The 140,438-nt window shown below is 44.8% G+C and overlaps 3 protein-coding genes and 2 long non-coding RNA genes across 9 annotated transcripts; 2 read left to right on the top strand and 3 right to left on the bottom strand.

Annotated features, from left to right (window-relative positions):
- Nucleotides 1-31,984: 31,984 nt before the first annotated feature.
- On the top strand, nt 31,985-50,442 carry GPRC5A (G protein-coupled receptor class C group 5 member A). Of its 2 annotated transcripts, XM_027594762.1 has the most exons (4): nt 31,999-32,163; nt 45,901-46,829; nt 49,109-49,167; nt 49,499-50,442. In XM_027594762.1, exons 2-4 carry the CDS (start codon nt 45,908-45,910, stop codon nt 49,589-49,591), a joined length of 1,074 nt encoding a protein of 357 aa, XP_027450563.1. In that variant the 5' UTR covers nt 31,999-32,163; nt 45,901-45,907; the 3' UTR covers nt 49,592-50,442. The 2 variants fall into 2 exon arrangements, with proteins under 2 accessions (XP_027450564.1, XP_027450563.1); XM_027594763.1 differs by lacking the exons at nt 49,109-49,167; nt 49,499-50,442 and adding an exon at nt 48,917-49,076 and having other exon boundaries at nt 31,985-32,163.
- On the bottom strand, nt 32,271-57,575 carry LOC113922629. The gene is made up of 5 exons (XR_003520007.1): nt 57,491-57,575; nt 44,765-44,883; nt 44,066-44,204; nt 33,205-33,533; nt 32,271-32,766 (listed from the first exon to the last, which is right to left on the bottom strand). It is a non-coding gene; the product is annotated as an uncharacterized LOC113922629 (long non-coding RNA).
- An 85-nt stretch (nt 57,576-57,660) lies between these two features.
- LOC113923103 lies at nt 57,661-64,059 on the top strand. Its single transcript, XR_003520170.2, has 3 exons — nt 57,661-57,792; nt 61,639-61,842; nt 63,893-64,059. It is a non-coding gene; the product is annotated as an uncharacterized LOC113923103 (long non-coding RNA).
- A 3,621-nt stretch (nt 64,060-67,680) lies between these two features.
- Nucleotides 67,681-106,245, bottom strand: GPRC5D (G protein-coupled receptor class C group 5 member D). 4 transcript variants are annotated; one of them, XM_027595683.2, is made up of 6 exons: nt 106,033-106,245; nt 103,090-103,354; nt 76,321-76,467; nt 74,659-75,596; nt 69,215-69,282; nt 67,681-68,078 (listed from the first exon to the last, which is right to left on the bottom strand). In XM_027595683.2, the coding sequence occupies exons 4-6, from the start codon at nt 75,551-75,553 to the stop codon at nt 68,007-68,009; spliced, it is 1,035 nt and encodes a 344-aa protein (XP_027451484.1). In that variant the 5' UTR covers nt 75,554-75,596; nt 76,321-76,467; nt 103,090-103,354; nt 106,033-106,245; the 3' UTR covers nt 67,681-68,006. The 4 variants fall into 4 exon arrangements, with proteins under 4 accessions (XP_027451484.1, XP_027451486.1, XP_027451488.1 ...); XM_027595685.2 differs by having other exon boundaries at nt 106,103-106,239; XM_027595687.2 differs by lacking the exon at nt 69,215-69,282.
- On the bottom strand, nt 92,530-117,563 carry HEBP1 (heme binding protein 1). The gene is made up of 4 exons (XM_027595688.1): nt 117,350-117,563; nt 108,284-108,422; nt 106,103-106,283; nt 92,530-93,126 (listed from the first exon to the last, which is right to left on the bottom strand). The coding sequence occupies exons 1-4, from the start codon at nt 117,425-117,427 to the stop codon at nt 92,955-92,957; spliced, it is 570 nt and encodes a 189-aa protein (XP_027451489.1). The 5' UTR covers nt 117,428-117,563; the 3' UTR covers nt 92,530-92,954.
- Nucleotides 117,564-140,438: the final 22,875 nt, after the last annotated feature.

Raw genomic sequence — 140,438 nt, 5'->3', positions numbered from 1 at the left:
TTACCTTGCAGGAATCTCTTGAGCATTTCTTGCAGGGCAGGTCTAGTGATCTCCTAGCTTTTGTTTATCTGGGAATATCTTAATTTCTCCTGCAGTTTTGAAGGACAGTTTTACCACTTACAGGATTCAGGGTTGACAGGTCTTTTTCTCTTTCCCCTCTCCTTTCTTCCCCTCCCCTCTTCCCCTCCCCTCCTCCCCCCCCTCCTCCCCCCTCTCCTGTCCTCCTCCCCTTCCCTCTCCTTCCTCTCCTCTCTCCTCCCCTCCCCCCTTCCCTCCCCTCCTCCCCTTCCCTCTCCTCCTTCCTCTCCTCTCTCCTCCCCTCCTCCCTTCTTCTCTTCTCCTCTCCTCTCCTCCTTCTCCTCCTTAGCCAAGAGAGTTTTAGTTCTTTCTTCTCAATCTGTATACCTTTTATTTCCTTTTCTCATGTAATTGTATTAACAAGGACTTCCAGTATGAGGTTGAAAAGGTGTGGTGAGGGGAGACATCCTTGCCTTGTTCTTGATCTTAGTGGAAAAGCTTTGAGTTTCTCACCATTAAGTATGATGTTAGCTGTAGAACTTTTTTGGGGTATATATTCTCTCTTAAGTTGAGGAAGTTCCCCTATATTCTTAGTTTGCTGAGAGTTTTTATCATGAATGGGTGTTGGATTTTGTTGAATACTTTTTCTGCATCTGTTGTTATGACCATGTGATTTTTCTTCTTTAGACTGTTGATGTGATGGATTACATTAATTGATTTTCAAATATTAAGCCAGCCTTGCACAACTGGGATAAAGCCTACTTGGTCATGATATAGAATCCTTTTTTTTTTTTTTTTTACGTTGTTATATTTGGTTTGTTAATGTTTTGTTGAGAATTTTTGTTCTATGTTCATGGGAGATACTTGTCTATAGTTTTCTTTTCTTGTAATGTCTGTGTCTGGTTTTGGTAATAGGGTAAGGCTGGTCTTAGAATGAGTTAGGAAATATTCCCTCTTCTATACCAATACTCTAGAATATTGGTATAATTTTTTTTTCCTTAAATGTTTGACTGACTTTACCAGAGAAGTCATCTGGGTCTGGTGCTTTCTGTTTTGGAAGGTTATTCACTACTGATTGAATTTCTTTAATAGATATAGGTCTATTCAGATAGTCTGTTTCTTTTCAGTACTTGGATATTCTCTTCTTTTTTTAATTTTTCAGTCTATGTTCTCCTTGCTTTTCAGGTTTGGAAGTTTGTACTAAGATATCCTCAAGCTCAGATATTCTTTCCTCAGCCATGTCCAGTCTATTGATAAGCCCATAAAAGTCATTCTTCATTTCTGTTACAATGTTTTTCATCTCTAGCATTTCATTTTTGTTCTTTATTGCCCATCTATTCTTGCATGCTGTCTATTTTATCCATTAGAGTCTTGAATATATTAATCATAGTTGTATGAATTCCCAGTCTGATAATTTCAACATTCTTGCTATGTTTGATTTTGATTCTTGTCCATGTCCTCAAATAGTGTTTTGGTTTTTTTTTGCCTTATGTCTTGTAATTTTTTCTTGATAGCTGGACATGATGTTTCAAATAAAAGGAAGTGCTATATATATAAATGGACCTTTAGTAATGTGGTAAAGTGTGTGTGGGGGGGAGAAGCATTCTGTAGCCCTGTGATTAGGTTTGAGTCCTTTAGTGAACCTGTGTCTCTGGACTGTGAACTTCAAGGTGTGTCTCATTTTTTTCCCTCCCTCTTAGGTGGGTCAGGATGGCTAGAGTGGGCTGAGGTTGGGTATTTCCCTTCTTCTACATGGAAGGCTAGTGTAGGCTGGAGCTGAGCATCTCCTTTCCCTCAGGTCTGATAATACCCTAGCAGGTTAGGCTCTGTTTAACTAGTTTCTCTTGAAGATAGGCCTTATTAAGAAGAACAGCATACTCTGATATATTGCAGATGGTTCCTTTTTCCCTCTCTCTGCTGGAAGCACAGGGGGATTTTCTCTTATTTTCATTGTGAGAACCTGCTTGAACTGCTAGAGGTAAATCTCACAAATTGTGGGGCTCCTCTATTGTTGTTAACTCTCAGAGTTGTCCACACTGAACCTCCAGCCATTCATCAATTACAGTTCAGGTTTTCCTACCCTGGCACTCATTCCCACAGTGGTTTGTTTTTTGAATCTCTCCTCTGGGAAGCCATGATTTCCTGTATTGATGTATCACTCTCCAATCTTGGGGGTAGCAGTTTGACATGTATCCTTACCTCTCTTATAGATCCTAGAAGAGTTGTTGATTTTTCAGTATGTTAGCTTTAACTAGTTGTTAGGATGAGGAGGTAACTTCCAAGCTCCTTACATGTTGAAGTAGAAATGGGAAAACATAAACCCACTCTTACGTTTTTCAATTCATAGGTTGGTAGAGTTTAGTGTAGCCTCCAAATTCTAGCTTCAAACCACAGATTTGTCTGCAGTTCCCTAAGACTTCACAGAAGGTTTGTGAGCTATTTTCACTATTTCCAGAGCCCAAGAAAAGTCTTATATTTACCCAAAATAAGACTGCATAGGCCAACTGAAAGGACACATGCTTTGTGTTGGTTAGAAATATTAAGTAGTTGGAGTGGTCCTCTCATACTAATCAGGAAACGTAGCTAGTTATGGGTCGGCAAAGGACATACTCTGTAGGAGGCTGAAATTTAAAATGGGCCTGGACGGAGCACCTGGGGGACTCAGTTGGTTAAGGGCCAACCAGCCAATTCTTGATTTCAGTGCAGGTCATGATCTCAGGGACCTGGGATCAAGTCCCATGTGAGGCTGGGGAGTCTGCTCGAGGATTCTCTCTCTCTCCCTCTCCCTCTGTCCCTCCCCCCCGCTCGCTCGCTCTTTCTCTCTCTCTAAAATAAATCTTTAAAAAAATGGGTCTGGGCTTTTTGTTGTTTTAGTTTGATTTAGATCACCATTGGCTTCAAATATTTTGAGGGCAGGATAAGGACTTTCCTTTTAGCAGAGCTTGGGATCTGACATTAGCAAGACCACAGAGATCTCTTTTTGTTTTATATCCAGCCACCAGCTTCACAAACCATGGAGGTCTCTCTCCGTTTTTAGCACAGCTGCTTGGTATGTGTTTCTGGAAAGTTCTCTTCGCTTTCCAGTCATGTTACTGGCTTTATGCACCTTAGGAAACTTCTGTTTGCCTGGCTGCTCTGTCCCCAGTCTTTGGAGGACCCCTGAAGTACTCTCCCTGAGGGCCAAGAGCACTCAGAGGGATTCCTTTCTAGAAAGCTCTCTCATGGCTGTAGCTGTGCACTTGAGGAAGACCTGCATACTAGAGGAGATCTCTCTCAGGTCTCCTACCCTGCCCCCAGCACTTGAGTTACTACCCCTGTGCATTTGGTGAAGGCCTTGGGGAAACACGGGTCGGTGGCAGCACACTTGCTCTGTAGCTTGCCACATGCAGCCATTAGGGGCGCCTGGGTGGCTCAGTGGGTTAGGCGACTGCCTTCGGCTCAGGTCATGATCCTGGAGTCCCAGGATCGAGTCCTGCATCAGGCTCCCTGCTCAGCAGGGAGTCTGCTTCTCCCTCTGACCCTCCCCCCTCTCGTGCTTTCTCTCTCTCTCATTCTCTCTCTCAAATAAATAAATAATACTAATAAATCTTTAAAAAAAAGTTCATTGAAAGTTAAGCCCCTCTTCTCATTCCCATCTCTTATAGATGTTTTATTCTTCACTACTCTGTCAGGAAGGAAAGCTTCTATGGAAGCTTCTAACACTGAAATTTAGTTCATTTAGGTTTCTTTGTGTCCTCATATCTCTGATGGATTTTCTTTTAAAGCTGTGATTTTTTAGATTAACCCCCTTGTTTTCATTGTTAGGGTGTGAGTCTCTTGTGACTCTCCACAACCCCATTCACGTTTTAAAAATAAGTTTAAGAGGCCCCTGGGTGGTTCAGTTGTTAAGCATCTGCCTTTGGCTCAGGTCATGATCCCAGGGTCATGATCCCAACGTCCTGGGATTGAGCCCCACATCGGGCTCCCTGCTCAGCGGGAAGCCTGCTTCTCCCTCTCCCACTCCCCCTGCTTGTGTTCCCTCTCTCGCTGTCTCTCTCTCTCTCTCTCTGTCAACTAAAATAAATAAAATCTTAAAAATAATAAAAATAATTTTAATTTTGAAACAATCTCAAGTTTATAGAAAAGTGGCAAGTAGAGCAAGTAACTTTTTTTCTCCCCAAATCACTTGAGAGAAAATTGTTGATACAATGCTTCATCATCCCTGAGTACTTTAGTTTTTATTTCCTACAAACAAGTATATTCTCCTACCTAACCTAAACGCAACCATAAAATCAGGAAGTTAACATTGACACATTAGTACAGTCCAGTCTTCAGATCCCATTCAAAACTGCAGGCCATTTATTTTGTAGCATATTCCTCAATTTGGAATCTAATGTGTTCCTACGATTAGATTTAGGTTGCACTTTTAACTGAGTATGTTAGAATTGTTGCTGTGTTCTCTACATGGCAGCCTCTGAGGTGGCTCCTGGTTTTGATTTTCTCATTACTGATATGGTCACTTTGATCATTTGATTATGGTGGTACTGTGAGGCTTCTTCACTATGCAGTTACTTTTTTTCCTTTTTGTAACTAGTAACTTTTATGGAAAGGTGGTTTGTAAGAATATAAATACCCCCTCTTCATGAAGCTTTTGATTTATTTCTTTATATCAGTGTGGATTTATGGCTTCCTGTTTTATTATTTATGTTGATGCTTAAATTATCCTGGACTCGGCCAGAGGAGAGCTTCCCTTTCAGCTGGCTTCTGTATCCTTTTGATATACCCCCATCATTCTTCGAGTACTTCTTTATTTCTGGCACCACAAGGCATTCCAGGCAGTTTTTGTACTTTTCCTTCACAGTTTGGAAAGAGTTATTTCTTCAAGGGGCCCTCATTCCTTTTAGTATATAATGGCATTTAGAAACCAACATCTGAGTTCTGTGTGTGGTCATTGCTATTGGGATGTCACTGCTCCTAGGCCCTCTCAGTGGACAGAATTGGAAAATACATGTGTTTGTGTACATATAAATATACATATTTACATATACATATAGACATATATTTACATTTATCTCTATTTCTATTTCTATATATCTCTATATATATTGGAAAACTTGAGTTCATACCAATATTTCCAATTCCAATCTAACAGCACAAGGTTTATTCTAGTTTTCTTCATTTCTATTTTTCGAATTTCCTTCTCCAACAGTGATGGCTCTTATTAACCTTCATATTAATTCTTTTTTTGATCAGTCTTTCTGTATATAACCAATATCCCATAACTGCTACTAACCCCACTCCAGAGTAGGTGACTTCATCACTCCATTTGGGTGCTCAAACACTGTGCCAGATTTCCCCCCTGTTTGGACATCTTATTTACCCTACTTGGTTTTGGACTTCTCATTCTCAGCTGCCTTCAGGTATGGATGTCTTCCCTACCCTGCTCAGGTTCCAATACCTTACTCCAGGCTACCTCTCTATGGGGACTTCACCCTGCTTAGACTCTGATACCTTGTGCCAGCCTATCTTATAACATACATGTACTCCTCATCTGCTTGGGCCCCAATATCTCCTGTTAGTCCCCCTTCACACATATACCCTCTTCATACTACTCTGGCTCAGACACATCACATTGTGACATCCCTCTCTGGGGATACTCTTCATCTCCTCGGGCTCCAGTTCTTCATGATGGAGCATCTTTCCTTTTACCCTCCCTGGCCCCCTATAGATGTTTTCCTCACCCTTCAGTTTCCAACTTGCTATTCTGGGCAACCATCATGCAGGGACAGTCTTCTAATCCTGCTTGGCCTTTAAAACCTAATATCTGGGCTCATTCATACCCTTCTCACCCAACAAACATGAGATTTAAAACCAACCCCATACCCTGTTCCCGACACACCCTCCCCACTCCCCTCCTCAGCTCCCATCCTATCTCACCCTTGCTCTTTCTGGTCTGGGAATCATTCAGAGTTTTTTTTTTTTTTTTTTTTTTAAGATTTATTTATTTTAGAGAGCAAGAGAGCAGGGGGGTAGGGGCAGAGGGAGAGGGAGAGAGAATCTCAAGCAGACTCCCTGCCCAAGGTGGAGCCCAACTCGGCGCTTGATCTCATGACCTTGAGATTGTGACCTGAGCCGAAATCAAGAGTTGGATGCTTAGTCAACTGAGCCACTTAGGCGCTCTGGGTTTTTTTTTTTTTTTAATTAAAAAATGTTTAATGGTTTATTGAAGCATCACTTTATAGCAAAAAAATCACCTGTTTTAATTGTAGTTTGATGAGTTTCCACAAATTTATGCAGCCATCACCTAATCCAGTTTTAGAACACTTCCTTCACCCCAAAAATTTCCTCATGCCTGTTGGCTTTCTGTCCTTATTATTTTGCTCTTTCTTCTTCTTCTTTTTTTAAAGAGAAAAAAATTATGAATTCATATTGTTATTTTCAACTCAGTTTGTCCTGTAGGCGGCATTTTCTTTTGCCACACCTAGTAAATCCAAGACAGGTTTCGTTGGTGTTGAACCTGAACCTGGGAGTGCCACCATGTTAAATGGTGCATCACCATCCCAAGCCCCTTAATTGTTACTTAAGTCAGGGCTACCAATACTTATTTATGTCCTCCTCGAGCTCCCTATAGATTCAACTTAAGAGTGGCTTGGCTTGCTTTCCTTTTCATCCCTGATTTTAGAAAAATACTAAGAGCTAAAATGAGGCTCTCTTCTGCAAGTTAGAAGCCAAAATAAATGCAGTGATGCCACATGAAAGTTTTCTAATTTAACTTTTATCAGATGTCAAAATGCACAAAATCCTGTACAAAGCACAGCATTAAACCAAGTTAGTAGTTACAAGGGATGCAGTAGGAATGTGGAAGCCAGGAAAACCCAGGAAATGTATGGCACAGAAGCTTGTCTGAGCTCACCCCAACGGCTGAGAGGAGGTTAATAGGGAGAACAGCTACAGTTCACTTCTGCACCATGAAAGTGTAAATTTCTGATGAAAATCCCTTCTTTTCACCATTCCTTTTTCGGTTGAGGAAATAGCAAATGGAGAATTAGGGTGATTTGCCTTAAGCCTCTAGCTAGGTGGAGCAGAACACAACCTGTCTGATCTAGGCAGCACACTGATGCCTGTGGTGCAGGCTCGATGCAGGGGAGGTTTGGAGGAATAGGGAAGGCTAAGGGATATCCTGCTCAGACCCAAGTGTGGGGCAGGAACCACAAGTCCTCTATCTGACTTCAATGATGTGCCTTTGCTGTGTGTGTGAGGGCCGTGTCACACTGGGTGCTTAAGCTCTCCACACTGCTGTACTTTTCCTTGCTGTGAAATGGGGGTCATAGCGATAACACCACCCTCACACAGTTGTCATGAGGATTAAGAGGCGCTTCAGTACTAGTAGTAGACACTCAGTATATGTTAATTCTGATGATGATGATGACTTCTGTTTCTGGGTCCTGAGGTTTCTAAGTGCACCTTCTTGGCATCTGCTCTTTGGACCACTCAACCCTGGAGGTCGATGTTCATGATTAGAACCACATTCCTTCCTCCCACCTTTTCCACCAGCCTACATCATTTTTCTACCCTTCTCTGCTGCTTCCATGATCCAAAATAAATGAGAGTAGAGGCAGGGCAAACTCCGAAGATCTAACTGATGAACAAGTATTTAGATCAGCAGCATATTAGATGATGAGAGAGCTATCAGTTTTTGCTTTTAAGGAGCTTTCAGTCTTAATTGAAGAGTTAAAATTAAGAAGTGCACCATTAAAGGATGATTCGAAATTAAAATGGAGTGCTGATTATATGGCATAAATAATTAAAGGATAAATCAATAGAAAATTAATTTTTAAGATATAATAATAAAATAACAGCAGCTAATATTTCTGAGCCCATGCTATATATCAGATGCTTTTCTAAGTGCCTTATGTACATGATTTAATTTAATTTAATTGGCCCAGAAGTTCTCTAAGGTAGCTATTATTAATATTGTCCTTTTCAGAAGAGGAAGCTAAAGCTCAAACAAGTAGCTTTCTTAAGGTTTTACACAGCTGGTAAACCAAGTAAGGGGGATACAAATAATACGGAATAAATGAGTTTAGAAGAGGCAGACCATGTCAGCCCAAGTAGATGTTTGTCACTAATTCTGGTCTTTTTCCAGAGTTCCCCTCTAGGTGAAGCAACCATTGTCAACCCTCAGAAAGACAAACCAACAACTTACTCACCTAACCTTCCGTGTCTTTCCATTGCTCTTAGGAGAAAGGATAAAGACAAAGCCACTTAACAAGGCTCGGCATGTCTCCACTAACCTCTCCAGCAGCTCTTTTACTTGTCTTCCCTCCCCATGGCCTTTTTTAGTTCCTAAGTGCCTGCCTGCCACAGGCCCTTTGCATATGCTATTTCCCTCTACCTGCTCTCCTCTTCTGTCTTCTTCACCTATGCAACTTCTACCTATCTTTCAGATCTCAGCTCAAGCATTCCCTTCTTCAGGGAAACCTTGCCTGACATCACTGACTAGGTCAAGTCCTCCTACTGGAGACTATGATTGCATGCTGCACCTCTATTTTGTAACATTTGTCATAGTATTATATTTACCTGGTTATTTGGTATCTATTTCTCTCACTAGATTATAAGCACAATGAGATGAGACAGAATCCATTTTTACTCATCATTAAGCACCAAGCAATGTGTCTAGCACATAATGGCACTTAGTCAATATTAGCAGAATGAATTGAAGACTAAGTTAAGGAAGGTTCCACAGAGGATCTAGGACATGGAAGGGCCTAAAATAGAAAAGAGGTGGAGAGGTGAGGGGAAGCATTTAAGGTAGAGGAATTAGACAACTAGTAAGTAATCTTGCAACATAATGAGGTGAAAACAAACAAGACCTGAAAATGGCAGCCCATAGACCCATAAAAATGGTGTCAATGCCTATTGGCTTGATCAGCCTCTCCCACACTTTTGGAGTTATATTTATTGCTAAAAGCATGTCCACATATAAAAAAACTACTAAGTTATGCCTTTGTTCAGGATTGCACACATTCTTCTCTCCCTGCCACTTCTGAAATGTCTGGACCTCAACCAAATATAGAGGTTGGTTTTAGAAAACAGAATGTTCTAGTTCTTCATCATTCTCACTTCTCAGCCAGTCTTGGCAATTGCTGGATTCATGGTGAAGTAGTTTCTGCACATGTCATATTTATGTGTAGAGGAAACAGATAAGCAGTGCTCTTTAGTGGGTAGAATCATATGTCCCCCCCCAATTTTTTTTTAAAGATTTTATTTATTTATTTACTTGAGAGAGAGAGAGGAGTGCACAGAGGAAGAGTGAGAGGTTGAAGCAGACTCCCTGCTGAGCAGGGAGCCTGACACTAGGCTTGGTCCCGGGACCCTGAGATCATGACCTGAGCTGAAGGCTTAACCAACTGAGCCACCCAGGGGCCTCCCAAAAAGATGTTTTTAATTCTAATCCCCAGTACTTGTGAATGTGACCTTATTTGGAAAAATAGGGTCTTTGCCGCTGTAATCAGGTTGATGATACCATACTGGGTAATGGTAGGCCTTAATCCAATCACTGGTGTCTCTGTGAGAAGGGAGAAATTTGGGCACAGAGACAGAAGACACACAAGGGAAGGGCGATGTGATGATGGAGACAGAGATTGGAGTATGAATCTAGGAGAAAATGAACACCAAGGATTGTAGGTAACTCCCAGAAGGTAACAAGAGGCAAGGAAGAAACATCCTTTAGAGCCTTCAGAGAGAGCACAGCCCTGCTGACACCTTGATTTAGAACTAGCCTTCAGAATTGGGAGAAGATAAGTTTCTGTTGTTTTGAGCCATTCAAGTTTGTGGAACTTTGTTATGGCGGTCCTAGGAAACTAAGCTAATCCTCTCTGGACCCAAAGCAGTCCTCAAAGCTCAGAAAAACAAATTAGGACACAAATAAGGAAGCCCTGACTCTACAAAGTTTCGGTAGACCAGAGCAAGCAAAAGCTAAGTGCGGTGGCAAAGTAGAACTCTAGAAATGTCAGATACTCTTGATATTGCAGTCTACATTTTATTGTCTGAAGCATCACTACATATAGACACCCCTACATTTTGATTACATAAGAAATATTCAAGGGGATAGGAGGTGGTTTAGGCTGAAATTATAGCTAGCTTGATAAAGCATGTAAGTAGAACAGTGGTGACAAAGCCATATGAAATCACCAAGGTGAGGGATGCCTGGGTGACTTCAGTTGGTCAAGCGTCTGCCTTCGGCTCAGGTCATGATCCCAGGGTCCTGGGATCGAGTCCCACATCGTGCTCCCTGCTCAGCGGGGCGGGGCGGGGGGAGTCTGCTTCTCCCTCTCCCTCTGCTACTCCCCCTGCTTGTGTTCCCCCTCTTGCTGTCTCTCTCTCTGTGTCAAATAAATAAATCTAAAATCTTTAAAAAAAAATCACCAAGGTGAATCAGAATATTCTGTGATCTGTCTTCAAACTCTAAGGTTGCTACCAGGCAGGGTAAATTGAACACCTAAATCCATGCCCACTTTTGTGTGCTACTGTCAGAGACAGAGCCATGGTACATAGATCTTACCAAGAATATGCCTCATGGTGTTTTTTTGTGGTAGGAGGGAAAGAGTACCTGCTCATTCTTTTTTCCATATGAAGTATTAATATGCTTTCCTTTCATACATAGGTACTATGTCAGTTTGTCAGTTATCACTTTATGGCCTCTTAACTCCAAACGCACCCTTTAGTACCTGCTCTGTGATGATAGGCTGGATTCTAAGCATTTCTTGTACATGCTGAGAATGATGTTAAGTTGTCTCAGTAGAGGGCAAAGGAAGGAACTTGAAGAGGAAATTGTAGGCTTTTCTTCCTAGTTCTTGTGCATTGTGGTTTTTCCTTTCTTGTTCTTGCTGTACAGGTAGTCAGTGGTACTGCTCTGTGAGGACAAAGGTGTTCTGTTCTAGCTGTTTGCTCAGAATGTGCAGTCTCTGGAAGGCAATGCAGGCCCAGTGACCACCTTCTTGTGGCCCTCCCTATGCAGCTCGGCACACTCCAGGCCTGCAGTGGTGCCCCTACTCCCTCTGCATACCCGCCCACCAGCCTCAGCTTGCGTGCACCCTGAGGAGTTGCTTCCTGCATGCCCAGCAATTGTGGACCAGCTCTGGTCCTGGGCAACCCAGTGAACTTCCCCTCCTTCCAGCAGCACCAACCACATCTTCTCTAGTGAAATTTGAAGCCCAGCCTCGGGATGGGGCCTCCCCTTCAAGTTTGTCTCTCCTTGGATGTTCTCCCTCAGCCCTAAAGCACCCTTTATTTTTTTTTAAAGATTTTATTTATTTATTTGAGAGAGAGAGAATGAGATAGAGAGAGAGCATGAGAGGGAAGAGGGTCAGAGGGAGAAGCAGACTCCCTGCTGAGCAGGGAGCCCAATGCGGGACTCGATCCCAGGACTCCAGGATCATGACCTGAGCCGAAGGCAGTCGCTTAACCAACTGAGCCACCCAGGCGCCCCTAAAGCACCCTTTATAGTTCTCTTTACATCTGATAATTATACTCCTATCACAGTCTCATAATTCTTTACGTTAAACTTGTCCTGTTGGAATTACTATGTGGTTTCTGCCTCCTGACTGGACCCAGACTGACAGAGGTACATCCCCCCTTTGACAGGGAGCCGAAATGCAGAGCCTTCTCTTTTAGTAGAGAGGTTCTTTGCCTCCTGACATCTAGCTGGATCTCCCAGATTGCGATTCCTGTCATACATGAATTGCAAATTCATTTATGGTCTTCAAGGGACCTACATGCCTGGCCCTCATTCTACTCCACTTACTGGGCAGTTATGTCAGTTACATTGCCTTCACCGGCTTATTTTAGCTTTTGAAGGTTATTCACATAGTTGTGGAATAATTGGAAAATAAGCTCTGCATGGCAGTGAGAGTCTTCTCTGTAGCCAGTTAAGTCAGCCACACTTTTGCTTTCTGAAAAAATCAGCCTCAGGTTTATGGTACGAGTAATATTAAACAGGGTGTTGAATGCTGGAGAGTGGTTTCAATCAGAAGTAACTATATCGCCCATGTCATAGGATGGTTATGAGAAGTCAATGAGGTATTCTAGGTAAAACGCTCAGCCTAGTACTGGCACTTTATACATGCTTAGTTGTTGTGAAATCTCTTTTTCATTCATTCAATCGTTCATTCAACTCGTATTTAGGAAGCAGCTACCATATAGCGGGTGCTATTATCAGCGTGGGGAATGAGGATGAACACGATTTCACTTCCTGCCCTCCAAGAGTGGCCAGTTCAGTCTCTTGTTTAGTATACACCAAAGTAGAAGCAATAATCCATCCTCTCCCAAAAATACAGGCTTTCAAGTAAGTAGACTATCACTCATGATTTAGTCATAAAATGTACAACATGGAGACAAGTTCCATGAGTCGAGGGAGTTTTCTGCTGTTAGTTTGATGTGAGCTTTGACAAGCCCAGGTTATTGTTGGGACATATTCTTTTTCAGTAATTAACTATATTTAATCACATGTGGTACATATATATTCTATATAAAATGTTACCATATAATAGGCTATGTGATAAATATTACAAGCAGTGCTTAATTTAACCCTTACAACTATCTTCTTAACTAAGCATTATTATCCCCATTTTATAAATGATGAAGGTGATGCTCAGAAAGTTTGAGAAATGTTCCTAAGTCACACTGAAAACAAGTATAGGGCCAGGATTCAAACAACTTCATCTGACTCAAAAACCCATGCTATTATCAAACATACCATACTGCTTACTTCTGTCGATTTTCAGCTTGGTTGTGCTACGGACTGAACTATCATTCCCTTACTCTTTCTCCACCACCCAAACTCATTATACCGTCTTTGCCATTATACCATCTTTGTCATTAGACTAAGACTTCCTTAGGGGTAGACACACTCTCCTGTTCACCACTGTGTCCCCATTCTTCTGGTTATCTATTCCTGCTTAGCAAAACCACACTGAAAATTAGTGGCTCAAAATAACAGATAGCAAACCCACAGTTCAGTGGGTTGATGGGTCTTAGCTACATGGTTCCCTCTTGGGGCCTCTCATACAGTTTCAGTCAGGAGCTGGCTGGAACTGGTATTATCTGAAGGTTCAACCAAGTTGGACATCTAAGATGGTTTCTTTTTTTTTTTTTTAAGGTTTTATTTATTTATTTTGAGAGAGAGAGAATCGAGCATGAGTGGGGTGGGGGGAGGGGCAGAGGGAGAGAGAATCTCAAGCAGATTCTATGCTGACTGCAGAGCCTGATGCTGGGCTCCCATCTCACGACCATGAGATCACCACCTGAGTCAAAATCAAGAGTCCAGCCAACTGTGCCAGCCAGGCGCCCTCAAGATTGTTTCTTTATCATATATCTGGTGCATGGCCTTTGGTGGCTAAAATTGCTGAGGATTGGCTGGGCAGCATCTTTCTAGCTCCACATAGTTCTCCATGTGGCTACCTTGGCTTCCTCACAGCATGAGGCACTTCTTACATAGTGTATGATTTGCCCCAAAATGAGTGTTCCAAGAGATTTGGGAGGAAGCTGTCAGGCTTTTTATGACTGAGGCCCAGGAGTTACTCAGCATCTCATCTACCATACTCTGTTGTGAGTCACAGGGTCAACTGAGATTCAGTATGTGAGGGCAACTACATCAGGGCACATATATTGGGATGCATCATTCACTGGGCGCCATCTTTGGAAACTACCACTGAGGGCGGAGGGCCGCCTGGGGAGGGAAAACTCAGAGGAAAAGATACATATATGGGGATGCTCGGATGAAGATTTGGAGTTAGCCAAGTGAAGAAAGGGTGGGGAAAAGAAAGAAAGAGAGTGTGAGTAGTCTTCCAGGCAGAGGGAATCCCTGTGCAGAGACATGGAAATAAGAAGAGGGGATAAGCATGGGGCATTCAGAGTCTACCATTTCTTGCCAGGTGACTTTGGATAATTATTTAACTTTTCTATACCTCGGTTTCCTCATTTGTGAAATGGAGATAATCATAACTGTTTTCTATTAGCTCTGAAGAGATTGAATCAGTAGTGCATGAAGAGTTCTTTAGAATAATATCTGGGACATAGAAAACACTCAGTAAGTGTTGGTTATTGTTAGTATTATACAGGGAAACTCGGAAGTTAAGTAAATAGGACTCCAGATGGAGGGGAGGGAGGTTTGAGTCTAGAAGAGTAAGCAGGGCCAGAGCATGACTTTGTAAGTTGTACAGAAGTGTTTGAATTGTATCCAAAAGTAAATGAAGAGATGTTGCAGATTTGGAGGAGGGAAGAGTTGACCAGATTTGGGATTTTAGGAAGATCTCTAAACGAAAGGTCTCCAGGGTGGGGAATACCTGGGGGGAGACAGAGATGAGGTGGAAAGTGCTGTGGTCCACGAGGGGGACATGGTGGCCTGGCCTAAGGTTATGGCAATGGGGATGGAGAGAGGAGAACCTGCTAAAGGTCACAGTGCTGGTTAGTGACAGAGCAGGGACTGGAGTTGCTGACTAATCACACAGGAATTTCCTGGCAGGAAATTAGCCGTTTTCACTTGTTTATATAGGCACAAGTGTAATATGTGCTATTTGATGGAGCCAGATAAGTAGCTACAAGTAACTGGGCAGGGATGGTTCAGGTGGGACATATGGTTTCCAGTTCCATTGCTTATGCCTGCAACGGCTAATAATAAATAGATGTCCCCCCTCCCCCCACCGACATCACTGCATCCAAGGGAAACTGAGCAAGGAGAGTGATTTTCTTTGAAGGAGAGCTTTTTTCCAACTCTCTTTGAAGGGTCACACCCCATTTTCTTATAACTGCCTCATTTGTTCTCCCTTGGGTCAGACTCGGACTGTTGATTTGTTTTTTCTAGTTTATTTGGCACGTGGAACACTAGTAAGTTCTGATTGGCTACTCTGTGGGGGCATCCTTGCCATTTCAAGCTGTGTTTCTCAAACAAACTCTGTGGACACAGGTTGGTCATGGAGTCCATAGTTCTTAGAAGGTCTGGGAACAGCTGAGAATAAGTGACCCCAGTGGCTGCTACTTGGAGGAATGGGGTCCTGAGAAGAGACATCTGAGGCAAGCAAGGGTGGCTGCTGGGACCGTGGGCAAAGAATGAGCCTGGTGTGTTCATCCACTGACTTAGGGGACCCTGAAGGTCTACATTATACTCTAAATGACCTCTGACGGGATTTACTCTAATCTCTTCTCTTGTCCACCAACACCCTATTCTTGTTCCTGGGTCCATATGGGTCCTTCCTTTGTAGAGTCTTACACGTTCTTCAAGGCACAGCTCAGTTTCCACCTCTGTGGGAGCCTCTCGTCACTATTTCAGCCCTTGTGGGTCACTCCCAGACCCACCCCTGTCCCAGTTGGAAGAGTAGGCACCGTCCAACTCAGCGCTGACTCACACATGCTGTGTGTATTGTTCTCTCAGCTTTACAGGAAGCCCACTGAGGGTTGATGGTTTTCTCTTCCTTGTCCCCAGAACCCCGCTCAGAGTTTTCAGGCAACCTCCGTTGACTGACAGACCCAGAGGTTTGGAAGAAATGTTAGCCCTGACTTACAGATTGGGAAGCTGAGGAGGAAAGTGTTCAGTCACCTGCCCAGTGTTGTGAAGGTTGGCATTTATTTGGGAGCTAGCCAGGAACACATTTTGCATATATTTGTTGTTTAATCTTTCCAACAGCCCTAAGAGGTAAGCCTTTTATCGACATTATACTGCTGAGGAGACTGAAGCTTACGGTTTTTAAATAAGTCCAGAGCACTTCTGTGCCAAACCCAACCAGAACGAAAACCCAGGCGGTCGTAATCCTTGCTGCTTTGCATTTTTAGCGCTTCCTACACGGTAGCCCCAGTTTACCTACCTGTCTCCTCTGCAAATTAGACCATTACCTTTTCTAAGGGTGGGGGTTAGGCTGTTGTTTTTATTTTAATCTTGGTAACCCTGGGCCTAGCACAGAACCTGATGCCTAGCTCAGGTTCCAGAAATCACTGTTAAGGAAATGCTAAGTGAATAAAGAGCCAACGATAAAGCTTATTTTCAGTTCAAGTCAGTGCAGTCTCCCTGGGAAGACTAGGTTGCTGCGCCCCCTTTCTGAGCAGGATCTCCTGGGAGCCTCTACTCCCCTCAGGGTGATATCAGGAACATTGTGTGAGGAGAACTGCGACTTGCTGGTTTCCTTTGGAAGCCTGGTGGGAGGAGGTTGGTGCTGTGCTAGGCAAGCAGCTCCACTGGGGAGACCCGCTGGGCTGGGGCTCCCTTCCAGTGCAGAGATCTAGTTTCAATCCACAGAAACCCCTGGAGAGAGCGACCATCAGCCTGAATGACGATGTGGTGACGGAAAGCTCACTGCATCGAAAACTGGTGATGTATTGTGTGGTGACTAACATAACATAATAAAATAAAATAAAATAAAAAAGAAAGAAAGTCTCTAGCCAGAGAGACTTGGGGTTGGTCCTGGCTCTCCCCTTTTGGCCAGGTTTGTGGCCTTGGGCCACTTATTAACCGTAGCAAGCGTCCGTTTTCTCCCTGGAAAATGGAACACAGGTAATACCCGCCTCACGGGGTTGTTGTGAGGATTAAATAAGGAAACGTGTGTGTGGTCCTCGTCAGAGGACACAGTGGATGGCATGGCTGTCGGTCAGTCACAGGCCTGGCTAGGAACGAGGCAGAGTCGAGTATTAACAACACCGGACACGGGTGGAAACCCTCAAAGGGTTGTCCCAAGGCAACGCTGTGAAGACCTGGGACTTTATTTTCTAGGCCTTTCCATCTTTCCTCTGTGGCTTCCTGGTGCAGCACCTCTTCTGTCTGTACCCGTCGGTCAGGTTCCCGGAGGGGGTGCTTCCCGGGGGGAGATCAGTGGGACAGCCGGACAGGGCAGAGCAAGAAGCCAAGTGAGGGGAAGCCTTGCAGGGGGCAGTCTCCGCCCGGCCTGCCGGGAGGTGGGGAGTGGGGTGAGGAGACCTGACCCGGCTAGAGCCAAGGGAGTTGGAGCTTTCTCACCCTGCTCCCACACCGGCACCCATCCGTGCTCAGCCAGACTTTGGTTCGGCGCCATGGACAGGCATCGATTCCTGGATACCACTGGCTTCTCACAGGTGCAGGCAAAGTGGGTTCCAAAGCAGGGAGAGGTCTAGCAACCGTTCAGAGAGGGGAACTGGATTATATTTACACACAAGGTATGAACCGTAAGAGCCAGATTAATATACTAGCATTTCATGCCATATTAACATTTCAAAATAAGACTCTTTTAATGCTCATGACCCACCCTTGGGCGGATGACAGGGTTCTGGCAGGAGATTTGGGGGTTAGATGGGCCTTCCCCACAGAGCTCATGTCAAAGGCTGGCTTTCCCTTAGCCAGACAGGGGAGTAGACTGGCACTTGTCTTAGAAACTGCTCACAAACCCCTGTTTATAAAGCGCCCTCCACCCCACCCAGGATGTTTGCAATGCAAATTATCTTTTTCAGTCTGGAGAAAGGGGCAGGGGGCATACCCCATGGGTGCTTTGGCTATGCATTATTGCCATTACAGAGGAGAAGGCTGGGAAGTCAGTGTGTAGCTGGGTAGCTTTAGCTCGTAGCTTGCATAGGTCCTGGGTTGGTGTTTGTTGAGTGAATGCTTGCAGGAATGAAAAGCAACCCTGTATTAAGTGTCCCCTTTGTTATGCCTCAACTTATTCTTCAGCTCATTTCTACAGTAAGATCTTTCCTGCTTTCTTTATCCCTCCAGGAGAAATTGCTCACTTTCTATTAAATTCCTAGTTTATTTACTTCTGTATTGCAATCCTACTTCTAGGTCTGTTTCTCCTATACAGGACTTACTTTACTTATGTCCTTCATTCCAGAGCCTGGTTCCAGGTGGGATAGTAAATACTAATTGAATGCATGAATGAATGAAGCCGAGGGCTAAGCCTGTTGTCTTAAATTACAATATGAATGTGTGTGTGTGTGTGTGTGTGTGTGCACTTAAAAGTGTTTATCTTGATGACTCCCTTCATTCAAGGCAAATCTAGCCAAGGAAATGAAATAGTTGATTTATAAGCAGTAATACTAAATGAACACCAAGTGGACTAAGAGATGGGTCAGTTCCTGAGCCTTCTAATTCAGCCAAGTGCCTTAGGTAGAGTAACTTAGCCAGTCCTTTTGCTTGAGTCCAGATTGACGCTGCCTGAGCAGAGGAGGGAGTGAAGGTGGGTACTGGGTCTTTCTGTTCCAAATGGCCATGGTATGCCTCCATGACAGACGGTAACAGAGAGAGGGGGCTTCATTTAGTTATGTGTGTCTATAATAGTTCTGTTTTTATGTTCTTTTTACAAAATATCTTAATATCTGGGGGCTTTGCCTTCTAACTTACCTCTGTAAAGTAGTCATTCTATCCTGGTGTGTTGAAAAACCTTGAAAATCTCAGAAAGATATGAAGCTTCTCTCCTGAAAATTGTGAAGAGACATTCATGAACTTTCTGTAGTTTCAGGAGTCCAGGAGCCTCCTTTGCGTAGAGATTACTCAAGATGTGTTGCAAGATTAGTGGAATGCTCTCCCATAGTAGGTCCTTAATATGTACATTGTGCAGAACCAAACTAAGTAAGAATATTTGCCAAGCCTTGCAAAAGAGGAACAGGTGAATGAACACCTGATAACATGATTCAGAGTCTTACAGGAAAGCATCTCCAGTCTACCAAACTAAATCAAACCATGCATTTCCTTCCTTATTTGGCTTACTAATACTTTCATATTTACAATGACAGCCTCATGCTTTGGTGTAGATCCAGTTTCCACTAAAGTGCCCCAGGGGTAACTTATTAAACCTTATCTGTCCTATATCCCTTGCCATGAATGTGTTTATCAGCTTCTTGGAGCGGAAAATGATTGTGATAATGGATATGAAGCAAGTAATGCAGTGCCTGGAACAAGAAGGTACTCAACAGATGTTAGCTTGAAACAGAAAAAGACAGGGCGCCTGGGTGGCTCAGTTGGTTAAAGAGACTGCCTTCGGCTCAGGTCAAGATCCCAGAGTCCCTGGATTGAGTCCAGCATCAGGCTCCCTGCATGGCAGGGAGTCTGCTTCTCCCTCTGACCCTCCCCCATCTCATGTTCTCTCTCTCTCTCTCAAATAAATAAAATCTTAAAAAATACCACAAACAAACAGAAGAAGACAAAAGAGCAGATTAGAAGTGGGAAGGTGTTCAGAAAATGGAGGAGATCTGGGGAAGGATATGGAATTAGCGGGAGTGGGGTGGGGGTTGGGGGGTGGACAGGGGACCCCGGACCGAGAGCATGCCCTTCCCAGCCTGTTCTAGACTAGCCTGGCCTTGTCCACCAGGAGCCCCTAACGTGACAGGTAAGCTGGAACCCAAGAAATGAGGTGAAGTCCCTCACTGATAGTAAATAAACCTACAGCCACTTGACAGGTCTGTCGTGCATCTTAGAATGCATAGAAATAAAATTCTAGCACCAAATGTGAATCACGGAAAACAGGCTGCGAGTGGAGACATTTGCTAAGAGATGCCAGCCTAGCCCCAGGGGAGTCGATTTGTCGGCTATTTTCACTGGGGAAAGAGAAATTAAGGGAGGAGCTGCGGCGCCTGCCAAACCTAACTGTCTACATGTCTTAAAAGCCGAGCGTTTAAGGCAAACGAACTCAGCAGGGCGAGGCCGGCGGGGAGGCCAGGGCAGAGAGCACACAGCCTCAGTGTCCCTGCAAAGTCAGCCATGCTCTGGGCCAAGGGGCCAAGGGCAGAGGGGAGCAGAGGGCAGACGGCCTGCTGTGGGGTGAGGGGCTGGGCCGTGTGGACGCGGCCCGCTCTCCGACGGCTGACCCATGGCAGGGCCGCTTAGCTCTTCCGGCCTCGGTTTTCTCCTTGGTAAAATGAAGAAAATAGCGTCTGCTTTGAAGGGTTTCCGTAAAGGTCAAGAATGAGACAAAGAAAGCACAAGTGTGTGCAAACTGTGAAAACTCTGGATGCCAGTTGTCACTGACATGAAAAAGAAACTGAACGGGTTGTATTGGTCAGCTGAGGGTGCTGTGACAAAATATCATAGACTGGGGGGCCGAGGCCACAGAGTTTATTTTCTCACAGATCCGGGGGCTCCAAGTCTGAGAACAAGGGGCCCGCAGGGTGGTTTCATCTGACGCCTCTTCTCTTGGCGGGCAGGAGGCCACCATCCAGCTGTGTGCTCACATGACCCTTTTTTTTGCGTGCACACACACACAGCAAGCAAATTCTCTGGTGTCTCTTCTTGTAAGAGCATTAATCCCATCATGAGGCACCCCCGTCTTATGACCTCATCTAACCCTAATTACTTCCCAAAGGCCCCATCTCTAAATATTATCACATGTGAGAATTAGGATCTCAGCATGTGAACTTTGTGGGGGACACAAACATCCAATCCATATTACCAGTTAAAAAGAAAATATTCCTTCTTATGAATATTCCCTGATGTATTTTATTTTATGTTTTTATGTTTTTAAGATTTTATTTATTCCTTTGTTTATTTATTTAGAGAGCACATGCACGAGTGGGGGGAGGGGTAGAAGGAGAGGGAGAGAGAGAATCTCCAGCAGACTCTGTGCTGAGCTCAGAGCCCCACATGGGGCTTGATCCTACCACCCTGAGATCAAACCTGAGCCGAAATTGAAGCCCAATGCTTAACTGACTGAGCCAACCACATACCTCTCCCTGATGTATTTTATTTTATTTTTTTTTTAAAAGACTTGATTTATTTATTTGAGAGAGAGAGCACAAGCGGGGGAAGAGGGAGAGGGAGAGGGAGAAGCTGGCTCCCCGCTGAGCAGGGAGCCCAATGCAGGGCTCGATCCCAGGACCCTCAGATCATGACCTGAGCTGAAGGCAGACACTTAACCAACTGAGCCACCCAGGTGCCCCTTAGAGAGAGAGAGAGAGAGAGAGAGAGAGAGAAAATCCTTCGTTGTAAGAAAATACATTTCTAATAAAAATGCCAAAATCGGGAAATGTTAATCCCCTAGGCTGATCCTGGTTTCCCAGCCAGACCTTCATTGGTATATCACTGCTGTACCCTTTACATCACTTGTAGAGTCATCCTTTTACAGCCGAGAGCCAGGGAAGACCTGATCTGCGCTGCCAAGTACAGTGCTGGGGACATAGGTTAATAGTGGGTCTGCCCTTTGATGCCTCCATGGATACCTTTGGGAAAAGCTATGGACATTTTCTCAAGGAAAATGCACGCACATTTCTGACCATGGGGAGGGGTTCTCAACTTGAAACCCACCTTTGGATCCCTGGTGTGTGTGTGGTCCATGGAGCTCAGTTTATGAGCCTCTGCACTGTAGAAAGTAGGGGTGGTGGGGTCCTTGAGAATATCAAGGAAGTTTCTTCCATGTTTTTGTGGGTAGGAGTAAGAATGCAGATTTTAAAAATGCAGAATGTAAAAGGGTTTGCTGTCTGAGTTGTTATCCTTAAATAAGTCGTGACATGGGATTAGAGTGATAAACAGCTGGCTGCCTGGAACAGGAGTCTGGAGACCGGAGTTCTAGTCCTGTCTCCCCAGGTAACTAGATTTGGGACCCATGCCACATCCCTTTGTCTCTCTGAACTTGAGCCTTGTCATCGGTCAAGCTTATTCCCACCTCCACCTGCTTTAATGGATGTCCATCATGGCCACATGCCAGGTGCTACCCACACCCCCAAATATTATTAACTAATAGTTCTACATTGCAAAGCATGGATGTATATCACACACACACACACACACACACACACACACACACACACTGTTATTTTGTGGGAAGAGAGCCATATTTCTTTACAAGGGGAAAATAAACTTTGCCTAGGTCTCCCTTCAGAAGTTCTTTCTCAGGGGATCTAGGACAAGCCTTGGTTTGGGGAAACTGAGAAGTCTCACCCAGAAATATCTGGGGCCATCATCTTGAACATGATGAAGGTGGCTACATCTTCTCCCGCTCTCTCTTAAAATTGTCTTCTTTTCTCAATACTTGCCTTTGTCCATGCCTATTTACACTGTTCCCTCCCCAGGTCACACCCATCCGTTTTTTGAGAAGGTGTTTCGAGCAGTTGTGGTTTGAGGTAGTACAAGAGAAATAAGGAAATGGCTGGTGGGCAGGCGGCAAGCCCAATGGCACCCTTGTTCTGGCTCTGCGCCTGCCACCGCCAAGGGTGGGTTGGGAGCTGCCACGGCCATCTGTCCCTGCTGGCGGGCCCCAGGCTCTTCCCGTAGTGCCATCCCAGAATCTTTCCACAGGAGTTTCACTCTGGTTCGGGTCTGTGTTGTCCTTGGAATTAGTCAGTTCGCTAGTCTCCTGGGTCCCCTGGAGCCATTGGCCCATGCCTGGGATGAGACCAGAATCAGACCCAGACGTGGCCTGGGGCTGGAAAGCAGACTGGCAACCCCTCTCATCACACCCCCAGTGGACACTAGCCCTTTTGGCCATGTTCCTTGGGGTCCCCCCCAACACTGAATAAACTTGAACGAAAGAATAAGCAACACAAGGTAAGAGTCTGCTGGTTTTCCAACCCAAGAGAGGAGACTAAGGACGTTTTGATGCAAAGGTGATTTACTGATTTGAATACAGCCCTTTTATTCATTGACTCAGTTTCATCTGAAACACTACACGCACCTGACACATAGTAGGCGTATCAGACAAGTTTATTGAGACAATGCATGGATCTTTCTCTTTCGTGCTTTTGTGCTAAAAATGGGAACTGACACAAAGTAGGCCTTCAATCAGTATGTGATTCTTATCTTTTCTTCCCTCAGATGTTTCATTCTTCCGATGACTGAGGAAATCATGATTGAAGCTGTATTAAAAAAATATTTTTTTTCAAAACCTCAGACCAGTCTGTATTGGAAAGCCAAATATTTCCCCTGCTCTCAGAGGAGAATGGACTTTATTTACTGACCTTCTTATCTTGGTAGGAATATTTTTCTCCGTGCCATTGTCTCATCAAGTAAGTTTCGAGCAAGTCTTTTTTCTTTGGTGGGTCTTAGCCAAGCCTACCCAATCAGGGACATAGGGAGATTGGGGGCATTTGACAAGTTCATTAGAAAACAGTTTTGGAAATAAAGGTCTTCTGTGTCTTCCTAAGTTGAAACTCTGGAGGGCTCCAACCTCTGTTAGTAGAAATGTTTTCATTCCTCTCGTCTTGTTTTATTTGCTGAGAGATAAATACTGTGGATTGAAGGCAGACGAAAGAATTTGTGGTTCTATCCTGGGACTCTAAATGAATCATTGCTTGTAAACCCTTGTGAAGAAAACCCTTTGACTTTAAACTCGTGGAAGATGGCACCAGAGAGGATAAAAACAATATAGGAAAAGTTATCATTTAGGCTCCTGTCATATTTTCCCCCTTTGGCTGAATGATGACCAACTTATTCTAAACCACTCTGGGGACCGACAAACTTCATGTGAGTTCCTAAATCTTAATATCTGATTGTGTCACGAAACTCCTGCTTCCCTACGAGAGTATTCCAGTTCACCCAGCTCAGCGATGATGTACAAGTTGCTTGTGCTTTTGAGAATCAATGAAAAAATTGCTTCTATAATTTTGCTGGGAAAAGTTGGTGGTTGTAACATTTTATGGGATCATCCCAGTTTCAAATATTCATCCCACACTGGTCCCATAGGCCTTTCAAATGTCTCAGAAATTTCAATATTTAAGTCTTTATATTTTTGAAACTGCCTCTTGCACCTGTGTGTGGCACAGCGCTGTTTGGTGGTCCACACGGTTTCATTTTTAATTTTGAAAATATGGTCATTTAGTTTAGAGAATAATTTATAACAAGGGCCCTAGTTGTTTCTTGATAACACACATAACAAGAGGATTTTCTTCTCAATTGCAGTTGACCCTCGAACAACACTGGTTTAACTGTGTGGGTCCAATTCTATGTGGAGCTTTTTGATTAAGTCCAGTTCAGTGCTGTAATTGAATTTTCTCTTTCTTATGATAGTCTCAATAATATTTTCTTTTCTCTAGCTTACCTTATTGTAAGACTACAGTCCACGACACACGTAACATACAAAATATGTGTTAATCGACTGTTTATGTTATCAGTAAGGCTTCTGGTCAACAGTAGGCTCTTAGCAGTTAAGTTCTGGGGAGCCAAACGTTATACTTGGATTTTCCACTGTGCGAGAGTCGGTCCCCCAACCCCCGTGTTGTTCAAGGGTCAATGTATATCCAAAGCCCCAAGCCTGAGAAACGTCCTTGACTCTTTTTTTCTCCTTTCCTACCCCACATTCAATTCATTAAGTTTTGTTGGCTTCATCAACAGAACGTATTTAGAATCTGGTCACTTCCTTCTGTTCCCGCTGCTTCAGCGGCTCTAAGCAGTCTCCTTCTGTAGCAATGGCCTCCTATGGGTGTCCTGCTTCCAGACTTTGCCAGCCCTGTCCCCAGCCCCCCATGTGCACTTTCAACACAGGGAGTGTGACCCTTGTAAATGTCACCCCTCACCGCCCAGGCTTCCTGTCTCACTCAGTGTAAAAGCCAAAGACCTCACAAGGATTCACAAGGGCCGAGGGGATCTGCACCCTCTTGCTTCCCCTCCTCTCTGACTTCAGCTCCTTCTCTCTCCCTTGTACCTTCCTCCCCAGGGACTGGGGCCTCCTTGATGCTCTATGAACATGCCAAGTTCAGGGCCTGCACTGTTGTTCCTAGATATCCGAAAGGCTAACCCCCTTACTCTGCCCAGGTCTTTGCCCAAATGCAGCCTCCCTGCCCCCCAGGGTTTCCCTGGCCCCCTAGGTCCCACTCCTCCAAGCCCTGCTGAACAGAAGCAATTTATTTCATTCTTGCTTTCTTCCCTCCACTAAAATGTAAGCTTGGTGAGGACAGACTTTGTTTTGTTCGCTGTGGACTCCCTACTTTCTGGAAGAGTGCCTGGCCTGTAGAGGTACTCAGTGCATATTTGTTGCATGATGAAATATCCTAGGCTCAATCCGGGAGTGAAGAACAAACAGGTAGGAGTGTGGGTCATCACAGAACCCTAAACATTCCGGTGTCGGAACCACATTTCCAAAGTAGCTTCTTATGTCCGGAAAGATTTTTGTCAGACCGAAGATTTTTGTTCTCCTGAAATGCCCTCCACAGCCTGGCTCTGTTATCCTGTTTCCTTAGAATTCTACTCTTAGTGATGAATTTTTTAGTGTTAGGCATCAACCTTTTTTTTTTTTTAAGATTTTATTTATTTATTTGACAGAGAGAGACACAGCAAGAGAGGGAACACAAGCAGGCGGAGTGGGAGAGGGAGAAGCGGCTTCCCGCTGAGCGGGGAGCCCGATGCGGGGCTCGATCCCAGGACCCTGGGATCATGATCTGAGCTGAAGGCAGACACTTAACGACTGAGCCACCCAGGCGCCCAGGCATCAACCTTTTTAATGGGGCTTTTTTTCTTTTGCACTTATCTTTGTGGATGGAGGACTTACGTATAATAAAATGCATCCATTTTTAAGGGCACAGTTTGTTGGTTTTGACAAATGCATACAGCTGTGTAACAACCACCCCAGTGAAGACAATAGAACGCATCCATTACCCCCAAAACATTCCCTCATGTCCCTTGGTGGGAAATCCTCAGCCCCACCCCTGCTTCTGAACAAGCACTGATCTGCCTTCTGTCATCATAGATAAATTCTGCCTGTTCTAGAATTGTATATAACCGGAAGCATACACTGTGTACTCTTCATTCTCTTGCTTGATGTAATGTTTTTGGGATTCATCTATGGTGGTGCATGGATCAGTGGTTCGTTCCTTTTTACTGCTGAGTGAAATTAGTAGGCTATTCTATTAAATAGAAAATACTCCCAGGACAGGCAGTTGGCAATCATGGTAGTCCTTGAACAGTTTAGTCTGAATGGCTTTTTTTTTTTTTTTTTGGTTGAGCAACATATGGAAAGTATAAGAACATTCGGGTAACTGGAAATGAGGGGGAGGCCTGACAAAGGCAAGATGCTGAAAGGCAATTTTGCCAGCTTCACCGTATTGCCTGTCTTTCTCTTACAGACTCAAGAAGCAGCCTTCCTGCCTTCAGTGCCCGAAATCCACGAGTGAGTAAATGAGTCTTACTGAACATCTGCTATGTGCTGGATGTAGTTCTATTTGGTGTGCATGACAACACTGTGAATTAAATGTTAGGCACTCCCTTCTTTGAGATGAGGAAACAGACCCTGGAGCTGTTAGTGGGATTCAGGCCAGGTCTTCCTAACTCCAAAGTTCAATCATTCGATTTAATTTTAGGTTCCTGGACTGAGCATAGCTGGAGAGGAAGGGGAGAGGAGAGGAGAGAGGGAGAGGGGAAAGGGGAGAGGAGCAGAGAGAGAGAGAGGAGGAGAGAAGGGGAGGGGAGAGGAAGAGAGAGGAGGAGAGGGCAGAGAAGGAGAGAGGGAGGGAGGGAGGGAGAGAGAGAGAATGGATTGAGAGAGGAGAAGGAGAGGAAGAGAGGTCAGGACAGATCCACTGGGTGAGAGCTCGTGGGAGGAGACTCCGTGAAGCTGCATTGAGTTTCCCAGCATGGAACCAGTCTGGGCACTTCATGGGATGCGATTCTCTAACCCAGCCTTGGGGTTACTGGCAGTGCCTCTCTGGTTTCAGCATGGCCGTGTCAGCTCGGAACACTCCTCGGGAATTCAGACCCTGAGTGCGAGCGCAATCTTAAAGTCAATCCCAGAGCCGGTGGGGAGGCCTGGGCTAGAATGGGGCCCGTTTCCTGGCCCGCTAGCTAGGGACCCGAGACCGCAGAGCTGGGGGCTGGCCAGCGTGCTGACCGCAAGTGCTGGTTCCCTGCACACTGCATTCCGGGGCTTCCAGCGTCATCTCTCCGGAGAGCCGCACTTGTCTACCTTTTGCGCACTCCACTTCTCTCCCTTCCGCCTGGCGAAACCTGGGCCACTTCAACATTAAAGCCCTTGAGACTCCCGCTGTGCTAGGTAGGCTCCTTTTAGCATTTCAAGTCACCAGCCCTGGTGGGTGGGTGGGAGGGATACAAAATTGTCCACATTTCAGAGGTGTATTAGTTTCCTAGGGCTGCCATCACAAAGGATCACAAACCGGGCGGCTTAAAACAACAGAAGTTTATTCTTTCACGTTCTGGAGGCTAAGAGTCTGCAATCCAGGTGTGGACAGGTTTGGTTCCTTCTGGAGCTCCGAGGGAGAAACTACCCCGCCCTCCCTCCTAGCTGCCGGTGGTGGTGGTGGTGGTGGCGGCGGTTACCCTTGGTGTTACTCCAGTCTCTGCGTCTCTGTCCCGTGGCTTTCTCTATCTTCTGTGTGTCTGTGTCTCTCCGTGTCCTCTTCTTTTAAGGACACAAGTCACTGGATTTCGGGCCACTGGAGTTGCTGTCCATCTCACCCATGGCTTCATGTCGGGCCCCTGCTTCGCAGATGAGTCTGGGGTTCCACACTCAATCTGGCCACTGTCTACGTGTCCAGCTTTGTCCCCCACTGCCCACACTTTGAACTCACAGTGTGTTCATGGGCACGGCCTGCCGCATACCTCTGTGCCTTGGCAAATTCTGTCCCCTCAGCCCGGAATGCTCTCCCCGTTCCTCACCCCTTTTCCCTCTCCAGGTGAAAAGCTCTTTGCATCCTTGAAGCCTCTCCCCTGGGTGAGGGCTCCCCTGAATGCCGTGTGGAGCGTTGACTGTGGCTTTTGTCCCAGCTGTGGTCCTTTGGTGTTTCTCCTGCGCAACACCGAACACAATGCATTGCTTTTGCTTCGTTATGCTCATCTCCCCACCAAACTGAGCGCCTGAAAGTCAGCTATCGTTTGAGCCCCCCACAAGTGATACAGAAGATCATCCACAGCTGTTAAACAGCTGGGAAAGCATGGAAGTTCCCTTCAGGGGATAGAGACTGAGGAGCATCTTTCTCCTACTTGGATTATATTCCCTGCAATGCTTGGTGCATAGTTGGCTCTCCAATGCTTCCTGTATGGTTTAGCGATTGAATGGAAAAGCCACTGTTCGCAGGGATAGGGGGAGCTGTGAGTCACTGACGCTAGCCTTTCCATTAATGTAATGCCCTGAGGAATTAAAATTCCCCTGCCCTTTTCTCCTACTGATTCAGGTGCTTCTTAAATGAGATTTAATTGAGGTCAGGGAGGGGGACAGGTGCTACTTTCCATCTTCCTAATGAAGAAGTGAAGGGAAAGAAAGGGGAAGCCCTGGGCCTGAGGTTCCTGAATTCTCAGGTAGTGTTGGTTAAGGGGCCAGAACCAGGACATTGGTTCCTGGTTTATTCCTGCAATCAAGAGTGGGGATCACGGGGGCGCCTGGGTGGCTCAGTCGGTTAAGCGGTTACGCATCTGACTTGATCTCAGCTCAGGTCATGATCTCAGGGTCGGGACTTCAAGCCTTGCGTTGGGCTCCACACTGGGCATGGAAACTACTTAAAAAATGAAAAAAAAAAAAAAGAGTGGGAATCCTGGCGATGCTGGGTGGTGGGGTGGGTAAGGGAGGTGTCAGCAGGGCCTGCGTTCTGGGACTCCTAGCCTGAAGCTGACCCAGGCCCATCTCCGTGGAAAATGACCCCTTGCTGGCCTTGCAGCTGAATGAAGGTTCTCTCTAGCATCGGACCAGCCTCTCTTTTGGGGGAACAAGGCACCCTTATTGTGAGGCTCTGTCTTCTCATCTCATTTCCAGTCATGTGAGCTTCCCTTCTGTGTCCCTTAACAATGCTACCTGTCACTTGAAGCCAGGTGACACTCAAAGGAGGCTAACTAGAGTGGAGTCATACCTGGGTCTTCAGATTCCCTTTATACCATTTCTTCCCTTGATTTCCAAGGGTGTTCTACCTTGTCCTCCAGACCATTTTAGTCTAGGACAAGAGACCTAGCAAATGACGTATTTCATCTACTGGCCCCCAACCTGTCCCTATCAACTCAGCTACCCCATTCCTCCCAGTCTTCACCCCAGACACGCGCACACACACGCACACACGCGCACACACACGCCCAACCCGAAACCAGACCCCATGGGGCACTGTGGGGCAGGCCTGGGTTTAGGAGAGGCAAGCAAGGTGCCCGAGGCTCACAATCTAAGGAGGCACTCACTCTCAGGGATGTGTAAGTATCTTGTATTCTGGGGTGTCCTGGCTTGGTGCCGGGCTGGGGGTATTAATAAAGGGATGGGAGGAGAAAAAGTGGTTAAAAGAAGGTAGAAGACAGAGTGCTAAGAGAACAAGGCGGGAAATCTGAAGTCAGTGGCAAAGTGAAGAATGATGGGTGTATCCTTTGGGTAAATACCTAGTAGTCAATTGCTGGGTCATAGGGTAGTTCTATTTTTAACTTTTTGTGGAACCTCCATTCTGTGGAATTTAAGAAACCAAACAAGTGATCATAAAGGAAAAAAGAGAGAGGAAAACCAAGAAACAGACTCTTAACTATAGACAACAGCCCGATGGTCCCACCCAGGTTAGGTCGGTGGGGGCATGGGTTGAATGGGTGATGGGATTAAGGAGGGCACTTGTCATGATGCGCACCTGCTGTTTGTTGTATGTAGGTGTTGAATCACTAAATTGTGCACCTGAAACTAGTATTACACTGTATGTTAACTAACTCGAATTTATTTTATTTTATTTTTTAAAAGATTTTTTTAAAGTTTATTTAAGCCATCTCTACACTCCACATGGGGCTCCAACTCACGACCCTGAGATCAAGAGCTGCATGCTCTACAGGCTGAGCCAGCCAGGGGCTCCAACTAACTGGAATTTAAATAAAAACTTTAAAAAAAGGTGAAGAATAATGGGTTCATGTGGTCAGTGGTAGCTTTCCCCACAAAACTCACACACACATAGCCTCAGATGTGCCGGATGTCACCCAGAGAACAAGAAGCCATAGGAAAAACAGAACAGTCACCCCTTTCTCATTAGGTTTCCCTGAGTTTCTTGTCCCAGGGAAGACAAGAAAGGGGAAGAAATCCCCAAAGCCATGTCCTCTCTGCTTTCACTCCCTCCTCTGACACTTGACATCTTTTTCTGGACATCGGGAACCTCGCCCTGGGCATGGTGATTCAGAGTCTTCAAATGCCTGAGCTGGAGGAGCCCTTAGAGGCTGCCCGGCCCGGGAGCCACTAGCCACACAGGGCTTTTGAGCACCTGTAACGAAGGTGGCTACTCCAAACTGACAAGTGCCGTGTAAAATATACACTGCAGTTTTGAGGCCCTCGTTTGAAACAAAAGAATGTAAAATAGCTCACTAATATTTTTTAAAAGCTTGATTATACTGAAATGATAATGTTTGGGATCTATGGGTTAAATAAAATATATTAAAATCAATCCCCCTTTTTACTTAATGTGGTTGCTAGAAAATTTTTTGAATTTTTAATTTTTTAAAAATATATTAATGATTTTTTTTTTTTTTTTAACAAACCCTTGTGTGGAGGGCTGGGGTGGGTGGGGGGAGCGGCTTTGCTACCTACAAAACCCCGACCCAGAAGCAGGTGGTCTAGGAATGGTTTAGCACCCAGTTCCCCACCGAAGGGTTCCGGTCACGCCGCTTTCCCCGGGAGGAGGCACTCTCTGCAGTGGATGCTGGAAAATTTAACATTACATATGGGGCTTACATTTGTGGCTCGAATGGTAGATCTATTGGACAAGGCTGGTCTCGTCCAACTTCCTCCCGGAACAAAAAACTGAGGGCCAGAGAGAAGACCTCACTTAGCAGATGGCACACACTAAAAAGCACTGTTATTTCCATCAACCTCTCAGTTGCCCCTACACACACACACACACACACACACACACACACACACACACACACTCCACCCACCCCTAGGAGCCTGGGGTGAGGAGAGGGCAGACAGCAGAACCCTGAGCGGCAGGCCTCAAGCGAAATGTTCCAAGACTCAAGACATTGGCTGTGGTTTCTTGGGAGTGAAATGAAAACCGAATAAAATCCCATTTTAAAAGCCCAATAGACTCTGGAAACTTGGGGTGTGGGGACAAAGCCGGGGAGCCCTGGACCTCCCCCTATGAATTCCCAGGCATAGTAACACATATTAGTTTACCAGGTGTGCCAATTGGCACCTTAAAAGCTCAGACCCTCCCCCTCCCCCAAGGCAGTGGGGGTGGAGCCTTGCCTGAGCCCTGACAACGGAGGGGCAAGATTGTTTGACAGGTAAACAAAGACAAGTTTCACTAGGATTGGCTTGATAAATGGAAGAGGAGTGGGCAGCGAGGGAGGGGGAAGCCGACACCAAAGGCAAATTCCTTTATTTCATAATTTTATCTGGCGTCCCCATTCTCATCAACCTGCATTGTCAAGGCTGAAAGAGAGGCGGTTAGGGAAGTACAGAGATAATGATGTCTCGGCCGCCGGGACAGCACTAATGGTGCTCATCTGAGGACAGTTACGACAAGTGGAGTTGCGGAGCTAACTCTGGACCCCCGAGGAATTTTCCTTGGTTTCCACCTGGCTTTGGCTAAGAAGCCAGAGAGTGCGGTCACCCCCTTTCCCGCGCCTGGCTTCCCACCCTGCACTGGTGGGTGAGAGTGACAGAAAGGCTAAGCTAAGGGGAAAGGTTGGCTGCTCCCGCAGCAGGGGAGGAAGGGCCACCTGGAGGTCAGCTCTCCTTCCTACGCACACGCGCGCGCGGGCGGTGGGCCCCAGGATTAACACAGGCGCTACAACCTGGCGAGCCCTTGCCCTTGGCGGTGGGAGTGAGTGCCCGGAGGGGAGGGCGGGTGTCGCTCCCCGCAGCCCCCGCCCCGGACGTGACAGTTTGCGGCCCGATTAGGAGCGGTGCCCTCTGTCGCCTTTCCTCCGGTCCTTGGGACCGGCTGGTGCGCGCGTCCCGCAGCAGTCGGATGCGCTAGGTGGGGCCCGCGTGGTTCCCCCTGTCCCCCCTCCCCCCTTGAAGGGTGACTGTGCCGCTGACGTCAGGCGGCTTTGGGTTCATTCTTTGGCACGGGGACTTTATTTTCATAACAGCATGCAGTGCCGCGGAACTGGAATAGGCGTGTCCCCTCCCCCTGACCCTCTCCCGCCCCTTGTCCCTCTGCTCACCCCCCTCGCTTGCTCCCTCCCTCCGGCGACAGCTGCCTTTATAACCGCTCGGCGCCGCGAGGGCGGGATAGCGCCTGCTGGCTTCCCCAGCACCGAGGGACTCCAGCGCCTGCCTCCCACGCGCGGGAAGCTAGCAGCTCAAGTTCAGGCGCCAAAGCCAGGGCTTAAGGGTAAGTAAGGCGCACGCCGCCCGGGGCGCGCTCGGCCTCTGCAGATTTAAATTCTGGTGGGGGGTGGTGGAGTGCGGCGCTGGGTGGGGTGGGATACAAGAAAAGAGGACTCCCTGGTAATGGACTACAGCTGGCTACGAGGGAAAAAAATCCCAAGAAAGGAATTTCTCTAGTTTAACTCAACTCAGATTCCCCCCACCCCCAGCTTCCCCAGGCTCAGAGGCGGAGAGCAAAAAGATAGTCAGGATAATAGTTTGTGCTCAGGCACGTTGTAGGAACTTTTAGCAGGTGGAATCCTGGCTGGGCAGGTGAGCAGTTTGGGGATCGCACTAGGGCAAGAAAAAAGAAGGAAAATTTGAGAGCAAGGGACTGGGAATGGGATGGTTGGGGATTGGGGGTAGGAGGAGGTAGGAGGAGGGAGATGGTGACGATTGCTGCTTCACTCAGGTACTGAAAAGTTTTGATTTATTTTGTCCTTTCACAACAAGTGTTGGCTTCTGAATTTTGGGAAGTATCTTGTAGAAGCCATCGCTTTTCTCGATGTGTGAGGCTGTCGGCTGCACAGCATTCCCTCCCTGGCTGTCCTTTGAGTTGCTCAGGAACCTCAGGGCAGATGGAAGTTGAATATGCAATAACAGCCCACCTTCTGACAACAACTAGATAGGACCCGGGTGTGGCCTCAAGGCTGTCCAAAGTGCTCCCTTAAACATGCACAGGGAAGGAAGGGCTAGTCATAGGGGAAGCCTGCTCAGAATCAAGGGATTTGAAAGATTTTTGGTTCCCAACTTCTATCCAGGCTGATTTTCTCCTCAGAGGCCACAACTGTTGAAGGGTTCAGTTGAATCAGTCACCACTTTGGGCTCCTTCCTGAAGGGGAATACCTGAACCACTTCAGATACAATGGGCTGGGGCCCACGGGGGGGGGGGGGCGGGCGGGGGGTGAGAATGGGGGTCAGAAGTCCACCCTCCAGGTCTATGTGCTGGCTATTATTACTAGGAGAGGGAAGAATGACAGAAAGGAAGGGTCAGCAGAAGCGTTACCTGGGAAACAGAAAGGCCCCTCTGAGGGTACGGTGAGATATGGGCTCACAGGGCAGATAGAAAGAAGCAGAACGTTCCTGGGAAGTGCTCTCAGTCTTGAGTCCGGAAGAGTGATTTCTCATCCAGGCTCTGTCGCACCGTGTAGCCATGAGACAGCCAGCGCCTGGGCCTTGAGTTCCTCTGAAGGGGTCTTGGGAAGGCCCCCAGCTCCTTCCCGTGGCTGGGATTCTAGCCCTTCTGTAACCTCAGTGAAAATTGGATTTTGATTGTGATTTCATTCTGCTCATTTTGGAAGTTTGTCTTCATGTCCACTTCTGTTTAGATATGAGCTGAGAAAATGGTGAGGAAATGATGTGTTGGTATATTAGGACCTTAAAAAAACAATGAATTGAATAGTATTTTCACTTGAGGACTCTCGGATTTTCTGAGTAGTTTGGTGTGTTTGTTTCTATTTTTATTTCTATATTATTGCCTTGTGGTCAGAATATGTGGTCTGTATATTTCTTATTTTAGGATTTCAGTATGTGTGGTCTAAAACATACTGTTTTTGTAAATGTTCCATAACCACTTCAACAGAAGCAATCATATAGAGCAGGGGTTGATAAACTGGGTCCATGGCCAAACATCTCACAGCCTCTTTTTGTAAATAGTTTTGTTGGAACACAGCCATGCTCATTTGTCTATGGGTTATCTATGGCTGCTTTCAGCTACAAACATATGGCCTGCACAGCCTAACCTAGTTATTAGTTGGCCCTCTACAGAAAATGTTTGCTGATCACAGATATAGAAGATCTGAATTATATGATTAACAATGGAGATATAAACATATGAACAATGGATATAGGCATAGAGAACATATGAACATAGAGAATATTTCAAGTAAGGTATCCATAGAACATTTATAAAAATTTACCATATTATTATTCCTTTGTCTTTTTCATCTGCTGAGGACTGATAAAGAATATTAAAGTCTCCTATAACTATAGTATTTCTTTTGATTTCTCCTTGTATTTCTGGTAGTTTTTGTTTTATGTGTTTTGGTACTATGTTATTTAGTGCATAAAAGTTTATAACAGTTGTATCTTAAATGTGGAGTATCCCTAATTATTATAAAGCAAGCTTTTTGGTCCATATAATATCTTTTTGCTTTAAACTTTGTGTGATACTAATATCTCAGCTCTTAATTTCCTTACCTTCAGCAAGCTATTTAATTTTGTACTTGATACATAATACCTGATAAATAAACACTGTTATTATTACTTATTTTTGCATTTATTTACATTTTTTTCTTTTGCTTTCAATGTTTTTTTTTTTTTTTTGTTGTTGTTTTGTTTTGTTTTGTTTTTGGAGAGAGGGGGTAGGGGCAGAGGGAGATGGGGAAAGAGAATCTTAAGCAGGCTCCACACCCAGGGCGGAACCTGTCATGGGATTGATCTCAACAACGCTGAGATCTTGACCTGAACTGAAATCAAGAGTCAGACACTTAACCTTAACTGAGCCACCCAGGCACCCCAACTTTGAACCGTTTCTAAATCCTGTTGTTTTAGGTGATGTTCTTATAAGTATATTATAGTTTAATTTAGTCTTTTTTTCCCAAAATGAAAAAGTTACCATTTACATTTATTGTAATAATTGTTGCTTGCTATTGCCAAATAATTTTTGGCCACATGTTCTGCTCTCTCCATCCTTTCCCATATTAGGTAGCCTATATCTACTAGGGTGCCAAGTGGTTGGTTGTGCTAGTCTCAGGGCTTAAAACACAGGCTTGTAAGGAGAGATGATAAGTTTAGTTTGGGACTTGTTGGATTGAACATTAATATGTTCCCTTTATCTATTAATATATTTAAGGGGTGCCTGGGTGGCTCAGTCAGTTAAACGTCTGCCCTCAGCTCAGGTCATGATCCTGGAGTCCTGGGATTGAGCCCCGCAACAGGGTCCCTGCCTGGTGGGGAGTCTGCTTCTCCCTCTGCCCCTACCCCTCTCATGCGCGCTCTCTTTCAAATAAATAAAATCTTAAAGAAGGTATCTTTGCGAGTTGTGAGCTGGTATACCAGTAGAGGACTTTATCCACCTATTTTCTGGAAATTTTATTTCTTAAAATCCTAGGCCTAAAAGGTTTGGAAGTTTCACTCAAAATCTTATTTTCTGTTGTGTTTTAAAAAGATTTCCAGTATTTTATTTTATGTTCCAGCAGTTTATTTTACAATAATGTAAGCTCCCTGTGCTCTGTTTAGAATGGAGGAAGATGGTATGTAAGGATCCCAGGGAACTACCCGAAAGTGAAGAGACTGGGATAAGCACCGTGGTTACTCTTGTTTAGATCTGTTTGAAGAGGTTTGGTAATTTTTTTCTCTCAGTTTACTACAAAGAAACTCAACTCACTGATGTTATTCAGGTGTTATTCATAAGCTGTTGCCGTAATCACTTTTATGTCATCAGAATTAGGATGACTACTTGGAACAGGGGATCCTGGAGATTTCCCTGTAGACACTTTCCATTTATAACTAATCCTTCATCGAGGGCAGAGAAATTCCTGTGGGACTCCACCCTTGTCTTAGAACTCAGCCTAGATAGAAATATGAGGATAAGCATCAGTACATATTCATCTTCAAAAATTCTTCCTCCCCATTACTCACACTTGATAATAAATAACTTAACTCTGAGTAAATATTCAGTGGTCAGTCTTAGTCCAAAACGTTTGCTCAGTAACCACTGTGCAGAGCAGAGCGCCTACTGAGGAGGATACCAACAAATAGAAAATTTGCTCTGTTACCTTAAGAAGCTTGTTATCTGATGGTTGAGTCAACATTGATATTAATATATAATATAAAACATATATATGGAAAAACTTGAGCGCTAAGAAATAATGAAGAGACCTGCAAAGTTAGAATGAGAGGGGACTAATAATTTTTAAAAACCTCAAGATAGAGGTAAGTTTTGGGCTAAGTTTCAAAGCAGTATGGTAAATGGATTGTGACTAGGAGGGGAAGGGTCTTTCTGGCTGGGAGAACAATGCACATGCGGAGGCAAAGAGCTTGACTTTATCACAAGACCTTGGATGAGCCCAATTCCCTTCTGGATGGAAATACTCTTGGAAGATTGGCTTGCCTTGCGTGGAGGTGGAGAGAGGGGGAGTTAGGAAAGCAGGAGGAGAGGGGTGGGAGGACCCACTGGAGAAAAGCCATGAAGCTCAAATCGGGACTGAATCTGTTATAACCTAAAAAGGAGCTAATATGTTAATCCAAAGATCCCTTCCCTTCTTTGTTCCCTTCCTTAAGCATTTAACTCTATGGACTGCTCTTTTATTTTTATTTATTTATTTTTTGAAACTGCTCCTTGGCTTCTGGGAAACCACTCAGACCTAATATTATTATTATTAGTAGTAGTAGTAGTAGTAACCCCTGATCACTTTTTTAAACACCTTTCGCTGACTCCTGCATTGATGAGATGGTCATGGTCCTGCCCTTGGCCCCCTTCTCACCGTACTTGATCCCTGCGTGATCTGGTTTTCCTCGCAAGGCTTCGGTTGCCTCCTCTAGACCCACCCGGTGTGTACAGCCCAAACCTCTCCGGAGCCTCAGACTCGCATGTCCAAGTGCAGAGGGGGTCAGCACAACCTGGGGTCCTAGAGCCTGGCTTCTAAGCCATTAAATCTTGGGCAAGTTATTTAATTTCTCTGTGTCTCAATCGCAAAAAAAGGGGCATACTAATGGGTTGTTGTGGGAATTAAAGGAAGCAGTGTGTAGCCCAGAGTAAACTCTCAGGAGGACTTCATGCTCGTCATTTCTGGATGCCGCCAGTTGCATGGCCCATATTCATCTTAGATTGAGCACAGCTCCATTTGGCATTGGTCCTCAGCAGCCTGTATTTCTAAGTTCCATTCAGTTGCCTAAGCCAGAAATCTGAGAATTAACCTGGACTCTTTCATTCCCCAAGCCCTGTCTCTTCTGCCTTCCTAAAAATCTCCCACTATTTGCTGCACATCTTTCAGGACTCACCTCCTTGGTCTCTATAGTGTTAAAAAAAAAAAAAAAAGACCCATTAGGTGGAATGACTCACTGTTTTCCATGTGTCCTCAGCATTCTCTGGACACCCTGTGCCCCCTTATTTGTATGTCAGGGGGACCCTATTGGCCCTCACAGGGGCACTAGCCCCAGTTTTGATCTGTGTGACTCATACACTTAACACAGTGTCTGACACAAAGTAGGCACTTAAATGTTGGTTGGTTGAATGTAGGATCGCTCGCTGTGGAGACTTCTCAGAGCTGGTTTAAATGGAGAGAGGCTGGAGTCATGGAGAAAAGCTGCAGAATTCCTAACAGTGATTTCGAGATGAAATGAAAAATTACATTATGATTAAGACCATTTGTAAAGGGATAGTCTTCGCAGCTATGTGACACTGAACATGTAACTTCTTTTTCTTTCTTTTTAAAAATTTATTTGAGAGAGAGCATGCCAGGGGAAAGGGCAGAGGGAGAGAGAATCTTTTAAGCAGACCCGGAGCCCAAGATGGGGCTGGGGCTTGATCCCACCACCCTGAGATCACTGCCGGGCTCCATCCCATGACCCTGAGATCACAACCCGAGCCAAAACCCAGAGTCCCACACTCAACCTACTGTGACACCCAGGCACCCCTGGCCATACAACTGCTAAGAGTCAAGTCTTCTCACCTGTAAAATAGGTTGTAGGAATAGTAAATGAGATAGATAAAAGATGTAAAAACATGTAAATGAGAGAATACCTATAAATACATAAACACTCAGCATTGTACCTGGCTCCAGGGAACTCAGTATGTGACACTAGTCCTGACTATTTTTACTCATAATTATATTGTGACTATTACAATATATCGAATGGGGCGATTCAAGAGGAGGGAGAAAACTAAACTGCTAGAAAATCACGCATTTGCCTGGCGGGGGTATGTGAAGACTCAGCTTCAGCAATCCTAAGTTATTTGGTATTATTCCCCAGGCAGTGCTAACAGGTAGGTATTGTCCTCTTCATTTTCAGACAGAATGAGATCTGTCTCATAGGAGGAAGATAAGATTGGCTTTGGCAAGTTTCGGGGCCCCAGGTTATTCATGCTCACATACTCTGGGGCGGGGCGGGGCCGAGAGGGGCGGGGCGGGGCCGGGCGGGGCCGGGGCTGAGCACCGGCCGGCTGCGCAACCCTCCAGCCTGGGCTTCAGCATCCCACCCCCTGGGGAGAAGAGAGGAGTCTCGGGGAAGCTGGAGGACTCATCAGTGCTGGCGTTTGTGCTTGCACAGCAGTCAGCGCCCTACGTCTGGCAAGAGCGTCTGTCCAGGTCTAGGGTCAGCATTGCTCCACTAACCCGGTGGCTCTGTCCGGCAGGTGCGCCTTCACCTGGTGGCGCTCTCCTTGGCCTGCACTCAGACCCTGAGTCACCTCCAGCCCTGTTTTGGGGTTTGGTTAGGAGTTGGCAGGACATGTTCTTTTAATGACGGGAGGTGGGGCAGGAAGAAGAATGAGGGGGAGGGAGAAAGATTTGGCAGTTGTCTAAAAGGAGCTTCCTAGAGGGATGAACAGTGAGGCTGGACGTGGGCTCGCACCCTCTAGTTCAGCACCGCACCCTCATATTACAGAGGAGAGAAGGGAGGTTCCAGGAGATAGTGTCCACACCTGACGCGATTGAAACCTCTTCTTTCTAAAGGGGTGGGGTAAAGACAGGGCTTGGACTTGAGCCCAGAAAGTGACTCCTGCCTTTCTTCCTCCCCTATGCTCTCCTCCTCTTGTGCTGCTTCTTCCTTTTTTTCTGCCTTTTACCTCTCCTTTTTCTTTGTAACTTTTCTTTTCATGTCCTGACTCATTCCAGAAGGGCTTAGGACAGTGGCAGGTGACTTCAAGGCGTCGGTTGTAGGTGTTGTTGGGTTACTGGACAGTGGCTGGTTAGCTTAGTTAGCAGCTGTAATAAGTGAAGGGGGTCTCACCCTTATGACTAATGAAAAGGCCTTTCCTCACATCCCAGGCCAGAGGCTACACACACTGAAATTGTACCATGTTCCTCCAAAGCGCAGGGTTTAGTCATCAGGGAGTTGGGTGGGAACGGAGGACTGGCTTCTAGTAAATCTGTCTCTGCTTACTGGTAAATCTCAGGATTCACGCTCTCCTGGGAGACCCCTGGAGTCATTTAGATGGGAGCATGGTTCCAGACCTGGCCCAGAGCCCCTAGCCTCAGACCCAGAGTGTGTTTTAGACAGCCCACAGAAGGAAGAGGGTGGGAGAAAGGGAGGTTAGAACTCCGAACAGCAGAGGGAGCTAGTGAGGAAACCAGGTACGCCCCACCCAATGCCACCGCATCTCAAGAGCAGCCCCTCCTCTCCCACCAGATTCCACTCCTATCCCTGCACACACCCATCCAACCTGCTTAGGCTTTTTTTTTTTTTTTAAGATTTTATTTATTTATTTGACAGAGAGAGACACAGCGAGAGAGGGAACACAAGCAGGGGGAGTGGGAGAGGGAGAAGCAGGCTCCTGGCTGAGCAGGGAGCCTGATGCGGGGCTCAATCCCAGGACCCTGAGATCATGACCTGAGCTGAAGGCGGACGCTTAACGACTGAGCCACCCAGGCGCCCCCGTCCTGGTTAGGCTTTTACCACGTGTCAGGTGCTAGTCCAGAGACTGGGGAGAGATACTTAACAACTCAGTCCCCACCTTCTCAGAGCCTTTGAATCCAGAGGAAGACACAGACTTAGCGCTAATAGGCATTGCAGGGCTGGGTGAGGAGTGCGATGGTGGGAAATGCAAGAGGCCAGCAGGGGCCGAGGATGTAGAGCCTTCTGCCTTTGTGCAGGATTATGGCTCTTTCTCCCCCGGCTGCAAAGAGTGGCTCAAAGAGGACAAGCCCAGAGAGGGAGTTGGGTCTTCTGAGGTGGTCCAAGTGAGGTGGATGGCCTTTGGGAGACATGGAATATTCGAGATACTGAAGAGATGGAATGCATGGGACCCGCGTGTTGGGTCTGGTAATGTGGGATAGGGATTTCTCGGGCCATTTCCCAACTCAGAGATAGATCTGAAGTTGGCTTTTAGTGCCTCTGCCCCGAGTTCACAAATGGGGAGACCCCTGTGATGCCTCCTGGCCCATCTCATCTTCTTTCACAAGACTTCCTTTCCGGCCCTGCCTCCTGCAGCCGGTCTGGGGGACAGTCATTTTGGTCCCGTGTAGGAATCTGAGGCTATGCATAAATTGAACAGCTGCAGCAGCTCACAGGGGTCGGCTTTGTGCCTCAGTGGATTTCGCCCATGCTCAAAGCCTCGCGCAGCACCTGAGGGCCGATGTAGTCACCCCCATTTCTGAGGCCAGGTCCCTCCCAGCTCTAAAGTTCTTACCAAAGGGCTGCTCGGTGTAACTTTGGAGTTAGAATTCCGGTTTGAATCCCGGCCCTGTCATTTCCTCGCTGCGGGACTTCGGTGAGTCAGCTGACTTGTGCCTCAGTTGCTGCAGGTGGAGGCAGGGATAATGATGACATGAGCTTCGGCATAAGGTGCTTGTGCCGGTTAAGAGGGTAGCGCCATAAGAGCATGCCTGATCTGTGCCAAGAGTGAGTTAGTGTTGAGACTTTCCCTTCCCCATTCAGAGCAGCCCGAGAGTAAATTGCTTCTTTCAGCCCACATTTGGTCTTTGTAGGAGCTAGTCCTTTCTTGGCCAGACCCTGGGTCTCTCTGTCCTTGACTTTGGTTACAAACGATGGCCAAAGAACCCCGGGTTGCATTCTGTTTTCTCTTTCTTGCTCCAGCCCTTATGTTCTTCTTCAAGGCTGTTTCGCTAGCTCCTGGTAGTTCATATTCCCAAATGCTGATTGCTTCCCTTTTTCCCCTCAAACCTCGCTTTCTAGCAGTCCTTTTTAGCTTCTCAGAACCCTGTCCTTTCCCCTCGCCATCTTCCCTGTCTCTTTTCCTCATCTGGACCGCTCCCTGGGTGACACAGGGCCTTCTCTGTACAGAGCTGCTTGTTAATGAGTCCGGTGAGTTTCATTTTCCTCTGACCAAATTCAGAGTACTTGGGACATTTTAGACCCATTGCACAATGCCTGTCATGCTGGAGGAAGAGGTGGAGGGGGGCTAACAGAGGTGAAGTAAGGATAATTCCGACAAAATTAGTCAGTCAGATAAAAACGTATTTACTAAGAAAAAATTTAAAAAGACATTTGTGAGAGAATTGGGAAATAGGAGCCCTAACTGGATATTTGATAGTATAGGGTTATTGTTAACTTTTGAAGTGCAGTTAAGTTAAAAAAGAGTTTTATCTTTTAGAGATACACACTGAAGTGTTTGTGCATAAAATGGTATGATGTCTGGGGTTTGCTGAAAAATAATCTAGTAAGTGGGGTAGGGATGGCGATGAAGCAGAATTGGCCATATATTGGTAATTTCTGAAACCAAGTGATGAGCCCATGGGCTTTGCGAGTATGCTTGAAAATGTCAACATCTCTTGAAAAACAGTGGGTTTTTAAAAAAAATATTTTATTTATTAAGAGGGAGAGAGTGAGAGAGCAAGCGGAGTGGGGAGGGGTGCAGCGGAGAGGCAGAGGGAGAAGCAGGTTCCCTGCTGAGCAGGGAGCCCGACTTGGGGCTCGATCCCAGGACCCCAAGATCATGACTAGAGCCCAAGGCGAATGCCCAACCAACTGAGCCACCCAGGCGCCCCTAAAAACAACGTTCTCAGGCACTTCAGGGTCTGTTTCCCCATCTCCCGTGTATGATTAGGGTGGGAGGTGGGGGTGAAGTTGAGGGAAATCTGTTTTCTCCCCTCTCCACACCCGTGGCCCATTGCTCTCATCCGAGCCTGGTCTGCGGATGCCAGGAGGCTGGAGACACAACCCCGCCGCCACCAGAAGGGAATGGCCTGGAGGTCCAAGTTGGGGGCGGGAGGTTCTGCCTCACTGTTCCTCTGGCCAGCACCACAACCATCCTTTAGGCAAACGCCTCATCGATCTCTGTCAAGACTTAGAGTCCTCAAGCCCGAAGTCCTTCAGGGTTCCCGGGTGATGCTGATGACTGCTCCTCAAGGGACGGTACTACCTTGACGGGTGGGGAAGGAACCACTGGCATGGGGGTGGGGGGTGGGGAGGGTCTGGGAGGGGGAAATACCTTTGCAGCTAGACACTGCCCTTATGGCGGATCTGAGAGGGGGTGAGGTGGGGAGGTAAAGGTGAGCGCAGAAGAAATGCGCCCAGCCTGGGTCTCTCCCTTCCCTGGTGTGCGCAGTGCTTGCATTCAGCCCCGGGCTGGGGAGCTTCTTCCTCTCCCACACTCCTGGCACCCACAAGCGAGTCCCGTCTACACCTCCCTTCCCCGAACCACCACCAGGGTGGTGGAGTAGCCAAGGCAAGTCAGACTTTGGGCACTCGTGTTTCAGGGGATGCCTGCCCTCTTCCTCCTATTTCTCATCCTGCGCTTCCCTGAAGAACGGGACCCGTGACCCGTGACCCGTTCTTCACCCATTCTTTGCTCTGTGCTCTGCAGTAGGGGTGACCCTGCGGTAGAATGTAGGTGACAGACCCCCTGGTGATGAAGGGCTGTGGGAAGCCTGTGGCCATAGTGGCAGATTCTGTCTGTAGGTCTGTCTGTCCCTTCCACCATGCTAGTGCACTTGTCTGTTTTCCCCTTTACCACTGACTCTCTAGCCTAGCGATGGGCACATAGTGGTGCTCAGGAAGTACTGGTTGAGTGAACGACTTAATACGATACAAAGTTAAGCTTGGCGAACCAAATTTCATTAAAAAGCTAATTGAAGCTATAAACTATTTGCTCTTTATATTCCTTAAGTTATTTTGTTCTAATACACCACACCTATAATATTCCAGCATATACATAATATTCATGTATGTAAGTATGTGTTTTATATTGCATATATATACATATTATTTTTTCCCTAATTGCCATGAGAATAAAACAGTGCTAGGGCGATAACTCTCTCATCTAACTGAAATGCAGATTTTGTATCTTTTTTTATTTATTGGGGGAGGGGCGGGGCATCAGGAGAGAATCTTTCCAGCAGATTCCCCATTGAGCACAGAGCCCAACAGATGGGTCAGACGACGGCTGGATCCCATGACCCTGAGATCATGACCTGAGCCAAAACCAAGAGTCAGATGCTTAACCGACTGCGCTACCTAGGCACCCCCAAATTTTATATCTTTAAGGGAAGCAGATGTTTGAGTTCTGTCCGCATTGAGGAAGAGGCTCATTTGCCCTGGACAGTTAGTGAGTGATGGCTCGTTCTGTATCCCACTGTGCTGCTTCCCTGACTTGTGGTTGGATCTTGAAGACATAAGATGGAAGAAGGAGGAATGGGTGTTCTTTTTCCTTGGATTGATCACGGCATCCCATAGAGCTGTGAAGGGCCAGAGAAATCTTGTCTATACACATCTATGGGCATGTGGTGAAGACGTTCTGAGCTGTTTTTCTGCTATAAGGAAAGAGGCAGGAGGCAGTGAAGGTTTTTTACCTTTTCCTGCTTCCCAGTCCCAGCGGTTCCCCTTCTTTCCAATTCCTTTCTGCACAGTCTCTCCCCATTTGGCCTTAGAGGAGGCCAAAATCTTTCACTGATAATTTTGTGTGGAGGGGTTCTCAGTGAGCCTTCTCTTCCTCTAACTGTCCCCTACTCCCTGCCCTGACCGTATTTCTCTTCGAGTCAGTTCAGAACTTTTCACTGTTGAGTGAGCAATCCTATCAGGAAAAGAAAATCTAAAGCTACCCCCCCAAAAAAATTCATGCACAAATAGCATTTAACAAAACAAAAGGAATGGTGTCCTGGATAAACAGCCAGATAATCCAGAAAAAAATTAGTTTGTTAACGAACTCTTAAAAACCTTAGCACTTTTGAATTTCAACGTCTTACCTGACATTGCCTTTGGACTTTGAGTGCTGTATATTTTAAGGAAATGTACAAACTCCTTCTCTCTTCCAATTTCCCACTTTATCTTTCCACCGTGCCCTGAATTCTTAGGAATTAGATTTCATGACGTTTGGGACATCAGCTGGGTTTAAAATTGACACGAAGGTTGTGGGAGCAGAGAAGGAAGCAGATCCGGGAGATCAAGGAGAGATATAAAGGAAATAAAGCCAATTTTTAAAAAGATTTTATTTACTTATTTATTTGACGGAGAAAGAGAGAAAGAAAAGTGTGTTCGAGCTGGAATGGGAGGGGGACGGATAGAGGGGGAGGAATAGGAACAAGCAGATTCTGAGTTGAACACAAAGCCCAACATGGGGCTTGATCTCACGACCCCTGAGATCACCATCTGAGCCGAAATCAAGAGTCCACACTTAATTGACTGAGCCACCCAGGCGCCCCCAGCCCGTCAATTCTGATTGTCCTTGAGCAGGTAAGCAGATTACCTGCTTTGTGGATCATCTATCACCTGCGAGCTCCTAGCCTGTGTGGGGCTGAACTAAGTGGAATCAAGACCATAAACAGAGCTGGTTTATGGGGCATCTGATGAGGGAGAAAAAGGGGCAGACATAAGAGGAGACAGAGAGAATGAGAATATTTCAGATTGCATTTAAGGCCAACTAGAACTCACTCGAGAGGTGGTACCTGGTTGTAGTTGAGAGCGTGGATCCTAGAGCCAGATGACTTATGTTCAAATTCTGCTTCGGCTGTTTCCTCACAGTATGATGTTGGGCAGGTAACTTGACTTGCCTCAGTTTTCTCATCTGTAACATAGAGCTAATATTTTTTACCTACTAGAGTTGCTATGAAATTAAACTAATATATATGAAAGGTGATTGGAAGAGTTTCTGATCCAGAGTAAAAAATGAGCATTAGCTATTGGTAATATCTTTCGTTGGATAATCCACTTTTTTTGTGTGTGTCCTCCAGGACTTCCTAGTTAATAAAGAACTCGTTATGACAGAGAAGACTCTTTCCATCACTAAGAGTAGAGCCATCCTTACAAAACTTAAGGAGGGAAAAAACCCTTCGAACGTGATAGCAGAGCTAAAGAAGAGGATCCAGTGGTGGTGAAGCGGATGTTTGTCCTTCCATAGAGAAATCTACAGTTCAGAGAACTCCTCTTATCCATGAAAGAATGGGATGCGTACAGGGCGCCCGGGTGGCTCAGTCAATTAAGCGTCCGCCTTTGGCTCAGGTCGTGATCTCAGGGTCCTGGGGTCGAGCCCCTCGTTGGACTCCCTACTCAGCGGGGAGTCTGCTTCTCCCTCTGCCCCTCCCCCCTCACGTGCTCGAGTGCTCTCTCTCTCTCAAATAAATAAAATCTGTTTTAAAAAAAGAATGGGATGCTTACAAATGTCTGAAACAGAGGCGAAGGTGGAAAAAAACTTGAGACTGATAAATTGTGATTAAAGTTTAAGCTTAGAGATTTCCGTGTTCATGAATTCTGACAAAACACTAAGCTAGAAATATCAGGAACCCTGGCGAGTTATGTTTTGAAATGAGACCCCGGAACTCCTCAACAGAGCACTGAGTTCTCTGGCGTCAGCGTACACATTAGTACAGCTTAATTGTGGGGAGATTTGGTTTTTTCCTTCATCGGTCTTTAGAATTTGCCACGAGAGCTTGAGAAAAGTTAGTAGCTTTATCTCATGTAGCAAGTTCAGGGGAAACACCCTGGCCGAACATAGGAAAGTTTTTCCTAATCTTTCTGGGTCCCTGTGCCAAGAGTTTGTTAGAAGAGTTACCTCTCCCTCCCCCCCAACTTTGCTTTTACGCAGGACCAGAATGGCCACAACATCCCCTAGTGGTTGCCCCTCAAGCCTGGACGCCAGGTACCACAGACTTTGTGATACCACTGCAATTTGGGGCATTGTCTTAGAAGCAGTGGCCGCAGTTGGAGCTGTGACCTCAGTGGCCTTCATGTTCGCTCTCCTGATTCTCATCTGCAAGGTGCAAGACTCCAACAGGCGAAAAGTGCTCCCGACCCAGTTTCTCTTCCTCCTGGGCGTTCTGGGGATCTTCGGCCTCACCTTTGCCTTCATCATCCAACTTGATGGCAGCACAGGACCAACCCGCTTCTTCCTCTTCGGAGTCCTCTTCTCCCTCTGCTTCTCCTGCCTCCTGGTTCATGCTTTCAACCTGACGAAGCTGGTGCATGGGAGGAGGCCCCTGTCCCTGCTGGTGATGTTGAGCCTGGCCGTGGGCCTCAGCCTGGTGCAGGACATCATTGCTGCTGAGTACCTCATCCTCACCATGAACAGGACCAATGTCGTCATCTTCTCTGAGCTTTCTGCCTCTCGGCGCAACGAAGACTTTGTCATGTTGCTTATCTATGTCCTTTTCTTGATGGCGCTGACCTGCCTCGTGTCCTGCTTCATCTTCTGTGGATCCTTCAGCGGCTGGAAGAGACACGGGGTCCACATCTTCCTCACCATGCTTCTCTCCATCGCCATCTGGGTGGCCTGGATCACCCTGCTCCTGATTTCTACCTTTGGCCCCGCGTGGGATGATACCATCCTCAGCTCAGCCTTGGTGGCCAATGGCTGGGTTTTCCTGTTGGCTTATGTTGTACCTGAGTTTCGGCTCCTCACAAAGCAGCGGAACCCCATGGATTACCCCGTTGAGGATACATTTTGTAAGCCTCAACTCATGAAGCAGAGCTATGGTATGGAGAACAGAGCCTACTCTCAAGAGGAAATCACCCAAGGTACAGAGCATGGCTGGGTGAGAATCCCTTGTAGAAAGATGGGGGGAGAATCATAGGATATTAATATTATAACTATAGTAACACTCAAGATGATCCAGGTCATACCCCTGACGGAACAGATAAGGTCCCCAAGGCTCGGATCTTGCTTAAAAACATCCAGCTGGTTAGAGTTCTAATAGAACTAGAAGCTGGCCCTGGGAGTCTTATCTAGTACTTTCTACACAATACCCTGTGGGTTTCTCTGAGTCGAAATAAGATGGAGCAAAGAAATGACTGAAAAAATCTCTAGAGACAAGTAGGTGAGGTTGTGTTCTTTATAAAAGAGAACTAGGTGTTCCTTCCAGAAATGTGGAGATTTGAATATAGAAAGCCACGCCGTGATTTCTTGCTGTGGTCACAGAGCACAGAGGAAGGAGAATGCCCTTTTATCATAAACCAGCAGGGATCTCCATAAAGTTACTGGGGATTCTGATTTATCCTGAAGAGCCACATCTTATGGCGTGCCTCTGGGCCTGTGGGAGGGAAGAGATTGTATCTGGCATAAAAGAGTCAAATGATTTTGCTCTTGCCTGAAGTTGTGAGTAACCAGGTGTTACGTTGTCCACACACACACACACGCACACACGCACACGCTAAACCGATAGCTTGAGACTGTCCTTGCCCCAAGGAATCTAGTCATTGATCGCTGAGCCTAATCAAGGGAGGGGGGGGTGGGTTTGGCACCGAAGTGAGGGACCTCCAAGGCGAGATCCTTAGCTTCAGCTAACAATTTTCTCTGCCCTTGAAGCCCGAGGTGCAAAGCTCTCTGTGCTTCTCACAGCAGCTGTGGTCCCTCTCCTGGGCACTTGGAAGCCGGAATGGAAGCAGGGATAGCTGGAGGGGATTATTTTAGCACCCATCGGCTCCTGTCCATTCTCATGCCTTCACTCTGTCACCACACTCCTGGACTCCCTGTTAGCACTCCCCAAGTACATTCCTCCCTCTCATCCTTCTTTCCATTCATTTTATGGACCACTATCACCTCCCTCTCCCTAAAATACTTCCCAGACTACCACATTTTCCTGCTCACATACCTCGCTGGCTCCCCAGTACCTGCCATATTTACACAGGGAGGCTTTTCACAGCCAGAACCCAACACCCATGGAAGCCGTGCTCTCAGTCCAAACAAACCAAGTCACTGCCTTTCCCTGCCTGTGTGTTCAGGCTCCAGGCATGTCCTTCTCTCTGCCCTCATCCTTTTCCAGAGACACACATTCCCTAGTCTCTCATTATTCACTCTGCCTGCAAGCTGTAGGACTTGGAAATGCTCTTATCAGCGTGTGTCTCATTCCATAACTATTTGTATAGCTGTCATTATATCCCTTGCTCTCCAGTGTCAGCCCCAGGCCTGGCCACAGGCCAGGAATCATTCTGGTTAATCTTTAGATGTTTTTTTTTTAAAGATTTTATTTATTTATTTGAGAGAGAGACAGAGATAGCAAGAGAGAGCATGAGCAGGGAGGAGAGGGACAAGCAGATTCCCCAATGAGCAGGGAGCCCGATGCAGGACTTGATCCCAAGACCCCGGGATCATGACCTGAGCCGAAGACAGACAGATACTTAACCGATACCTAACCGACTGAGCCACCCAGGTGCCTCTCATCTTTAGATTTTCCACAGTATCTTATATAGAGAAAGTATCTGAGGTGTGTGTGAAGTTAACTAAATGGGTACATTCGGTGGGAAATAAATGGATTGCTTTAAATTGTATTCATGATGACTGTATGCCTTTGCTCTTATGTTCCAGAGTTTAAATCCCTCTAATTTTCCCCAAATACACAGAAAACAATTGCTCATAAGTTCCGCCCCCTCTCAAAGAAAGTAAAAAGAAAAAAAACTTTTTTTTTTTTCCTTTCCTTGTGGGCAGTTAAGGAAGTGGGTAAATCCTCAGTGAGATTCACTCCAGGTAACATCCTCTGGCCAGATCTAATTCTGAAAAGACTGGTTTCAGATGTGCTTTTGAAGTGGTCCTGGGGTGAGGTGCGCTGCCAGGGAGGTTTTCTGGAAAGGGGCTCCCCTAGTGACCTTCTGTTCATTTATTCCTCCAGTGTGGTGCTTACTTTGTGCCTGGCCCTGGGACGGTCTCTCCCTCCATGAAACGTACGGTCTCCTGGGGAGACAGACAAACGGATAGCACGGCATGTTTTGATAGTTGAATGAATGGGGGGCGGTGAGCACCGGCTGGAGCAGGAAGCCGGTGGGGCCGCAATGCTGTACTCCCTCCTCTCCCTCTGTTTCAGGTCTTGAAGAGCTAGGTGATACGCTCTATGCTCCTTATTCCACCCATTTTCAGCTGCAGGTAAATGGTTTCTTTCTCCTTTTTTGTCAGTGGCATTAGCTCTCTGGGAATGTCTGTCCTTCGGGGACACAGGTCGTAGCCATTCTGAGGGCCCCTGGATGGCCATCTTGGAAGGACGACGTGTCTCCTTTCCTGTGATCTGCCTCAAGGGTTAGCACGGGAGACTGGAGGATTCCTAGAATTCCTGGAGTATTCCCAGGGCACAGGGAGGGGCACTTCAGGGGGAGGGATGGGAGAAGGGGAGAAAGTTAAGGTTCCTGCCCAGATCGGAGATCTGGTGAAATATCCGGGAATTGGAGTGGACTTAACAATATGGCTGCTTCCTTTTCAGAATCGGACCTCCCAAAAGGATTTCTCCATTCCACGGGCCCAGACGCGGACTAGCCCTTACAATGACTACGAAGGAAGGAAAGATGGCAGTTAGCCGTTCAGAAGAGTGGGACAAACATAGCAAGTCAGCCAATCAGTGGGGAGTCCCGAGGGATATGGGCTAAATCCTGAGGCACCTGAGGAAACTGTACAAAACCTTTTGGGAAGAACTTGCCTTCCCTTCTGGAGTTTCTGGGGGGCTAACAAGACTCCAGGGCCTAGCACTCGTGTTTTCCCTTTTTCCCAGGCTTAGGATACTTCTTTTAAGTGGGAGGGAGTCTCCGGCAGCTCAGGGTGTGCCCATTACTGTGCCCAGTCATTTCACAAGTGACTAAAGCTCTGGTCATCTGACCACTTCCTGGCTCAGTGAGCTTCAGGAGCCAGCTCTTCTCCCTCCAGGCCGGTTTTGTGAGGATCGCTTGGCCCAGAGCAGAACTGCAAATCTGAGCAAAAACAGCCAAGGCCTGTCCCTGCCGAAATCTACACTGGAAGCCAACTGACTGGCACCCTCCCATCTTGCCTGGGTAGGACAGGCTGAAGGTCACCCCCAATATACTCATCTCTGTGGCGCTACCACGGGACCCCTGCGGGTCCCCAGCACCAATTCACTGGTCACCATTCCCAAACGTGCTGTCCGTCCCCGGACATAAGCTCCCCTGCATGCTTTCCCAGAACTTCCTCTTGTGTAGCCCACTTGCCAGGAGAATTCGTGCACTGTCCTTGCGCTAAATTCCTTGCACTGATGCCTCTGTCACCCCCTTGCTCGTCAGCTTCTGTAAACAGCTTCATGCTGCGTTCACCACCTGTGTTCTGTAAGTGGGCATCGTCTACAAATGGGGAGTGTTCCTTGTATAATAAGTTATTCACCGCTCCTCACTTGGAGGCGCAATAAAGATGTGGTGGCAAGTCTTTCATGATGGCAGACCGGCAGTACGGGGGTGTGCAGTGGACCTGAAGGAGAGACAGCGGGGCTGTCTCACTTGTCTTCACGCAGAGCTGAGGTCCCGGAGCTGAAGTTCAAGGTTCAATTCCACTGGGCGTGCACTTGACCCTTCTCCACGCGTTTCTCCTTCTCTTCCTTACGTCTAAGACAAGTGTGTTTTCCCCAGGTGTTGAGGTGAGGGGCAAGGGTGACGGGGAGCCAAGAAGGGTCATGGATCCTGAGGTTTTGCTGCAGGAAGGCAGAGGAGTGGCAACCTTGGAATGGGGTTTGGCAGGCCAAGTAGGACACGGGGGAGACCTCAAAGCCAGCTCCACAACTCACAGGTTTAATTGTAGAAGGGAATACATTCAGATCCCTGTTTGACAGAATCGGTTCATAATAGCCCTTGGAAAAGACATGGTACCTAACAATTATTATTTACTTAATCCCAGAAACAGCTCTGTGGGGAAGGGCCATAGGAAACACTTTTTGGTGAAGGAAAAAAAAAAAATCCCCATGCACTGAAACAGAATGACATTTAAAAACTTGTAGCTGAGTTAGGGGTTTACCTCCTAAGAGCCTGAAGCTCTGCTTTTCATCAAAAGAAAAACCCGGTGTGGGCAGAGGGTTGAGGTGAGGTTGGAGGTGAACTGGTGACACTCAGAATTAAGGATATTTACATTCCACAAAGATTTGGTTGATTGTTTCTCACATGGCTTTGCACTAACATTAGCCTAGTTTTTTATTGAAAAGGGGGAATTACAAATCATGATTTGGATCCTTATAGACCATTCTGGTCTTTCTTTTTTTTTTTTAAAGATTTTATTTATCTGTTAGAGAGAATGAAATAGAGAGAGAGAGCATGAGAGGGGGGAGGGTCCGAGGGAGAAGCAGACTCCCCGCCGAGCAGGGAGCCCGATGCGGGACTCGATCCCGGGACTCCGGGATCATGACCTGAGCCAAAGGCAGACGCTTAACCGACTGAGCCACCCAGGCGCCCCATTCTGGTTTTTCTCAAGAGCCCATAACCCAGTGAGGATTTTGGGAGGAGAACACAGTGTAATTTCACGTCTGTTGCCTGTCACAGTGTAGGTACTCAAGAAACACCTATCCCTTCCCTCTTTTCTTTCCTCCTCTGGTCTTTAGCCCATCACCTGAACAAAGGGGGCTGAGTGAAAGGGAAAGCCACAGACGACCCTGGATCTGCTTTCTTGTTAGGAAAGAGGATCTGCCAGGCCTTTGTATCCCCATGACTGCAGTCCTCACAGCAACTTCTTCAAAAACAGGAGGAAACACAGGACTGGCTCCGATTGCTGGCTTCTCTTCTAAGAAATACAGCGTTGGAACAAGTAGACCATCCCCTCACTGAGTTCTTTTTCTTGCCAGGAGGTAGATAAATGCTCCCCGTTTGGAACAGCCCTTGTCCCCCCCCCTGCTACCCTGTCTTCAGGTCTTACGCCTTCGGGACATAATTAAACTCTTCTGTTAAAATAGGGACATGGCAGGGACTGGAAGTGTTGGCACCTGACGATTGCCATGATATTGGAGAGGACGTTTCCAAAGACCTCCCGTAGGTCTCCATCTTCACTGGGCTGAAATAGAATGTGCAAATTCAGCCCAGCCTGGTCCTTGAGTGATGCCCGTTGACTGATGGTCGGGAACCAAAATGGCATCTCCTTTGAACTAAATGGGTGATAATGAAACGAAGCTCAGCAATCTTCCTCTCATCTTTCACTGTCGGGCAGGGGATAGACTGTGTCTCCTCTCTGCCTCTCACTTGAGGCTGGGGCTGTTCCGCAGCTGCCATACTCCAGACTTCCACTGGATGGCGGTAAAACCTCAGGGATCGCCCTCGGGGAGCCGGGCCTCTGCAAAAGCAAACCTCTTAGAGCCGCTTTCCCGTGAAGGGCACCTAGGCGGAACTGCAGACGTTCCGTGGGCTCGAGGCAAGTGCGTCCCATTTTAAAAGGCTCGCATGCTCGAGCAGTTCGCGCGTTCCCTCCCATCGTCGTCGTGAGAGGACCCATCTCCTTTGCCAGACTCTTATGGCCCCGGAGTCTTATTTTTGTGAAACCCTCCAAGGTATTTGCAGCCCATTTGCATGCAACCAGGCATCTTTGCAGACAGCGGTCTTATATGCTGTTATTAACGTCCACGAGTATGTGATGAGAACATTGGCTTTCTGTTAGGAAAAGTGTGCCCAAACAAAGAGGACAGCCTGGCCCTGGAAATGCCGCAGTAACATACGCCCCACCCCCCACCCCCCCGGGCATTCTTTCAGGTTTCCTTCCTGCATTTCTAGACTTGTCGTTCTTGCCGAGAGCCGAACTGTGCCCAGCTGATCTTTTCCTTCCTGGCCCACTCACTTCCTTCTGTAGCTATCAGGGTTTGCAGGTTTGCCTCCGTTCCAGCTCCAATCTGAAACATGGAATTATTGCAGAACTGGAGGCGGGAGGCATCAGAAAAATCTTTCTGGAGCATTCTGGACTGCTGAGATCCGGGATCTGGGCCATTGGCCTCCAGGTTGTAGATGGTCGGCCACTGCACATTCTAGGGTCCAACCTGTGGGCATCTTCTGGAACCCCTTCCACCCAAGGCCGACAATGCTTTGCCCGCCCCCCCCCCCCCCCCCCCCCCGGCCCCCAGCTTTAGGACGCTCCAGGTATGCAGATGGCTCTGTGTGGCCCTGTATCAGTGCCTGACCCTCATTTCTGCAACCTCCAGATTGCTAGAGCTTTCTTAACCCTTCAGAATGGAACATTCCAGTGCCTAAAATGTTGGCGTTTGACAAAGTCACAGAACTTCTTTCGCTGGTGCCTCCTGGCCTTCATTTTACAGAGGAAAGAACTCAGGCCTAATGGAGTTAATGTAACCAGGGCCAAATTTCTGGTTTTGTCTACTGCCAACACTTGTGTGGTCAGTTTTAGACCTTTTTTTCCCCAAAGTGGATGTTTGAGTAAAGAATCTAATAAAATGACCATGGTCACTCTATATTTTAAGTTTTCCTCTTATTTTCCTTTACAGTGGCCCCCCCCATTGCCTTTTCTTCCCCTGATCTCCCCTGTAGTCATCTCTCCCTCCTGCATGTAAGCTGTGGAGAGAAGGACAGTGAAGATGGGCACATTCTGGTGAACCCCAGGTCACGCTCCCACGAGCCCCAAGCCAAATGGACATTTGCCTCTTGGGAAAGTAGACTGTCAAAGGAGGAACTGTAAGATAAGGCCGAATTCTAAAAAAACCAAAACCCAAAAACCAAAAAAAAAAAAAAAACTGAAAAAAAAAGGGGGGAGCATCTGGAGGGCTCAGTTGGTTAAGCACCGACTCTCGATTTCAGCTCAGGTCATGATCTTGGGGTCGTGGGATCAAGGCCCACCTTGGCTCCATAGTGAGTGTGGAGCCTGCTTGGGATTCTCTCTCTCTCCCTCTGCCCTTCCCCTGCTTGAGTGCTCTCTCTCTCTCTCAAAAAAAAGGCAGAGTTGCTTCATTTTCCCTGCCAGCATGATAATTCTTCAACTTCCTTGATTCCCATATTGAGTCAAAACCCATACAGGGCCCCTCCCGGTCTCCTTTGTTGTATGGAGTTATTGCTCCCCTCAGGGGGCTTTGCCACAGCCCTCGGCATCTCTCCCTCCATCTGTAGTTCCCGAGGGCAGATTTCAGAGGCAGTCCTTGAAAAACCTTCGCAAGTAACCCTTCTATTGTCACGACCAGAGATCGTGACAAGCACCAGATCTAAACAGGATCTTCGGCAGAAAGAAGGTGACACTTGAATGGAATTTGGTTGCCACATGTGCAACACCAAACTGTCTGGTCCCAGCTGCTTCTCGTCCAGGCTCCCTTCCATGTTCTGATCTATTAATCCTGCTGGATTTTTATCAACTCAATAAAAAAAAAAACTCTGGCAAGCCCATGTAGCTATACCCTGAGCCCTGGGGCATGGTGGTGGGGGCCAGCACCGTACCCTGTGATTACATGAAACTATTATCTCTCTCTAAGAAGGAATAATTCTGGATCCACTATTTTTTTTTTTACCCATGAGAAATTGAAATAGAAAAAGCATGTATTGAGTTTGGCACGATATCTTTATGAACAAGATGGAAAAAGGCAGGGGTAATGGTAATAAAGTTAGGTGGAGTCCTAAGTCAAACATTCCAGAAGATCTGATCATTTAGAGATGGAGGTCTCTAGTGGGTTCCCACAGTGGGTTCTGTCTTTGGCTCTGTTCGGGTAACATTTCAGTCAACCATTTGGATAAGAATAAAGCATATTTATCCAGTTTTGCACATGACACAACATTAGGAAAGACTGAATAATAAAACCAGAATGCAACTGCACTGCAAAAGGCTGGAATCAAGATCCCACACCAAGAATTTACTTTAATAGATGTAAATGTATTCATATACCCCCCCCCAATTACATAAATATTGTTTGGAAAGGCTTGGTTTGACAGGAGTTTTCATGAAAAAGAGCTGGTAGTTTTTGGTGTCTACAAGGCTGACAGCGCCCAGTGATGTGGGTCGGTAGGGCAAAGAGCCAAAGCCGTCGTAGGCTGCACCGATGAAATTGTGAAGCCTGCGTCAGGGCGGGTGCTGTTCCCACCGAATCGGGGGCACACTCTACCACATTGGAATATTAAATCCATTTCTGTGCATCTCGCTGTGATGGAGGAGCTTCTAACAGCGGAGGTCTTTCTAGAATTACATGATACACAGCAGGGTTGATGGAATGGAGATGCTTCACCTGGAGAGGGCAGGACCTTGGAGGGCACATTATCATCACGAGGAACATTTATCGTGTGCTTACTGTATTCCAGCCTCCGTTTTAAGGCTCTGTTTGTACAATATCATTTGCTACTTATAAAAACCTTATGAGTTATTATGATTATGCTCTCCCTTTTGCTTAATCCCTGCAGAAATGGAAGCGCGAAGATGACACAGGTACCAAGTGATAAGGCTGGAGGGTCAAAGCCACGAGCTGCCTCTCAGCTGCCTTTGATTATACCAGCCTAAGAGGTGGCTCAACGGTTAGAAATTTCAGGAAGGCAGATCCCAGAAGAGCTTCCGGCAAAGTGGTGGGTTATCTCCTGCTGGAGGTGTTCGAGCTCAATGACGCTTCATTGAGTCCTGTGGTAGGAGTTGGCCGGACTAGATAAGCTCCGAGGAGTCTTGGAACTCTCACGGTTCTGGACTTTTCACTTGCTTTGTTGTTCCTGGTATTGGAGTCTTAAGAACCATGGAGGTCAGGGGAGTATGTCAGAGGGGGAGACGAACCATGAGAGATGATGGACTCTGAAAAACAAACTGAGGGTTCTAGAGGGGAGGGGGGTAGGGGGATGGGTTAGCCTGGTGATGGGTATTGAGGAGGGCACGTTCTGCATGGAGCACTGGGTGTTATGAACAAACAATGAATCATGGAACACTGCACCAAAAACTAATGATGTAATATATGGTGATTAACATAACAATAAAAAATTAAAAAAAAAATACAGTTAAAGAACCATGGAGGCCTTCTCAGTGTTACTATACAGTTTTCTCCTCCCACACCTGCAACCCAAAACACTCGCTTAGCCCTCAGGTGAGAATGAACACGCTCTTCATTGTTTGGACACACCCTTACCTGTTTGTGTGTTATTATTGGTTGTGAAAATCCATCCCCTGGCTGGTAGTTTTATTTTACAAAACAATTCCTCACAGCCTTGCTTGGGACTGGAAAGTGCCATGTGAAGACCTCGTATGCTATAGTTAGTAACACTTTGTTGGGAGATGATGATCATGTAGACTCCTCTGCAAAGATACTTGAACTTCTATTAGAAACTAGCGTGCAGCCCCTGCCTCAGATACATGTAGCCAGTGCCCGCAATATTGCCCACGTGAGTTCTTTACACAAAAGCTACCATTTTTTAAGTACCAAAAAACAGGTCCATGTGGTCCTTTGAGGGTGATTCATTGCATAAGAAAGAAACTCATGGTTTGTATTGCTCAGCAAAATCAAAAAAGTTTGTGGGTTGCGCTTATGTAGCCTGAGCTTAGTCATCTGAGTCATAAGCCCATGAACTCTGGGAACACTTGGGAACCAGGGAGCGGGTCAGAGGGAGCATCTGACTGTAAGTAGCAGTGAGAGAGGGAGGAAGACAAAGCTGAGTTGGGAAGAAACTGTGGGGGTGGGCTGAGGGGGGAGGGAGAGAAGGCTGATAGGTAGGAGGGAGGGTTAGAAAATCAGGGGCTGGCCAGATAATGAAGAAACAGGCATCATGAGGTGAAATGGAAGTTAAGGCCTTAAGAATCAGAAATTCGGGAAAACATGACAATTCCCGGAGTGTCGTGAACTGTCTGTGCACTTGGGCAACCTCATCACAGAACCTCTTGGTAAGAGAGGCTATTTTTGCCCTTAAGTTCCCAGAAGGCCCTGCGTGATGAAAGAGGGGGATGATGTGAGGGGAAGCAGCCTCCTAAAGGCACAGACCCTGGCGTGTGCAGGTGGTTCTCTTGATGACATTGACCAACCCCCCTCCCCTTTCAAAGGCACTGGCTGGGTCCTCTGTCCCTTCCTTTTCCTGACACACCTGGTGGCTGTGACATACCAAATTGGAACCTGAATATTTTGCCCAGGTGGCTGGGGTGTGTGTGTGTGTGTGTGTGTGTGTGTGTGTGTGTGAATGTACGTGTGTGTGCACGCATGGATGCACGCACGTGCGTGTTGCACTTTAAGAGGGAATGAGAATAGGAGGAAAGATAATTCTTCATCAGTTCTTAGTAAAAGGTAAGTGGAGAAGTTTTTAGGCTCTCCAAGTATCTTCTCCAGCAGTGTTTGAGAGTCTCTGCGATGCCTAGTACATGTGTAGGGTGTCTGCTGGTATATGCAGCCATGCGTTCACCTACACACACACACAGAGCATCTATCCGTGTGTACATAGATCAGATGTGATTGTCAGGTACAGAGCCCTTTCCACAGTGAGATGAAGCCATTATCCTTAATCCTACTCTATGTATGCGTACAGATTATGGTGCCAATAAAAAAATAATTTCTACTCACATCAGTTAACAAAACAGAAGATTGTTGCTGGTGAAGCAGAGACGGGAGGCATGCCACCAGCAGCCCCTTCTCTGGTGCTCACGACCCACCCCTGTGACCTGGGTTTCCATGACCTTTCCCATGAGCCCTTAGGGTTGTGTCACAATCAAATAGCATTACCTCACTTTCTGCAGCTTCCTAGATCCCTGCTTTCCTCCACATGTCTCCTCTGCCAGACGAGCATTCCAGTCTGAAAGACCTTCCTATACACTGTGAAGAAATTTGAGGAGGTAACCTATATGCCTAGCTGAGGTTAATCCCAGGTGGGTTTTCACGAGGCTGTTGGGTTAGCCCTAAACCCTGAAGCAGGGCCTCGCAAACATTTTCACCTGTTGGGACACTTAGAAAGTGACACGAATATTTGAAGTGGATGGGGGTCAGTGGGGGGTAAATGGATGCTACTGCTCACTGCCAGACATAGCCAGTCTGGGGCTCCGGTTACCGCAAACCCTAGCCTGGCTGCCCCCGCGTCTAGGGAATCAACATTTGGCCATCTTGTAATGGACTCACGCCCTCTCTCCTGTCTGGTTTGCCAGTCCTTCTTGGGTCTGATCCTGCAAGTTAGAGTTCTGAATGATTTTAATCATTCCCTTCAGACACAAGTTTTTCGATAAGTCCTTCCCTTGAGGGGCCAAGCTCTACATGCCTCCCACTTGGGTCTTGCCCCAACTCTTCCTAAAGCTCTCCAAACTCTTCTTCACGGCATTTATACCTCAGTCCAATATGGCTTCCCTTGTGAGGCCTCACCAGTCAAGGTAATGCTGGGCTTTCATAGTAGCTGGTCTTCAAGAGGACCAGCCTGTTTTCTTCCGAGTACTTATAGTTTGAAATTGTATTTATTTGCTGTTTTACCTGTTTTTTCTCCTACTCTTCTGTATGCTTCAGGAAGATAGGAACTTATTTTGTATTCCCAGAGCCCAGCATAGTGTGTGCACACGTAGGAGCCCTTGTTGCATGAATGAATATAATTTTGGGGAGAGATTTTTTTTGTTTGTCACAGGCTAATTGGGATTATGGCACCTCATTCAGAGAACACCACTGTCAGATTCCCGCTTGTCTGTTCGGGGGTCTCCAATGCCATTTCTCCTGAAATAATTTTGATGAATTTCAGCTGATCAACCATAAGAGGGTTTTTTTTTTTCATATATAAACTTAAATCCAATGTGATAAAAGCTACTTACAAGCCTGAGGCTTGGAGGAAAGAAAGGAACTTCTCTAGTTGTTGGGCTGAACGCATTTCATCACATCCAAGTTTTATTTCCCTGAGGCTTTTCTTTGTCAAGCTGGGGAAAGTGCTGTTTCCCAGGAGAACCACACAAGAACAAACTTCAAATATAAAAGAGAAAAGCATCCCCCAAAGCAAAACTCAGAGAAGCATTTTAGATTGATCTCCCCAAAGATCGATAGCAATCTTTTTTTTTTTTCTTTCAAGGGCATTATTTTTCTAAACTGACTCAAACCAAATGGATGAACAAGGACATTTCAGTCTGTATAAACCTAACTGGAAATAGATGAGCGTGCCAGCAAATAGGCTCAGGAAGGATTTATCTTCCTAAATTTCAAGGCAGTAAGCTGATTTGGCAACATCTTCTCTTAGGAGAACTGGGTGAGTGTGTCCTGGGCTGAACATTACACTGGACAAGGGGAGGAAAGAAGATGTAAATTGGAAACTGAATGTTTCCAGTGACAGGACCGACTCATAAAATCTTTCCATTGATTATGCCATATCCAGCCAATCACTTTCTGCCTTCCTGGGCCAAGTTGGAATAGTCTGGACCGTCTTTCCTACAAACCAAAGAGGGAGACTGTTTTTGTCCACAGAGCAGCGCTTCTCAAACTCACACTCTCTTAAGAGTCACATGAGAACTTGTTAAAAGAGGCAGAGTCCCAGGGCCCTCTCCTGGAGGTTCTCAGTTAGCAGCTCTGGGTCTGAGTATGAACATTTACATCTGGAACAGGTGTCCTAGCTGATTCTTCTGACTCAGCAGATTTGCGTAAAGGAATGGATGGTTAGCTATGCTTCTTTTTCTTCAGCGGATCCACCAATTTTCCAGGCAAGTCCTGGTCGCTGCCTCCCCCGTGTTTGAATTGGAGCCAGAGGAAGACTCTCAGAATGTTCATTCAGCGCTATGGTGTGGTTCTGTGAACAGTACTCTGTTCTGCTCTCTGGCTCTCTGGAGGGAATCTTGGTGCATTTGCTGCCATGGCAAAGGGGGAACTGGGTGTCAGGAGAGAATCCCTTTAAGGATGGAGTGGCCCTTTCCAGCGCGAGGTCCCCACCTCCCTCCTTATGCTCCCGGTACAATCGCACCTCCCCCCAACTTCTACCTTTGCCTCTAAGCTCCTTCCTGAGTCTCTGTCTCTACTGGAAGGTCCACAGCCTTATGTTCATCTGTGCATTTCCGCCTCAAACTCAGCTGGTGCAAGACAGGACTCATTTGCTCTTCTCTCCACCCCCAGACCTGTTCTCTCTGCAACCCTCCTTCCTCTGAGTTACCTATTCCACAAAACAGAATCATCATCCACCTCGTTACCCGGGCCAGGGTCCTGACTTCTCTCTCTTCCTCGTTCCTTACGTCTAATCCCACATATCTGTTTAAGGCAGTGGTTTGCAACCCTGCCTGCGAAAGAGAATCATGTGGAAAGATTTTAAAACGTACTGTGCCTGGGCTCCACTCGCAGAAGTTCTGATTTGATTGGTCTGCAGTGAGATCAAGCCATGGAGAGCTTTTACTTATTTATTTAAGCATTTTATTTATTTAACAGAGAGAGACACAGCGAGGGGGGGAACACAAGCAGGGGGAGTGGGAGAGGGAGAAGCCGGCTTCTGGCTGAGCGGGGAGCCCCACGCGGGGCTCGATCCCAGGACCCTGGGATCATGACCTGAGCCGAAGGCAGATGCTTAACGACTGAGCCACCCAGGCACCCCCCCATGGAGAGCTTTTAAAACTTCCCAGGTGATTCTACTGTGCAGCCAGGGTTCCCTCTCTGTTCCCAGTCACACCCTTCCACGGGAGGCAAATCTGATCAGTGGGGCGGGGGCTAGCGGGGAGGGAGGAAGGCACTTATCTGGGGCATAAGATTCAAGGGAGCCCCCAGACCCCCAGTAATCAAGGTGAAATAATATGTCTAAAAATTGAAACCAGTGCCCCAAAGTCTATGATAAAAAAACACCACCATTTTATAAAAATGGGCTGTTGTGGTTTGTTTGTTCTATAACCCTGCATGATTTCACAACAGGGGTATAATTGTTTCCCACCAGGCTGTGCTTCCCAGGCTTGTGTGGCTGTCCTGTCCCTCCCGTGTGGTTTAGGAGGATTGACAAAGGCGAGTAAACAGACTGGGCAATGGGCTTAGATTGTTTTCAATGGAGAGTTTCCATTTGGATAAGTGCAAACAGGAGTGCTCATTTTGCCTTCTGCCTGAGATTCTAGCAGGCTCAAAACAACCACCCCCCGCCAGATGGTGAGTGGAGTTGGAATGCAGCCCGTGTCCTGGCACGAGGCTGCATCCCTTGGGTCGGGGGAAGGGGGGGGGCACCTTTTCTAATTTTCTAATTCATCCACCCATAGGGGGCACATTTTTCTAGTTTGCACAAAGACTCCCTGTTGGTGGCTGCTCTATCTATCATTCCCTACATCATCTGCCCCAGGAATTCCTGCCTACCATTTAAGACAGAGCTCAGGCTTTTGACCTCCCACTGTCAAGCCTTCCTTGCCCTCAGTGGCTCAGCCAGAGTGAGTCTGTGTTTCTAAGTTACCACCTCACCCTCTGCATGCTTTTATGATGGTTGCTATCTCAGTGAATTGTAATTATGGGAACAACCATGGAGCCACGTGGCTGGCAGATCATTCTGGCATATATCCGTCAAGAACAGGGTGGTTCTTCTTTAATCTAAGGATGTCTTTGAAGAGCACTAGAACAATCAGTGGTAAAGTAAAATATTCAGATGAGTAACTCCTTCTTTTACTTCAGGATACCAAACAGCTGGTTCATGGCTAAGTCAGTCGGAATGGACTGGGCTAGCTAAGGTAACAACTCCGACTCTAGGTGATTTAATAACAAAGTTTTATTTCTTGCTCATATTACGTCTTCATCATGGAATCCAGATGGATGGAGCAGCCACTGTTGGAGACACTGCTTGCCACCATGGTAGAAAGAAATCAAATTCCTGAGGGTCTTGGACTGACAATTACTTGCTTCTGCCTGACATTGACCTTGGAAGTGACATCATTTCTGCTCCGATGTATTGGCCAGAATTAGTGTCATGGTCCCACCAACCTCAAAAATGCAATCCTGCCATGTGCCTGGAGGTAGGAGAGTTTGAAAACATTTGACAAAGAGCGCGTATGACTACTAGAGTTAACACTTTCCGTAGAATTGACCTTCTTTATTTCCTAAATAGACACGTTCTGGGGCTTGTTTTGGTGTTTAGAAAGAAGAGTTATCGGTAACAACTGTAGCTAAAAACCAAAAGCACAGTCTTTTTTGGAAATCTTTCAGTGATGTCTCTGCCCATAAATAAGGATTCTCATGGGGTATGCGTCTATTTCATTTTACAGATGTAGTTTAAATTATACTGTAAAAAATAGCAGAGTGGCTGTGGCCCAAGCACAATTTTAGATGAGACTCTTAATATCTTAGAAAGATATATATGTGTGTCTGTGTATATATAAATACATATATTATACATAATATATATTGTATAAATATATAAAAATCAAATATATAACTATTAAGTATATTAATTAATAATATAATTTTAAAATTAAATATATAATTATTGTATTAATATATAAACACACACACACACAGTTGAAATAAATTGCCTAATCCATCCAATAGACCAAATGAGATAGTGGATGTGAAAACCATTTGTAAATTGTAAAGTGCTAACCTGTGACGTGCTATTTAAAAATGAATTACCATTAGCCTAAAGAACCGGTCATCCCGAAAATCCATATGTTCTAAGATCTTATCCTGCTATGGGCATTTCCTTGTTTCTTTTCTGTGGATTTTCATTTGCTTTTAAAACAAACCCCTAATAATAGCAGAGATATAGCAAACATTGTTTTTTAATGTGAATCAGCTGTAAATTCAAATAAAAAACCAAAAAGCTCAGTTTTTCCAGACAGAAATTGCCCTGGGAATAATGCCATTGAATTCAACATTAAGGAATTTAAAAATGAATTGCAGATGACTTCTACCCAAGGTTCTTCTACATACAAATAAAGTCCGGGTGGGATTTACAATAAAACGCTCCCTTTGTAGAATATATTTTTAAAAATCCAGCCCTGTTTGTATATTCAGGTGGGTCCTGTTTTAGGAAGATGTGCAATTTTGTAGACTCTTAAAAAGAGATTAACTAAGCGGTAAATTTCACATTAAAAAGAAAAAAAAATTTTTTTTTAGACCCTTGCAACATTAAAAAGAAATTTTAAAAGCAGGCTCCCTTGGTGAATTTATATCACATAAAAGAACATGTTAGTGAGTTAAAAATGTCAGTTCCATAAATTAAAATATATACACAATACTATAATTTGTATATTTTCTTTACCTGTGTTTTATGCCTTTTTTTATGGATAGCTTCCTCTGTATCTGCTTACAGCATGTACTCCATTATGCTATAGTAATAGGACAATAACGGATATGACTGAAATCCCTACCAGTTTAGTTTACCTTTACCCTATGATGATGCAATTATCTCAAGAGCTTGGGACTATAATCATGTAAAAGTCCTGTTGAAATGAAAAATTATGTCTGACCCCAAATGAGAGAATTTATGTGTAAAATAAAGTGTGAATATATCTCCTATCAAATGTCAAACTTTTACACATGAATGGTTTTCTCTAAGAACATATAAAAGTCAATAAAATCCTCTTAGTTTTCACATTAAAAAAGAAAAAAAAAAGCCTACCTGGAGGACTCAACCTGTTGGCAATCTGGTGCAACTTTTGCAAACCTAGACTTGATTTAACCACTTACTGAATGTGGTTCAAGTTCTAATAGTTCCACCATCTTTAGAAAAATCCAGAAAGATATCCAATGGCATTTCCAGAGTGCACTTGGTGTTCTTTGAGTGATGGGTGAGATCAATATTGGAAATTCATCATTCAACTCACCTCCCAAATCTGATAATTGGGCCATCACTGTAATCCAGTCCCACTGATTTTCTTGAGACTTTCTTGAAGGCAGTTCCAGGAAAGGCATTCTAATAATGTTGTCAGCAATAGATGCATCCTTCTGCTTCCTGAGTCTTCCATGTTGAAGTCCTTTGAATAAATAAGTTCTGATCCGTTTTAAAATGTAAACTTAATTCTAACTCGTCTATCTGTAAAGAGCAGCAAATATGATTTCCCACAGGAGACCAACAGCTTAGAACTGGCCTGGGCCATGAAGATATTTTCAACGACTCCAAGGAGAAGTCTTTACAGAGACCTCAAGCATGTCTTCTCAGAAGTCAAGGTCTTCACGATTGTCCCTGTTGAATGTTAACTGAGAAGCGCCTTCTTTACATGAAAAATACAGAGGCTTTTGTACCAAAGGAAGCACAAATAGATTTTTGAATTTATTGCTCATTAATTATGTGCTTTTAAAGTAGATGATTAGGTTTAATCTGGGGAAGAGGCTATAGAAGTATCCTCTTTACCATCTGAACTTGAGGGGAAAAAAGAAAACCTTATTCTGCTATAACTTAAGGGCTTGGTGTGTGACAACCCGGGGTCCTTATGTCATCAGAGAAAATTTTTGGGAAAAGGTAGATTTGGAACTGATTGTGGAAAGAGGAAAAAGAAGACAACAAAGCATGAATCTGGCCGGTCTGAAGTGGATATAACCCTGGGAAAAGGGATCATTTATTTAAAAGAAGAGAGAAAGAATAATGATAGAGAGAGTCAGAAAATTTTAGCCTGACCAGACCACAGCTTGAAATAAGGCATGATATCTGCAAAGCCTTTTAAGCTTATGGGGAGGGCATGACATTTAATGTGGAGAGAAACAAATCTTTGGTGGTCTTTAGGATCAGGAAAAAATCATCAAGATGAAGGATATGTTAGCTCTACAGGTATTTTATTAGCATCATGCTCTAACTGAGCCAACCAGCCACATTACTCCAGGGAGATATTTTATTTTATTTTTTTTTAAGATTTTATTTCTTATTAGAGAGAGAGAGGGAGGGAGGGAGGGAGAGAGAAAGAGAGCACGAGCAGGGGGAGGAGCAGAGGGAGAAGCAGACTCCCTGCTGAGCAGGGAGCTTGACTTGGGGCCTGATCTCAGGACCCTGAGACTATGACCTGAGCCAAAGGCAGACTTACTGAGCCACCCAGGTGCCCCACCAAGGAGATATTTTATAATAACGGTTTTCACCAATACCCTTCCTTTTGGATAAATAAATAAAAATCAGAAGAGGATTATCTAAAATACTTAAGAGAATTAGCACCTCTCCAATTATACAACCCAGGACATATAAGTAAATGAGTTTAAATCTTCAAATAATACTTGTTGAATTGAGTAATTGACTACAATATGCTCATCACAAATAGTTTTATCTATTCTTTTAAGTGGTTCCTTATGGATCTTGACTTAGAAGACTATTGGGGTTTTTAGCTTTATGTGAATTGCTGCATAAACTTCAAAGAAATGAAATTGTATTTTCATTAAAATATTCTTTAACTTCACAAAATCATATTTTTCTGGATTAATCTCTCCTGTATTGGTCACTCATGGTGCATGCTATGCCTTGTGGCCTAGAGGATAATACCCTGCCCACAGCTTCTCGCTGAGGGAGCAGACATATGTGACCAAGTCTGTACCCCATGACCAAGCCAGGCATAGCTGAAGGGACCAAGGGTGGGGATGGGACCCCCAGGCAGTCGGTCCAGAGGCTGATTGTAAATTAAGAGGGCCACTTCCAGAGAGCTCCCAGTCAGGAGCAATGATGATCAGCTGGACCATTCAGGCTCCCTCTCGGAATCTGAATATGACACATGGGGAGAGAACCAGTCAGCTGGTAGTGGGTCGATACGTGAAAATACCTCAAAAGGAAATTGAGACAGTGAGGAAAGTGTCAGAATGTCTGAGGGGAATTGCAGGGCTGGGGTGGGGACAACATGCTCCTACCAATACTTGACAGTATTCCATCTCCATGAGGCTGGCTGAGTGGCTGTTCTGGTTCCCAGAGAGAGTTTTGTCTCCCTGCTGCCATATGTATGTAACCTTTCAATACAACTCCATTCTGGAAACAGCCGGAATGAGACACTTGCCACCTTACAATCCCCCCAAATCTAATTACTACGTAGTCCAAAGTTTGGTATAAAGAGGTTCAATTTTACCTTTACTAATATTAAGAAAAACATTTTGGGAAGCAATATTGGCTATCATCTATGGTTTTCATGGGTTTATTAAAATATGTCAGCCAACTCAACAGAAACATTTCCTGTCCACAACACAACACAACACAACACAACACAACACAACACAACACAACACAACACAACACAATTATGTTGGAGGTGTTACTGTCATCATTTTTGGGATTAAAAACTAGGAGGATCAGTGATGATGATTTTCTTCCGGAGCAGATGTAAGTTTCCATGGTTTGTTTTCCCTCTCAAGTTGGGTTCTTTATGTGGTTTGTTAAATAGTATGCCACCTAATAGATAGGTCAGAGTCTTAATGTTTAAACCTTCTCCCTCAATTTTGTATTACTAATAAGGGCAGAAGGTCAAACTCTTTGGCCATTTACCTACATACTGGTTTGTTCTGAGAACATTGCTCAGCGCACAGATTTCAAAAAGGAGGAGCTGAGTGTAGCAGAAAAAATATGAAATGTTGGAGCATTGTGTAGGGGTTGAGAGAGCACTTGAACAGTAGCTGGGGATCTGGATTCTAGTCGATTCTGCCACTAGCATGCCATATTCTGGCCAAATCTCTCCTCATCTGTAAAATGAGGGAGCTGTGTTCCTGAAATTCTCTGCACTGTGTTATCTCCCCCAGAAAAAAACCACAAACTCCACCAAAGCAGCATTGTCTGCCTTATCTGCTTAGGGCTCAATCCTAGAACAGCTCCTGGTACCTCGTGGGTGCTTGGGAAATGCTTCGTGGTATTGAGCAATTCATGCTGTATGTTGCTCATACAAAAGGCTTTTTTTTTTTTTTTTCATATATGGAGTCTTAGGTATTTTTCAGTTTGCTTTCACATAGGAGGCACTCAACACTCACTGGTCTGAACTATCACATTTGGTTCTCAGGGGGCCCACACTGTACTTGTTAATACAGAAATATAGGCATGGAGAAGCCTTGTTGAATGGGAAGAGGAGTGGCCTAGGAGTTGGAAGACCTGGACTACCACTAACTACTGTGTGAAACTTTGGGCAAGTCATTCCATTTCTCTAAGGTCCCGTTTTCTTATCTATAAGGTGAGAGGGTTGAATTAGACCCTAAGAACCCTTCTGGTGGCACACCTCTAACTCTGGTCCTGTTATACCTGTTATGTACAACACATGGGTAGTGAGAACAGATGGATCCATTGGGAAGGATGTGAGGCTGCAGGAGGAATGAAAGCAGAGTAATTAGTGCAGAGGCATCGGTTCATTGGAAACATCAAGACAGACAGACTCTGCTTTTTATATGCACCGTCTAAAATCGTTTATGAGCATCAACTAGGGTGGCTCTTCTTTTGCTGTTATTGGTTCAACAAAGTAGGTCACTGACCTCAGCCACATTTGCTGGCATGGGGTGCTGAAACCACGGGAGAAAGCCTACCAACTTGCAAGCCATGAAATATCTGTGTTATTTAAAATGCCCAATCGAGGGGAGCCTGGGTGGCTCAGTCAGTTAAGTGGGTGCTTTTGGCTCAGGTCATGATCCCAGAGTCCTGGGATGGAGCCCCATGTCGGGGTCCCTGATCAGTGGGGACTCTGCTTCTCCCTCTGCCTCCCCCTTCTCCTGCTTGTGCTCTCTCTCTGTCAAATAAATAAACAAAATCTTAAAAAAATAAATAAAATGCCCAATCATGGAGATCTGAAGATCTTGCTACAACTTCTAGCACAAATTCTGGGTCAATCATATTTAGGGGCCCTTTATAAAAAATAACTACAGAAGTAATCCAGGAGTAAGTTGCTACTAACCTCTATATTTTGTCACAGTAACATGACCCTAATTTTTTCAGACCAAAGTCTTTCAGCCCCATTAGTAAGAGGTGCCAATGTGTTCTCTCATTGCTAACGAAGGGAGTCTTTCAATTGCACGAAAGAAGAAAGAGACACATAGTCAAGGTAGGGTGGCCAGCAAGACTGTAATTATGCTTGAGAGGGTAGTCTTCTGATGAAGGGTCCAGATGGATGGAAAGGGCTAGGAAGCAGGGAAGAAAGGATGAGCCGGTACTTTGTTGGCAGCATGACTCTGGGCTCCCCCGCGACCCATTATTGCTACATTAGGATGGTCTTCTGGGTTTCCACTATGCATGTTTCTTGTGGACTTAGATTTCTGCATCTTGCTGGGGGCTTGGTTTAGCCGGTGGGATGAAACACTCTTGTGTGGGATCAACAGTCTGGAAAAGAAGAAAGGCCATTGCCAATTTTCTGAGCCAACGCAAGGGATGATACTCTCCAGAGCTATGTTTGAAATATCATTTCAGCATCACTTAATCCTTTGTTAATAAAAGAAAAAAAATATGGAGGCTACCCACATCAAAACTTTTTTGTTTTTCACCATCTTCCCTCTTAACGAGTAGCAAGGATCTTTCTGCAAGATTCTTGAATAGCTGATCACTGGAAATTGAAGTAATCCAAGAAATTCTTGGAGAGGATGATAAAGATTTTCTCATCCTGTTAATGCCCTCCAGAGGGTTAACTACAGCAAATGATCTATCTCTGTCCTGGTCTGTGAGCCATCCTTCCAGGAATAGGCCAAGTCTCAGATAACAGACCAGAGGGATTAGCTAGTTAGAATTGCTTTGTACGGTTCACTGACCAACCAGTCTGAGCATGACTTCCACCCTCAGATTTTAGTTATGGGAACCAGAATATAAGAATTGTGTCCCAGTGTGATATTTTCGGCTGTCTGCATCTGTATGCCCTCAAGCCATCAGACGCAAATGCGTCACCTCCAATTCTGCTCAGTTGTGCTCCTTCTGCTTTTGCCTGAAAGGATTAAAATCGGTTACACCCATCTGGTGGTGAGGGGGACAGAGCTAGCCCAGTTCGCAGGGGCAGCTTGGGCTGCAGGAGCTAGACTGTGACTCAGAGAGGCAGCCAGCGGGGCTCAGGGGATTCATTTAGACAACTGATAGATACTAAAAACAGATCTGACCTCATACATATTTACAATTCCCTGTTGTCCCCAAGGCAAAAAGCAGTGAGCCTGTTCCTCTTCACATTCACACCAACCTTTCGAGCTGCCTTTTCTTTCCAGCGACATTCACCTGTAGCAGAGTACCTTGCTGATGGCGTGGCTGTGGGATTAGGAGGGGCTTGGGCAAAGGCAAAGGCAGGTCTTGCCTTTATTGTCCTGCCCCGGGACAGATTATATCTGGACGGCTCAAGCTCCACGTGTTTGTGGGGATGAGCCTGCCCTACCTCTCCTCTCTCAGGTCAGTACAGACATTGGAAATGAAGCCTGACAGCTCTCCTAAGGAAGGAGTACTCGCTCTGTCCCTCCTTGGTGATCATAGATGAGCACATTTACCTGCAGCTGAATGGGGGTACCATATGAAGTTAATGCTACATCCTCCTCAGCTCCATCACTGTCTCGGGCTGAAAGCCAAAGATGGGAAGGGCTGGGTTAGTGTCAGAGATTCACCTGGAAACAGCACACGAGGACTATGAGAAGACCCGAGGGCTTGCAAAGAGGCTCTTGACCCTTTAAAGAGGAATTCTCAGTTGAGGCTGTTTTGTTTTTTTTTTTAATCTATGATTTTAAAAAAGTGTTTTTAAAGCTTATGAGGAAGGTTGGCTATGGGTAACGTCTGTGTTTTCAGGAGAGGCACATCTGTGGTTAGTGATTGAAGAGGCTGAACATTGGTCATCACCTTCTAGAGAAAGAGTGCTGCTTGCAGTGGGTCAAGGTCTTTGCCCCCTTAGTATTACCTGTGCGACCTTGCGTACCTCACTGTCTTCCACAGGAAAATAAAAGGCCTTACCTAGATCACCTCTAAAGTCCCTTCAAGCTTGATACTCTGCAAGCTTTGGTTCAGCCTATAAAAACCAGACATAATAAAAAAGATCCCTAGAGTGCTCGCTTCGGCAGCACATATACTAAAAAAGATCCCTAGAGACCATTTTCTCCTGTCATAGAATAATCACATGCACGGTTATTTGTTTAATGTCAGGCTCCTTGACAAGACTGCAGGCTCTATGAAGACAGGAGCCAAGTCTGCTCTAAGGCCAGGCCCTCGCTCTATACATATTCGTTGTTTGATGGTCACAGATGTGGCTGCGCCCCGAGTGTTCACGCTTAGCGGCTCTCTCACTTGCTAGCCGTGTGACCTAGGGCCCCGTTCCTTAACCTTTGGTTGCCTTTGTTTCCTGATGGGAATAAAAGAGGGATAATGATGATCATAATAGTAAATCTTTTCATAGTCTTGTCTTGAAGATTAAGTCAATCAATACATATACGGCCCTTCGAATAGGGCATGATGTACAGAAAACACCACAATGTTATACTTTGCATATTAACATCCACGGGTGCCGGTGGTGTGGTCATAACCGATGCTTTGACATCATCCTCCTACTGGTATTTTTTAGAGGATTGGATCCTGTGAAATATGAAATGCCCTTCCTTCTTTCATGGCAGAATGAACTGAATTCTTGGCTTAACTTTGTTCCTTGAGGCATAATGAGACTCCTTCATGCTCAGCTCCTTGGTGACCAACATTCACCCAACATTCTCATCAGACCAGATCATAAATTAGAGAAGCCTCCTTCTCCAGAATTCTCCAGCACTAGTTGTTGCTCATGGATTTACCAAAAGGCTGTTTCTATTAATCCTGCAACCACCTCATGGTATGAAATCCAAGTTGAGTAAGGAAGACCTTCCATTTATATAGGGAGGAGGTGGGAACATTATAACCATCATTTAAAGACAAGGAGCCTGAGCTCCTAGAGGTTAAGGAGCTTGGTTTGGCCTCAAAGTTGGCAGGAGGTAGATCTGAGCCTCAAAGCCTGGGCACCCAGATTCTGTATTCTTTCTGCTGCCCCACGCTGCCCAATTACCTCACGCTCCCTGCATCTTTAGGAATGTTGAATGTTTGCCTTATCTGTCCTCAGACCAAACAAGTCCTGCACAGACTCACTGTCTTCTTCCCTACTTTATGCCACTTCTCTCTGTAACCTGTAGCTCCTGAGGGTGATAAAACAGCAGTTTTTTTGATTTGTTCCTGCAAAAGAACAAACAAAAATTACACTGCTTGGGACCATTGAAATTGGGTTTCTTCTAGGAAGGGGGGGTGCCTTGAAGAAAAACAAAATACTGAGAATTGTCAAAAAAGGCTGTCCAGCAAAAGCTAGTATTTGCGGGGCACCTGGGTGGCTCAGTCAGTTGAGAGTCTGCCTACAGCTCAGGTCATGATCCCAGGGTCCTGTCAAGTCCCTTGTTGGACTCCCTGCTCAGCGGGGAGTTTGCTTCTCCCTCTGCCCCTCCCCCTGTTCATGCTCTCTCTCTCTTTCAAATAAATAAATTTAAAAAATTCCTTTACATATATATGTGTGTATATATATATATGTATATATATATATATTTGCTATAATGAAAATAACTGATGGACCTAAGTTTGCAAGAACATTCTCTTGGTTCACATCATTTTATAGTTACTGACCCCCATTTACACTGCATAGACTTGTTATTTTTGTCTTAATACCTTCAAAAAGAATCATACTAGGTTTGTCTGTATACCTTCAAACAATGGACAGAAAAAAATGCCCATAGCAACGTGATAGTTTAAAATATACATGGGTCTTGCTTTTAGCAAACTTGACATAACAACATCCTAAGTACACTAAAGCAGATAAAGTAAGCGATAATCTGAACAGGAGCTTTCCCTCCGTAAAAAAAGAGAACTGTGGCTGATATTCCATATTTAAGATCTCCACAAATTATATTGCATTTAAAATTCTCAGTTAAAAAGACAACTGATTTTTTAAAAAGTGCAATCAATCATAGACCTGTACCTCTGAAACAAATAATACATTATATGTTTAAAAAAAAAAAGAAGATAGTAGGAAGGGAAATGAAGGGGGGGAAATCGGAGGGGGGAGACAAACCATGAGAGACGATGGACTCTGAGAAACAAAACTGAGGGTTCTCGAGGGGAGGGGGGGTGGGGGGATGGGTTAGCCTGGTGATGGGTATTAAAGAGGGCTCGTACTGAATGGAAAAAAAAATAAAAAAGTGCAATCAATATACAGCTTTCTAGGAACGCATTTATAATAGAGGGCAAAGAATATTTATGCCCATTTGTTTGGGGTCCTGTAGTAACATGCCTGAATGCATTTTCATTCTCCACCCGGATGTTTTTAGATTTTGGAATTAAGTCCATAAGCCACTTCAGGGAGATGAAGCCTAATCTTCTTTTGAAAGACTCACAGGGAAATGGAGTCCTTAATCCCCTTTGCAGATCTATTTCACTGTTTACCAACTCTTATTTTCACTTTTAATCTAATCCTTCATGCTTTGGTTTGAGTTATTTCTACATGTTGTCTTTAGTTGGAAACAGAAGGCAACAGGACAACAGCTTCTTTGAGAGAGGTCTTCATACTTGAAATTCCCTGCTAAACTCCACTTGTCTTACTCTTTCAGATGAATAATTCTGGTCCCACAACCCAGTGGTAAATCAAATAATTATGTGACCGGAGTCACAGCTACAAGCAGTATTCATCAGAAGAGTCACATGACAAATGCATGCCTCATGGACTCGAACAAAATGTCATGTTTGGTACAGAATTTAGAGAGAGAACTTGAATAGTCTATGATGAAGGCACATTACAAACGACCACCTGTTTCATTGTCTTAACCTTTCCACATTGGTCGGATGTTATAACTCTTTAGTTAGCTTTGTAGTTCTCCCTTAGCCTCCCCAAGTTCCCCACACTTCTCACTGGCAGATCCCAGAACTGGAATGGGTATTCTCCTTGGAGACTGACCAATGCCGATACAATGGCCTGATTGTTCTTGCTGACCACATGTGTGTTGATACGGTACTGTGACTGTTTTTTGAGCCGATGAAAACAAAGACAGTGGTAAGCTGCTTTCCTCTTGCCAGCTTGTGACCTACAGGACACACTTAGGTTTTTATAGGTTCCTGTTATCACACTCTACTTGTCTGGCTCTTATCTGTCTTGTGTTGTATGTTTTTCCGAGCTTGGCGTAATCCTGTATTTTGTACTGAGTGTTAATCATTCTTCTAATTTTGGATATTTGCATTTTCCCCAGGTAACTTAAATTCTGATTCTGTTATCCAAGTTTAAGTTTCTGGTTATCCTGCCCAATTTGGAGAGCAATCTGCATGTTCTTTACTCATTATTGATTTTTTTTTTTTTAGTAAAACATCTAACTACATTGACAATGACTGTCACTGGCAGGCCATTTCCTGCTCAGAAATGGGTTTTCTAACCATGCATGAGCAACAAGGATAGCACCAGGAAACGTGCTTTTGCACGCCCTTGCTCTGCCACCAAGACATTCCTGAGCACACTTGAAACACTTGTGTTCGGGGATATGGAATATTGATTGTTACAAATCCCAGTATGTTTGGGGTATTATAAAACTCTGAGAATTCCTCTCTCTCTTTCTGACTTTTCTTTCCTGGAAACATATGACAACAATAAAACAGACACAAGAAGTTTTATCCTGTCTGTTGATGAGAACTTTGAGAAGTAGTTTCCGGGATCGACTCTGCAATTCTACCACAAACCTTAGTGATCTGATGTAAAAGCATCAACAAGCAAAGAAAGACTGTTATAGGAAGGATGTAGAGCATCAATTTCCGACTCTCTGTCAACTGCACTGTAAAGAATTAATGGATGCATCTATCTGAACAGCTTTTAATTTGAATGTGTAATTAGCCATAGACTACAGCTCAAAAACGTGTATGCACTTAAAGGGAAGGCTTCTATTAAATTTTTTGAGCCTGGTGAACATTATGTGTGCTATACAATATATAAAATAACATAATTTTTGCACATTAGAAATAAATTGTGAGGAATCAGATGCCTATTAAGACATAAAAATTGATGTAAAACTATGATATTGGGTTATGAATAATAGGCCAGATGTTTCAGAAAGGAATGAATGTGTTTTGACATATTTCTAGATAACCAGAATTAGCCACTATTTCCCCCAGGTTGTTAGGGCCCAAGCATTTTTGTTGTCATGGTTAATATATTTTATTCATTAGCAAAGTATAGTCAGGTGGCTTGGTCTTACAGAACGATAAAAACCTGACCAGAAATTTTTATGAAAATGTCACATAAGCAAGTTGCTTTATTTCTATTAATGATGACACATCTGAGCCTTTATTAGAATTCTGATTCAATGGCTCTTCCTGTCACTTTTTGTAAACCTTGAAGGCTTTCAAGCAGTGAATGGTTTGAAAAGTAGAAATCCAGAAGTTATTGGGCTTTGTGATGTTAATGAGGTGATGAGTCCTATGAATCAGTTTACTATGATGTTTGGGCAATTTAACTTCAAGACGTAAATTAAAAAAAAAAAAAAAGTCAATCACTGTTGCCGGGATTGACTTGTGCCCTCGATAGCCAAAACATCTGGACTTAGCATCATATGTCATGCAATTGCATGGTCCAAGCCTAATTTGGGGCTGGTTAACTCACTTTATAGGGGGTGCCTTTCTTTACCCAGCGTGAGCACTCAGAGCCACACCCTCTTTATTTAGGGCTTTTGATTCATTTCTGTCTTGGCCTCTTCCCCACAAATCTCTGTATTTGGAAGCACCGATTTCTCATAAAAGTTTAACATTGATTCTGGGCGTCTTTATCTCCACGCCGGAGCTCTAAGTCACCCACCTAAATTGTGACCCTTCCCTTATTGCTCCCTCTTGTTTCATCCTGTTTCTTGATTTCTCTCTTGTTTCTCCCACAGGAGAGCCTCCCTGCTCCCCGAGTCCCCTGGGAAAGTACCTCGTGAGAGTTCCTGGTTCTCCACTCTGAAGCTGCACTGATAGGCTGGGGCTGGGCAGGTGTTGCCTGGTAAAGGGCAGTTCTGCTTGCTCGATCTGTAGAGAATGCAGAGCTCGGGTATGATGTACAGCAGCAGGAAAACCCATGCATTGGTGACCAGGGCAATACAGATGACGGGGTCATCCCACTGGGGCTGCCGCTGGAGCTGTGGGTTGCCTCTCAGGAGCATGGAGATCCACACTACCCAGATAATGATGGAGATGAGCACGGTGACGAAGATGAGCCTTCCATGTTGCTTCCAGTTCTCACATGGGCCACAGAAAGTGGCTTTGGAGACAAAGAATGTGAGGGCCATCAGAAAGAGGACATAGACCAGGAGTACAACGAAGTCCACGTTGAGCTGGCAGGGTGTCATATGCATAAACATCATACCCCTGGTCATCATGAGAGTCACGTACTCAATGGCAATGATTACCTGCAACAAGCTGACACCAATAGCGATGCACAGAATTGTTGTCCAACAGAAGGAGACTCTACCCCGGACAAGCTTCACCAGGTTGGAGGCATGAGCCAAGAGGCATGAAAAACAGAGAGCAAAGAGAACCCCAAAGAGAAAGTAGCGTACGGGGGCAGTTTGCTGATTGAACTGAGCAATGAAGGCAAATGAGAGGCTAAAGAGTCCCAGCACACCCAGGAGGAAGAGGAACTGAGTGGGGAGGGTATTCCACAGGCTGCCGTCTTGAACCCTTCGCATGAGGAAGAGAAATGCCAAGAGTAGTATAATTGTAACTACTATGCCGATTATTGCCAGGGACTCGAGAACAATGCCCCATGCTCCCTCGTTGTCACAGACGAAATAATAGTCCTCAGTGGACTTGACACAGTCCTCATACATGGTGACTTGTGGGTGGACCTCACGAGAATGGACTTCTGTTTCCCTGCAAAAGAAAGATGAGACAAACTTCTGACTACATCCTTACACAGGAATGCCTGTTGGCTAGTCCTGTGGGGGCCCCATAATGTCTCTCATTCCCAAATATGAAAGAGCCCCAAGCTATCAAACCCTTAAAACTCTCCTAGCTCTGTCTTGCCAGGAAAAGCAGAATACTCTTCACCTGAAGATTCCAGATACATCATCCATTTTCATGTCACAGTCTATATCAAGGCTTTTTGAAACCCAAGGCAGAATCTTTTTCATAAAATGGGGTGTGTGACAACGTTTGCCTGGTCGACGAGATTCCGGTTATATCAGACTCCAGAACAAAGGTTGTCAACATTAATGGATCGTTGGATCATTCAAGACACTGCCGCACTGCCGGAAGGAGACAGGCAGATCACTTTTCCTTGTAGTTCTAATGGCTGTTCCTTCTTTTAATCTAAGTCAATCCAACACAACATGTTATTGCTAAATATCTACTCTTTGTTCATCAAAGAATTATACAAAATTATTCCTGCCTTCAGATAACTTTTTCAACAGTTGAGCACCAAAATCTATGTCTTCCCTGAGGTTGCCTAGGGAAAAAATCCCACCTATTTGTGAGGAAAAAAAGTACCTTGCAACTGAATACTCCTAGCTCGATTCCTCTTCAGTTATTCCCAAGCCAGGTGGCTGGAGCTGTCCGGGTTTATAGCTACGGGCATGGCCCCTTCTTTCCGACTTACCTTCTCTGTGTCCACGCTGGAAGTTGAGGCTCTGCTGGCTGCGAGGTTGTAACTGCCAATGAGTAAGAAGGAGACAATCTCAGCTTCTTTAATCTCTCCCCAAATGGGCGGAAGGAGTGGAGGCCCTCACTCAGGTTCCTGCAAGGCCTATAAAAAGAACCGGAAGGTCAGAAAGACACACCTATTCCAGTTTCCCAGCAACTTTTCTACAGAGGTTTCTTTGGTGAGAACAATTATTTTCTATTCCATTGCTGACCAGAGTCGCCTTGGCCTTAGGGGGTGCTGAAGGTGACTTTAGGGAAGACTGCTTCCTCTCCATAGACTCCACTGTGTTTAGGAAGCTTCAAGAGGCCCTCAGTTCGCCTTACATGGGGACACTTCATTCTTCTTCTGACCTACTCCCTAAAGATCCCTCTCTGGAGTCTTCCCTACAGCTCGATTTTTGATTGTGAGAGCCAAAAAAGCATCCGTTCAACAAAGGACTAAGAGTTTTACTGGGCCATAAAGAAGGGTCATGTGCATTAGAAGGGCCAGTAGTTGGCAAAATTGTGAGTTAGGGGAAATTTGTCTTCTCTTCTACTCCCTTTCCCTCTCCATTGGAAGTCTTTTCTCAGGCTTTGGCTGTCCATCAGGTGTGGGCTCCTACCTGGACCAGCTCTTCCTGGTGATGCTGAAAGGCTTTGGTGTAATTTCCTTTTATCCTTCCTCTCCTCATTCCGGTCAGAATGCACTTGTTCTAGGTTTCATTCCATTGGGGCATCCCTCCCAGGGCCCAAGATGGAACTCACAGTTGAATTTACCAGCTGATATTGGTATAGCAAATTCTGTTTCTCCTGCTACAGCGTATGCTAGAGCCCATAGTTGTGTTCAGTCTATACTGCCTGCACCCCCACCCCCCCACCCCAATTTACTCCTTGGTTTTTCCTGGATATTTGCATTTTGACAGAAGACTTCCAGATACCCCAAACCAGTACCTGTTAGTCTGGTTTCAAGTCACCCTGTGATCTGGCCTTATCTTTCTCATCCACCATATTTCCTTCAGGTCTCCTGGCTCTATGGTTTATCCAGGTTGGTTTTCCTACTGCATCATAAAGAAACTAAGTTGCCATCTGCTTACCTTCTCTTAGACGTTGTCCATGGCCTGAATTGCCTTTTGCTTTATTCTCACTGATCCCGTTTCCTAACCAAATACTTCCCTTACCTCCAAGATTTAGCTCTTATCTCCTCTGTGAGCTCTCCTGCCTCCCCTGATCTCTGCAGCCCTCACCGATTACCTCCTACAACCACCTCCACTGCATGTTGGGTCTGTGCTGTTCACAATTATGGAAATCATATTTTCTGCCCATTTTATTTGCATCAATTCATTTTTAATAAATTAATAAATGAATTAAAATAGTAATAAGTAGTAAATTTACTAATTTATTTTATTTGTATTAGCCTCATCCTCTTGATTCGATTTATAGCTGCTTGCGGGGGGAGGGTCAGGTTCCACATTTTATGCCCTCATAGCACCTGGTCCCCAGGGGAGCACCTCCTGGGTGATGGGTGGACTGTTCAGTTGAAGGAGGGAGTCTAATGACCGAATTCCAGGACTTGCGAAGGTATGTTTTAGCAGTGTGGTTTTTCAACAGACGCTTTTTAATGGAAACCACTTGCAAATAATTCAGGACCTTAACAAACCCCAGACAAATTCATTCTGAAGTGGTGTTCTATCTTTAGAGAGTCCTCCACTTTAAAGAGCCATTTTTTCTTCCCCTTTGAGAGAAGAATATTTTAGGGAGGAGAGTCCTCTCCTTTACTTGTTTTAGGCATAATTGTGGTTTGTCAGAAGCTGTAAAAGCTAATCTAAGGTTTACATCAAGGGTAAAGAGATTTTCCAAATAGATGATGAAATGTGACATCCATGAGAATTCACTCAGAGCCTAGTGAGTGGTTAAACTGCTGTCTGTAGAACAGCAGAGGATTTTCCATTTAATTCTTCCAAGAGAACCGTTCTGGTGACCCCTTCCCCTCCTCCGTCCTTCCAGCTAGTTACTCATGGCCACTCCTCACTGTGGTGATGTTTCCATTTCTGGCATGCTTGTCTTCTAAGGAGATTCTTCCGGACCTCCTGATGGCTTGAGGCAGGTGCATTAATGGGTTAATGACCACAAAGCCCTTTGAGCACCTTAGATAAAAGAGCTCCTCTCAGGTACTAATTACTGCTCTTCTAAAACCTGGGGTCATGGAATTAACCCATCTGCTGCTAGGCCTTAAATAAACGAGGGTTCCCTTTGCCTACACACATCCACATTACTCACGTCTCTTTTCTTTCGGCTTTTATGCAGCAACAACATCACACCAAGCAGCTCAGATATGGCTTTGATGAATCAAAGTATATTGATTACAACAAGTCCAATAAAGATGAAGACAAAACAGTCAAGAGGTCAAAAGCCTTTTGCCAAACACCCATTTGTGTTGTCTCCTTCCTGAAACAGAGCTGGAAGGTCACCTAGTCTAACCCTTCCACTGGTAATTAATAATAAGGAAGCCAAAATTATGACACGAGGAATTTCATAATACGGAGGCAGAGGCCCAGAGAGAGGAAGGGAGGTACCTAAGGTAGGGAATGTGAGAGGGGCCAGCCAGGGTTGTCTGACTAGCTCTGCCATTCTTGCTGCCATCCCAGGCTGCCTTCCAGACCCTTCCCATCTCAGGAAGATGAGCCTTGAAAAAGACAAGCACTTAGACATGACATGTGGGTCAGGACCAGAAAGAAGGAAAAAGCATAGACTATGAGAGAGCATCAGATATTCTGCATCCTGTGAGAAACCCTGTCGCTATAATGACTGGCTGCGTGAAGACTGGCTGTGTGATAGGAGCGGTTGCTGGCCGGGAATGGGTTATTTGCTGATTTTGCTCACTAACAACTCCAGGGCTGGCTTCATGGTGTGCAACCAGTAGGGTTGTTCAGGGACTCCCACTTAGAAGGATCCCATGCTGGGAATTTAAGGCTCTGTGGTCACTATCTTGAAATTCCTAGTTTTGTCTTTGTAAATTTGTGTTTTGAACATGAAGTCAGATAGGACAATGGAGCATGCACTGGGGGCTCAGAGCCAGGGCTCGGCTATGTTACTGCCTCCCACTCCCTCCCTGCTTCCCTGAGACAGTTTCTCTGTCACCCACTCCCTACCACCCCTTTGTGCCCTGGGTCACTTGGCTTCCCCATTTCTGCCCCTGTCCCATGACGGTTGTCACACTCCACCTGTGGTCACCTGTCCCACATGGGTTGAGGTGGTGGGTTGAGGTGTCTGGGCTCTTGGAAAGGGGGAATTGACTTACCCATGTTGAGGCAGGGTGCCACATTTTCATTTTGCCCTGGGCCCTGCAAATTATGTAGCTGGCTTTGGGGATCTCATTAAACTTTCTGATATAAGATGGTTAATACGATCAACATTATATCGGGATGTTAACAGTGTACAGTTTAATTGTATATTAATAGAAAGCACAGTTAGTTGTGAAGAACTGCAATGTTTTACCTGGATCAGCAAATTGTCAAGACTCAACTGAGTATCATTTATGAATGTGCAGGGTAGTTTTTGGAAAGGTAAAGATCTGACATTTTTTTCCAGTTTGTAACTATTATAACATTTTAATTGAACTGGTATACATTGTTCTCATATTGGGTTGTTTTATCATCACTAGAAGAAAGCAGACAATGTGAGAAATATAGAGGTATGTCAAGTTTAACAGCTGGATCGGAAGTGTAAACACAACAATATTGAGAACAATGCTGACTAATAACTTTGATTTTATTTCAACTGCATTATAAAAAGGAAAATGTAGATGCAGGACCTTAAATATGAAGATGATTTAAATGGGATAATTAAATATGCAAAGCTTGGGGCACCTGGGTGGCTCAGTCATTAAGCATCTGCCTTCGGCTCAGGTCATGATCCCAGGGTCCTGGGATCGAGCCCCGCATCGGGCTCCCAGCTCTGCGGAAAGCCTGCTTCTCCCTCTCTCACTCCCCCTGCTTGTGTTCCCTCTCTCACTGTGTCTCTCTGTCAAATAAATAAATAAAATCTTTTTTTTTTAAGATTTTATTTATTTATTTGAGAAAGAGACAGAATGAGAGATAGAGAGCACGAGTGGGAAGAGGGTCAGAGGGAGAAGCAGACTCCCTGCTGAGCAGGGAGCCCGACGCGGGACTCGATCCCGGGACTCCAGGATCATGACCTGAGCCGAAGGCAGTTGCTTAACCAACTGAGCCACCCAGGCGCCCCAATAAATAAATAAAATCTTAAAAATAAAAAAAAGAATAATACGTACGTTGAGCAATAGTTTCTAGGTTGTCAACTACTATTAATGAAAGAGCCTTGTAGTCAGCTATTTAGCAATATATTAGGTGGCAAAAAAGAAAATTGGTCCACATAGCCACTAAAAGTTATTCTTCCAGGATGTATGGAAATATGATTTTGAAAACAAAATGATAAATTAGCCGACAAGTTAAAAATTATACCCCTTAGTACAACAGTCTCCTGACTTACTGTGGTTTAACTTCCAATTTTTTGACTATGATGATACAAAAGAGACACCCATTCAGTAGAAACCGAACTTCGAATTTGAATTTGATCCTATCCCAGGCTATCGATGGGCTGAACAAACCTCTCATGATGCTGGGCAGTGGCTACCACAGCTCCCGGTCAGCCACATGATCACGAGGGTACACAGCCCATACATTTACAACCAGCCTGTACCCATACGACCATTCTGTTTTTCATTTTCAAGAGTAGTCAATAAGTTACTTGAGATATTCAACACTTTATTGTAAAATAGGCTTTGTGTTAGATGATTTTGCCCCACTTTATGCTAATGTAAGTGTCCTGAGCACATTTAAGATAGACTAGGCTAAGCTATGATGCTTGGTAGGTTAGGGGTACTTTTTAAAAAAGATTTTATTTATTTATTTGAGAGAGAGAGAGTGTGAATGAGAGAGAGGGGCAGAGGGAGAGGGACAAGTAGACTCCCCACTGAGCAGGGAGTACGACTTGCAGGGCCCGTCCCAGGACCCTGGGATCATGACTTGAGTTGAAGGCAGACACTTAACCGACTGAGCCACCCAGGTGCCCCAGGGTAGGTGTATTAAATGCATTTTCAACTTACTATATGTTCAACTTGCGATGGGTTTATTGGCTTGTAACCCCATTGTAAATCAAGGAAGATCTGTATACCATGATGTCTCATCAAATCTGTACTATTGCAGAACATAGAGAAGCTATGTTTTAACATAATTATAGTCCCATATAAATTTTGTGATTCCGCTTGATAAAAGCACTGATGTAAGTTGTCAACACTTTTAGTTAGATCAGGTATGAATGACAAGACAATTTTTTTTTGACAAGACAATTTTGGTGGAGGATTTTTTTGTGTGTTGTTTAAATTTAATTTTACTTACAACTGGATTGGGTATAATCTCCGAGTTGAAAAAATACGTTGTTGATTCAATATTTAGACTGGAGAAATTGTAAAGGAATTATGGGCTTGGACAACAAATATGACCAGGAACTATGTCAGAATTATTAAAAGCTGATTAACAACCATGGTTGTTAATGAATCTTTGGCACCTAAAGAAACTTTTCTTGAGCCTCATGGATTTATTAAAATCAAATGAGATGTCAGTTAGCAAAACTTGTAGAAATATTTTGTTCGGATGTTGGAACTGACCATATCTACTTATTATACATGGTAGAATTCCTGGTTGCCATCAGATAAAATATTTAGCAAAGCATGATACATAAACTCAGAAATAAGAATTAGATTTCTTGAATTGGGAAAATATCTCATTTGGCAAATATTTGAGGACATGATACTTGGATAGTCAAAGTGCATATTTGGCTGATTTGGGAGCATTCTTAACTATAATTTTGGAAGAAAACTATATTTTAACATGTCAAGTATACTCAAAGATTCCAAAAGACATGGCAGTTTTAAAAGATGGCTGTCATTATGTGACATTTCTCCCATCAAGAAATGGGATCGAACTCCCTTCCACTTGAATCTTGGCTGACTCTCCCGTAACCAATAAAATATGGTGGAAGTGAGGATGTATGAATTCTGAGGTTGGGTCAAAATGTGACTTGGCAGCTTTGGTCCCTTGGAATACTCGGTCTCCCAGTGATTTCTCCTGAGACACAGCTGTGAAGCTCTGAGAATCCCAAGCCACATAAGAGAGACTACATGTAGGTTTGCTCGTCAACAACACCAGCTGAGTCCAGTCTTCCAGCTGTTCACGCCAAAGCACCAGACATGGGAATGGAAAAGCTATTTGGGAAATGGATCCTCTTGTTCCAGGTGTTCAACTGAAACTTCACAGAACAGAATTTATGTACATGTCTATATGCAAGAATTATTTGCATTGCTATGAGTTTTCTACAAGTTCATATTTATTTCTACAGAGTGCTAAAAGAGCCAAGTCAGTACTGGGTGAGGAAAGCCACTTGAAGGCAAAGGTGACATTGGCAATTACCACCGAGTGCATTTGCAGAATCAAGTATGAGTTAACAAGTTTAGAGAGATCTGCAGTAGTAAAGTTGGGTTTTTTTTGTTTGTTTGTTTGACTGACTTGCCAATGGGCTGTTTTCCTGTTTTTCATTTCTAGAGGTGAATACCTACCTCCTTACTCATTGAACGGTCAAATGACCAAAAATTAGCATCTGGAAGAGTGCAGGGTACTTAGCAAGATAGCAAATATTGGCTTAGTTAATAATAGAAGTGATGAATATCTCTGGAAAATTTGTGGACAACATGAATGCCTGCCCATATGATAAATATAACTTTAATAAACTGTTGGATTTTAATAGAAGGCTCTGTATAAACCACTGATAAAGTGTATAAAGTGTATAAACTGCCCCCTTTGTTTGCTCCGGGCTCAGACCTTTGGAGACCACTCTCCTCCGAGCCCCGCGGCATTAAATAAACCTATCCTCCAAGATCTCTAGGGCCGCTTGGTTCTTCCGTCGGGCAATCCAGTCCAGGTTCTGTAACAGTTGCATTTAAGCTTTATATTGCACTACACTTAATATAATTCATTTATTCCCCTACCCAGCACATGTATTTCCCATGTCAAATGCTGTGGATATAGCGCTGAAGAAGACAGACACGCTTCCCACCTCAATGAGCTTGCAGTTTCCTGATTGTGGAAAGTACTAAAAAACGTGCTGTAATAGGGAATAATGGAGTGGAGTGCCTCTGTTAGGCGAGCTAGGAGGCCCTTCGGAGAAGGCAACACTGAAGCAGAGACCCCGGGGAGGGGAAAGAGCCAGCTATGGCCATGGGGAGCGGGAGGAAGAGCAGTCCAGGCAGACAGGTGAAGAGGGGCAGGATCCTGAAGGTGCCAACGAGTGCAGAGGAGTGCCTGAGGAATGGAAAGAAGACCACCGTGTCTGCAGCAAAGGATGAGAGTGGAACAGGAAGTGAGCATCAGATGGGGCAGGGCTTGGGACCCAGGGCTGAGGGGCAGTCAGCTGGGAAGGGATGCCACCCAGCGGGGCTGTCAAAGATCGGTCTGTCTGCAGACCGTCTAACCTGCTGAGGAGCTGGGGGAATGGGAGAGTGGATTTTGAGAGGATCGGCATAGGAAGCAGGAGGCCATCTGGAGTCCAGGCGACATGTGATGGTGGCTCTTAGTTTCCTAGGTCCGGGGGCGGGGGCGGTGGGAGAGAGCCCATGAGATTCAAGGGACACTCTGGCGGTGGAATCTGTCTTGCTGGTGGTTGAGAGACAGAGAAGGAAGGAAAACCGGACCCCTGAAGCCCCCAACCTGCTTCACCAGCCCCTTCCACCCCTCATTTTATAGCGAATCATCCTTCTAGTTGCTCCAATGAAAAACCTTGGCGTCATCTTGACTTTTTCTTTCTGTGCCATACACAGTTTCATGGAAGATCCTGTTGGTTTTACCATGAAGATAGATACGGACTCTGGTCACTTCACACCACTTCAGTGTCACGGGCCGGCCCTCGTCACCATCACCCCTGTTTGCAGGGCTGCAGGGAGACACCTAGCTAGCCATCCGCTTCTGCTCTTGTCCCCACCCCACCCCACCCCTAAGCCTGGGCCTCTTACAGGACATAATCAGCGCAGCAGCCAGAGGGATCCTTTCCAAGGTTGGCTTTGATTATGTCTCTCCTCGGCTTAAAATCCTGCGATGGGCTTCTCCCTTTTGTACAGAGGAAAAGCCCAAGCTTTCAAAGTGGCCTCTAAGGCCTCAGATGCCCTGCCCTTCTCGTTACCTCTCTGATCTCACCTTCTGTGCTCTTGCCTTCGCTGTTCCAGCCCCTCTGGCCCACCAGCTGTTCCTTGTTCACGCCGGCTCACCCTGTCTCAGGGCTTTGCACTGGCTCTTTCCTCTGCCCAGAATGTGCTTCCCCCAGATAGTCACACGGCTAACTCGCTCGCTGTCTCTCGTCTTTGTTCTCCATGGGGCCTTTGCACACTAGTAAAAACCTCACACCATCCTCCAACACTGCCTATTTTCTTATCCTGCTCTACCTTCTAATTTTGCTATAGCATTTATTACTTTCTTTAAAAGATAAGGTAGTAAGTGATTTATTAATGTCTACCGCTATATTCCCCAGCTCAGCAGGACAAGGATCTTTGTTTTGGCCACTGATGAATCCCATCACCCACAGCCATGCTTGGCATATAGTGGGGGCTTGATAACCGTTTGTGAAATGAATGAACGATGAGAAGGATCAGGAATGCGTTAAGCCAGAGAGTAGAGCCTAACGCAGTAAACACAGGCTAAAGCACGGTTAATAGGGAAGACTCAGAGGCAGGGGGTCAGCAAAACGTGTGTCGTCCCCCCAGATGGTTGCTCTTGGCCAGGCTTCGCTGGAGACCCTGTGGGTGTGTGCTCCGGGAGAGCGTCTCCACCCTTCCCCACCCACCCCTCCATTCTCTGTAAGAGAAGTTGGGAAACAACTGGGTAACTGATCAAGTTAAAATAGGGGCAAGAGGAACATTCTGATCTCAGACGATAGCCACATGGGATAGGAAGAAGCTGCTCGAGGACCACCCAGCAACCAAGGAGGACTTGTCTCTCCCCAGGATGATTTCCAGGTCTTTCCCTTGAGCTAGTAGGCAGATGGTGTGCTATTTAGGGAGATGAGGAGGACAGAGGGAGGAAAAGGTTTTGGACCAAGAGTTCCGTTTCGGACATGCGAAGTCTGAGGTACCCGTGAATTGCGTGTGTGAATGTCAAGTAGTTTGTTGATAAATGCAATCTGGAGCTTATAGATTTCTTTTTGCTTTTTCGTACTTTTCTTTATGTACCACCTTCCTGTTGGCACCACGCTGGGTGACAGACAGGGAGACAGGGAGCCAGGGAGCCAGGGGGCCCCTCCACCCTCAGTTTCCAGCTGTCTCAGCAACTGTGTGAATTAGGAAGCACATTCTTCCATTTCTTCATCCCGCAATCAGACACGGAGCTTTTGCTAAGAACTGATATTCTGCTGGGAGCTGGGAGTACAAGAACGAATAACACTAAATATCAGCACTCAAGAAATCACATCTCCTTGGTGAGATATGCTGACAAATATTGAAATTTATGCTCTCTACAGTGCCCCTTGAAGAATAAATGAATACATCTGCCTCCTTTCCTATCAGAAAAAAGACCCCTAATGAGGGTGGGTCTTATCAATGACCTATTATTAATGCCATAAGTGATTATTTCAAAGGTTTTGTTATGTCTTTGTGTCACTGAGCGGGGGGAGGGGGTGCTGTTCAGTGTTTGTCTCAGCAATGGACCCATTTCTTACTTCCACATGCCTGCAGAGACACATTTTGGAAGGAGATGGGATGGATGCATACAGAAGTTAAGTCAGAGGATGGGCTGGGATTGAATACTTGGGAGTCACCAGCACATGGATGGTCACAGAAGGCACAGGCATGATCTGTGACATCGTGGATGGGCTCACCTTGGGAGGGTGTGCAGAGTGATGTGGTGCTGCAGGAAGAAGGTAGAGGATACCCTCCCCCGCCCCCTGCGCCCCGGGAACACCAGCGACTTAAGGGCAGGGGAGGGAGACAGAAGCCCATGAAGGCAGTAGGGAGTAATCTGAGGTAGGTGCACCTGAGAATGACAGATCACAGGGGCCAAAGGAGGAATGCCATGGAGAAGGGGCAGGGCGGGAAGGGGGTCTCTGTCAAATGGTACAGAGGAGCCATCAACCCTGATAAAGACCAAAATGCACCTGCTGGACTTTGTGGAAGAAGATCAATTTCAGATAAAGTGAATGTCTATCAACAGAGTGAACGAGAGGAAAGGAAATTCGCAGTCTGTGTGTCAAGTAATTTGTAAGGCAATTTGTGGAGGAAATGAGAGAACTGAGATGGCACTGGAAGGCAAGAGAGGACGGAGGGAAGTTTCTTTGCTTTAACTGGGGGGTGAGAGACAATTCTGTGTTGGGAGGAGAGAGTCAGGGGAGAGGGAAGGATTGCAATCACAAGGACAGAGTAAGATGGGCCAGAATTCCTACAGGGGTGAGAGACCTGGCCCCGGCCAGCCTGGATGGACGGTGGGACACCTCATCCTCCGGGAGAGGGAAGGAATCAAGGACAGTGTTCTCCAGCGACCACCACGCCCTTCTCCTACGAATTACGTGGACTCCCATGACTCCACTTCCTCCACGGAGCTTTTGCAGGTACAACCAAGTGCTGAAGGTTCCTCTTGGTTTCTAGAATGGTCGAGGCTTGACTGGACTCTGCCTCTAGGGTAAGCCTCTCGTTCGTGAAGCACACTCTGCTTTACCAGGCAAACACCCTGTGTGAATGCCCCCATTTGGTGGCCCATCAGAAAGGACTCTAAAATCAGAGTGGAGACAGCATCATTACAGACACACATTATATATTCAAAAGTATGTGGTAGACAGTATTTAAGGAGGGGCAAGTGTCCTGTGTTTGCATGGGTGGCCCAAGACCTTCTCTTAGCTGAATTTTAATCTGTAGAGGGAGAGAGAGACATGACAGACGAGGCTGCTGGTCCGACAGGTGGCAAACAGGTTGTGGCTGGGTATCTGTGTTGTTTCTGGAGTTTTAAGTTCCTGGGGTTTGTTCACCGAAACTTCAGGCAGCGGCATATACCCTGGGGATATAGGGATTATATCATTGCCACTTTGGCTGAGCCTCAGAATAAATTACACAGGGAGGAGGGAGCATCCACCCAGTATACTCCCTCCCGGCCTCATTTCCTTCTTGCCAGATGAGGAAACCAGACATCGAACTGAATGTTTAGGAGTGTTTGGTCCTGGAGTCAAATTCCCTGAGCTCCCATCCTGGCTCTGTCAGGTGCCATCTCTGCAGCTTGGTGCATGTTAATGAGCCTTCCTGAGCTGCCCCAGTTCATCTGTGAATGAGATGGCAGAGCCTGGGACTACCTCAAGGGGTTGTTGTATAGGATAAATAAGGTAATTCATGTAATGAGTTTGCATAGTGCCTAGGACATGACGAATGTCCCATAAATGTTAGTTACCCAAGGCTCTCATTTAAAAATTCAAAATAATCGGGCGCCTGGGTGGCTCAGTTGGTTAAGCGACTGCCTTCGGCTCAGGTCATGATCCTGGAGTCCCGGGATCGAGTCCCGCATCGGGCTCCCTGCTGGGCGGGGAGTCTGCTTCTCCCTCTGACCCTCTTCCCTCTCGTGCTCTCTATCTCTCATTCTCTCTCTCTCAAATAAATAAATAAAATTAAAAAAAAATAAAAATTCAAAATAATCTACATTAGTAAGACTGAGCATCCACTGTGCACATATCCTCATGCTCTGGGGGTGACACGGCAGGGGGCAAATCAGAGAAGAATGTGAAGTCTCTTTAGCTGAGATTTGCAGGGCAGGCAGAGGAAGGACTGGGAGGCATGGGGAGGTTCTAGGTGGGGGAGCAGTGTGAGCAAAGGCACGGAGCGGGGAAAGTGAGGGGTCCCGTAGGGGAACCAGTATTTATGATCATGCTTCCGGAGGATAAGGAGCCCAGGAAAGAAGAGGCATGACATGAGAAGAAGCTGGGTTTGAGCCAGCTCATAAGATGACTTTTTGATGAGGGTCTAATGAATTCATTGCCAAGGAAAACTTAATTCAAGTTTTACCTAAAGTTTGATTACCAGATTGCTCCACGTAGCCTATACCGATTCTTGCCACACCTCCTGTCCACTTTGGCATTTCCACCTTACACAGGCTAATTCTCGAGTCTGCATTTTGAGCATACTGCTTGGGTCTCTCCCCAAATGATGATTGCCATAGAAACACAGTATTTCTAAAGAGAAAACCTAGAGCTAGTCAAGAATATAAATTCAAAGGCAAGATCCATGGCATTCAACCAAATAAATGCCCATCCATGTGGCATGCTATGAAGATTTAATTACTGTGCTCAAGATTAAAGTAATATTACTCAAGAGTGGAGAAGCCAAATGTAAATGAAGGAAGTCTTCCTTAAACACCTGATGACCAATTCCCTGAGCTTAGCGAAATGTTCCACTGCATTTATACCCACAATCACCCGATGGTCCTTAAGCACTCATGTAAGCAGGAGAGTGTGGTATTGGGCTGTATTATGTACAGGACAGAGTTTACTGGGTGGTGCTCACAAAGCATACAAGGGTATTAATGTCACGGGAAGATGGCTTTGGGCTAAAGGCAGAGCATCCTTATATGTGCACTTCTAGGCTGTGATCCTGAGCATTAAACCCCGAGCATAGTTTAGATATTTGTTAACGTCTGTACTTGACTGTTTCCTGTTTTCCAACTTCATTACACAATAACCTAAACTATTAGCCATCTGCTCTACTCCAGACCCTAGGGAGAGGAGGACTGAGATGGGGCCAGAGGGGGGTCTTTTCATAAAGTTCTATTTTGGGAAGGATTCAGACAAGAAAGTACTTGGGAGTCAGGAAAGGAGATTGCTTTACTAGTCCATAGATTGGCAATTAGAAACCCTGGTCTCTGTGGTTCTGTTTTTCATTATTAAATCCAGACCGAGGGTAAACATTTTATTTCCTTTGCTCCTGTCCCTCTTTCCTCTGACTTCACTATATCACCAGCATCCAGTCACCCCGTGTCCTTACTGGGGAGTAAGAGACTGAAAACCAATCCCTTCGTCGCCTTGACGGACCCTCACGTTTTGGGCTTTTGCAGGGGGAGAGAGGAGAGATGGGGGGAACGGAAGACTCTGGCAGGAGAGGCGGCAAAGGGCTCCTGAGCCATTTGCATCAGCTCAGAAGTGAGAATGGAGAATTCAAACCTTTAAGATCTTTTGCAATCTGGCCTTAACCAGTGCTCTCCAATTTCCTACTGTCCCAAATTCTTGGCTCCAGGTATACACCCCCACTCATTGTCCCCTTGCAGAAACCCCTGTAGATTAACTACTCCAAAGCCATTCTGAATATCATTCTCCTTTGCTGCTATAGAGGCTGGAAAGCCAAACACACACTTTCCCCATCTCTGGTGCAGGTGTGGGTGACTCTGTCAGTTCTGGCCCATTAGATTTAAGTGGAAATCTGCTGGGGGGGGGGGGGGCTTCTGCCTTTGTTTCCTCATAAAATTAGATACTACCGATACAGCCTTTCCTCCTCTCCCTTTTTTCCTGCCTTAAACATGGACGTGGAGCTGCAGCAACCATCTTGCAGCCATGAGGGAAACAGCGAGGCATGGGCAGAGATGCAAGCATTGAGCTGCTGAGCCTACTGCTAGATTTCTTGCTATGTAAGAACATAAAAGCGTTTCAGTTTAAGCTGCTGTTGGTTCAGTTGTCTGTTACTTACAGCTTAATTCATTCCTAAATGTGGCCCTAAAGTAGGTGCTGGGGGTTATAAGGGAGAACAAAGCAGGTATGGGCCTCCTCCTTATTATCAAGAGAGAGAAAAAGAATTAAGTCTCCAAACTGCAAATGGTGGTTTGTATTAAGAAGGAAAACATAAACACAACTTTATGATAGAGAGCTATGGGGGACCCTGGTTTAGACGGAGGGGCCACTGAAGACCTTTTTGAGGAGGAGGGGGTTAAGTTAGGACCTACAGGATGAGAAGGCCCAGCCGCTTGAAAGAGAGAGAGAAAGGGTTTCAGGCAAGCACAATAGTTAGGGTAAGGCCCCAGGGCAATAAAGAGCTTAGTATGTTCAAGGAAGTAAAATAAAAGTTCACCGCCCTGGAGGATCGAAGGAAGACCTTAGAGAGAGAGGAAGGGGAAGGAGTGGTCAGGGGCCAAATCACACTGCCTGGCAGGGCATGAAATGGAGTGTACCCTTCAGTTCAAGGGCAAAGGAGAGTTTTAAAGCCAAGTCCCTCTGGATGTTGCGTAGAAACGGGTCACAGGGAGGTGAGACCAGTTAGGAGGTCATTACAGGAGTCCAGGGAAGAGAGATGGTGACATGGCCTAGGGTGGTCCAGTGGAGGCAGACTTGACTCCGTGGCACTTACTGATGTCGTAACACTCACTGGTCACCTCCTCCTCGCTGATTTTCTCGTTTTCCTCCCATACCACTGGCCATGTCTTTTCAATCGTTGTCAGGCTCTTTTCCTCTGCTCTTCTCTGAACATCGGGGTTCCCCTGAGTTCTCACCTACATTCTCTTCTTACCCCACAGCCTTTCCCTGGGAGCGGCCATAACTGATCCACTCCATCGGTATCTTCCTGACCTCCACACGCGTCTGCAGCTCAGGTTTCTTCTTTCGCATCAGACCCTCCTTCTAACTGTCGAGGAGACAGCCTCACCCGGGTGCTCCGCAGGCCTAACCGCTGTCTTGTGGACACGGCTCTCGATCACCTGCTTCGTGCCTGTGCTCCCTACCACCAAGAGCGGGCCCACCCACCCCGTCCAAGCCAACTTCCTGGGCATTGCCCTTGACCCCTTCTCCCTCGTCTCCCCTGTTCTGCTTCAAGTCCTGTCGATCCTGTTTCCCTCAAACCGTCCCCTTCTCCCCACCCCCAGGCCACCATCCTAGCTTATAGGCCTCCATCATCTTAGAGTTTTGTGCCTAGTCTTCCTGCCGCCAGGTGCACTCCCTTCTAATCTGTTTACCACACCAAGGACAGAATTTCCCCTTTAAAACACGATGGTATCACGTTCCTGCTCAAAGTCATTCACTTACTTTTCATAAAGTTCAAACTCTTTGACATGACCTAAGGCCCCCGTGGTTGCACTTTTGTCTTGATCCTGAGCTCAGTGTGTGAGCCTGGGGGCCCTCAGCCGTGTGTGAGGCTCACAACAGTACCTCCCTCACAGGGGGTGTATGTGGGGTATGGGGGAGGATGTAAGGGACCCAGCATGGGGTCTGACAGGTGGTCAGGACTCAGTGGCCAGTGTACTTTCCCACTGATCCTCGGAGAGGGGCCCGGCCCGGCCCTCAGAAGAGATCCCTATTCTGAACGGCTGCCACGAAAGGTGACGGCATAGCTCTCACCCCTTTCCTTAGCAAATCCCATTTTACGTCCAGCGAGAACCCTTCCTCATGAGGATTCAAGCTCATTTTTGTTTCTTTCCTCACTGCTTATGTAGTAACTTTCTGATGGGTGCCAAGGTGGGTTTCTCCCAGAAAACCTGTCCAGTGGTCCCGGGGGTGGGAGTAGGGTGGCGGGAAAGGGGGGAGGCTGTTGACAGGGCAGGGCCTTGGTGCACCCGGGAGGATCAGCATACTCTCCACGTGCCCTGTAACCTGCCTGGCTCTTCTGTCCTCTTGCTTACCCACACATTCTGTTCCAGCTCAGCTACCTTCCCACCTGCCCCTCACAGCCTTGGGGGGTCCCTTTCCTTCTCTGCAGGTCAAATAGCATGTTCTTCTTCAGCTCATGAAACTGGACCTCAGCTTTTTTTCACCTCACCTTATCCCCACGAATAAATCCTGCAAGCGGACTTCCTGCCTCCAGGGACGTCTATCAGAATGTGATGATTTTTCCCCTTGGTTTACTTTTGTCCCTCCTGGAACCCTTCGTGGACCACAACTGCAAACAGGATCCTCAACTTCCGATCGTAGAATCCCTACAACTTGGTTGCGGTAAATGTCTGTGATGTGGGGATGTTCAAGCATCTGGTCCATATCCTTCCACCCCGGGATCTCTGGTTTTATATTCTGAAGGACTCTGGAACTAAATATGGGATTCCTGTCACAGTAAACATCACCATTAGTACTTATAACGATATTATTTTTAAGACTGTACAGTCTTGGAAATAACTATACTCTGGATTTGTCTCAGCTGTTTAAGTCAAAGATCTTTATTTTCAGTTTCTTTTCAGACAAAGGTCTTGCAAGAATCACAGATGAAAGATCATGCACAAATCACATTTTTTCCTCCACCACAAAAATACAGGTTCAATCATTTTTAAGGATCAGTTTTGAGTGACCCAGATAGCTGGGAAAATGTTGCTGGATTTTTTTCTCATCTACCACAGAACTTTCTAAGTCAGTTCGGAGGATGCTGTCTATCTTGGCTGTCTGAGCCCCTACCAGGAGAGAGAGCATAGACGGAATATGCGTATTTCATAAAACTGGCAGCACACGGCTTTGAAGGGAAGTTGGTGGAGCTGGAGACACAGTTGGAAGCTGTGCTCCCTTCTCCTCTCAGGAAGCAGACACAGAAACAGATATCCGGGGAGTTGTAGTGCAGCGAATTACTCATGCTTTCACCAGCCAGACCTCATTGCGACGTCCGTAGGGCTTCATGGGAGGGTCATAGCCAGTGCAGAAGTAGACGTCACTCCGGCAGGTGGCCGTGCCCTCCAAGGCAGTACGCAGCTGCGTGGCATGAACTACATAGTCGGCTTCCTTCGCATACCCACCAAACTGCCTGAGACAGAAGAGAGTAAGGGGCTGGTTAAGGGAAGACGTGATCTCCAAGAGAGGGGGGAGTCTTTTTTATTTTTTATTATTTATTTTTATGATTTTTTTAAGATTGTATTTATTTATTTGACAGAGGGGGAGGGGTTACAGGCAGAGGGAGAGCAGAGATGCAGGCTCCTTGCTGAGCAGGGAGTCTGATGTGGGGCTCGATCCCAGCACCCTGGGATCATGAGCTGAGCCGAAGGCAGACGCTTAACCGACTGAGCCACCCAGGTGCCTTTTCTTTTCTTTTTTTTTTTTAAGATTTTATTGAGAGCTGGGAATCTTTAAAAAAGGAAGTCACTTGCTACTCTCACTATGACAAGCATGCTAGAGCAGTAAGACGGCACATCTGCCACTCCCTTGATGGGTGGATTTGACCCCCCACCCCGAGCCTCAGATCCTCGTTTGTGCACCTGGGATGTGCTGCATTTTTCCTCCAAGGTTGTGATGAGCATTAAATACAATAATGGATGTGAAAAACTCTAATGCAGAGCCTGAAATATGGCAGTCAAGTACTAAGTGTGAGCTTCCCTCTCCTTCCTGAAATGTTCCCGAGTGATGGTAGGCTACCCTTCCCCTAGGCCGTGCCTTCGCCCTTCTCTCTAGCTCTCCTGCCTTGGCATCTCCTCCTCCAGGACCCTCTGTCTCCAGCTGGGGAAGGAGGAAGATGCGGGGGCTTTAGTTATAGCTTAGAGCTGCAGCTAATGCTTCTCCCCCGGCAGATCCTTTCTGATGAGTGAGCACATCACACTCACTGATGAGTGACAAGTAGCAGCTTTGTTAAAAACACAGAGTGACCAAAGGCAAGGACCCAAGGAAGTCTTGGGAGGCCCCCTGGCAAGCTTTAAGCATGTCCCAAATAAAGAAATCACTTCTAATAAATCCCTTCTCTTGCACAGATCATGAAAGCCTTCTTTTTCTAGTAAGTAAAAAGACTTTCCTAAATCAGGCTTTTCTCTTAATGGCAGAAAGTCGGGACAGAGAAGGAATAAAGCTTGCCTTTTCAAGATGATTATTTCCCTCCTTACATCATCTGCCTACGCTCCAAAATTCATCCTGTGGCCTACCCTAAATATACCACTCTAAATCTGAGTTGCACTAAAATCTTTATTAGAGTCAAATATGTCCCCATTTCTAATGAGCTTTATGACTCAAAAGTCTGAATCTGCACCAGGCCAAGATTAGGCCAAATGCATTATTTTTGGTGGGGTTCTCTGAGTCACGCTTTGGTCTTTTATAAGTGGTTAGTCATGCTCGACAAGCATTCAGCATGTTGATTACAGGGTTATTGATGTAAAAACACCCAGGATTTCCTCTTTAAGGGATTGGTTCTTCCAACGTCTAGACAATCACTACAGTACACAGACAGAGCCAAGACCAATTTGGAATAGAAGAGGCTTGGTTCAAGGATATTGAAGAAAGATCATAAGGCAGATGAGGAAAGTTGAACTCTAGCTTCACTGAGGCTCGAATGAGAGGAAACTGGATTAGTAGACCGAGGATGGACATTAAGGATAAAGACTGTTCAGGCAATAAAAGCCAGCAAGACAATGGAATTACTTTCAAACAACGTCTATAGGTTGAGAACCACTTGCCTGAGACGAATCAGATGTTGAATGTAGGAGCAGGTGTTGTGTGCCCCCTGCATCCTGCACTCATGCTGTGACACTCGATTATTATCCCTGAAAATGAGCCATGTTGGCTCTTTAGGCTACTGGGTTTTACAAACATCCGAAGAAAGAGTGGTCCTCAAATACCTTCACTCATCAGTCAGTGGCAAAAGGGCTAGTTGTGTGCTCAATCCTACCTCGGCCCCTTTCTAGCTCATGGTCTTGGGCAAATGCTTTAACTCTTCTAACCTTCAGGTCCTTCAACTGTTAAATAGGGCTGATTGTATCCATCTTCGAAGGCTATTGCGAAGATGAAGGGAGACAAGATGGCGGATTGCTCAGCACAGTGCCGGCTCACGAGTAGGCCCACAACAAACAGGAGCTATTACTGTTGCTTTGCAATTGCTCAGAACAGCCATCCAGTTCCCTGCCTCCTGGGGTGAGGGGCATGACAGGGATCTCAAGTAATTTCAGGAACCCAGGAAGAGAGCCTAGCAATGAAGAGCTGGCTCGATGAACAATCTCATCTTCTCGACTGGGCCTTCTCTCAAAACCCTATTGAGTCTTTAACCCCACTCCCCCTTCCCATTCTTTTTCCTTTTTTCTCCTTGCTCTTTCTTTTCTTTCTCACTCTCTTCCCCTTCCTCCCTCCCTTTCTTTCTTTCTCTTTCTTTCTTTCTTTCTTTCTTTCTTTCTTTCTTTCTTTTTCTTTCTTTCTTTCTTTCTTTTTCTTTCTTTCTTTCTTTCTTTCTTTTTCTTTCTTTCTTTCTTTCTTTCTTTCTTTCTTTCTTTCTTTCTTTCTTTCTTTCTTTCTTTCTTTCTTCTTTCTTTCTTTCTCTCTCTCTCTCTCTCTCTCTCTCTCTCTCTCTTTCTTTCTTTCTTTTTCTCAGCACTTATGACCTTCTAACATACTATATAATTCACTAATTGTGTTCATTGTTTATGGTTTGAATTTCCCAGTAGAATATAGGCCCCATGAAGGCAGGGATCTTTGTCACTTTTTGTGCACTGGGGTGTAGCCTGAGCACCTAACACAGTACCTGACATATGTTCAATCCCTTGGCTAAATCAACAATTCTGGGGTAAACAATAAAAGTTAGTGTCTTCAGGTCTTCGGGTCGATAGACCTAAAAATGATTGCACTTAAGACTGTTTGCCTCCACATTCACTCACTCATATAATGAAACCTGAAGCACACACTAAGGGGACAGTGGTGGGAATTCAAACAAGGAGACTGGATTGACTGGAGCCACAACTGGGAAGGGCCATGAATGCCATGCCAACGACTTTGAACCTGATCTTAGATGCAAAGGTGGACTTACGAAGGCTTTGAAAGTAAGGGGCTGACGTGATCAGGTTGTGTTTTGGAGAAATCCTTCTAGCGGCAGTGGAGGGAAAGAGATGGAATCGCTGGAGGCCAGGAACAGCCACGTGTGAGATGGCAAAGGCCTCTGGACAAAGGTAAACTTGAGAGGTGACTGATGCGAGGGGAGGGCAGGGAGAGGGGGAGTCGAGGATTCTCCAGGATTTCCAGTGAAGTCTCTGGATAGAAACTGCTGCTAGGGATGCTAGGGATGCTAGGGTGAAGAAAAGGAGGAGTGGGGATGGTTAATAATATGGTTTGGGGGCCATGTTGATATGAAGGTGCGTCTGTGAAATACATTCATGCAACAACTGTTGTGTACCTAAGTGTGTGTCAGGCACTGTGCAAATCTCCTCAGACCTGGCGAAGAACTGGAGCCAGAGATCCTGATTTGGGAAGGAGGTGGGTCTAGCGACAGATCCAGGGAGTCTTCAGTGAGTAGGTACTAGCTATAATCATGGTAAGGAGGGAGACGAGGCCTAGATGGTGAGCAGACAGAGGGTCAGCAGTTTGCTCTTCGGAATCCTAGTCCGCAGGTGGTGGGTGGAAGAAGTGGCCTTGGAAAGGGCCACTGGAGAAGGAGTTGTCTGAGAAATACAGAGACCCAGCAAGTGATATGGAGAATGTCATCGTCTGGGGATTCTTAAATTCACTAAAAAAACAAAAACAATTTAAAAATATTTATTCCCAGGCTGACTGAGATGCTGATAATGAAGATAAAAATTTCCCTCTTGCTTCACCATGGAACTTTCTACTAGAAAACAAGCAAAGCGAATGGGCTAGGAAACAGCAGATTCATGTGTTCTCCTCACGGTCGGTCTAACCAATGCACCCTCACCCAAGCACAGAACTGCACAAACGAGCCAGAAAACCAAACCCTACCAGGCACATGACCCTACTATACACAACGGAGGCCTAGTGCTGGCTCCTCAGCTCGTTCGGGGATAAGCCACCCTGTTCCTCCCTACCTCAGCTTCCAAGCTGTACGTGGAGGGCAACACAGTGCCCACAGTCTCCGCGTTCACAAGCATGTTAGAGTGTGACTTCAAGAATTCTCGTAAAGCACTTTGAGCTCCTCAAAGGACACAAACATGAAGTCTACACATTATTTTTGTAAGCCTATTAACAAGTCTCCATCTCCATCTTCAAAGAAGCTCTCCTCCAGGGCACTGTATTTTATCTCCCCCCACGTCAGAGTTTAGTATTTGGAACAAAGACTTTGGTTACTATGGGAACCGAGGAACGACACACACCCGCCCTCCCCTTGGATTCCAAAAACACAAAAGGAGCTGACTACAAAGGTCTGGAAGAGGTTTGTGGGGCTGAGATGAGGCAGGCTAACAGATGGAGGCTTTGGTCCCAGGAGGCAAGAAATCATAATGGTTGAGGCATGCAGTGGGATAGATGGAGAAATGGATGGTCTGAGCCTTTAACAAGCAGCAAGTCAACACAAATTTGGGGAGGGTCTGCTATGCATGTAGCTCTGTGCTAGGCAAAAGAAGTGTAAGACTAGGAGCTGATAATTGCATGTCAACAGGAAAGAGGCTTCACCCCAGAAGGCCTTTCATTGAGTCAGACTGAACCATGCTTACTGAGCTGAGCATGACGAGGCACAAAACCCAAGCGAGACACCACAGAGCTGTAAAGATGATAAAGACGTCTTTCTACCCTTGTGAGGTCTAACTGTAGTGGTCAGGCCAGCAACACACATAAAGATTATATAGAGCAGAAGGAAGCACTAGAATGAAGGTAGAAGGTACAGATGGAATGTTCCAGGGGCGGGGAATAGGGAATGATTGGTTCTGACTTAGAACATGAAGGGAAGGCATTATAGAAGACCCGATATTAAGCCGTTGTTTATTGAGCATCTCTTCTTGACGTCAGCAATGAATAATGTGACAAAAATGCCTGGCCTCACACGGCTTCCACTAAGGAAAAGCTGGAGAAGGGCTGTAGGAGGAGCCGGGCGAGTGGAAGTGGATGCTGCACGTGGACATGTTTGGGGGGGCATGCCCTGAGATCAAGTGGACACGGGAGCGGGGTGTGTTGTGGATTAGATGCCATGATGAAGCATTTTTACTAGGCTTCGCTGCTTGGCTAAACATTTGGGGACCCAACCCAAAGTCTACCCACTCCCCGTCTCATTTTATTACCAGCCTGGACTTTGGGCCCAACCCTAACGTGTGCCTGAGGCCCACGGGCAAAGTTGAGAGGCATGGGTCCCGTGCTCTAGGGCTGGTGGTGATGAAAGGACACCTTGCAAGGGGCAGAGGTGGAAGAACCACGAAGAATCAGGAGGACACAGCAATAGTTCTGGGGAGGAAAGCTGAGTTCCATTTCTGATGTATTGATTTGGGAGACCTTGGGGAGGCTTAGGTGGAGACGCTTCCCGGGGGGTCAGGGGGCGCTGGTGCTTGGGAGACATGACAGTGCCAGCCATGTTGACTCGGGCTCATCCACCCAGAAATGGTGATTGAAGCCTCTTCCAAGAACCTGTTTGTAAAGGACTGGGGGATACCTGACCGGTTGTGGGGGGACATGGTGATTAACTAGGTTTTAGATTCAGAATCTTGTCACTGGCAGGGCTCTCAGAAGTGAGGTGGCTTCGATGTCAGAGGTACTCGAGAGACACGTGCCAAATGAAACCAAGCTTGCCACTGAGCACACACATTACACAGCTTAACTGCTGCACATCTGGGCAGATGATGCTTGAATTCCTCCGAGGCAAGTGTTCATCATCCTGTTACCTGTCCATCTTACTGGTAGATACTTTATGCCAGAAGGCTTTTCAGTAAGAAATGTGCTTCCCTATAATTTTCATCCGCAAAGACCACTCCTCATCTCTGAAGTAGCACAGGCCTGGGGCGCCTGGGTGGCTCAGTCGTTAAGCGTCTGACTTCGGCTCAGGTCATGACCCCGGGGTCCTGGGATCGAGACCCGCATCGGGCGCCCTGCTCGGCGGGAAGCCTGCTTCTCCCTCTCCCACTCCCCCTGCTTGTGCTCTCTCTCTGACAAAAAGATTTTATTTATTTTTTGACAGAGACAGACAGCGAGAGAGGGAACACAAGCAGAGGGAGTGGGAGAGGGAGAAGCAGGCTTCCCACTGGGCAGGGAGCCCTGATGTGGGGCTTGATCCCAGGACCCCGGGATCATGACCTGAGCCAAAGGTGGATGCTTAACGACTGAGCCACCCAGGTGTCCCTAAATAAATAAAATCTTTAAAAAAATAAATGAATAACACAGGCCTGACATACCAAAGACATTTGTTTCTCATCTATTTTCCCCACTAGGATGTTTTTCCTGCTTCAAAGAGTGGACATTTTGCTTGTTCCCTGCTTTATTTTGAGCACTGAAAATAATTCTTGGCACAGAATAAGTGAATAATGAATACATGGTTTCTTGAATGAATGAATAAATGTGTAAATGGCCTCATCTTGGTCATCATGTTGAGTCTGGTGAATGCTAAGGCATTCAAGGGAGGGGGAGAGATGGCCAGGTTGGAGATTTATGGATGGAAGGGTGACAGTTGAAACTATGGGCGGGGACCATGATCTTTAGGGAGGAGAGCAAAAAAAAAAAAAGAAAAAAGAGAAAAAAAAAGAAAAAGAGAAGTACAGAGAAGGCAAGGACCAAGACTTTCACTCGCTTATTTACTCCCTAACTTTTAACTGAGCACTTACTAGAGGATAACCCAAGGCCCTACCCTCAAGAATATGCGAGTGAGGGAGACAACCACAAACACATGAACAAATAGGTATATAATGCAGATGAGAGTAAGTGAGGTGAAGAAAAATCAAGCAGGGTAAGAGGATAGAAAAGGAAGGGGTGCTATTTTTGATAGAATGGCCAGGTGAGGCTCCTTGAAATCAAAATGACGGAGTTTAGGCATTGAGCAGACCAAGGAGGCAAAACCGTATTATGTCCCCCGTGGCCAGAGCCTCCTGTGATTACAGATGGGCGCTGGAATTATCTAGGAACTTGGCTAACACTGGTCTATAGCTCTCCTATATGGAACACCCTAGAGGCTTAGCAGTTCTTTCCAAAGTTCTCCTTCTCTAGGTTGAGCTTCCCAAGCCGCCAGCGGCCTCAGTTAGGGCCTGGGCATTTAGAGGGGACAACAACAGCGGCATCCCTAGGCTCCCTGTGGCTGACAGTTGTATCACACGCACGCTTCGCGGGACCCTAACAACAGTGTGTCATACATTCTGTTCTATAGATGAGAAAACTGAAGCTCAGAAAGCCCAAGGTCCCACGGCCATTGAGCAGGAGAGCTAGGATTGGATCATAGGTTACCCCGACAACAAACTCCCTGTTTCCAACTCTTTCCTTTTGGCCAGACATTTCGCTAAAACCATCACCCTCTCCTGCCCCTGGTCTCTGTTGAACCCAGGGCACTCCCGCAGTGCCCTAAGGAGGCTGAGCTGTAACCTAAGTGGCCTTTAGGGAACACAGAGGGACCTAGAATATGGCCACGCATACAAGTGTGAGGATACTTCCATTGCCTCTTGTGACTACTAAGAGGATTCTGATAGTGTTATTCGTTCCTAGCCTTCTATCCATTGACTGGTAATACATACCACTAATAAACGCATCATCCCTTTTGAACATCTCTCCATGAGGTCATACAAAAGGAAGCCTGAATTAAGGAGGCAAGCCTTTCATTTTAGAATTAATTTTGCCATCTAATGCAAATACACTTATGTGTATACGAAATGGTACTTTTGCCTTCTACTACCTCATTCACTCTGCCTTCCACAGTAAGGGACTCTTAAATGCACATTTGACTGTGCAGTGACACCAAGTGGCTAGCTGAGGAATAACACATGCTAATTTAAGACCATGGGTTAGGTTTCAAAAAACATTCACAGAGCCATGCTAGACAGTGTATTTATCACATCCATCTGTTTAGGTTTTAGAGAATTAATAGGAAACTTCCACAGACCTGACTTTAATAGTACCTTTTAAAGAGATACCCTGTCCCACCGTAAGGAACTAGGCTTCCTTGGAGAAATGGCTAATTCCAGCTCTAGGGCAAGAAATGCCAAGATGTGCTTAGAACATCATGTCACACCAGACAGCAAGGAAGCTACCATAGAGTACTAGAGTCCTATCAAAAGGACTAGGAAACCAATTTGAAGAGGCTCCCACTGGCCAAAGATAGGACAATGTGAGCATCAGTAAGAACAACTGCACAGAACTGAAACACATCAGTTATGTTTAAATTCGTACGTTTATACTGAGCCTCAGAAAAACAGAGACCAACGCCACCTTCCCTGCAGAGCATGTTCAGGAATGAAGTCATTCTTCTGAAAACAGGCAAGAGAAGGCAACAAGCTAACGAGAAGGTATCTTGCCTTTTTTTTTTCTGTGACTCCCTCTCAGGGAAACCAAATAGCAGACAAGAGGAGGTTTCTCTTTATCAAAGTATGCCAGCTAATAAGTGAAGGAAAAATGGAGGACATGATCATTTTACAAACTCAAATGAAGCAAGGCATCTAGGTAAGGTGATCTACAGTTACTGACATCACAAAAACAGAGGCAAGCAAACGGGATGAGCCGCCCATGGCAGTATACAACATCACCAATGAAACATCCTGGCCGAAGGTGCCAACCTGAAGCTGCCCGTGCCTTTGGTTCTAACTGCTAACTTACAGGCAATGCCGGAGGCAGAGGACATGTTAAAACGCCGTGGAAAGGCAGTCTACAAAATTCAGACTATGGGAAACAGTAGGACAAATGATCCATAAGCAGCCCGGAAAAATAGAAAGGTGTGGTAGAGAGAAAAGCTACAGATTAGTAAAAGCTTAAAAGGTGTACCAGCCAATGGCCATGGATGGATTTTATTTGGATCCAGGTTCAAACAAACTTTAAAAACAAATGATCAGAGTAGTGGGGGAAATCTGAACACTGGACATTTTTTATTATTATAACATTAATGACACGCTGAAAAAATGTTAGGAGTAATAAGACATTAGGATTGTATTTGTAAAAAGTCTTTAGTAGTCACACTGAAGTATTTATGGATGAAAATATAATGTCTGGAATTCGCCTCAGAATAACCCAGTGGAGGGGCTGGGTGGCAGCTGTGAGGGTACACATGACACAGGGTCTGGCCTTGAGTGTAATTATCATTGAAGGTGAGTGATGGGTTCCATAGGGTCTCGTTATCTTATTCTTTTTTTTAAATTATTTGTCAGAGAGAGAGAGAGAGAGCACAAGCAGGGGGAGTGGGAGAGGGAGAAGCAGGCTTCCCGCTGAGCAGGGAGCCCGATGCGGGGCTCGATCCCAGGACCCCAGGATCATGACCTGAGCCGAAGGCAGACGCTTAACGACTGAGCCATCCAGGCGCCTCTCATTATCTTATTCTATCTTTTTATAAGTTTGAGAATTTCCATACTAAAAAGTTAAGGACCAAAGAAAACCATCAGACCTGCTCATTACCCTGGCTCTGCTAAAACAATAGCCCCATCTGCTTGGAGGCTTACGTGAACTGATTTAATCACGTCGACCTCATTCCTTATGAAATCAAAAGGGGCGAAGGGAAAAAATAATTACTGAAACCTCCCACAGGTCACACACATTAAGTCATCTGTAAAAACAGAAGCATCTTAGTAACTACTGAAAGATACTCTTTAGTAGAAGTCCTATGAGGTAGGTTGCTATAGGCACTTAACAGATGGGGAAACTTGTCTTAGCGAGGCTGAGTGGGATTCAAACTAAAATAGACTTGTTCACTAGAGTGCCCCAGGCTGCCTCCCAAGACACATGGGGAAGAGGGAGAAGGAATGCGGGTGAGACAGTGGAGACACGGCACCCAAGATTTAAGGAGGCACTCACTCTGGGGTGCCAATCCTGCACTTGGACAATTGTGAAAGTGGGTGCCTCCTTAAATTTTGTACTACAGCCACCTCGCTTCCCCACCCTAGTCCCTGCCCTTGGGAAAGATATTCTTTACCTAGAGTTTTGCAGCCTCTGTAGTGAAGGCTGGGAGGTCTGAATGATGAGTGGAGCAGAGGAGCCGGAGGTTCGGAGGTTCGAGGGCCGCGTCCCGGCTGGCTGCAGTACACTCACTGTCCTCTGGGGGGCGTGCGTCACCCGGCCTACGACTGCCCAGAGCAGCCCAGCTCACGTTCCCAGCATTAGTGTTAGCTCCAGAAAAAGCCACACCCTCAGGTAGCAGTGTTGGGGCAAGGCAGCCAAATAAGTAGGTTGGGAGGCGCCTGGGAGCGGACAAAAACTGTTCAGTACAAGATTATTTGTGTATTTATTTTTCTTCAGGTTGTTCTAGAGTAGAACCAAAACCACACCTATAGTTAATACTTGAAAAGATCCTGGTCTGTGACTGTACATGGTTCAGTGCTTGTCACAAAGTAGGGTTTTAACAAATGGGGAGTCACTGATTCTCTACAAGAGACTTGGTTTCTGAAGGGAGGCTGGGGCCCAAAGAATAAAACCATGCAACCATCTGCACCTGTTAATGCTCTATAGTCAAAAGGAACACAACCCCAAATGGGTCTCTGGAAACAGGATAAGAATGGATATAGGATGCCTGTGTGCTCTGCTCAAAGGACCGTGGACACTGAGCAACTGAGGGGGTGGGCAGTCCAGTTCTGGCAAATACTCCCTGCCCTTTTGGCATTCAAGGGGAGCATGGGGTAAAAAGGAGGGCCCCCAAGTCCTATATATATTCATATACTCATTTATGTATTCATGACCCCAAACAACAGCTTGACTTCATATTCCCTGAGTCTCCCAGAACCCTACTGTGGCTAATGTAGATGTTCAGTTTAAGCTGTGGAGATAGTCTATCCACATCAATTTGGCAACTGGCAAAGTATTTATTCAGACATAATGCAAATGTTTGTGTGCTGTAAACTGAAGAAAATGAAATGAGAAATTGTCAGGACTCAGTATGTAACTTAATTCATCAATAATACAAAGAAATAAATAAAATAAACCTATTTGTATCAAAAAGAATAAAATACCAAGGAATAAATTTAACCAAGGAGGCAAAAGATCTGTACACTGAAAACTATAAGACATTAATGAAGAAGATTAAAGAAGACACAAATAAATGAAAAAGATATTCCATGCTCATGGATTGGAAGAATTAATATTGTTAAGATGTACATACTACCAAAAGCAATCTACAGATTCAATGCAATCTCCATCAAAATTCCAATGGAATTTTTCACAGAAATAGAAAACCAAACCTAACATTTATATGGAACTACAAAAGACCCCAAATAGCCAAAGCAATCTTGAGAAAAAATAAAGCTGAAGCCTATTTCCTGATGTCAAACTATATTACAAAGTTATTGTAATCAAGACAGTATGGCATTGGCATAAAAACAGATATATAGGTCAATGAAACAGAACAGAGAGCTCAGAAACAAACTCATGCATGTATGGTCAACCAACTTACAACAAAGAAGCCAAGAACAGTCTCTTCAATAAACAGTGTCTGGAAAATTGGACAGCAACAGGCAAAAGATTGAAATTGGACTTCTATCTTACACTATATACAAAGAACAATGCAAAATAGATTAAAGACTTGATCATAAGACCTGAAACCATAAGATTCCGAGAAGAAAACATAAGGAGTAAGCTCCTTGGCATCAGTCGTGGCAACAATTTTTTGTCTTTGGCGACAAAAGCAAAAATAAAAAAATGGGATTATATCAAACCAAAAAGCTTCTGTACAGCAAAGGAAACCATCAACATAATGAAAAGGCATCCTACTCAATGGGAGAAAATATTTGCAAATCACATATCTGATAAGGAGTTAAAAGCCAAAATATATAAAGAACTCCTACAACTCAATAGCAAAAAAGCCAAACATTCTGATTAAAAAATGGGCAGAGGATCTGAATAGACATTTTTCCAAAGAAGACATACACATGGCCAGTAGGTACATGAAAAGATGCTCAACATCACTCGTCGTTAGTGAAATACCAATCAAAGCCCCAATGAGATATCACTTCACACCCATTAGAATGGCTAGTATCAAAAAGACAAGAAATAAGTATTAGCAAGGCTACGGAGCAAAGGGAACCCTCATGTACTGTGGGCGGGAATGGGAATTGGGGCAGTCACTGCGGAAAACAGTATGGAGGTTTGTCAAAAAATTAAAGGTAGAACTACCCTATGATCCAGCAATTCCATTTCCGGGTATATATCCAAGGGAATTGAAATCACTATCTTCTTTTTTTTTAAAAATTCTTTAAAGGGATGAAATCACTATCTTGAAGAGCTATCTGCACTCCCATGTTCCCTGCAGCATTATTCACCAACAGTCAAGATATGGAAACAACCTCAGGGTCCATCAAGAGATGAATGGATAAAAATGTGGTAAATATGAAGCAATATTAGGCAGCCATAAAAAAAGAAAGAAAATCTGCCATTTGTGACAACGTGGGTGACCTTAAGGACATTATGCTGAGTGAAATAACCCTGACAGAGAAAGGAAAATACACACTCACTTATATGTGGAATTAAAAAAAAAAATGAACTCATTGATACAGAGAAGAGATTGGTGGTTGCCAGAGACAGGATGTCGGCAGGGAGTGGGAGAAACGGGTGAAGGTGGGCAAAAGGTACAGATTTCCATCTATAAGATAAATTAGTCCTGGGAATGTAATGCAAAGCAAGGTGACTCTAGTTAATAATGCTGTCATGTATATTTGAAAGTTATTAAGAAAGCAGATCTTTAAAGTTCTCATCTCAAGAAAAAGACATTGTAACTATGATGGATGTTAACTAAACTTATTGTGATCATTTCATAATATTTATATAATCAAAGCATTATATGTTGTACACTGTAAGTCAATACAATGTTATAGGTTAATTAGATCCCAATAAAACTGGAATAAAATATAAATGTAATGCAAATGCTCACTGCAGATGGTCAAGGAGTGGTTATGGAGATCAGGTGTTAGCCTTGGATGCCTAAAGAATCATCTCCTTACAGGGAATAGACAGTGATGCTTTCTCTCTCCTCGATCTTAACGCTGTCATCCGTGGGAACCGGTGGATTGCTCTGAAACTGGTTTGGAATCCGGAACCAGACTTTTAATTTCTTCTGTAGGGAGCCGTCATCACTGGGAAACACAGCAAAGGAAATAGGAACTGTCATCCCCATTCCGATTCCTGAAAACAGAAAAACCCACAGAGTGAGGTGGGTATTACAGACAGAACTTGCTCAGGACTGTGGAAGATCTGCTAGTCTCATTCTTCCTCCAAGACAGTATGTTTTGTTCTTGAAATTGATTAACAAACCTTGTAGGTGTTAAAAATATATAGTCAGATACATACGAAACACCTCTTATTTGTATATATTGGAAATAGAATATAGTGACTCAACTCGTTTGGAAAAAATTACTTGGTAATATATAACAAGACTGTAAATATTTCAGTATCTAATTAGTTTTTTTTAAATTTTTAAAAAAGATTTTATTTATTTATTTGACAGAGAGAGACAACGAGAGAGGGAACACAAGCAGGGGGAGTGGGAGAGGGAGAAGCAGGCTTCCCGCGGAGCAGGGAGCCCGATGCGGGGCTCGATCCCAGGACCCCGGGATCGTGACCTGAGCCGAAGGCGGACGCTCAACAACTGAGCCACCCAGACGCCCCTCTAATTACTGTCTATTTAAATATAAATTTTAAGGAAGTAATCCAAAATATGGGAAAGGCTATCGGTAATAGGATATTCACTGAAGCAAAATTTATAACTGTGAGAGATTGGGAGCCATATAAATGTTCAAAACAGGGAATATGTCTAAGTAAATTAGACACATTATACATCGTGCAGTATAGTGTAGCTATCAATAATTACGCTTAAGAAGACTATTTAGCAATAGTGGAAAATAGTTATAAGTAACTATAAGTAACAGAAGGATATACAATTGCACAAACACTATGATTACATTTTAAAGGCCTATTAAAAAGCCCTAAAGAAATACATTCAGAAGACAACAATGATTGTATTAAAAAAGATGGATCAGGGGTGCTGTTTTGTTATTTTCAAGATTTTCTTTAATGTTTAATCATTTAAAAAGATTTTTTAAAAAGATTTATTTATTTGTTGGGGGGGAGGGGCAGAAGGAGAGGGAGAGGGAGAGGGAGAGAGAGAGAGAATCCGAAGCCGACTGTGCTGCGCATGGAGCCTGACGTGGGGCTTGATCTCAACGCCCTGAAATCACGACCTGAGGTGAAACCGAGAGTCGGATGCTCAACCGACTGAGCCACCAAGGCACCCTGAGTTTTATCATTTTTATACATATATTCTTTAAAAAAAAAAGTTACAACAGTATTAAGAAGGAAAAGATTTCTTCCTGACCTCCTACTGGTTGCCTTATCATCCAAAGCCTGATTACTTTGGTGCTACTAATGTTACTGAGGTTAAAACCAGTTTCTGACTTTCTAAATTATCAGCTTGAGAAATATCCTACAAACTAAACATCCTATCTCTTTTTTCACCTCGCTTTCTGACCCATTTTGGGTTGGCACTGATTCTAAAGAGCAGTCCAAATTAGACAGCTTTAGAGTTAAATTCATATTTAAATACAGTCTACATACTGGCAGGCACACTGAAACTTTGGGCCCATCATTTGAAAAATGGGGGCACAGCCAGCACAGACTGCCATGTCTAAGAGTGGGACCCCCTAAAATTCTCAGACCTTTCATTTGCCAGGACAGAGCCGAGGACCTGCCATACTCATCAGTCACTGAGCCTCAGCGCTCTGCAGATTCTGAGCTACCGGGGGACTGGGCAGAAATGTCCAGCCTGGAGGCAGAGGTCTCAAGTCTGAAGCTGGCCTGGCTCTGTGACTTGGCTTTCTTCACTCAGTCAACCAATCCAAAGATACTATAAGCACTACAGGGTTAAAACCCCCAGGGTGTATGTTCATGCCGGGGAGAGAAGCATGCGTCAGTGATATGGAGCAGGGGTACCACACAGCGAGGGGTAGGCTGGGATGAAGTCGGTGTGGTCCCCCTAGAGTGTCCTTGTGCACACAGCCCAAGTTCACATGCTACTGAAGCAGGTGGTGACAGGTGCTCTATGGCCCCTCCTTGTATTTTCCCCTGATGACATGAGACCTAGCAAGCTTGCCTCTGAGACCAGAGCCACACCCCTCGGGGATACTCACCCTTGTCATTGGTGCCTCCCACGTACTTTATGACTTTGGGCATTGCTTCCCGTAGACCCTCATCCACAGGCTTGTCTGTCACTTCCACTGTGGCAAAGCGCCCACCCTCACAGGTCCTTTCCTCATAGGAGACATCTTCCTAGAAACAGAATATACATGCTTAAGAGATTAAAAGTGGCAACCTGTGATTACTCTAGAATAAGTGGTAATGACCCAGTCATAAGAACGGCTAAAGAACTTTCCATAACGAACCTGGGCATGGTGACAGGGTAGAAGAGACAATAGGAGTATGAAGGGCCATGAGAAGAAGATTCTGGGCTTTCTTACAAATGTGGAGTCAGCAGGAAAAACTTCAAATCATCAATACTCTCAGAGAGATAAGAGAAAATATTGCATCCCAAGCCACTCAGAACATCCCCAGAATGCTAGAAAAATACAATGTTCAGAGATCAAAGAGCTCTTAGAAATTAAAAATATAACAGAAATGAAAAATTCAGGGGAGAAGTCAGAAGATAAAGCTGAAGGAAATCTTCTAGGAAGTCAAGTAAAAAGGAAGGATGTAGAAAACAGAAAAAGAAATCAGAGGATCAAGCCAGGAACTCCAACATCTGAATGACAGGAGAGCCAGGAAAATGAGAAGAAGAAAATTGGAAAGGTGGAAAGAAAGAGATCCAGCAACAATGCCACAAACTCAAAGGCCCCAGGATTAGCCTCATTCTAGAAGCAGGGCTGCAGGTCAAGAAGAATCAGAGTCAATCAGAGTGAGACAAACCAGAAGAGACTCTTAACTATAGAAAACAAACTGAGGGTTGCTGGAGGGGAGGGGGTGGGGGGATGGGGTAACTGTGGGACGGGCATTAAGGAGGGCACGTGATGTAATGAGCACTGGGTGTTGTATGCAACTGATGAAAACACTGAACTCTACCTCTGAAACTAATAATACACTACATGTTAATTAATTGACTTTAAATTAAAAAAATAAAAATAAAAGATCCCCATGGCAATTTTCACAAAATTAAAAAAAAAGAATCAGAGTTGTTCTCTTCACTTGTACTCCCAGACTTGACTCCTCATTCCAACTCATCTCGCTAAATCGTACCTCCCACTCCCCCTGAACGCTCAGCTCCAGTGCCACTCCCCCACAAAGCCTTCCTCCCTGGTAGGACGCCCCCCCCCCCACCGCCGCCCGTTATGACCACTCTCCGTGGGAGTCTCTGTCCTTAGGTCATTATCCCTTGCCTTATGGACCCACGCAGCCCTCCTCCTCCATCACCCGCTTCTTCCTTGTCCTTCGATATTTCATATGATATAATTTCGTATTCCTTGAACATATGTTATAAGCCAGTGTTTTTCAAACCTGAAAAAGAATCACGCTCCAAAACAAGAAATGCATTTTTACATCATGCCTTATCAAGAACATACACATGATTGAAACAAAGTTTCACAAAATAATACTTTACCCTTATGGAGGGGAGGCTTTCTGATACTAACCTTTTCTTTCTTTCCTGTTGACTTCTACTCTACTCAAGTGAATTTTATTCTACTCTACTAAAAGAAGAAAGACGTACTCTATATTGATTTTGCTATCTGGTAACGGAACACTGGTGCAGTTTGAAAAATCTGCTATAAAGTCTTTGCGGACGAGAACTATGCCATGGAGCATCATAAATTAGATGCTCAATGGGTGTTTATTTATTGATTAAGGAGCTGCCTCTCTTACTAATGATTATGAAAAATAGACACATGAGAGAGGACTTGGCCACCCTGGCTGGGCAAATAGGCCTTCCTGTGACATCCTAGATTGAAGCTTTTCAAATCCCAAGGGGACAGAATGACTCTCTGGAGGTGGGTAGGACTGTGGAGCTAAGAGGTCTGTATAGTCTGAAAAAGTACATTTACATTATAATTTTATGTTTAGAATGAAAAAAATACCTATTGTTTTTTGGTAATGCAAAATGAAAGAATAGTGAGAAAGGGGCCCGGGAAATCCGAAAGGTTTCTGAATGCCAGTTTCATCAGCTTCCCTTCACGTGGGGCAGGGGAAATTGCACCAAACTGGGAATCAAGAGGCTACAAATCAAGTCCACTGTGGCTACTAATTCCGAGGATGGCTGTGAGGTCCTCCCCTTGGAAAGTGTCACATTTCCAAAGGGCCTTCAGTAGCAAACCATGTTGCATAAACCTGGAGTGTTTTGCTCTTTCTGGCTCTGTCAGAGCAGAGACTAGACTCACCCTTCATTTGAGGTCCCATTGAGTCTTGCCACTTGAGTTTAAAATTCTGTGACTCACAGAACTGCAGCCTGAAAACGGTTTTAAAGTTCATCCAATCAAACTAATTTTCCCAGAGAGGAAATGAAGAACCAGAGGGACTGAGTTGCCCAGGAACACACAGCTACTAAGTGGTCACGCTGGAACCAGAATTCCAGACTCCAAACCCTAGTCTAATGCTAACTACAGGACTCTGTACTATATGGGGGATGATGCGAGCGCTTTTAAGTATCTTCCTTTAGCTACTGAGTTAGTTCTTTCTGATAGACATTTGTATGCCTGTGTCCAACTCCGAAGAGGGGCATCTAAAGTCATTGAATGTGGCTTATTCTCTCACAGATGGAGAAACCAATGACAAGCTCTCACTGGAGAAAAGAGCTGGTTGGCTCTTTCCTTCATTCTTTCTTTCCTTCTCTTATTCATTCAACCACCAACAATGGAGTTTCTACTATGTGCTGAGCACTGTACCAGGTGCTAAGATACTGATGAAAGACAGTCTCTGACATCAGGAGGGGTGTGGTCTAATAGAAGTGGCCAGGAAACCGGGTTATAATCCGATGATATATTTAAGAGGAGAGGCAGGGCAGCATGGGAACACAGAAGAGGCCTACTTCGGTTATTCTGGGGGGCAGGGTGTGTGTTGATGTGCTTGGCTAGGTCAGGCTGACCTTGAGATGCTTATAGATCATCCAACTGGACATTCAGTCACTGTGCATGGATTTATTGAGGAAATATTATTGAAAACCTCTGACAGGTGCTATGGATTTGGAGGGCAGTCTAGTGGGGTGGTGAAAAGATTATGAAATTATCGTATGATGTAGTAAATGTTCTGATAGTTCAGGGAGGGTGATTTCAGGTAGCGGGCACCATAGATGTACAAGAGCAAAGGGGAAGAACAATATGCTGCAGGTGAAGAATACAAGTGCTTCACCGGGCCTAGAGCAAAGGCTGGGGAGAGAGGGGCTGGAGATTCTGGCTGGGGCCAGACCCCTGAAAAACTCCTAGGCTGCCATAGGGAGGATTTTGTAACCATCGTTCCCCCGCGGGTGAGCTGAGTGCAAGTCAGTTTCATCTACCCAAAATTAGTTCAAAGGACTTTGTGATCCAAATGTGGGATTTTGAGTGGGAGGGGTCCTGGTGCAGAAAGGAGTTCTGAGGATGGTATAGGTGATCTGTGCTCTCAGCCTCTTCCCTAGGCAGAGGGTCCACAGCAAGGAAAGAAAGGCTGCCGAGAAAGGAATCTAGTTTGATTCAGAGAGCCAAGGCCCCCATGATAATTCTACCAATCTTTTTTTTAAAGGTTTTACTGATTTATTTGAAAGAGAGCAAGCAAGAGAGAGCATGAGCGGGGGGGGGGGGGGGTGGAGGGAGAGGGAGAAGCAGACCCCCTGCTGAGCAGGGAGCCGATGCGATGTGGGGCTCAATCCCAGGACCCTGAGCCAAAGGCAGACACTTAACAGACTGGGCCACCCAGGCGCCCCATAATTCTGCCAGTCTGTAAGGCTCAACTCCACCTCCTCTTCTTGAGTGATCCCTCCTTCCTATGAACCCCAAAGGCAGAGAACACTAAGGCTAGAAGGGCCCCTTCATATCTATCAGTTCATCTGCCTCCTGTTACAGATGAGCAAACTATCCATTGCGCAGCTGGACATGTGGGCCTGGAGCTCAGCAGGAGACTGACATGGGGAGATAAATTTGGGAGTCATCAGCAAAAGGGGTAACTAAAGCTGTGAACGAAATTGAGATTGCCCAGGGAACATACACAGAGCATTCTGTATCATTTGACAAGTTAATTAATGTCCTACCTAAAAGCCCTCGTTCACCAAGTTCTTAACCTCTCCCAGATGGTCCAGGCACCAGCTAGCTTCTACCTACCTTGCCAGCCACACCCAGAGCACTTCCTCACTGGCCTTCTGCTATTTCATTCAATGCCATGGTCATTCCTGCCTCAGGGCCTCTGTACCTGCCTCTTCTTCTGCCTGGAGTATCTCTTTCCTGTCCCTGCCTGATGGACCCCTACTAATCCCAAAAGTCCCAACCTAAAAGTCACATCCTCAAAGAGGATCCTCATTTAAAACAAGTTCCCATGAGTGCGTGGGTGGCTCAGTCGTTAGGCATCTGCCTTCGGCTCAGGTCATGATCCCAGGGTCCTGGGATCGAGCCTCATATCGGGCTCCCTGCTCCACGGGAAGCCTGCTTCTCCCTCTCCCGCTCCCCCTGCTTGTGTTCCCTCTCTCACTGTGTCTCTCTCTGTCAAATAAATAAATAAATAAAATTAAAAAAAAAAACCAAACAAACAAAAACCAAGTTCCCATGATATTTTTTATAGCCCCTTGGACTTTCACAACAGAAGTTATTGTAATTATAACTGAATAATAATGTGTTTAACCTCCATCTGCAACCATAAGCCCCATGGGGTCGGGGGCTGTCTGTGTTTACCACTGTATCTCTTAGCATCTTGCATATGGTAGGTACTAGGAGTATTTGTGGAAAAGGAGGCTGTGGAGTAAAACCCGGTTCTACTCTAAGAACAAGGAATACCAATAGACATGGCTGGGTAGACAGATGAGCAATTAGTCTAACTATGTCTATGCTGGAAGAAAGCAAACTCACAATGTCTTAAGGTGGTATGACAGCAGGTCCCATCTGATTTGATAGCATCTATGTCCATAAACTCTCATTTGAACCACTGGATCACTGTGAAGATTTAGGTTTGAGAAATGGATATTACAAAACTACTCTAGTCCTTTAGGGAGCAGAATTTAAATAGAGTTCTATTTCCGCAGGAAAAAAAAAAAGCACCTAAGTTAACACAGCTAACACGTTTGATTCTTCAAATTTAGTGTCTTTAGTGTGTGTCCTTGTCACATGGGACATAATAACAGCCCACCTTTGCCCCAGATCCAGCTAGCTTATGCTTCCAATCAGATGAGGATTTGGCCGATGGCCGCAAACACCAATTTTCAACATTCCCTGGGAGCCCTGGTCAAATTCAAATCCGAAGGCAGACGCTTAACCATCTGAGCCACCCAGGCGCCCCCCCAGACAGGGATTTTGCAACAGTGCCTCTTGCTATGGGATTTGCAAGGTCCTTTACAAGGTCAGTTTTTTTCTTTGCCACCTGCTGGGCTGGGTATACATGTTGATTCTGGAAGCCAGCTTTTTCATTCTAAGAAAATTAATAATAATAATAATAATAATAATAATAATAGCCAACCTAACTCAGTACTTTCTATGTGTCAGGTATTATTCTAAATATTTTGCATGGATGTGTTCATGTAATCCCTCCAATGATCCTGTGAAGAAGTGAGTGTTTTAATCTTTATTTTCAGGTGAAACTGGAGCTCAGGGGGTTAAGTAACCTGCCGGAGTTACAGTGGGCAAGTGGTAAGCCAGGATTCAAACCTGGGCTGTCGGGTCCTAACCCGTCCTAACAGCATGCACAGCCTAGAAAAAAAATCCCATTAAGATGTCAGTTATTCATATCAGTCCTGCTCTGAGCATTCACAAGACCCACCTAATCCAACACAGAGCACAGTGTGCCCCCCTCCTTCCCGAAGCAACGTGGAAGGTGCCTGATAAGTTCCGCAGCAGCATGGACCTCCCCATCACAATCAGTCCTGAACATCTGGTGAACCCGAACCTGAGCTACACGGGGCCCGCTGTCTGCCATCTATCTTGGCCCAAGAAAGTGGACAACAGTTCCTGACCCAGACGCTATCCGGGGCAAGAGAGATAATTTCAGGGAGAGTCTGTCTTCAAAATAATAACCCCCTGAATTTGTATATTTTTTAAAAAAGGCATATAAGTATCTTTGAATAGTTAAGTAATTGTCACATAGGCACTGTCATTCTCATATTATAGTTGAGGAATTTCAGGGTTCAAACTGGTTAGGAGGTTGAGTAGCTTACCCAAAATTACCTGTGAAACTAAGGGGAAGTTAACTGTTACCATACCCAACCAAGTGCTAGGTATTTTGTTGAACAACTTATAACTGGTTATCTCATTTAAACTTCCAAAGATTCTTATAAGACACAAATTATTATTTCCTCTCGTGATCAGCTTCAGAGAAGTTAAGTAAGTTGCCTGTGACCACACAGCTAGCAAAAGCGGAGCTGAGATGAGTTCTGACATAATGATATTACTACACTTGTAGGGTGCATGACTTTACAAAGCAGTTTCATGTTTTTTAAAAATTTAATATTTATAATTAGTCTGGGAGTAGATGAGAAAGATATTTTTATACCCATTCTACAGCTGCAGAAACTGAGATCATTCAGGTTAAAAGATCTGCGTCAGCCTGGTAGCAATATCTCATATGGCGCCATATTCCCATCGAATGTTGAGGGAAGATGCTTATCAGGGAACTGTATTTATCCCTAGAGGCACTGAATCAGTGGCAGGTGACACTGTTATCACTAAGGGTCTAACAGGAAACAGAAACTGCTAGAGTATTTTGAACAGAGGCACCTCGTTCCAAGAAACTTATTTCATAGATAACAGAAGAGCTGAGATGCCCAACAGGGAACAGGGAAGCAACCCAGAGGTTGGTGAGCACCCTAGGAGAGGTAGAGGGAGGATTCTCCAGATACCTGGATCACTCGCTGGATGCTAGAACCATGGTGGCCTGTCTAGAAAGAGCTGGAGCTACAGAGAAACTCTTGGTGCCAGAGACCTGACAGTTCAGAGAAAGAGAGGGAGAAACACCTTCTTCCCATTCTGCTCCCGCTAGCGCTTCTCTCTGGGTGAACCTTGCTGCGAGTTGTCTGACATCGGAGCCTGGGAAGTAGGCAACTGGAATCAGCCTCCACTCCAGACTCCAGACCGAGACCCAGGAATGGGCGAGGGAGGGGATCTGAGAACAGACAGGTCGCAGAACAGCCCAGACCCTGCATTGGCAATTGTCTACTAACCCAAAAAGACCCAGGGAGCTGGATTCCACTACAGAAAGGAGAGCTCTCTGGGAGCTGTTGGTAACACGGGGATTCTTTAAGCGTTAGGGCCAAAAAGCATCCTAGACATTCCTGGGCCAAGTCCACAGACTGGCGTGCACACCTCACAAAGGCACAGTCTCAGCACAGACAGATCCCGTGGCCGGCAGTTTACGAACACTGGTAGGCAGTTGCCAACAGGTAAAACTGACATTATTTGCCCTACTCAAAACCACGGCTCATTCCTCAAATTCCCTATTCCTTTCTGCCTTCCCTCTTGTTTTTCTTCACAGCCCCGATCACCATCTGATAACGATGTATCTGACCTGTTTACTTGTGCATTAGCCACTAAAGCGTAAGCTCCATGAAGACAGGAGTTTTTGTTGGTTTTGTCCATTGCTTTATCCCCACTGCCTGTAAGAGCAACTGGTATGCAGATGGCACTCAACAAATAATTACTTGTTGAATACATTAATTTTAACTTGGGAGAGTTCACAGGAAGAATCTGGATTTCTGGTTTTCCTTAAAAATCTGGCAACCCTGGTTTATGTCCCTGCACAGCAACATGACTGCCCTTTGTAGAGGGGGCCCTGAGCTCTCCCTCGCATTTGCCTCAGTCCCCACCTTGCCTTAGAGTCTAACACTGCCAGCTTCACTCATTTCCATGGCCTGCAGCTGAGGGAACTCAGAGACAGACAGATGAAGTGACCGGCCTCTGGTTATGGCTGCGTGAAGAGTCCAGACTAGTAGAGTCTGGTTGAGGGCTTTTGCCTGACCATCAGCGCACTAAGTACCAGAAACCGGCCCCCAGACAACACAGTCCTTTAGCATATAAGGTGCTGAGCAGGGAGCTGAGTATACAAAAGGCACAAAGTACCTGCTTGCAAGGAGACTATAATCTAGTGGCAGACTCTTTGTTTTCAGGGGGCAGTCCAATTTGCTTGTGTTAGCACTGATGTCAATTTGGGGGGATACAGTAGTTATGCCCTCTTCACCCATCCTGTATTCTAGAACCCAACTCTGGGAGTTCCACTGGCCGGCATACCATTTTAAGGCTCTGGGCCTTTGCGCAGCATTGCTCTTCCCTTTTCTGTGCCCTCCTAACATCTCAGAGACCCAGCTAAAGACACTTCCTCCGGGAAGTCCCCCTCATCAGCCCCTGGCAGAATGGATCGGTTCTCCCCCTGCAGTCCCTCCCTTGCACGTTTACTTCTGTGGAGCACAGATCTTGTTCTTTTATACTCATTTCTCCAGTAGTTGGGAATTTTTTGAGGACGAGCACGTTTTCGGTCTTTTTGCACCCGAAGGGCTCTCAGCAAACAAATGCTCAGTATGCTTAGGATGTTTAGATGAACTAATGCATTCAACAGGCGCTGTTCTATCGCCACGCCGGGACTCCTCTCTCTCTCTTAAGATTTTATTTATTTATTTGAGAGAGAGAGAATGAGAGAGAGCACGAGAGGGAAGAGGGTCAGAGGGAGAGGCAGACTCCCCGCCGAGCAGGGAGCCCGATGCGGGACTCGATCCGGAGACTCCAGGATCACGACCCGAGCCGAAGGCAGTCGCTTAACCAACTGAGCCACCCAGGCGCCCCCGGGACTCCTCTCTTAAAGCGATCTCTCTCCTCTTTTGTCTCCCCTCCTCCCAGGAGAGCCCTCAGCCCGCTGCTCCGTACTTCCCTTTTACTTCCTCCTTCCCAGTTCACGTGCTGGGCACTGGAGGGCCGCGCCTCCCGCAGAAGCTAAAACGCACATTCTGGGGCATACCGCTGTCCCACCTGCCCGTCAGAACCCGCTCCAGCCCTGATCAGGGTGCGGTGTGTGGAGCGCGGCCCCGCTTCAGGTCCTCGGCAGCCCTGCGGGCCTACCTTGCCCCCTTTGCTGAGGACCTGCCAAGGCCACGTCTCTACGCTCCCGAACAGCGAGTTCTTGATCACGCCCAGCATGGTGCGGCTGCGGCGCTCCGAACGCACCTGCAGACTCGGGGCTTCAAGGCCGGCGAGGGCAAACAGGCCGGGTCGGCTGGCTGGCGCTTCGGACTCCGCCCCGCGGCGAGGCGCTCGGAGGTCGGCCGGGCCGGGCGGGGCGGGCGCGGCCGGTGGGGTGGGCGGGGCTCGGCGGGCGGGGCGGAGGAGCGGTTTCGCCCCGCCTCCGCCGGCCCCTCCTCCTCTACGGAGCCTGACTACTGCGCGGGGCCTGGACACAGATTCTCCCGCGTACGGGATTTAGGCCGCTGTGGTGGAGAACTTTTTACATCCCGCCCCACTCCCCGCCGGCCCCCATCCACGCCGGCTTCGGCCCTCACGTACCTGGGCGCCAAACTTCCAAGCCTCTGGATTCCTCTCGAGCTTTTTTGGCTCTCCACCCTAAGGTCTACTTCCAGTACGTACTGCATAGACACGGTTCAAAATCTCTGTAGCCCCCGCCCCTAGAGACACCTGATAGCGGCATCTCCACCGACATAATCCTGGTTTGTCTCTCCCTCCACTCTATTACCTCTCACCTAGACGAATGAAAAGCCATCTTAACTAGTTTTCTCCTTACTACTTCCTTTCCTCTAATCAGTTTTAATCACAAGTTCCACGTCAATTTCCCCAAGCGTGGCTTTGCTCACTGGGTCCTTCCAGTCAAAATCTCCTAACCAATTTCATTACCGTTCGTTGAGTGCCTGTTTCTCGACAAGTATTTTACAAATGTCATTCACTACTCCTCACACCACTAAACATACATATTTTATGGCCATTTTAAAAAAGGAGGAACCTGACACCCAGAATAGTTAAATGACTTTCCTAAGGTCGAAAACCAATGTGCGGCCTGGTCAGGATTTGAATCCGTGAGAGTGGTGTCCCTGTCCCTAACACTTTATGGGGCTCCTGGAAGTTGAGCTTCTATTCTTGGTTTCGGCTCAGGTCATGATCTCATTGGTCGTGAGATTTAGGGTGTGTGGGGGGGCCCTCCCTGTTAGGCTCCCCGCTCAGGGGGGGCGTCTGCTTGAACATTCTCTCCCCCTGCCGCTCCCCCCATGCGCAGGCATGTGGGCTTGCGCGCGCGGTCTCTCTAATAAATAAATCTTTAAAAAAGTCCGTAACACTTTTATTTTTCCCTGTCACCTGACCTCTTACAGATCTACATACGTCCGGCGTGTGGCACTACTTGCCAAATACCCTCTGTATGTTCCTGTCCCCTGTGCCACAGAGATGCCTCCACCGGGACCTCCCCACCCTCTGTTGCACCCCTTGGTATTTGACTTCTCTGAAAGTCCAATATTCATTTTGTCTCCAGAAACACTGTGTGGGCCTTCTGTCTGAATTCACCTACCATTTTGTTTATTCAAATGTTTCTCCCTCTATGAGGATTTTATATGCATGTTTAACTCCCTGATTATATTGTCATCTGGAATTGTTAACCTAATTGATAGCCTCATTTGTGCAGGCTGCTCTGAACCAACCCTGAGGGACTTTTGCTGTGCCTGCTTCTGACAGAGGGGACCTTGAACCTGAGCCAGATAGTGGTAATCAATAATGGTGATACTGAAGACTTCTAGTTTTGTGGTAACAGATACTAACTTTATTAACTATGTATAAAAAAGATTTACTTTTGACTAATGTTTGTTGATTGCTGTAAAATAAATGGCTTTAATTATTTTATATTTTCTTGACTCTAAGATGACAGTGATTATTTTTATTTTTTTTTTAAGATTTTATTTATTTATTTGACAGAGAGAGACACAGCGAGAGAGGGAACACAAGCAGGGGGAGTGGGAGAAGGAGAAGCAGGCTTCCTGCTGAGCAGGGAGCTCCATGCGGGGCTTGATCCCAGGACCCTGGGACCATGACCTGAGCTGAAGGCAGACGCTTAACGACTGAGCCACCCAGGCGCCCCTAAGATGACAGTGATTATGCATCACTGTTATTTTATGCGCCACCAAGAAAGAAAACAAATGCTACCTACTATGCTATGACATTTAATTGATTTGGAATCATCCAGAGACATTAAAATTTGAAATAGCCTGCAGCTTATGATTCATAAGAGATTGCATGTTGCTTTTTTTTTAAAGATTTTATTTATTTATTTAACTGACAGAGAGAGAGAGAAACAGCGAGAGAGGGAACACAAGCAGGGGAGTGGGAGAGGAAGAAGCAGGCTTCCCGCGGAACGGGGAGCCGAATGCGGGGCTCGATGCGGGGCTCGATCCCAGGACCCTGGGATCATGACCTGAGCTGAAGGCAGTCGCTTAACCAACTGAGCCACCCAGGCGCCCCTGCATGTTGCTTCGTAAGAGTTCCTGAGTTTTTCTTCCTCACAGCTATGTTGCCCTTTATTGCAAACTACTCTATCAAAGGGCAAAGATTTATTTTTCTTTAGCTTTACCCTCACCCAAGGGTTGCTCAATAACTGTCCAATGATTAACAAAACTATTCTTTTTTTAAAAAAAGATTTTATTTATTTATTTAATTTAGAGAGAGAGTGTTTGGGAGGACGGAGAGAGGCAGAGGGAGAGAATCTCAAGCAGACTCTCACTGCGCACAGAGCTTGACACGGGGCTGGATCTCAGGACCCTGAGATTGTGACCTGTGCTGAAATCAAGAGTTGGACTCTCAGGGCACCTGGGTGGCTCAATCATTAAGCATCTGCCTTCGGCTCGGGTCATGATCCCGGGGTCCTGGGGTCAGGCCCCACATCGGGCTCCCTGCTCCATGGGAAGCCTGCTTCTCCCTCTCCCCTTCCCCCTGCTTGTGTTCCCTCTCTCGCTGTCTCTTTCTGTCAAATAAATGAATAAAATATAAAAAAAATAAAGTTGGACTCTCAACTGACTGAGCCACCCAGGTGCCCCTAAACTATTCTTGATATTAGATCTAATCATCTATTTTAGTTACTAAAGTAGTCACAGTGAAATGGGGCCTATTACTCAGCATGGTCAAGTAGCAAAAACATTTGGGAATCAGAAGACATAGGGTCAGATGATCTGGATTCCAATTTGGCTCTGTCCTACTAGTGTGATTAGTGTCTCCTCTGCAAATTCCTAAACCTCTGCAGGCCTCAGTTCTTACATCTGCAATGTTGGGGTAATAATGTCCCCTCAGAGTGCTGTTGGCAGGATCGAAATTGCTCAGGCACTTAAAACCACTGTGTGCACTGTTAAGGGCTGGAATCTCCCCACTCCCAGGGTCAAGGTGGTTCTACGACCAAGAACTGAACCTAGTTGCTTCAAGAACATTGCATGGATGCGTCATTTTAAAGCACGGATTATTAGAAGTTTTCCTTTATCTGAAGACTTTGTTTTTTTATTTTTTATTTTATTTATTTATTTTCAAATATTTTATTTATTATTTATTTGACAGAGAGACACAGTGAGAGAGGGAACACAAGCAGGGGGAGTGGGAGAGGGAGAAGCAGGCTTCCCGCTGAGCAAGGAGCCTGAAGCAGGGCTCGATCCCAGGACCCCGGGACCATGACCTGAGCCGAAGGCAGCCGCTTAATGACTGAGCCACCCAGGTGCCCCATCTGAAGACTTTGATATGTTGCGAGATACTTCCCTTTGCAATTTATTAGGTATTAAAATTGAATAATGTTGACTGTGTGTGTGCTGCACACAAAAGATACTGTATGTATTATTTATGCAGTGGTTTTGAGGGCAAAATGTTATGATGAAGCACAATTTGGTAGGAAAAGGGTAATGATAACTTATACTCCTTGAAGGCTGGATATGAGCCAGTAAACATCATGAGTGCTCTATTTGGTTCATCTCATTTAACCCTGACCCTAACCCTGGGAAGAAAGTACTAGTACTTCCCACGTGTTGTAGATTAGGAAATTGGGGCATGGACAAACTAGTTAATCTATGTAGGAGCGGGCAGCTAGTAACAGTGAGGGTAGGTTTCAAATGCAGGTACTATAGGGCCAGAGCCATGCTGCTCTTAATGCTTCTCTAAGCATCTTGGGCAATCGAGCAGGAAGTGTGACCCCCAACTTCCAAATCACCAAGTGCTGAAGAAGGCAGGGAAGAAGGCCCTGGGGGACTTGACCGTTAGTCAAGACAATGGCTGCAGCTAGCTGCTTGTTGTTTCCCTGGAAATGAGACCAGGAAGAGAGATGAATTCAAGAGATCAGGGGTGGATGTGGGGGTTGAGATCTACAGCAGAGGAACCCACTCAAAACATGGAGTTTGATGGGAGGCACATTCAGAAGCAGAGTTTACCTAGGCCAAGAGTGAAGTAATGCAGGTAGTAATATTTACATGTAAGACAGGACAAAGCAGAGCTCTATCATCCAAAATTAGACATCCTACTATCATCCTACTCACCATTTACGGGGAAAAGAGAACAAGACCAGGAGCTGTGGGAAGAGAGGCTGGTGAAGGAGTGTGGTAGGGAGAGAGAATTCAGTTGCTGAGGAGAGAGGAAGATTTGGAGGAAAGCCACTTGAAATGGAAGATTGCTTTTTTTTTTTCTGATACATATGATAATTGCCTCTTCCTTTTTTGCAGGAAATGTTCATTAAGCCAAACTACTTTCCCAGGTCAGTGGGTCACATGGGAAGTCAAGAGTTGAGCCTGGCCTTAATTAAAAGGAGATGAGGTTCAATGACTTTGGATACCATTTGATTGACCTTGAGTTTTATGTTTATTCTTCCTTTGAATTGAAGCCCCCAAACATGCTCTACAGTGAGGTTGTACAATATAAAATCTTTCCCCCCAAATTGGACAGAATAATGGAAACTCGTTCCATTGTTGTACGTTATTGCAATCAGGCATGAGGAGCCATTTTGCTTTTGGTCCTCCGACCCCTTGCAGAATGGGCTTTAACTTATTGTTTTAAAAAATCACTAGCACATTAAAAAACTGGCATTTTACTTAAATGTTCACGACGAATATGCTAACAATACCACTAATAATATCAATGCAATCAATGAAGACAGCTCCTAACATATTTGGCATCTTTACTGTATGACAATTATAACTTTGTTTCCTCTGAGAAAAAGCCACTCTGAAAAGCCAGTAAATCAAGTTTCTGAGCCTTAAAAGCTGAGGCTGATAATTAGGCTCAGGACTGTGGTGTCTTGGGGGAGAGATGTAGGTTGGAGAAATAGATGTGAAAGTCATCAATATCTTCGGCTCGTCATGGGCACCTCGGAAGTGATGAAATGGCCCAGGTAGAGTAGGCAGAATAAGAAAAGAGACCCTGGACAGGACACTGAGGAATGCCAACATTCGATTGCACTAAGGAGAACGAGAAAAAGTTGTGACATCAGGAGGGGAAATCCATGGAGCCACTGAGCCAAGAAATCAAGAGAAGAGTGTGTCTCCAGAAGGAGCGATGGACAGTGTCAAATGCTGCTATGGAGTCAAATATGAAAGGGACTGGAAAGCATCCATCGGGTATAGCAACAAGAATGCCTCTGATCTTGGGGCGCCTGGGTGGTGCAGTCGGTTAAGCCTCTGACTTGTGATTTTGGCTCAGGTCATGATCTCAGGGTCATGGGATTGAGCCCCGAGTCGGGCTCCACACTCAGTGCAGAGTCTGCTTTTGTCCCTCTCCCTCTGATCCTTCTGCTGATCTCTCTCTCTCTCTCAAATAAATTAATAAAATCTTTAAAAAAAAAGAATGCCTCTGATGGCAAGAACGGTTATGACACTTGAGAGGTGCATAAATCAGACTGAGTGACCCAAGGAGGGTGTGGATAGTAAAGAAGTGGATGACAAGGTTTGGTCGTTTAAAAGGGCCGAGGGTGATACACAGCCGCTGAATGAGGAGGGAAGGTCTGGGTACATTTTTTTTGAAACACGGGAGGGGCTGAAGCAAGTTTGAATTTTGAAAAGGACCTAGGAAGAAGGAAGATGTTAAAGATTCAGGATTGAGGTGGTCGACTGAGTATTTCTGAGAAGTTAAAAACAGGTGTGAATCAGACCATTCTGAGGAGTCTGGACGTTATCTTCCATCCTACAGAGAGGGAAGGAGGAAAAGATGAGCATAGGTGTCTATGCATTTGTAGGTTGCAGGTGGGAAGTTGTGGGAGCTCATGTCAGAAGGTTTTTCTTTTCTCCGTGAGCGGGTTATGAGAACGATGGCACAGGCACAGGGACAGAGCAGGCTCCATTCTTTCCCTATAGGCAAGGCATTGGCGAGTCAAATAATAATTGGCAAAAGGGTCTCCAGCTTGCACCAGAACACAGTTGTGTGCACTACTAAGAAGGCTAAAATGTATGGACCAGGTAGTGGGGATCTATTCCACTAAGGTTTTTACCTAGGCTGACCAAATAATCAGTGTTCCTGCCTCACATTAGCAGAGAGTGTCATCTGGTGCAACCAAGATTCTTTTGAATGCAGGCCCAAGAGCCTGAGGCTCAGAGAGGAGGGAGCTCCCTCCTCATTACCTTCTTCCCCCATCTGCGCAAAGACTGCGTCCCCGGTAAGCCTTTCTCATCCAGGACAACCTGCCGGGAGTTTGCCTGTGCACATGTTCCAACCTCAGGGGAGACCCCCCTCTGCCCACAGTAGTGATGGGTTTTCCTCTGCCTCCTCTTAGAACATAGCATAAACTCAGTCCCACAGATATTTATTCACCAGGGAATTGCTTCCTTGCAGTTTTGCTTTCAGATTACAAAACAAAAGGTCATTTCTTCTAATTTTGAACACTTCTTAGGGTCTGGTTTGTTTAGTCTTATGTTCATTTGGCACACATTTATTTAATGCCTACTCTGGTCTCAGGTAGGCTCCCATAGTGGAGCAGTGAGCAAGACAGACAAAAACTTTTGTTTTTGGAGTTTATTTACATTTCAGTGTGGGAGACAGGCGGTAAATAAATGCACCAATAAATATATAATAGTGCAGGGGGTGTGTGTTGAGGCAGATATGTGTCAGTGTGTGCCACTTTAGATAAGGTGGTGACATTTGAACAGAGACCCAAAGAAATGAGGGAATCATTGAGATAGCTAGGGTAGAAGTTTTTAAGCCAGTGAGAAGAACATGTGCAAAGGTCCTGAGGTAGGAAAATACCTGGTATGTTCAAGCAAGTGAGCAAGGCAGTGTGGCTGGAGGTGACTGAGAAGGGGAAGAGGTAGTAGTTGCAAGAGTGGCTACAGGCATGCGCTCTTCTAGAGCCAAGCTGCCTAGGTTCAAGCCCTAGTTCCACCGCATACAAGTTAGGTGACCTCAAGCAAGTTATTTGTCCCTTCTGTGCCTCAAGGTTCTCATCTGGAAAATGACGATGAATACCTACCTCATAGGCTTGTTATAAGGATAAATAGTTGGAAATCCCCTAGAACAGTGCCTGACACACACAGTAAGTGCTCCGTAATGAATCTTAAACCCAGAAAGAAGAAAAATGACTTGAGATGGTATGATGATTAATTTCATGTGGTAACCTGACTGAGTCATGGGAATACACAGATATTTGCCTCAGCATTATTCGGTGTGTGTCTGTGAGGGTGTTTCTGGAGGAGATCAAGATTTGAATCAGTAGCCCAGTAAACCAGATTGCCCTCCCCCATGTGGGTGGGTCTCATCCAATCTGGTAGAGGCCTGAATAGAACAAAATGAGGGCTAAGGGAGAATTTGAGATCTTGCCTGGTTTTGAGCTGGAATATTGGTCTTTTCCACTCAGACTAGAACTTATACTGCTGGCTCTCCTGGGTCTCCAGCTTGCAGACAGCAGAACGTGGGACTTCTCAGCCTCCATAACCACATGAGCCAATTCCTTATAATAAATCGCTATATATACAATATACAAAATTAGATATGATAAGATTATATATAAATCTAAATTTAAATAAATAGACATATTTAAATAAAGACATAAATTTATATAATTTGTATAAGAACACTGCCTGATACAGATGGGGTGCAGAGCAGATCATGTAGGACCTTAGAGGTCATTCATGTTCGTGGTAAGGACTTGAGTTTATTCCGAGGAGGATGGGAAGCCAGTAGAGGTAGGGGCAGGGGCAGAAGCAGGGAGGCCAGCTAGCAGGCCCTTGAAGTAATTAACATAGGTGAGGGGTGTTGATGGCCTAGATAAGGGTGGGGGCTTCGGGGATGGTGAGATATGGTTGGGTTCTACGAGAACTTGAAGGTACGGCTAATAGGATTCTGCTGGTGAAATGGGGTGTCAGGCGTTGAGGATGACTTGACTTGAAGGTGTTTGGCCCAAGCAACTGGAAGAATGAGAAACCTTAAAAATACAGTTATGTAGGGAGCACCTGGGTGGCTCAGTTGGTTAAGTGTCTGACTCTTGACCTCAGCTCAGGTCTTGATTTCAGCGTCATGGGTTCAAGCCCTGCGTTGGGCTTCGTGCTGGGTGTGGAGCCTACTTAAAAAGGTTAAAAAAAGAAAAATACAGTATGTAGTACAGAAGCAGTTACTATCTTTATGGCCCTTCTTCAGGAGTGAGGCTGCAGATGAGGTGCAGACTTAGACTTGCCTCTTAGCAAAGATACTCACCTCTTGGTTGTAATTGCTCAAATAAGGACAGATATATCCCGCAGCAAATAATCATTAGTTTTTCGCTATAGGACAAAGTTCGTACTTAAAAATGGACATTGTTTTTGTTTTCTAAAGGAGGTGGTGTGCACAGACAACCTCAGCTCATACAACTGACAACCCATTTTGCCAGTGTTCCCAGTCTTTTGGTTCCTGGGAACCCCAGTTTCCCAAATCACGGTAATGGTATCTGAATATTTTACGGCCCATTTTTCAGCCAGGAGTTAAGCGCTTCTGCACACCAGCTAGTTGTCAGAGCAAGGAGCACATGGTCTTGCCCACTTCAGCCCTGAGGTGATGACAAAGAAGGCCTGTCTTCTTCCATCATACACCTCGTCCTCCTGAGGTGGTGCTTGGGTATTTCCATGCCAGGAGCAGTCTCAACCCAGGCCTCATGGGGACTTTGCTATGCTAATGTTTTGGAGCCCCACCCCAGCTCTTCTCCTTGCCTGGTGTCAAGATCTTAGTGTCTGGAGAGCACATAGCCACAGCTACTGCTTGCAGCAGAAGGAGACCGTGTGTGTACATGTCAGGAAAGTGAGGATCCAGCAGTTCATAAAAAATTCATGAGCTCTCTGTGTCAGGTGCTGAAAATAGAATAAGGACCTTGCCTGTGACTCTTCTCCCCCCTCATGGAATTCCATGCTTGTAAGACTCAGTAAGAATTTATAATCCCTGGTCAGAGATTGAAAGAGGCTTAAGAGATATAGCAACCAGTTGCATCGTATGGTCCTTCTTTGGACCCCGATTTGAATAAACTAAAGGTTAAAACATTTTTTCTAAATAATCCAGAAAATTGAACCCAGGAATGACTGTCCATTTTGTTGGGTATAAATTAATGTGTCTCTCTCCACCAAGAGTAATAACACAGTGGAGAACCTGGACAATCCCTTCCCCAAATGATCAAAATTAACATCTCCAACAAGGCATGATGTGCCTCTGTACTGATACTCCGGGAACAGAAAATCACCTATGTGGCATTCCAGCCAAAGATTTGTAACCTGAATCTTAACGGTAAAGACATCAGAAAAACCCAAATGGAAGAAAAATCTACAAAATTACTGGCCTGTATTCTTTTAAAATGCCAATATCTTAAAAGACAAGAAAAGGCTTAAAAAGTTGAACCAGATTAAAGGAAACTAGGGAGACATGACAGCTAACTGCTGTCTGTGATTGTGGACCAGACTCTGTTCTAAGAAATGGTATAAAGACTCTGTACTAAGAAATGCTATAAAGAACATTAGCGGAATAACTTGTTTAAATTGGAATAAGGACTGTAGGTTAGATAAATGTATCAGTGTTAAAGTTTCTAGAACTGATAACCGTATTGTGGTTGTTCAGGAGAATATACCTGTTCTTAGGAAAAACACACTGAAGTAGGAAGGGGGCAGGCGGCATGATGTATCCAGCCTACTGTCAAATGGTGTGGAGATAAATGGTGGTAGGTATGCACACTCACCCACATAGCCTACTTCTTTCCCCCAATACGTTAGTGCCTTCTTCCTAGTTTACTATGCCCCAGCCATACTGGTCTTCTTTGTACTCCTCAAGAATCAGGGCCTTTGTACTCACTATTCCCCTGCCTGGAATGTTCTTGCCCCAGAAATTCACCTGACCGGCTCCTTCTCATCATTCAGGTCTCAGATAACCTCTTCAGAGAAACTTTCCTTGACTACCCAACCTAAATGTTCCCTCTCCCCCAGAGCACTTATCATTATCGGAAAATATTTCATTAGTTGATTTCTACGTTTTTCCTCCTTTATTCTAGCTCTTTCCACTAGTATGTACATATCACGAGTGGGGGAACCTTGATTAGGACTCTGTCTCTAGTACGTAGTGTCAGAAACATAAGTTCTCAATATAGTTTCTGAATAAGTGAAGGTGGGACGGGGTAGGATGGCGTGGGCGGAGTGGGATTCTAGAAGGAAAGTTGGCAGTATGAACACAGTTATTGGAGAGACTCTGTGTGTGTGTGTTTGTGTGGTAGTGTCTAATGTTCCATCCTATACCAAGTACATTTTTTTTAGAAAGGAGAAGAAAAAAGTTGTATAAAACTTGCTTGTTTGAAACTTAGAGGTTGATCATAATCAGCAATTTTGGAGAAAAAGAGGAATCAAAAGAAAGGAACTTTACTGACATATCCGTAACTCAATTGTAATGTCAGCGATTTCTTTTTGATGACAGAATCTATATTAAGATTGCAGCTAGAATGGTTAAAGGATCTAGTTCCCAGTTACATCTACATGGAATGGTTTGTCCTTTATTTTGGGAAATTCCCCTTCCATCTTACCCTGTTTAGAACAGTGTTATAATTTCCCCATTCAATGGTATCAAACACCTGGCTGTCATCTTTGGCTCTCCTTAGCTTCATTTCCTGGTGATACCTCTCTTCCAATACTTTGATATGTGGATCTGTGATGTGGATCTGAGTTGCTCCTAGTGTGTTCTTTGCATCTCCTGTATTTCCTGCATCAGTGCAGATTCCTTGGCTCAAAATCAGAATCTCTGGGAGGGGACAACAGGAAAACAGTTAACTTTTTAAAAATTTCATGTTTTTTTTGGACTAAAGTATACATTTCAAAAATCCAAAATATGGGGCTCCTGGGCAGTCGGTTAAGCATCCGACTCTTAGCTCAGCTCAGGTCTTGAATTCAGGATAGTGAGTTCAAGCCCCGAATTGAGCTCCACACTCACTTAAAAAAAAAAAGTCCAAAACATACTGAATGATATGTAGTAAAGAGTTTCCTTCTAGCCCCTTTTTCTCAGCTACCCGCTTCCCTTTCTCAGAAGTGTATACTGTTATATTATTTTCAGGTATATTTTCCAGATTTCTTTTTGTACATAGAAAAATGCATGTATATATTCTTCTCCCCACTTTTATTACATAAATGGCAGCATACTATACTCATGGTTTCTGTACATTGTTTTCTTTTACATGCCAATATATCTTAGAAATCATTCCATATTGATATATCAGGAACATCTCCATTTTTCCCACAGCTGTGTAGATTCCCATGTGTGGATGTGCCATACTTCACTTAAGTTGCAAATTAATAGACATTTACATTTTTTCCACCTTTTGATAAGGAGAACAATGCTGTAATGAATAAACCGCTACACGTATCATTTCCCACGTGTGTAAGTATATCTAAAGAAAAATTCCCGGGCCAAAGGATGTATACATTTTAAGTCTTGATAACTGTTGCTAAATTATCTTCCACACAGGTTGGCAAATTCGCCAGTGAAACCATCAAGGCCTTGTGATTTCTTTTTTGGAAAGCTATAAATTACTGATTCAGTTTCTTTAATAGAGATGAGGCTATTCAGGTTATTTATTTCTCTATGCATGAGTTTTGGTGGTTTGTATCTTCCAAGGAATTAGTCCATTTCATCCAAACTGTCGGATGTGGGGGCACAGAGTTGCTTATATACTTCTTTGTTATCTTTTTGGTGTCTATGGGATCAGTTGTGATGACTCCTCTTTCATTTCTGCTATTGGTAATTTGTATCTTCTTTCTTTTTTTTCTTAGCTGGGCTAGAGGATTATCAACTTTATTGATCTTTCCAAAGAACCAGTCTTTGATTTTGTTGCATTGCTCTATTGTATGTCATCAATTTCTGTTCTAATTTTTATTATTCTTTTGTTCTTCTTGCTTTAGGATTACTCTTTTTTTCTAGTTTCCTAAGGTGAAAGCTTAGGTTATTGACTTTAGATTTTTCCCCTTTTCCAATGTAGGATTAAATTTCTCTGTAAGCCCCTCCTTTTTTTTGCATATCCCAAATATTGATGATTTGCATTTTCATTTTTGTTTAGTTGAAAATACTTAAAAATTTCTCTTGAAAGTTCTTCTTTGGCCCATGTGTAATTTAGAAGTGTATTACTTAATTTCCAAATATTTGGGGGGATTTTCCAACTATTGTTCTGTTGTTGATTTTTAGTTTAATTCCACTGTGGTCTGAGAAATTCCTTTGTATGATTTCTATTCTCTTAAATTTGCTAAGGTAGGTCTTATGGCCCAGAATGTGGTCTTTCTTGATGAGTGTTCTCTTGTGGGCTTGAGAAGAATATGTATTCTGCTAATGTTGGGTATAATAATCTATACATGTTAATTAGATCAAGTGATAGTGCTCTGCAAGTAAACTGTATCCTTATGGGTCTTCTGCCTGCTTGATCTATCAATTACTAAGAAGAAAGTGTTGAAGTCTCCAACTATAATAGTGGACTTGTCTGTTTCTCCATTCAGCTTGGATGTGAACATGTTTACATTAGTATATCTTCCTAGAGAATCAGCCCCATTGTCATGTAGTGTTCCTCTTTATTCCTAAAATTTTTCCTTGTTCTGAAGTCTGTTTCTCTAAAATTAATATAGCTCCTCCAACATTCTTTTCATTAACATTAGCATTGTCTATGTCTATCTTTCTCCATCACTTTATTTTTAATCTAACTGCGTCTTTATAATTAAAGTGGGTTTCTCGTCTTATAAAAAAAGTACATGGTTGGGTCTTGTTTTTCTTATCTACTCTGACAGTTCCTGTCTTTTAACTGGCGTATTTATGAATATATTTAGATGAATATCAACTATGTTTATAACTGCTTTCTTTTTCTCAGGGTTAGAAAGGTAAATTAAACTGGGATCGCCATCCCTGCCTCTTTTAATTCCTTGAAGGTGGAACTAATTTCTGTAATTCTTCACAGTCTGTGGTATTTCTTATGATATACTGTCATGGCTAAAAGAGGAGGCAGGTGATTTCAGAGGCTTCTTCTTGGCCATTTCTACCACGATGACTTTAATTCAACAGGTCAAGGAAAAAAATTGAGGATATACCCAGGGTTTAAGTATAGTCATCTCAAGGATGTACTTAGGGACCTGACAACCACTGGTAGGTTCATGTACCCATTGTACCCACTGTGAGATGAACTTGGGCTGAGACCCCACTGTCTCCTGGCTTTCATAAGCTTCTCCTGTAACCTGGGCATTATGGTGGCATTTCAGGTACCCTGGCATCAGTATCAGGCCAGACTGTGTGTCTAATAGCCTTCAAAAGATCTGGGTATTCCACTTTTCCTAGTATGTCTAGAAAATAACTGCAGGTTTCTTAGGTTCCTCTACAGTCAGTAAGCTCTGGGTCTCAGAATTGCCCTAGATCCGAAAAATGAGATTGCAAGTACCCATTGTGGTGAGTAATATCTACTTTGTACTCACAAGCTTTCAATTTTTGCATGGTTATATAAACCAAATAATATTCTAATCTGTTGCTCATCTGTATTGTTCCTGGTAACACCATGGTCTATTAGCCATTGCTGCAGGTCCTGGCAGGTCAAGGGACCTCGACTATCATTCCAGCCTCGGTCTGTATTACAATAATTGTGTTCACCTTGAGTTTTAAGATTAGGTACCACCATCTGGCCTCTGCTGTTCTGGAATCCTGTCACCCCAGTTGAAAAAAGAGAGCCCAGTTTCATGGCAGAATCTCCTGCAGTCATCTGTGATGTACAGAAGATAGTTACTACTGAACTTCTTGAAGATCCTGGTGCCCCATCACCAGAGTTATCTCTTACTGCTCTTGTGATGGGAGTGCCCTCTGGGCCTTCCTGGGGAACCTAGTTAGGCAGCAGGTTCTCTGATTCATATACCAATCATTCCAACATCTATACTTTCCTGAACTTCCTAACACCTTCCTCAATACTCCATCTGGGCAATTTCAGCATTTTTATCTCATGGCAGACCAACATTGTGTCCAAGCTTCAAGGGGTCATCCCAACAGCATTTGAGGACTGACTTCAGGTGTCTCTATCAGAACAGAAGCCCCAGTTCATAAAAGAGTGCTCCCTTGTCAGTAATTGCTTCTTATCCTGCCTTAAATTCTTCCGTCCCCATCTAACATCTTTGAGCTCCACTCCCATACATGCCCTAGTTCCTGCTGATAGATGTTGGCCAGGTATTCAAATTCACTGTATACAACGTGTTTCCAGAGGAGGAATTACCCATTTGGGTTGTGCTGTGATTTTTCCCTAGTCGTCGGTGAAAGAAAGTTAGAAAAGATGGAGCCAGATCTTGAGAGGGATAAGCACCATTTTGTGAAGTACCTTCCTCAGCTGGGGTCTTTTGGGAGTTTCCAATTGAATGGAAGCTGTTCTCTTTTAGCAAGGGCGAGGGAGCTCATGCAACTGGGAGGATTAAGAGCTATGAGGGTTCAAGGTTGTTAGGCTTATGTACCCTGACATCCCTGCCCTAGGTCTCTGATTCTCACTTTCATCGTATCAGGTCCTTGACCTTCATATGAGCCCTGTTTAGGCTGTTTAGTATTTTTTGAGCTCTGCTAGCCTAGTAAAGAAATCCTGGACTTGATTTTCAACAGAGTCTGCCCCCTGTGGCAACAAAGTTTTAAGTACCTCTTTAAACACTGCCATGGAGGCTTTCTCACTTTCCCAGGATGTCTTAAGTTGTCTGGTTAACGAGAGCCCATCTTTTTTTAACTTTAATTTTTTAAATTAAAAAAAATCTTAATTTAATTAAAATTTAATTAATTTATTTATTTAAAAATCAATTTAATTTTTTTATTTAATTTTTTTAAAGATTATTTTTAACTTCATTTTAAAAAATGTATTTATTTGTCAGAGAGAGCGTGCAAGCGCACAAGCAGGGGGAGCAGCAGGCAGAGGGGGAAACAGGCTCCCTGCTGAGCAAGGAGCCCGATGCGGGGCTCGATGTGGGGCTTGATCCCAGGACCCCGGGATCCTGACCTGAGCTGAAGGCAGACACTTAACTGACTGAGCCACTCAGGCGTCCCTGGATTTCATTTTCATTTTCATTTTTTTTCTTCAAGGCTTCTCAGGCCATGAACAAAAGCCAGCCAACTCCACAGTCTTTATAATTATTTCCTTCTCACTTGTCACCAGCAATGGAGTCCTTACCCCTGGCTGACCTGTTTAAGTGACCCCATTCCAGAATCTCATTCTGAGGGTCTGCTTTCCACCTACTTCTACTACCAATTGTTTTAGCCCATGTTCTTAAAAAATACAGAGCCTGAGACAAGGACTTGTATGATGGTCATTATTTTGGAAAACGATCTTTCAAGGAACAGAAGAAGGAAGAATGAAGCCGGAAAGGAGGAACAGATAACCTAAGATCACCTCACTGAGTTTATCCACTGTGAGGAATTAGAGGTTTATCCTGCTAGGGAAGAATGTGTGTAGGAGTTGTCTGTTTGAATGGGAAGAAAGGGAATATCCCTGACTCCTGTTCTATGAGGGTTGAGCCGTGGGGTATTATTTCCTCTCTTGCATTTCCAGTTTTTAGAAAAATTATTTCATCCTTTTGTGTCTTCTAAAAGTGGTCAATAAGGTCTTTTTTAAAGTATCATTATAAACTTATGGATTTCAACATATTTTTTTATGTTTCATTCTATTATAATCATTATTCTCAATGATAAACTTCCATCTTTGGCTATTGGGAGCCCTTTCAAATTGTTTCAGTTTTGACCATTGGGAGCTCCTTCAGATTGGTTCCTGTGGCCTTTCAACATGACTCGAGTGGACTTTAACAGCTTCCTTGTTTTCCAGCAAGACTAGGTATTCCAGGCCCATTCCTGCTCCCAATAGAAACTCATCTATTTTTCCAAGGAGCCTAGTTGCTTTTCTTGAGCTACTTCTCAAGAAGTATTTAGAGACTCAGTCTGGGCACTAGGGGTCCTCGTTGGGTTCGCTATCACTTTTACGCCTTCTCCTTGGACAGAACTAGAAACGTACTCTTGTATGGAAGAGAAAAGTACCTCATCAGTTAATATTCATACTTCCAATTCAAATAAAACATTACAGTTTTTCTTCACCTAATTTATTTTATTTTATATTTGTATCTCTTTACTCTGACTCACTAACATGATTACTTAATTTACTTTAGCTTATTCTGTGTGCATATATAATAGTTCCAAATATCATTAGCAAATTACATATTGGCTTTTTCCTATTATGTACATGACTATAATAGTTTAATACTATTGTTATTAGCAATATGACCCCTGAATACAATTTAAGATTTCTTTGCAATTTTATTTTCCCTTTAGAATACATCCCACTGGGAAAATACAGTCAAATTGCTATATTTTGAAATTACTGAATTAAATCTTCTCTATACAGTTAAGCCACCAACCTGATATATTTGATATTTTGTCTTTTAATTTTCAGGGATTGATATTTTCCCATCTTGATTTAATTTTGTTTTATAATTATGTAAAGCATTTACATGGTTTCTAAGTTAAAAGCTATACAACAAAGTAAATTCAGAGAAGTTTAGTTTCTAACCCTGCTCTCTTTAACCTGCTTCCTTTTTCCTCCTAAAAGTAGCCATTACATTTTAATTTATTCTTCCACTTTTGAAAATGTATGCATTTTTTTCATATTTCCTCACTTTTAAGATAAAAAATGTAGAAGAGTATACATTTTATATTGTACCTTGCTTTTCTCACTGAACTAAATATAAACATCATGGAATTTACTCCATAGTGGTACATAGAAATCCTTTTTTTTTTTAAAGATTTTATTTATTTATTTTAGAGAGAGAGAGAAAGAGCGTCACCGCAAGAGCAGGAGTAGGGGCAGAGGGAGAAGCAGACTGAGCAGGGAGCTCACGTGGGGTTCGGTCCCAGGACCCGAAGGCAGATGCTTAACTGACTGAGCCACCCAGGTGCCCCAGAAATTTTACTCCTTTCTACAGCTTCATGGTTTACCACCGTATGCATTTATCCAGATATAAATTGAAGACAGCAACAATAGATTTGAAATCAGTAACTCGAAGGATAGAATCATCACTTACTGCAGTGGGGAAAACTGCAAAAAGAACAGGTTTTAAGGAGACTATCGGGAGTCTTGTTGAAGACACATTTTGTGGGCGATATCTGTTCACATCTAGGGAGAGTTAGAGTAAACGCTGGTCTGTCCCGAGTCTGGAATTCAAGGACAAGGTCCAGGCTGGGCATATTAACGTGGAAGTTAACAGCCAGGGAAGAAGGCGAGGGATTAGAGGTGTAAATGCTTCAGGCTGGTGGTCAGCTCTCCCATCTTCATTAACTCCTAACTCTAGGTAAGATTTGAGTTGCTTGATTTTATCCCCCGGGGCCCCTATCTGACTGATTTCCCTGGTGAACAGGAAAACAATCATGGCCTCAAAGCAGAGTAAGGAAGAGGCAAGAGGAAATGTAAACTTGTTCTCACTAACCTACTTCTCCCTGCTGGTCATCTGCCCCAGGCTGTGGCCAACCTGTGCCCCACCAGCTACAGGTGCACCACCCCCACCTCCCCGGCCCTTCTGACTATCAATGCCGTAAGTTCCTGGAATTCATATCCCCCATAAGCCTTTCCTCACTTGATTCTGAGGAAGGGAGCCAGCAATCCGTGCCAGGTTTCTGTCTTTGCAGGAGGCAGAAATTCTATTTGATTTCTAAAATTAACAAGGGAAAGGAATATTTATTTTTTTTTAAAGAGAGAAAATATGGGGAAACTCTGGTTTATCATCTCTTTCAAATACTCTATGAAAACAACCCCAGAGACATTGAACTTGATTAGAGTCAAGTTGAGGAAAACAGGCATTCAGCAAAGCTGGGAATGGCATGCTGGGTGAGAAAATAAAATATTGACTAATAACTGCTAGGAAAAGGAAAGTATTCTTTGTGAAGAATTCTTATAATATAAAAACTCTGAAACTCTACTGTGGCAAACACGTATAATGCCTCCTTAAGAGATATCTCCCTAGTCTTTAACATGTAAGGGGAAAGATATAAAAGTTCATCACAGACTATTTTACAGGAAAATTGCAATCAATGTTAAACACGATCACCACTAAGACTATATAATTAAACTACGTGACATCATCTGAGGTTAATAAAATTTAAATAGATATTAGAAAAGTATTTTGATAGAAAACAATGTCTACATTTTCTATAATTTCTCTTGATTGACCCTATGCATTTAGTACATTTTCTTTTTTCTATTTCTGTTCTGGTGGTAACTTTAAAAATTTTTAACTTTTTTTTTTTTTTTACAGGGAATACGCACTTGTTATCTACCAATACAACTGAATATAGAGTCAAAAGTGAAAGTTGTTCTACAACAGTACTCTCCCTCATGGGTGCAACACAACATACCTCCCATTTTTGACAGTTTTAGATTTATCTTTCCTATCTTAGTCCATTTGGGCTACTATAACCAAAATAACATAGACTGGGTGGCTTATAAAGAACAAAAATTTATTTCTCACAGTTCTGGAGACTGAGAAGTCCAATATCAAGGTGCCATCACATTTGGTGTCATATCTGAGCTTCCTGGCTCATAGATGACTGTCTACTTGCTGTGTCTTCATACAACAAAGGGGTGAGGGAGCTTTGTGGGGTCTCTTTTATTAGAGCACGAATTCCATTCATGAGGGTTCTGCCCTCTTTATGGAATCACCTCCCAAAGGTCTCATCTCCAAATACCATCACACTGGGGGTTAGGTTTCAATATATGAATTTTGGGAGGACACATTCAGTCCATTGCACCTTTTTATATACGTTAAACATTTTTTCATGTACTCACACACACACACAGAGGATCATTACACATCTATATACATATATATGTATTTCTGAAACTTCTAATGGAATGATGGCTATGTTCCCATATTAGTACATTTAGATCTATGTCATTATTTTAAGTCACTGAAATTCATTTTGTACATATATTAATAAATTAGATTTTTTTGAAATCTATTTTTTAAATTCAAACAACTCAGTAGAATAATGGGCAAAAGATATAACTGACAATTTTCAGAAAAAAGAAGCACATAAGAGAAGAGACATATGAAAATATTCTCAACCTCATTAGTAATCAGGGAATTACATACTGCATATACTCCCCCATTATTTTAAAGATTTTATTTATTTATTTGAGAGAGAAAGAGAGAGACAAAGAAAGAGCAGGAACAAGCGGGGGTGGGGGGTGGGGAGAGGGGCAGAGGGAGATGGAGAAGCAGACACCCCGCTGAGCAGGGAGCTCTTTGCAGGGTTCAATCCCAGGACCCTGGGATCATGACCTGAGCCAAAGGCAGACGCTTAACCGACTGAGCCACCAAGGCGCTCCTGCATATACCCTTTTATTAGCAAAAAGAAGTCTTGGCAATACCATGTGGTGGCCGGGATGTATGTACATCAAAGACTCTTACACATTGCTAGTGGGAATGATATTAGTACTACTTTCAAAAGCAAATCGCTATTTTTAAACTTTTTTTTAAGTCGGACACTTAACCAGACACGCAGACACTTAACCGACAGCCACCCAGGCACCCCTAAATTTTCAAATTTTTAAATTTTAAATTTTAATTTTTTTGTGCAGCTGTACATTTGCATATCCTTCAACACAGCAATTCCATCCCTAGGTATCTATCCCAGAAAAACTTCCCCACAAATACAAGAATGCTTACAACAGCACTGTTGCATATGGGAAAAATATGGAAACAACCAACATACATTAACAGGAGAATAGCAACACAAATTAGGACACACTCACCCAATGGAATATTGTACAATAGAAAAAGTAGTGAAATATAGCTACATGGATGAATCTTTGAAATATTTTGTTGAAGGAAAAAGCAAATCCAGAAGATGATATATGTATGATACCATTTTTATAAAATCAGAAACAAGGAAAATTAAATAGCTATTGTTTAGGTATATAACCACATGTGTTAAAACATTTTCATAAAGTAAGGAAATTGAAAGACCATCTTCCGTATATTGTTGTCACTTGTGGGAAGCAGAAGTAGAATAAACACATGGCTACAAACTGTTGGGAATGTTTTAGTTCTTGGGTTGGGTAGCAAGTTCAGGGATGACCACTAAATAATTACATTTGTAACATATATTTTATATCATGTATTCCTTTGTATCAAAACCTTTGTTTTGATGTGTAGTTGACATACTGTATTATTACTTAGTGGCAGGTATACAACATAGCGATTCAACATTTATTCATATTATGAAGTCCTCACCGCAATAAATCCAGTTACCATCTGTCACCACAAAGTTGTTACATACTATTAACTATATTCCCTATGTGTACATTATATCACTGTGTCTTAATTATTTTATAACTGGAAATTCGTACCTTTTAATCCCTTTCTCCTTATTTTGCCCACCCTTCCCCCAAATGTGACAAATTACATTTTTATTTCATTGAAACGATACACAAAAAGATAAAATTAAATGAACCATACCCTTCTTTTATTCTTTTAAAATGAAAACGTTATACATATAGTCTGAATAAGTAGTACCCGGTTATTGGCCCCAGGTGTATCTAGTCTCTAAATTGCCAGTTTGTATTTTTTGCTCATTCACTAAAAGAGAGAACAAATCCACAGATCTATAAGGCTAAGGTGTAAAAAGCAATACATTTGTAACAGAAGCAAATGGACTCTTGCATCCCTGATCTTTAAGGCGGAAAGAGTGGAGGAAAATGTAATCAACAATTTCTCAGATGAGAGAACAGAGCTGCAGGACTAAAATTAAAGTTAAAAAAAGAATTTGTAAGGGATTATATGGGAAGGGAGAAAAACATGGAAAAATCCTTTCTCTAAAGTGCTTTCTTTTATGGGGGTTGGCCTACTAAAGAAAAAAGGAGCTTCATTCTTAGAAATGAGAACAAAAACTTGGTTCTTGAAGGTTAACATAGAAAGGAAAACAAAGAGAGAGTTCTGTGATGGAATGGGATAAGTCAAAGTAGCTCTAGGTACATTCTCTTCTCTTAAAAAAAGCTATTCTTGGGGTGTCTGGGTAGCTCAGTCGGTTAAGCATCTGCCTTTGGCTCAGGTCATGATTCCGGGGTCCTGGGATGGAGCCCCACATTAGGCTCCCTGCTTTGTGGGGAGGCTGCTTCTCCTTTTCCCTCTGCTGCTTCCCCTGCTTGTGCTCTCTCTCTCTCTCTCAAATAAATAAATAAAATCTCTAAAAAAAAAAAATAGAAAGAACCATTCTTGATCTTCAAGCTTCTACCATGGAAATGGACATTTTCAGTTTTTAGAGTACATACCTAAGGTCTATAAAGATTTAAAGCCCATGCACTGAAAGAAAACCTTTTTGAGAGGAAGGACAGATTAACTCCATAAAAAGCCTTCTCTAAGGAATGTGAGGCTGGATTGCTGAAGGAGAAGTTAATGTCAAAGGAAACATCTTGCACCGGGAGACAAGACTTCATATACCTAAGGCAAAGGGTAGGAGGGAGTAAGAAAAATATTTTTGATGGAAAAGAGCAAACAACTTCAAGTGAAATTTCTTGAGAACATGCCTCGTATTTCAGGCCTGTTAAGGATTGCCATATGGCAGGGGGATTAGGCTTTGTTCCCTATGGCTTCAGAAGGGAGCATTACTTTTGCTGGCTGGGGGTCACATGGTGTAGGATTTAAATGACTGGGGAATACAGAAGCAATTCTAACTTGGTGGGAGTTAGATTTGCAAACCTCTGAAATCCCTTCCAACACTGAGATCCAGCATTATTAAAAGAAACAACCCCACCCCCTCAAATCCCCTTCAAAGAGGCTGACACTGGACATGGGGGTGGGAGCGAGGTGGGGTGGCTCTGTGTGGTGGGGAGATTATTAGTAGGTGTAGGGGGTGACCTGGGGAAATATTTTTAGCAGGACCTCATCAATAAAACAGGAGCCCTGTCTGCCCTGGTGTGAAGGCTGTGCTTACTGTCTTTTCATCTGAAGTTGTCATTCTGGATTTACTTAGAAGGCATGATGTTAAAGTTGGAGAATGAATGATGTCAGAGGCAAGTACATAGAGTGTGATTAAGGTTAAGGAAGTTTTTTTATTTATTCCATCTTAAACTAGATTTTTGCCAAATTGTCTCCTCCATTCCTTCATTAAAATGATAACTTGAGAACATGTATTTAACTATGTACCAGGAGTTGGAGGAGATGATATATTATCAATGAGATTAATATTTTAAAACCTGCATAATGATGTAATGGAAGATAGATTGAAAATTAAATTGTTATTCCACTTGGAAAGAATTATATAATAGAAAGCCAAAAGGTAATACGTTCTCCAGTGTCTAATATTTCTAGCCCAGTTTCAAGGTGAAAGAGAGAAGATGCACACAGATTTTCTCAATAAGGGAATTCAATCATAAGTATTTAAGGCTGAGGGAAAAAAAATAAATTTGTACTCTTAAAAATGGGCTGATGTTATGTGATACGTCCACTATCAGAAATCTACTCATCTTAAAGGAGAAAGTTTTATGTAAATAAATAAAAATAAGGGCTTTTCACAGGCATGAGAAAGTAGCTTCATGTACAGTCTCCTGAATAAAAGAATAAAATCCTACCCCCTGGGTGAGCGGTGAGAATGAAACTAAAGTATTGTTGATGATAATAAGAAAATAACTTCATGTAAATCTAAGAATCCTGCTTAATAGTTTGTAAAGCAATTGACAAGGCAAACAATAACA

This window comes from Zalophus californianus, chromosome 9 (genome assembly GCF_009762305.2).
Source record: "Zalophus californianus isolate mZalCal1 chromosome 9, mZalCal1.pri.v2, whole genome shotgun sequence".
NCBI classification, from domain to species: Eukaryota; Metazoa; Chordata; class Mammalia; order Carnivora; family Otariidae; genus Zalophus; species Zalophus californianus.
The sequence above is the reverse complement of the archived record's forward strand: the minus strand, read 5'-3'. Positions and strand labels throughout refer to the sequence as shown.

Excerpts from the sequence above, each read along its gene's own strand:
- GPRC5A (XM_027594762.1), top strand. The coding sequence starts at position 45,908 with ATGGCCACAACATCCCCTAGTGGTTGCCCCTCAAGCCTGGACGCCAGG. Across the intron at positions 46,830-49,108 it reads TCAAGAGGAAATCACCCAAG|GTCTTGAAGAGCTAGGTGAT; the intron begins GTACAGAGCATG and ends CCTCTGTTTCAG. Across the intron at positions 49,168-49,498 it reads CCACCCATTTTCAGCTGCAG|AATCGGACCTCCCAAAAGGA; the intron begins GTAAATGGTTTC and ends CTTCCTTTTCAG.
- GPRC5D (XM_027595683.2), bottom strand. The coding sequence starts at position 75,553 with ATGTATGAGGACTGTGTCAAGTCCACTGAGGACTATTATTTCGTCTGT. Across the intron at positions 69,283-74,658 it reads GAACCAGGAACTCTCACGAG|CCCGAGACAGTGATGGAGCT; the intron begins GTACTTTCCCAG and ends TTTGGCTTTCAG. Across the intron at positions 68,079-69,214 it reads GTACCCCCATTCAGCTGCAG|ACTGTTGATCCCACACAAGA; the intron begins GTAAATGTGCTC and ends CTTCTTTTCCAG.
- HEBP1 (XM_027595688.1), bottom strand. The coding sequence starts at position 117,427 with ATGCTGGGCGTGATCAAGAACTCGCTGTTCGGGAGCGTAGAGACGTGG. Across the intron at positions 106,284-108,283 it reads GGGAGGCACCAATGACAAGG|GAATCGGAATGGGGATGACA; the intron begins GTGAGTATCCCC and ends TTCTGTTTTCAG. Across the intron at positions 93,127-106,102 it reads AGCATCACTGTCTATTCCCT|GCAGTTTGGTGGGTATGCGA; the intron begins GTAAGGAGATGA and ends CTTCTGTCTCAG.